We start from the raw sequence: 144,179 nt of genomic DNA on the forward strand, positions 1-144,179 counted from the left end.
AGTTTGTTTGCAGTAGCTGGAGGCCCTGGTGCACCCATTCTCTCCCTCTCTCTCTCTCTCTCCCTCTCAAATAAATAAAATATTTTTAAAAAGAAAAAGAACAACAACAAAAAATCTACCCATGCAGCCACTCTTCTCTTTACTATCAGAGCAGTTTCCAACCAATGACATGAGATATTTGACATCAAATGATCCAACAGGCTTTGTGTGTTAGATGGTTTTGCCCTATTGAAGGCTAATGTAAGTGTTCTGAGTACATTTAAGGCAAACAAAGCTGAGCTGGGATGTTTGGCAGGCTAGGTATATTGGATATTTTCAATTTACAATGGCTTTATTGGGACATAAAACAAGTTGAAAATGTGTGTGTGTGTGTGAGTGTGTGCATGTGAGTGTGCATGTGAGTGTGCACATGCATGCACTCCGGCCCAGAACATCTCAGAGGCTGGTGGTCAGAACACCAGTGAAGTAAGAGAACATGAAACCATTCCCTTGTTGGGAATCTGGGCTGGTAGAACTTTTTCCATTCAATGGCATTAAACTCAAATAATGATAAATACTGTATTTCTCTCATTTTATGCTCTGCTGTCTGAATATAAACAAAGAAATATTTATCCAAGAAGACAACAAAGGCTATTTACTCAGCATTCTGCTTCTTGTACTGTGCTGACATGAGCCACCAGGGCATTTCCCTCTGTACACCACGGCTTCTGGTTGTCCCCATCATAAATAACAACCCTGGGCTGTTGGTCACACCACCAGCGAAAGCCACACTAAGTCTCTGATGTCCCTAGATAACACAAACATCCGTAGGAGAAACTGACTCATATGTGATCCAAAATTCACACGAGAACTATGAATGAGTGAATCAAGAAAGTACTTTGAAGGACCTCTCCCTGAGGATTTCTGGACAGTTGCTAGAAACAAGGGGCTCACAAGGCCCCACCGGTCCCTGGGGAGCTGTTGCCAGTCAGTGGCTGCCGGGGGGGGGGGGAGGGAGATTCCCTTCAGTGGTGTGGACGCTGCTGTGCTGTCTGTGCTCTGGTAAGCGACCCTAACTATACCGATTGGTCCGCAGAAACAAAATGTAGGCATGAGGGTAGAAGAAGGACAGCTTGGGAAGAGGAGGGGATTCAGCAGCAGTGGGAGGGGGACAAGAGAGAGTAATGGAGAGAGAATATGATTGTAGTACATTATATACATGCATAGCATTGTAGTAAGACAAAAAGGAAATTATTAACAGTGCAAAGTTGCTGTTTGCATTGTCCAGCAGTGTGTGAATGAGCAAGAAAGGTACGCACAGGACGCAAAATATGTTTTAAAGGAGGGCCGGGGAGATGCGCTTGAGGGCTTCCTGAAATGACCGGACTTGCCGCTTTCATTCAGTCTCAGGCAGTCAAAGCTATGGGGTGTCTGAGCATAAGATGGGGCACAGGTTGGCATCCGATCACGACGTCATGACTTATTTGTTATCAGGAAATCTCTGGAGAAGCTGTGAGTTCCTTGTCTTTAAGAAGCTCCACCCAAGGTGCATTTCCCTCTATGTCCTCAGGCTTAGCTTGTGCAAAGAATACCCTGTTGCCAATTGGCTTAATATCCACCCAATATATAATATGCACACATGGCACTGTAAAAATAAAAAGGAAAATTATTAAAAGGTCAAAGTTCTACAAGTTAGTAAGTTATACCACAAAGCCTCTATATGGAATCTCATTAATGGGTAAACCAATGATATAATTAAAAGCCTAACTACAAATCAAAATACACATGAAACTTAGTGTATGATAAATGTGTCATCTCAAGTCAGTGGAGTAAATATCACTTCATAAAAACTATACATTGTGGACTTCTGGTTAAGATGGCGGCATAGGTACCACGCCAAAGCAGCCTAGGGGGGAAAAAAGACCAAAAAAAACTCAGCAAAATACACACTTTTACTAAAAAGTGAGGTGTATAGGAAATTGAAGCGGCAGCGGAGAAGTAGAAGAGTTATAGAGCATCCAGAGCCTGCACAGGCGGGAAAAGTGGCTCCGGCAGCTCGGCCAACCGCCGCGGCCGTGGCGCAGCAGAAAACCGCCAGACTCGGCTCGAGCCGCAGGAAAAACCAGGTGCGGGCGCTTCCCCTCACACCACGCTCTCCGCAACTCGGGAAACGTGAGGGGAGAGCGGCAGCGAGCAACGGAGGAGCAGACCGCCAGGTAGAAGAATGCGTGGAACAGCGAGAGAACCAGAGCAGCTGCGGCTCCCTCCCCTCCCCCACCGCCTGAGCCCAGCTCCAGCGAACACAGCAGTGGCCCGGGACCCGGCCACATCAACAGCGAGACCCAAGCAGGAGCAGAGTTCGGCAGCAACATCAGCGGCTCCAGCACCAGTAACAGCGGCCCCAGCAGCAGCAGACCCAGGAGTGGCAGCAGCAGCAGACTCGGCAGCAGCAGCTTCAGGGGGAGCAGCAGCAGTGGACACAGCAGCAGCAGCTTCAGCAGCAGTGGTGGCTCCAGCAGTGGCAGCTACAGCAGAGGCAGCAGCAGCAGTGGGTCCAGCAGCAACACCTTCAGCAGCAGTGGCTACAGTCCCAGCAGGGGCAGCTTGAGCAGCAGCAGTTCCAGCAGCAGGGGTGCTAATCTGCAGGGCCACACTTGCCAGGCTCGGTTTGCCCCGCAGGAAAAGCAAGTGCCCAGCTCCAGAAATCAGAACAGCAGCCCGACGGCCCAGGCAGCAACTTGACTGAGACCAAAATCATCCAAGGTAACTGGGATTGCACCAGGGAAGGGTCTCACTTGGTCGCAAGCTGACTTGGATCCCTCAACAGACCAGAAATCTTAACCTCTTCGTTGATAGAGGATCTGGTCGTTATAATAACTACTCTTGCATACATACTCGGGGCTGTTTTTGATTGAATGTGTACAGTGTTTAGTTAAATTTTAGAATCTACCTGTATTTTATTCCACTCAGCCTGCTTGAATACTCCTATAGCAGGGAAACTCAACCCCTAAGAACATCTTTGTAGATACTCTGAGAGTCTTAAGAGCCACACCTAACGCCTTAAGGTCCTACCCTGAAAATATATTACATCAAATCAATTGATACAGCTAAGAATACACAGCTAGCTAGAAAATCCAAGCATTAACTTAATCCAAGATGCAAAAATATATACATTATAACACAAGAAACACTAAAAAGCAAGACGATATAAACCCACCTAAAAGTATTAATGCATCAGAAATGTCCTCCAGTGAGAAAGAGTTAGAGGAAATGCCTGAGAAAGAGTTCAAAAGAATGATTGTAACTATGTCCAAAGAAGACAGAGAACAAATCAAAGGAGTCAAAGAGGAACTTAAAGAGGAAATCAAAGGAATCAAAGAAGATGCAGGACACCAATTTCATGAAATAAAGAAGGCAATACAAGACATAAATAAGGAAATAGAAATAATAAAGAAAAACCAGTCAGAATTACTAGCAATGAAGAACACAGTTAATGAAATAAAAAACTCTGTAGAAAATCTCACCAGTAGGATGGATGAGGGAGAGGACAGAATATCTAAGCTAGAAGACCAGGTGGCAGACGTAATGCAGTCCAACAAAGAGAAAGACAAACTTATAGAAAAGTATGAGTGGGAATTTCAAGATATTCGGGACACTATGAAAAGATCCAATATAAGAATTCAGGGCATAGTAGAAGGAGAAGAACTCCACTCCAGAGGCATAGTAGGCGTCTTCAACAAAGTCATAGAAGAAAATTTCCCCCAAATTGGGAAAGAGGTGCCAATGCAGATACAGGAAACCTTTAGAACCCCAGCCAGAAAAAACCCAGAAAGAGCCTCTCCTCGCCATATTATAATCAAACTTCCAAACACACACACCAAAGAAAAAATATTGAAAGCAGTTAGAGAGAAAAATCAAGTTACCTACAAAAGCAAGCCCATCAGGATTACAGCAGATTATTCAACACAAACTTTTAAAGCCAGAAGGGCTTGAAGTGATATATTACAAGTTCTGAAAGATAACAACTGTCAACCAAGGTTACTTTATCCTGCAAGGTTATCCATTCAAATAGATGGAGAAATAAAGACATTCCATGACAAAAGCAGGTTAAAGGAGTATTTGAAGACAAAACCAGCTCTACAGAAAATACCTGATAGAATCCTCCATGCTGAAGAAAAGGAAAAGCACACATATAAGGAACCTAGAAAAAACAAGCAATACTCAAATACTAGTTAACAGAAGAGAGCGCAGGTAGAACCAGAAACGCACACACACACACACACACAAATGGCAAACAAAACTACACACCTTTGAATAATATCTCTTAATATCAATGGCCTCAATGCCCCAATGAAAAGACATAGATTTGCAGACTGGGTTAAAAAGCAGGATCCTACAATTTGTTGTCTCCAAGAAACTCACCTTTCTACAAAGGATAGACATTATCTTAGGGTGAAAGGTTGGAAGATGGTGTTTCAAGCAAATGGGCCTAGAAAACAAGCAGGGGTTGCTATCCTAATATCAGACAGGGTAGACTTTAGTCCGATGTTAGTCAAGAAAGATAAGGAAGGTCACTTTATATTGATTAAGGGCACACTCCAACAGGAGGACATTACAATCCTAAACATATATGCACCTAACATGGGGGCTCCCAAATTCGTCAAACAAACACTATTAGAACTAAGGTCACAGATAACACCAAACACAGTGGTGGTGGGTGACTTTAACACCCCACTCTCATCAATTGACAGGTCATCTCGGGAAAGAATAAACAGAGAGACATCTGGACTAAATGAGGTCATAGAAGGAATGGACTTAACAGATATATACAGGACATTTCATCCAAAGGCTGCAGAATATACATTCTTTTCAGCAGTGCATGGAACATTTTCTAAAATAGACCATATATTAGGACACAAAGCAAATCTTAACAAATTCAGGAAAATTGAAATACTTCCTTGCATTCTATCTGACCACAATGGAATTAAACTACAAATCAGTAGCAAGAAAGGCTATAGAGCATACACAAAATCATGGAAACTAAACAATACATTACTAAATGATGAATGGGTCAATGAAGAAATCAAAAAGGAAATCAAAAACTTTATAGAGTCAAATGATAATGAGAACACAACATAACAAAATCTCTGGGACACAATGAAGGCAGTTCTAAGAGGTAAATTTATAGCCTTGAGTGCCTATATTAAGAAATTAGAAAGGTCGCAAGTAAACGACCTAATGCTTCACCTTAAAGCCTTGGAAAAAGAAGAACAAGGCAAACCAAAAATCAGTAGACGGGAAGAAATAATAAAGATTAGGGCAGAAATTAATGAAATAGAAACAAAAAGAACAATCCAAAGAATCAATGAAACAAAGAGTTGGTTCTTTGAAAGGATAAACAAGATTGATAAACCCTTAGCAAATCTGACCAAAAGAAAGAGAGAAGAGACACAAATTAATAAAATCAGAGATGAACAAGGTAACATCACAACAGATTCCAGAGAAATTCAAAAAATCATAGGGACATACTATAAAGGCATATATACTCCACAAAGTATGAAAATCTGAAAGAAATGGATGATTTCCTTGATCTATATGACCTACCTAAATTAAATCAAAATGAGATTAATCACTTAAATAGACCTATAACAAACATGGAGATCCGAACAGTTATCAATAATCTCCCAACTAAAAAAAGCCCAGGCCCGGACGGATTCACTTCTGAATTTTACCAGACTTTTAAGGAAGAGCTAACACCATTGCTTCTTAAGCTTTTCCAGGAAATAGAAAAAGAAGGAATTCTACCAAACTCCTTCTATGAGGCCAGCATCACCCTGATACCAAAACCAGGCAAAGATAGAACAAAAAAAGAAAATTACAGACCAATCTCCCTCATGAACATAGACGCAAAAATTCTCAACAAAATATTGGCAAACAGAATACAAGAGTATATCAAAAAGATCATTCACCCTGACCAAGTAGGCTTTATCCCAGAGATGCAGGGATGGTTCAACATATGCAGATCTATAAATGTAATACATTACATAAACGGGTTGAAGGACAAAAATCACATGATCATCTCATTAGATGCAGAGAAAGCATTTGACCAAATCCAACATCCCTTCATGATAAAAGTCCTACAGAGACTGGGAATAGAAGGAACATATCTCAATATAATAAAGGCTATTTATGACAAGCCTACAGCCAACATATTACTAAATGGGGAAAAACTGGAAGCTTTTCCACTAAAATCAGGAACAAGACAAGGGTGTCCACTGTCCCCACTTTTATTTAATATAGTTTTGGAAGTCTTAGCCCTAGCAATAAGGCAAGAGACACACATAAAAGGGATACAAATTGGAAAGGAAGAAATCAAGTTATCATTATTTGCAGATGACATGATTCTATACATAAAGGACCCTAAAGACTCTACTAGCAAACTGTTAGAGCTGATCAAAACCTACAGCAATGTAGCAGGATACAAAATAAATACACAGAAATCAGTAGCCTTCATATATGCTAACAACAAACACACAGAGGATGAAATCAGAAAATCACTCCCATTCACAATTGCATCAAAAAAAAATAAAGTACCTTGGAGTAAACCTAACCAAGGAAGTAAAGAATCTATACAATGAGAACTTTAAAACACTCAAGCGAGAAATTGCAGAAGACACTAGAAAGTGGAGAAACATCCCTTGTTCCTGGATTGGAAGAATCAATATTGTGCAAATGGCAATCTTACCTAAAGCAACCTACACATTTAATGCAATCCCTATCAAAATTCCAAAGGCTTTATTCATGGAAATAGAAAAAACAATCCAAAAATTCATTTGGAATCACAAAAAACCTTGAATATCTAAAATAATACTGAGCAACAAAAAAGAGGCTGGTGGTATCACCATACCTGATTTTAACCTATACTACAGAGCCATAGTAACAAAAACAGCATGGTACTGGCACAAAAACAGACATGTAGATCAGTGGAACAGAATAGAGGACCCAGATGTAAGCCCAAGTAGCTATAGCCACCTGATATTCGATAAAAATGCCAAAAATACTCATTGGAGAAGAGATAGCCTCTTCACCAAATGGTGTTTTGAAAACTGGATATATATCTGCAGAAGGATGAAAATAGATTCTTCTCTCTCGCCATGCACAAGAATTAAGTCCAAATGGATTAAAGACCTTAACATCAGACTGGAAACTCTGAAACTGCTAGAGGAAAAAGTAGGGGAAACCCTTCAACATATTGGTCTTGGCAAAGACTTTCTGAATATAACCCCAATTGCTCAGGCAATAAAACCACAGATTAACCACTGGGACCTAATGAAATTACAAAGATTTTGCATCGCAAAGGACACTGTGAAAAAAGCAAAGAGGCAACCTACAGAATGGGAAAAAATCTTCGCCAGTTACATATCTGATAAAGGATTAATATCTAGGATATACAAAGAACTCAAAAAGTTAAATAATAAGGAATCAAACAAGCCAATCAAAAAATGGGCTATGGAGCTAAATAGAGAGTTCTCAAAGGAAGAAATACGAATGGCATATAAGCATCTAAAAAAATGTTCTACGTCACTAGTCATCAGGGAAATGCAGATTAAAATTACATCGAGATTCCATCTCACTCCTGTCAGATTGGCCACCATCATGAAAACAAATGATCATAAATGTTGGCGGGGATGTGGAAAAAAATGAACCCTTCTGCACTGCTGGTGGGAATGCAATCTGGTCCAGCCATTGTGGAAAACAGTGTGGAGGTTCCTAAAACAGCTAGAGATTGATCTACCATATGACCCAGCTATAGAACTCCTAGGCATATATCCAAAAGACTCATCACATTTCCTTAGAAGTACGTGCTCAACCATGTTTATTGCTGCTCAATTTATAATAGCTGGGAAATGGAACCAGCCTAGATGTCCATCAACAGATGAGTGGATAATGAAGATGTGGCACATTTATACAATGGAGTTCTACTCAGCGGTAAAGAAAAATGAAGTTATGAAATTTGCAGAAAAATGGATGGACCTGGAAAGTATTATACTAAGTGAGGTAACCCAGACCCAGAAAGCCAAGCGCCACATGTTCTCTCTCATATGTGGATCCTAGCTACAGATGACTGGGCTTCTGCGTGAGAATGAAAATACTTAGTAGCAGAGGCCAGTAAGTTAAAAAGGAGACATAAAGGGTAGAGAAAGGAAGGGGGGAGGATACTTAATAGGTTGATATTGTATATATGTAAGTACAATGATTGTAATGGGGAGGTAATATGATGGAGAATGGAATTTCAAATGGGAAAGTGTGGGGGTGGGGAGGGAGGGAATTACCATGGGATATATTTTATAATCATGGAAAATGTTAATAAAAATTAAAAATAAATAAATAAATAAATATCAAAAAAATTAAATAAATAAAAACTAATAATAATGAAAAAAAACTATACATTGTGACAACATGGTAGTACATATATTTTATACACTTAGAAATATTAAAAAAAGGAAAACAAAAATTTCAAGAGAACAGTTAAATTCCTTCATTATCTTGGAGTGAGGAAAACTATAAGTCACAACTCAAAAGTTTTTTGTTTTTTAGATAGAATACATTCTATCTAAAAAAAGAAAAACCCAAAGAAAATTTAAAGACAAATGACAAACTACCAAAAAGAAAAAAAAAGTCAAAATAGGACTGGAGAAATGGCTTAGCAGTTAAAGCACTTGTCCAAAAAAGACAAAGGACCCAGGTTTGATTCCCCAGGACTAGTGAAAAGCCAGAGTCATAAGGTGGCATATGCGTCTGGAGTTCCTTTGCAGTGTCTAGAGGCCCTGGCGCACCTACTCAATCTCTCTCTCTCTTTCTCATAAATAAATAAATGAATAATAAATAAATGTCAAACAAAACCTATTACATACATGTTAGAATAGAGGTCCTCAAACTTTTGGTCTCCAGGAGTGCTTTATATCCTTAAAATTCGGGAAGGTTTTAAAATGGCTCACTCATGTGCTTATCATGCTTCCAGCCCTTTAGATTCATGAATTTCTTTTTTATATTTTATTTATCTATTTGAGAGAGCAAGAGCCAGAGAAAGAGAGAAAGAGAGGGAGAGAATGGATGCTCCAGGGCCTCCAGCCACTGCAAACGAACTCCAGAAGCATGCACCCCATTGTGCATCTGGCTTACGTGGGTCCCGAATCGAGCCAGGATCCTTTAGCTTTGCAGACAAACATCTTAACAGCTAAGCCAGCTCTCCAGCCCAGATTCATGAATTTCTTAACAAATGGCCAGGCTGTTTGTCTTTCCTATTCAGTATATATAAATTGGACCAAACTGGTTAGTAATTCTGCAATTTGCTTCTGCAGTATTGGGATCGGAATCCAGGCCTCTTGCACACTGGGAAAAGTTCCACTGCTGAACTGTGCTGCTGGCTCTGCATGTGATTTGTGTAAGCCTCTGTAGTAGCTGTAGAATTTTTGGCTCATAAACATGGGGTTAATTCTATTTAAAAAATATATTTTGGGGCCTGGGGAGATGGCTCAGTGGCTAAAAGTCCTTGCTTGCAAAGGCCATCTGCCTGAGTTTGATTCCCTAGTACCTTTGTGAAACCATATGTAAAAAGTGTCACAAGTATCTAGTGGTTTTTTGCAGAAGCAGAAGGCCCTGGTTGCATACACACACATGTGCGCGCGCACACACACACACACACACACACACACACACACACACACACACACGTGTGGCAAAAATGCTTCTGCTTGTTACACAGTCCTTCCAACTCTGCTTTCCTTTTCTTATTGTTGTTCTTTTTCAAGGTAGAGTCTCTAACCCAGGCTGATCTGGATTTCACTCTTTAGCCAAGCTCAGGCTGGCCTCCAACTCACAGTGATCCTTCTACATCAGCCTCCTGAGTGCTGGGATTAAAGGCATGCCATACCCCAGCCAGCTCTGATTTTTTGTTTTTAATGTAGCTTTATTTTTATTTATTTTAGAGAGTTAGAAGGAAAGAAGAAGGCAGGTAGAAGAGAATGGGCATGCCAGGACCTTTGGCTGCTGCAAACGAACTCCAGACACAAATGCCACCTTGTGAATCTGGCTTACGTGGGACCTGGGGAATCCAACCTGAGTCCTTTGGCTTTGCAGGCAAACACCTTAACTGCTAAGCCATCTCTCCAGCCCTCCAGTTTTTTGGTTTTTTTTTTTTTTTTGAGAGCGACAGACAGAGAGAAAGACAGATAGAGGGAGAGAGAGAGAATGGGCGCGCCAGGGCTTCCAGCCTCTGCAAACGAACTCCAGACGCGTGCGCCCCCTTGTGCATCTGGCTAACGTGGGACTTGGGGAACCGAGCCTCGAACCGGGGTTCTTAGGCTTCACAGGCAAGTGCTTAACTGCTAAGCCATCTCTCCAGCCCCAATTTTGTTTTTTGAGACAGGGTCTCACTATGTGACCCAAGCTGACTACCAACTTGAAATCCGCCCGTCCTCGTCCTGAGGCTGGGATTGTTACAAGTGTGCATTACTGAGTCCAGCCTCTTCCATCAACTAACTCAGTGTTTACATAAGGTTTCTCATCATAAATAATTTAAGTCACTTTAGCATCTAACTTCTCTTGATCAGTTAGTTGCCTAACAAACATTCTTTGTGGTCTTTCCAAACCTCATCCTTTCCTATGAAGCCTTGACTCTGTTATGACCATGCTAACAAGAGTAGCCAACATTTAAAAAAATATGTGTGTGCATGCGTGCATGCATGTGTGCACCAGGGTCTCTTGCCACTGCAAACAAATGCCAGACACATGCACCACTTTGTTCAGCTGGATTTCCTTCCATGGGTGGCTGGGTAGTGCCCAGACTGGCAGGCTTGGCAAGCAAGCAGCTTTAACTACTAAGCCTTCTCCCCAGCCAAGCAACCAGCGGCTATTCCATTAACTGCATTTCCAGGAATGTGCTGGTTAATAACTAGCACAAATATACTTACACAAATTAAATGAATCTGATATAAATAAAACATATCACACTCTTGAAATTTTATATGACCAACTTATGCTATCTTTTTAATGAAACCCCCCTCCAAATTCTTGTATCTGCAGCCATCCCATAATTACAACTGGTTAATGAGTGTTCTCTGGCATGAATATTGGTTGATGTTTCATTTGCAACAAATAAAGACAAGAGAGAACAATTAACACACATGTCAGAGCTTCTCTTGTCAATGACATCTGCCTTTGCTGAACCAGGTAATGGTTCTTGAATACTGAAAGTATATTTCCTCATTTTTTTTTTTGATACAGTGTAATCCCCACAGGGACATGATAAATTTTAATCTGTACCACCATTCCTTCCATCAGTTTTTTTAAAACTAACTAACAAAACAAATCAATCTCTGATTTGCACATGTCGGTTTAGATTCTAAATACTGCCATCATGGCGTTTTATCCCTTCATGGTGTCACTGACTGTGCGACCTCAAGAGTGCAGAGAAAAGGAAAACGTGGAGACAGGAGATGGCTTTGCAGAATAAGTGTTTAGTGTATAAGCTTGAAGACTGGGGTTTGGATCCTCATCACCTACTTTAAGTGACAGGAGTTCGGATGTCTGTAATCTCAGCATGCCTACAGTGAGATGGGGGGCAGAGAAAGTAGGATTACAAGTAGCTCGGGGGCCAGCTACTTTGGAAACAACAGCACTGAACAAAATGCAACCCTGCCTCCCACAAGGCGAAAGGCAAGGACTGGCATCTGGGGTTGCCCAGTGCACGTGTGTACACAAGCACAAAGATGAAAAGAAGAGTGCAGATAATAGGAAAGTGTGGTACACTACCAAAGAACTGAATTTTGACCGCTGCCTTGTTTTCACACAAAGTATCACGTGGGAAAAAAAAAAAAAAAAAGATATACAATCATGGTACATTGCCTATATTTACAGAAGTTGTCAATAAAAAGTTAAAAGAAAAGCCAGGTGTGGTGGTGCACTCCTTTAATCACAGCGCTTGGGAGGCAGAGGTAGGAGGATCACCGAGAGTTCAAGGCCACCCTGAGACTACATAATGAAATCCAGGTCAGCCTGTACCAGAGTGAGACCCTACCTCGAAAAACCAAAAAAAAGTAAAAAAAAAAAAAAAAAAAAAAAAGATATACAAGGGGCTGTAGAGATGGCTCAGAGGTTAAGATGCTTGCCTGCAAAGCCTAACAACCCAGGCTTGATTCCCTATACCCATGTAAAGCCAGATGCACAGTGGTGCATGTATCTGGAGTTCATTTGCAATGGCTAGAGGCCCTGGCATACCCACTCTCTCTCATTCTCTGCTTGAAGATAAATAACAATATTAAAAAGATATGCAAGGGCTAAAGAAATGGCTTAGCAGTTAAGGCATTTGCCTGTGAAGCCAAAGGACCCAGGTTCGATTCCCCAGGATCCACGTAACCCAGAAGCACAAGGGGGTGCATGCATCTGGAGTTTGTTTGCAGTGGCTGGAGGCCCTGGCACACCCATTCTCTATCTGTCTTTCTTCTCTTTTTCTGCTTGCAAATAAATAAATATTGTTTTTAAAAAGATACACAAGGGCTGGAGAGATGGCTTAGTTGTCAGTGAAACCTAAGGACCCCGGTTCGAGGCTTGATTCCCCAGGACCCACGTTAGCCAGATGCACAAGGGGGCGCACACGTCTGGAATTCATTTGCAGTGGCTGGAAGCCCTGGTGCGCCCATTCTCTCTCTCTATCTGCCTCTTTCTCTCTCTGTCTGTCACTCTCAAATAAATAAAAAATAAAAAATTTATAAAAAAAGATACACAAATATGTGAAGTCCTTCTCCATTCATTCTTTTACTTAGAAGAAACCCTTGGAGCTCCAGTTTTCATAGCCTGGATGTTCCTGATGTCGAGCTCAGTCTCAGCATTTTCTGGGAGCTGAATCCAGAACCTGATCCAGGCCAAAGTTCATGTCCTATGTGCCAGGACCCAAGAAGTCTTGTTCTCTTGCACAGAAAGTACATAGTATTGAAGCTCTTTATCTTCCTTTGATGACAGTAGTGAGATGCTTAAGACACAGAAATTCAGTGGGAGGCATGAGGTGGGTACTTTCGTCTAGTTTCCTTTTCCATTATGAGTTTGGAGCTTTTATTGTTTACTTTTATTTTTTTACATTTATTTTTACTTATTTATTTATTAGAGAGAGAGGGTGGAGGGAGAAAGAGACAGGGACTCTAGACACTGCAAACGAACTCCAGATGCATGTGCCACCATATGCATCTGGCTTATATGGGACCTGGAGAACCGAACCTGGGTTCTTAGCCTTCGCAGGTATGCATCTTAACTGCTAAGCCATCTCTCCAGCCCAAGTTTGGAGCTTTTATGTGGGGTGCTTTCCCTCGGCCAGTGGTTGAGTATCCAGGAACCTATCCTGTCTCTTTATTCACTAGTTTACAAGAAAACGCGAACTGGTTCCCTCTCATCGTGCAAGATAACTAATTCTAGTTTTAAATACCATTACGAATTCACCGGTTTAAACACATTAGTAGGTTTTAACTCATCACAATTATGTCTGGTGTATGGCCAGCCATGGTGGCTGGCATCTGCAGCCCTAGCACTGGGAGGGCTGAGGTAGGAGCATTGCCATGAATTCAAGGCCAGATGGGCTATGGAGTGAGACCCACTTTCAGTCAGTGGTGTGCACTCCATGTTGCCATCAGAACCCTTTCACCAAAAGCCTCAGCCCATTCAATAGGTCATCTTGCCCATTTCTGCTCCACACCTGGGACCAGCTGATGTCCACAAGTCCTGGGATCTTTGAGACACTGTACTTCAAAGTTCAGGGGTTAGGAATGACTGCTCAAAGCTTTGTGGGTCTCCTCAGTGCCCTGCCACATGAAGAAACGAAATAGCTAACTGTCAGCTCAAAGTAGAGGCTCCAGAGATGTGCCACCGCTTATTACCGCTGTAACTCCTTTGCTGCCTTCTGAGAACTCTGATTCTCAAGGACTCAAGACCTCATAGAACTAAAATAGCTGGACTGGAGAGATGGCTTAGTGGTTAAGGTACTTGCCTGCAAAGCCAACCAACCCATGTTCAATTCCCCAGTGCCCACATAAAACCAGATGCACAAGGTGGTGCATGTGTCTAGAGTTTGTTTGCAGTGACCAGAGGCCCTGGTGTGCCATTCTCTCTGACTCTATCTCTCTTAAATAAATGATTTTAAAATGTTTTAAAAGAACGAAAATATCCAGTACATACACATTTGTTCAGTCATATTCAACAAGCTCATCTGGCAGCACGCCAGCATGATTGCTGACAGAACATTTTCATATGTTCTCTTCATTCTTCTGTTGTAAAAGCAAGCAACACTATTTGTGCGAAGCATGTGGTCATCGTGGACTGTGTTTTCTCCTGAATTCACTTATTTCTATAAGCAAATAACGGCTCATGTTCAACTCCTGTGGTTTGGAGGAATGTCTTGCATGGACTAAAGGCCTGGTCTCCGGGTGTGCTTTGGGGTACGGTGGGAGCCCTGAGGTGGGATTTTGTGGTGGTCTTTAAGTTACTGGGGTAGCGCCTTGAAGGAGAGTATGGGGCCTTCCTGCTTCCTGTCAGTAAGTGGATTGTTGTTCCATCACATATTCCTGTGGGTTCTATCTGCTTTTGCCAATGGCTCAAAGGGGCTGGCAGCCGTGGACTAGAATTCCCAGAACCTTAAGCCAAAAGTGACTTCTCCGTAAGTTCGTTGTCTCGGTGTTTTTTTTTTAAATTTTTATTTATTTATTTGAAAGTGACAGACAGAGAGAGAACGAGGCAGATAGAGAGAGAATGGGCGCGCCAGGGCCTCCAGCCACTGCAAACGAACTCCAGACGTGTGCGTCCCCTTGTGCATCTGGCTAACCTGGGTCCTGAGGAATGGAGCCTCGAACCGAGGTCCTTAGGCTTCACAGGCAAGCGCTTAAAGGCTAAGCCATCTCTCCAGCCCTTTATTTTTTAAAAAAAATTTAAGTGTGTTTTATTATAGTAATTGGAAGCTAATATAATAACCACCAGCTGTTGTGTGTGTGTGTGTGTGAAGACAGGGTTTGTTATCAAGCTTAGATGAGCCTTAAACTTGTGATGATCCTCCTTAGCCTCTGAGTGCTGGGATGACAGGCCGGTGACACTGCACGCCTCTAAGGAATTTGGTAGTTCTACTCTGTAATAGGTTCTTAAAGAGGAGATCATTTCTCTTAGATGTCAATAACAATTTGGTGGGTAAAAAAGCCCTCATCTTTCTTTGAGCCTCCTTAAATCTATTGCGACATTTTGTGTGCTATAAAGCAGTTAAAACTTCTAATGACAGGGCTGGAGAGATGGCTTAGCGGTTAAGCGCTTGTCTGTGAAGCCTAAGGACCCCGGTTCGAGGCTCGATTCCCTAGGACCCACGTTGGCCAGATGCACACAGGGCACATGTGTCTGGAGTTCGCTTGCAGCAGCTGGAGGCCCTGGTGCTCCCATTCTCACTCTCTTCCCCCCCCCCCCCTTCTCTCTGTATGTTGCTTTCAAATAAGTAAACAAAAAATTTAAAAAAAAAACAACTTCTGATGACAACCTAATACTTGCCCTTGCCAAGCAAATGCCACCTTTCAAGTAGACAGCCAAACAGTTTTGTTTCTATTTTCTATTTTTACTATAAAAGTCAGCAACTTATCAAAATATATTTCCACTTTTGTTTTAATTCATAGTATTTGTGATGGTTAATTTCCATTGTCAACTTGCTCAGATCAGGAATCAAGTAAGAGACATGCTTTTCCGACAGGTCTAAGGGTACTTCCAGGAAGGATTAACTGAGGAAGACCTTCCCCCCGAGTGGGCAGGCCCCTTCATGACAGCCTATATGTAAAGAGCTTCCAGGAAAAGGCTAGCTGCCCTTGCTTCTTGCTAGAGAGTCAGTCTACCTTGTTGCTGTCATTCTTCGTGGATGTCAGAACCCAGCTTCTTCAGCCCTCCAACATGGACTGAAGACCACCAGCTCTCCTGGAACTCCCCCTCCCCGAAGGCTTTCAGCCCCCCACTGGGACTGCTGAGGCACCCAGACTAGTGCACTGGGCAGCTGCCAAGTTTTCTGATTACCTAGTGGGCAGTCATTGTTGGACTACCCAGCTGTAGTAAGTCCATCTAATATAGGCTCAAAACATTACTTTTCTAATGTTAGGAAAATATATCTGAAAGATAATTTTTTTTTGATTTTTCGAGGTAGGGTCTCACTCTAGCCCAGGCTGACCTGGAATTCACTATGTAGTCTTAGGGTGGCCTAGAACTCACGGCAATCCTCCTACCTCTGCCTCCCGAGTGCTGGGATTAAAGGCATGTGCCACCACACCCGGCTTTGAAAGATAATTTTTAACATCTTTTGCTAGCCTTTGCTTTATGTTTGATCTTACCTTTTTTCAATGTCACCTTTTAATCCTTTAAATTTTTTTAAAACTTGAGAGTGACACAGAAAGAGGCAGGGAGGAAGAGAGAGAGAGAGAGAGAGAGAGAGAGAGAGAGAGAGAGAGGGAGAGAGAGAGAGAGGGAGAATAGGAACACCAGGGCCTCCAGCCACTGCAAACAAACCCCAAATGCATGCACCCCTTTGTGCATCTGGCCAACATAGGTCCTGGGGAACAGAGCCTCCAACTGGGGTCCTTAGTTAGGCTTCATAGGCAAGCACTTAACCACTAAGCCATCTCTCCAGCCCATCACCTTTTAACCTTTTACTTTATTTTAAAAAAATATTCCTGGAATAGATGGTAAGACCCTATTGCTGAAGACTTCACATACTTGGGCTTGTAAAACATGTTTGTAAGTTATCCTTTGCAAACAAGTGTCCAGAGCAGCGCTGTCTAGAACTGGGGATGGAGCTGCTCTGCGTGTGAACTGCTGTGTGCTGGCTGTTTAGCGTACGAAATGTGGGTATGTGACTAAGGACCAAGGAAACAAATTCTATTGAAAACGGAAACTCTATTGTATAACACTGCTGCATGATGTAGCATTTGTTTTTGAAGTGGCTGTACACAGCTGAGAATCAGCACAAAGGTTCCAACTTCTCCACATCGTTACCCAACACTTGTGATTTTTTTTTTTAGCATCCATCCTAATGGGATTTGTAAATATTTTATCCGACTCTATGGGTTTCTTTTCTCTGTTGATGCCTTTTTACATCCATTTGTATGAAATCCAGTTACTTTTCCGTCACTGGTTTCAGAATCAAGGAATCTTCCAAATATAATGGGTCTTATAGAGTTGTCAATATTCTTTCATAATAGCATTGCAGTGGCCAAAATGTGGATGCAGCCATGTCCATCAATAAATCTGACACAGCCCAAAAGCAGGGAACTCCCCGATATGCTGCAGGTGGGAGAACCCTAAGGACATTAGGAAAACAAAAGACAAATACTGCATGATTACGTTTGGATGGGTTAGTCACACAGAGACATAGAAAGGTAGCAGCTGCTGGGGACGAGGAGCTGGAGCTGTCCCCCAAAGTTATGGAGGTGGAGCACACTGCTGCCTCATTCAGTAACGTTTAGTCCTGTGGAGCCACACAGTTCTAACTGGTTAAGATGGTTAAAAAAAAAAATCATTGTCACATGTGGCTGGTTCTTAACAATATCTGAACACTATTACAGACCATTAAGTGAAAGCAGATGTACACACGGACAGATTAAAACACTAGTCTGTCAGGAATGTCAGTGGATGGAAATACAGCCATCCAACTCTGATTACTTGCCAGAGGAGGTGTTGTACTTTTCAGTCCATCTCTGCATAGTGCACGCATACATGTGCTGTGTGCAGGCACACATTTGGGTGTGTATGTGTGCCTGCGTGTGGCCAAAGGTTAGCATCGATCGATCTTCTTCAATCACCCTGCCCTTACCTTTTGAGGCAGGTTCTCTCTCTGAACCCAATTCAGCTAGACTAGCTACCTAGCAAGTCCCAGGGATCCTCCGGTCTCCACTGTTGGGATTACAGGTGGGTACCACCACGCCCACTTACGTAAAAGGCATTGTAAATAAGGCACTGGGGGTCTGACCACAGGTCCTCAAACTTGCATAGCAAGCACTTTACCAAATGAGCAATCTCGTCGCTCCTTTTTCTTCAGTGTGTGGAGGCCAAAGGTTTATTTAGGTGACTTCCTTTTTTTTTTAAAGACAGCTTCTAATTGGCTTGGAGCATGCCCAGTAGGCTTGACTGGCTGGCCAATGAGCGCAGGGGATCCTCCTGTTTCCACCTCCGCCCACAGAGGTTACAAGTGCACACCACCACAACCATCATTTAGGTGGGTTCTAGGGATCAAACTCAGGTCATGATCGTACAGCAGGCACCTTACACCAGAGCCATCTCCCCAGTCTTGCTGGTTTACTACGTAACTAGAAGGCAGTACCCAACCCTGGACACTTCAATGGTCCTAATAAATGTGTGCATTTTAAAGAAAAATAGTTTTGACGATACATTAAATTATCTTAGCATGACAGTAGCTCATGAAACAGATTATCTTTCCTCCTCCAACAATACTGAACACGTAAAATACGCTTGACCATACTCCCCTCCGTGCCTGCACTTTCACTTCCCACATCACTTGCAGACAACTGTGGTGGCGGGGCATAAATATTAAATGGAAAATTCCGGGAATAAACAATTCATAAGTTTTTAGCTTTTCATCATTCGGAGTAGCAAAATGACACTGGAAGCCATTCCACTCAAGACACGAACCATCCCTGTGTGGCATGTCCACGGTCCACACGACTGGCCTGTGAGTCACCACTGTGAGTGTTCCAATAAACCTTTTATTAAACAAGCTCCAAAGTGTAAGTGCCATAATGCAAAGGAGACACCAACTTAAAAAAACCACTTGACAGACACCTTGGCAATGGTGCAGGGTGCATAGGAAAAAACAGTATAGTACCTTACGATCCACAGAAAATCAGTGGGAACACCCCTCCTGGCCTCTGCAGACACTCAAGTCCCTTCTATGTAATCCTGTAATATTTACATAGTATTAACCTAAGCATGTTCTCCCCTGTTATCTCGATGGCAAAAGATATTAGTTTAAATGCTACATAAAATTGCTATACTGGACTGTTTCGGGAATTCTCTCTCCTTATATGTAAGCTCTCTAGACACCCCAAGTACTATGCAGAATTCTCTGGCTCAAGGCACCATGAACCTTGCCCAGCCTCACTGATGAAAGCCTCAGTCCATTCTGAGGCATCTATGGAGTTCATCACTATTCCCAAGTTCATGACAACACAACTCGGCAAGTTTCAATGCACTTCCCATGCAAGCCACAACTATCAGAATGACCCAAAAGACGCAGCTACCAGCACTGATAACTAAACATCTTTACCTAAGACCATTTTTCTGAAGACACTGAGGACATAAAGCCAAGGGGGTGTCTTACTGGGGGGGTTACTGTAGTTGTCTGTCAGCTTCCTTGTTCCACAGGCCCAGTGCTTAGCAGCTCCGCGAAGGCCTTTTCTCCCTCCCCACATCCTCCCGCGGGAGAAGGGAAGCGATGAGTCCAGCCGCAGCCAAGGAGACTGACTGGATGTACTGGTGCTCCAGGAGCCACCCTGGGGGGCGCAGTTACGGACCCACTGTTAGGCAGGCTGTGCCTCCACTTCTCTGGGGGAGTCTGATTCTGCTTGGCCGGGCTTCACAGCTTGCACAAACTCATCACACTCAGATGCACCATTAGGAGTAGGGTTTTTGTTGTTTTAGGTTCTATGTCCTGTTCGCTTATTTCTTTTGTTTCAAACTACACTTGCATTTAAGGGAACTGTATTAGATGTACTAGGATATTTTTTAAAAACAACATAACAATTTGTGCCCAACCCTTAACACTGCAACACACAAGCTAAATGGCCCATTAAGCATACTGCTCACACACTGGAGAAGTGCTCTCTATACTTGAGGACCAGAGTTGATGGCCAGAGTTCAGAGAACTGAATGCCACAAAATCCTGTCTTCTAACCATTTTCATACTCTACAGATGCAAGACTGAAATATTCAACTTTGAGTAGACCAGAGAGTACAGGATGCTCGTGTGACTGTTTTTGTTACGCCTCTGCCGAAAGGACACGCTGGGAACTCTTCTCTTAAAATGCCTACAGAGGTGAGGAGTCGGTGCTGTGGGCACTTCTTGTGTTTACTTTAAATATGTTAATACCCAATAGTGTGGCTTTGCATAAAAGCATGGGCTGAAATTAAAAAAGTATAAAGGAGGGCCAGAGAGATGGCTCAGCAGTTAAGGTACTTGCCTGTAAAGCCTAACAACCCGAGTTCCCCAGTGCCCACATAAAGCCAGGTGTACAAAATAGCACATGCATCTGGAATCTGCTTGCAGTGACTGGAAGCCCTGGCATGCTCGTTCTCCCTATCTGTCTCTCTTCTATCACTTTCTGCTTGCAAATGAATAAAATATTTTTAAAAAGGAATAAAAAGGTTTCTAGGCATCTGTCACTAATGTAACTGAGGAATTTTCAGGTTGCATATAGGCAATGGCTGGCGTGTGTGCGTGCGCGTGCACACACACACACACTCACTGGCACGTATGTCATGTCTGTATCTATGTTATAAACATAGATATAAACATAGATACAGCCTATCTGTCCCCAAGCCCAAAGTTTTGCTGAATCAATTTAGCCACTTGTAATTTTCACAATAAAAATTAAAGATGTTTTCTACATTTTCCACAGTAAAAGACTGCATCTCATTGCTGTAAAATTTAATTTGTTTCTCCAAACTAAAATTACTAAAATTGTACATGTGAATATACTTTGCCTTTGAATTTCCAACTACCTTTTTTTTTGAGATGTTTAGAAGAAAGGCCTATTCATAAATGAAATTTCACTGATAATTTATTTTTAGCTTTTAATATATTTTCTACTAAAAAAAAAAAGCCATCAGGACAGGAAATGTTACTGGTATTGTTGTTACAAAAACAATTGATAATTTTAATCCACAAAGGATGAGAACACAAGACACTGACCTCATTGTACACAGAATATTACAATAAAATGATCAGCTGGAGACCAGCGACACATTCGAGACTTCACATATACACATATACTTTGAAACAAGAAACAGGACAATTTTCACCTCTGACATGTTCATGACCACAAAGAGAAACACCACAAATCACAGCTTTGAGTCTGATTTCCTGGTACACAAGTGACCTAAAGCATACTGCGATTAACATTACCTTCAGGCAGATACAGACATTATGATCTGGGACTTTTCTCCCTACCCAAGACAATCTGCTTTAGCTGTCAAGTAATTTGGTTTGTTATCCATTTAAGAAGATTACAACAATAAATACAGTATTTTAACAACATGAGTCAGGATAGAGGTTTTGAGACCAATCATTCAAAAACTATGTATATACTTGTTCCCAGGAAGGCAATGTATAAATTGTAAATGCAATCCTGGGAAAAAGAAGTATGGTCACAAATCATTTTCTCTCAAACACTGGTGAAGAAATAGTGTGTGTTGAGAAGGTGCTGGTATGGAAAAGAACAGAAAACACATGAAGTAAGGAAAATATATTTAACCACAGGAAATATTGAACTCAGTTGATTTTCTAAAATGAGGTATAAGAGTATGCCTGTAAATGAAAACAAAAACAAAAAGTTAAGAACCAAAATGCGTATCTCCAATGGAAAAAGTCTCTAAGCCTCTTATAGTTTCTTTTATTAGATTAAACATTTCATATACAGCAGTTAATCTAGAAAAATACATTTAAAAATTTTTTCAACAGACCATGCACCCTGTAACAAAACCTTCCAAACCCTGTTTTATTATACAAATTAATCTACATTAGTAATGTAAAAGAAACTCTCACATTTAACAATGTCATTTTCCAACCAACATCCATCTAATTTACACACAAGTTTCCACTAATCCAATTGGAGAGTTAGAATTCTGTAACATTTTCTAATGTATTCTGTACATATTAAATAACCTAAAGGGATCCTCTTGTAGTGCATTTGCCATGTAGTAGGTTTATTCAGTATTTTCCAGTACCATTTGTATTACTACAGTGATCTGTCTGTAAATGAAAGTCTGTCTGAAAGTGCACACAGTTTACCTTTCCCAGATAATCACCATTTCTGGAGGAAACATTATTCATAGTAAAGGTTATCAGTATCATGGTTAGAAATGTAGGGTTAGCAGGTATTTGGAGACTATACAACTTAATTATATACACAAGCTTAAGGAAAGTAAGTCTTTAGTCCATATTTACATAAAATAAAAAAATTTCCACAGGGTCATACTAAGAACTCAATATGGCACTCGCTACAATCAGGATTGTCAGCTATGGTTTAGTATCATCAGACGGCCCCCAAATACCCTGAACTGATTTATCCCGTCTATCACGGTGCTGAAGGACGTTAGTGTGCCGCCCAAGCTAGTAACTAAGAGACGCAGTAAGGATGCTGTGCGACAAATAAAAGCCCTCATCTAGGGATTCTATCTGGGAGATAATCAATTTTAGCACTGCAGACTGCCACCGCATGCAGAAATCCTGAAAAAGCACACAGGTTTCAAAATGAATACACTTCATTCTGTCTTAACTGCCCAAGAGTTTTCAAGACAACTTCTGTACTAAGTAAAGAACTTAAGTAAAGTCTTGAGAATTTCATGATTATCCAGTTTGACAGGGTGGAAAAAAAAAAAACAAACATGTAAGTTTTTCTTTTTCTTACCAAATTATCCAGTGTATATGACTGGTTAGAATTCTGAGTTGACTGAAATTCAGAGTGTGAAACGCAAACATTCAGGATAAAATAATCCATAATTACACAGTCATACCACCTTGAAACAAAGCAGCAAATATGAGGGTCTAACAGACATCTTCACTCTCCCCTTCCTTCCCGGTCCCTCAAGAAAGTGCAAAAACCAGAGTCACTTCTTGGTCCAAAAAGAAACAAACAACATGTATGAAGATTTGAAATCTGATGAGATCCCATTTCAATCCACAGGTTGTCTTCTGTGAGAATCAACGTCCAAAGACGGAGCTCAATTCCAGAAGAATGAGTTCTACGATCTGATTCTGGTACACAGTGTGAACTGCGATATTGCCAGTCTCTTTCTCTGGCTTTAGTAGAGTTGGGCCAAAAACAATTGCTATACTCTGATAGGTCATTCGGTTTTTTTCTCCGTTTTCTATAACTCTAAGGGGAGAAAAGAGACAAGTCTGAACTGCACTATAATGAACAGTGTGCGTTTAGAAAAGAGTGCTCGGTTGGCTGCTTAGCCAGGGAGAGAGAACTCAGCCTGAGTGCCATGCCAAGCTTGGTCTTCACTAAACACAGCAGAGAAGTATTGCATATATGTAGTAAACGTTAAACATGTTCTATTTTAGCTTAATTTTCAAAACACAACACAGACTTCAAGGTGTACTATAATTCAGGCAACAATGATTCACTCCTAGAGCTGACAGGAAGAACATTTCATCAGGACATGGAGACCAGAGTTCTCCAACTTATTTAAACAACTTATTGTGGGGCTGGAGAGATGGCTTAGCTGTTAAGCGCTTGCCTATGAAGCCTAAGGACCCCAGTTCGGGGCTTGATTCCCCAGGACCCACGTTAGCCAGATGCACAAGGGGGCGCACGCATCTGGAGTTCGTTTGCAGTGGCTGGAGGCCCTGATGCGCCCATTCTCCCCCCCCCCACCTCTTTCTCTGTCACTCTCAAATAAATAAAAATAAACAAAAAAAATATTTAAAAACTTCTTGTAACTCTATCATTTGTTTTAGTTTAGCATTTTATTGCTCTTGTGCAGGAGGAACAAAGTCGGCTGCAGTGTAGTAGCGACAGGGACGTCACACAGCAAACCTGACAATCACTCTCCCCGTCACATTCTCTCACTTCAGTGACACATGAACACCTACTATGTGCTAAGCAGTTTTCACACCAAACCAGTCGACCTAGGAAAGTGTGTTATCTCCCATTACAAAGACAGCACGTGCCACACCTGGGAGCAGAATCTCTCCAGGTGACTCGGTCCCTGTTTGCTTTCCACTGTACCATGCCCACCTCCTAACTGGGCAGCTCTTACCTTCTGAGGTGTCTAAACAGAACCTGCATTGTGTCTTGATTCGGCTTTGGCAACTGTCTGATTAGATCCTTGACAGCAGCAACTCGCTGCCTTGGTTCTTGTTCTAAAAGAAGATAAAGTAGATGTCTTGCAGCACATTCTTTGGAAACTAAAAGTAATGACATTTTGGAAGCTGATATTTGGTAATACACAGTGACATCTGGTGGTCACATTAAAAATTTCTGGAGTGAAACAATCCATTGAATTTTTTAAAAAATCAAAAGTTAGCTTATCTGTGCAAAAGATTTCCAGTATGTTGAAAAAAAATTGAATAGAGTTACATACTTACTAATTGCATTAACAAAGTCATTGAAGTGATTAAATGTAAAAAGCGGTTCTGGTAATTCTCGAAAAAACATTTTGAGTGCTCCAGTGATGACATGAATGTCTTCCCACTTACTGTCATTCAAATCCAACTTCTCGTCTGGAAGACAGAAGCAACAGAACATTTTGAAAACTGCTTTAAGCCAATCCCAGATCAGGCACACTCGAGGTGGCAAGGCTGTGGGCATCTGGATTTAGGGTCGGGTGAGGATTCTTACCATGATTGACAGCAAACCGCAGCTTTTGGATCACGGCAAGGTTGCCACTTACTCTGTAGATGCCATCGACATCCAAACCTGAGAGACAGAAGATTCTGAGTTGATTTTATTGTTTGGGGCATGTGGTGTGTGCACATGTGGCACGGATGTGCACTGTGTGTGCACGTGTGGAGGCCAGAGGAGGAAGTCAGGGGTCCTCCTAATTGCTTTTGCCTGATTGTCCTGAGACAGCATTTCTCACTGACCTGGAGAATCCTTTGCTTTTTTAGACTTGCTTACCAAGGACTCCAGCAACCTGTCTTCACTCCCCTCAGTGTTGGGGGCACAGGCATGCTTTCACATGACATCAGATTCAGGTCCTCATGCATGTGCAGTGAGTGCTCTTGTCCACTGAACCATCTCTCCCACTTCTGTTTTTTTTTTTTTGTTGTTTGGTTTTTTTTTTGGAGGAGAGGGTTTTACTATGATGCCCAGAGGCTGGTCTCAAACTTGAGCCAGGGTGAGCTCAAGCAAATTCTCTGCCTCAACCTCACACGTAGCTGGGACCCAGCTTCAGAATTCTTATTCATTAGCATTACCATCAAACATCACAAGGACAAACACTGTCTTCTTCTAAATGGCTTTTTCAGTAGACTCTTGGCAGATGTGGGGAAAAGGGTGGTGATTCACTCTGAATTCTCTTAAACAGAATTAAACAGCAGAAATTCTACTTTGTTTATCAGGTAGACTGTGGCTTAGCTCATGGAAAACATCTCATTAAACTTAAAATACTAACAATTTAAGACAAACTTCTCCCAACACCTGTGAGTAGTTTAAAACGAAACCAAGTAGATTAATTCAACCCGTCTTTTTTCTGCATACCATTTCATAATGTAAACGCACATACTGAAAAGTCCGTCGCTCTCTTCAAATGTTTGTCTTAACTGTTCATCATAAACTTAATGTAAGCTACAGAAAAAAAATTGGTCATTTGATATAGTTTGTTATTTTCTTTTAGATGTGAAACAGAATCATTTGAATCTCAAATGATGAGCCCAGCACAGTTTAATGTGCAATTCATTCAGCTTCGTCTAAAGGCAGTGCGGGTCTCTGCCATCATGCTGACAAAAGCCAATGGGACAAGAGCTAAAGCTGGCAGGAATTACAAATCAATAATGTATACTAACTGTACAGTATGTTTCTGATATAGACAGATGATGTGATTATTGTCAACATACTGTAGCTCATAATAAATCAGTGTTCATAATATATGTGTTAAAATTAAGTAAAATTAGAAAGTCGTTTGTCTTATCTTCAAGGAACGACATGAGACTGGTCTACTGAGATACTTTTGAGTTGGTTTGAAAGCTTTAAAATGCCCTCTCCTTTATCCTCAGAGCACACCTCCTCGTGGTAAGTGCATACACTGCTGTCTGATCTTCTACTGTCTTGTCCTTCCTTAAACTCAGTTTCATCTCACCACTGTGTCCACCGAGCACTGGCAACATCAAATGGCTAGGCAGAATGCCGTATCCGTAGTTAACCATTATGTGTTATGGTCAATAGATGCCTGCTGTTCTTAATTTGAGACAGGCGCAAATATGAAAGCTTTCCACAAACAAGATTCCCTTGTTCCCTCCCTCTCAAACATTTTAGGACCATAAGTTACTTCTGGATGCTTCACCCAAAATCATAAAACCTTAGGGATTTTGATGCTAAAATAATGAGTCAACTTGCTTAACATGAAAAAAGAAGAATTTGGGGAGAAGGCTCAGGTGGTAAAGTACTATCCATGTAACCATGGGGACCTCAACTTGAATCTCAGCACTTACGTAAAATGCTGGGCACAGTGGCAAGTGCCTATAGTCCAGTCGCTGGGAAGGCAGACTGGGGCGGGGGGGGGAGGGGGAGGCGTGGGCTTGGGGCTTGCTGGCTAGACTGGTTGAACTGTGGGCTCAGGCCTCAGTGAGAGACCATCACAAAAAAACATGGTGAAGCATGATTAAGACACCAGATGTCAACCTCTGGCCTCTACATGCACATATGAGCATGCACATCTGATGCATGTGTGCCTACATACATATAAGCACGCATTTACATGTACACATGCAAAAAGAAAAAGAAATAAGCCGAAAATCATTTTCTCACCATGCTCTTCGACATGCTCAACGCACAACTTCACAAACTTTGGCACTGTCCCATTCTCTCTCTGACAGAGACTAGCAAGATTAGATCCAAAGACCTGATCTGAAAGAGATTGTTCAAGACATGACCCACCTTGCCAACAGTTCAGGAAACATCTAAGCCATTCAGAATACCACACACACCATAGCTGTGCCTGATCTCGGGCACTTCTTCACTTTACAGTCAGTCTTTACTCAACTCCATGGACAGAACTCACCCTTGCCTAAGCGGTTCATACTTTTTATGTCTTCTTCAGAGAACAATTCCCCCCTCTCACCCGTAAAACTGATTTCTTTCCTTCACTCATAGTCTCAGCTGAAATGTTACACCTCCTCAGAAAAATGTACTGATCATTCTTACCCGAGACCCCCAATTCTAGTTATTTTCTATATGACTACTATGATGGGCTCAGAGCACTCCACTTCAAACTGTCTTGTCTGCCTTCTACCTGAGTCTAAGTGCCACGAAGCTGGGGACCTGACACACAGTTAGTTCTTACCACCAGCGCGCAGTGCCTACAGCCAATACTCAAACATTTTTAAAACTAACATAACAAATAAGCATCATGTTTTCAAAGGCTGTTCCATTAATCTTTTAACCCCAAAGTTTAGACATTCCACATTAGTGCTGAGTCTTTAGGAAAACAAAGTATTTGAAGTGAGGAGTAACTCCACAAAGGGACAACTGTCTCTATTTCTCAGTAAAAAAGGCCTGATAAACAAATTAACACATCAGCCATTAACTTACTTGTCAAACTGTTTTGTCCAAGGCTCTAAACTTGACATGCCACGCATGTTTTCTCTGGATGCTCTTGCTTTTCCGTAACCATAAAGGCTGTTATTTTGTCTGCTGTTTGTTAGAGGCAGGGCCTCGAGTCGCCCAGGCTGGCCTTGAGCTGCTCACTCACCTCCCTCCACCTCCCTTCCAAGTGCTTGACTGCAGGCGGGGTCATCAGGCCCAGCTAACGTGAGTTACCTAAATTCCTTCAAGAAGTCTTAAGGACGTGAGACTCACTCTTGTTTTGTTATTCAGCTGTGTTTTGAACAGATGCCCTGATCCTTTTCACAAGCCTCATGATCAGACACGCATACATACAATATGTCATCTTTTGCTTTATTTCTAAGGAAATGTCATTGTTTTAGCCATGAATTTGAAATTTTTACTTTTGGCATTAAATACAATTATAAATATGCAGGTATATACAGATGTATGTGATTTTATAAAAAAAAGATCTTGTTAGACAATCAGGGTTTTTATAAATGGTAAATACATAAACTAATTAGGAAAAACAATTTTTTACTAATTTTGAAATTACCTTAAATTAGAGCACATCAAGTTTGTTTGTTTGTTTTAACTCTACTGTGGTAGCTTATTCAAATTTTCTAATTTCTTTTAATGTCACACTGTAGAACTAAACTCTTCACCGCTGTGGCTCCCAAGAAGGTGCCGCACGTCACAGCTGTGTGGCTTCCTTGATGCGGCAGTTCTCGTTTAGTTTGGCATTTATGTCGGTACAATGCTTTAACTACAGTGAATTTTGAATGTGCATTAAAAATCAGTGTCTACTGTTTACATGCCTTTTAATCACTGTACACTAATAACTATTCAGTGAAAAGTGAACAAAAAATTATATTTTTAACTATTTGGAAATTTTCAGTTTTAATCTGAAACATTTCTGATTTCGAGCAATAGTGATAATTATAAACACTGCTTCTCTTACAAACCTTTTATAAATATTTTATTTATTTATTTATTTTAGAGAGAGAGAGAGGCAGAAAGAGAGAATGGCCATGCCAGGGCCTTTAGCCACTGCAAACAAACTCTAGAGGCGTGTGCCTCCTTGTGCATCTGGCTTACGTGGGTCTTGGGGAATCGAACAGGGGTCCTTAGGCTTCGCAGGCAAACGCCTTAAGCACTCAACCATTTCACCAGCCCCTACATACCTTTAATATAGCCTTTTTCACGAACAGCTTGCAACGTGGGGCGTCGTGTAAGAAACTTCTTTAAATTTTTCTTGGTTTTCTTCTGTTCTGAAGAATCTATGCTAGATACTTTCATAGCTTAAGACAAGGAGAGATTAGGCATTTCAGAAAATGACAACTTTTCTAATTAAGTTTTTTCACAGATTACTCAAATTATCATAAACTCATGAGTCAAAATCGCAGCACAAATTCTGTTATAGTTTTAATGTAGTTTAAAAGAGGCATGACAAATCATATTAACACAAACTCAGTTTTCAGCAGAACCTTTCATTCTCTCTTTTTGAGAAAGGATTTCACATAGTTCAAGCTAGGCTTGAATTCACTATGTAGCAGGAGACAGCCTCGAACTTGTGATCTTTCTGTCTCTGCCTCTCCAGTGTTAGGGTTACAGACATGTGCCACTACACCTGGTTTTATGCAGTTCTAGGGACCAAACCCTGGACTTCCTCCATGCTTGGCAGACACACTACCACCTGAGCTATAGTCTCAACCCAAAGCAAGTGACTACATCTGTATTGTTGTAGACATCCCTAAATTATTCTAATTTATATTCATTATTTCACAAATGATTACTCATCTTCTTTCATCATCAATTTCAGAGGGCAAAATGACTACACATATCAACACATCAAATCCATATAATATACATCTTTTTATCCTAGTAAGTAAGAGTCTGGCCGGGCATGGCGGCACAGGCCTTTAATCCCAGCATTCAGGAGGCAGAAGTAGGAGAACCGCTTGAGTTCAAGGCCAGTCTGAGTCTACAGAGTGCAGAGTGAGTGACAGGTCAGCCTGGGATAGAGTGAGGCCTTTACATCCAAAAAAAATCAAAGAGAACTACATAACTTACTTATATCTAACATTGGAGATTGCACTCAGCCAGCCTTTATATGGGCAATTATTTAAAATCTCTGAGAAACTAAGAGAACAGCTCACATAAATCACCAGCACACACACACACGCACACACACACAAAGGAATAACTTACAACGAAGTTTTTTAAGGTCTTTAAGGTCTTTTTCTTTATCCTGCTTTTCTGTCCCTGGTGAATCTGGCACCTCCTCTTCAATGGCTTCATCAGGTTCCATTGCCTATATGAGTGAGAGAAGTCCCAACACACGTTATTTCTAGTGCTACTGCAGCTGAAATAACATTCCTTTCATAATGACCAGTACTTAACTTGTATCAACAATTTTAGGAAACCAAGTAATATACAGTAAGTCTGACTTAGATGTTTGATAAATCTGTCAAGTATGCTTTCCTCCTTAGTGACATGACTGCATGTTTCTAAGCAGAGAATCAAGCTGACAGGACAGAATGATGGGCTTACACTGAGAGTCAGGCCATCTTATCTGACCCACTAAATGTGGGTGGCACACAGAACAGTTACCAAGACAGGCTGCCATTGATGGAGACAAAACGTAAAGCGGCTGCATCGTGACCCTGGGTAAGGTGTCAGGGGCCGAAAGAAATGCTGAACTCTTCTATTGCTTCACCAAGGTAATGTTCGCCGTGTTAGAAAGCTTAAAGGGGGCTGGAGGGATGGCTTTGCAGTTAAGGCATTTGCCTGCAAAGCCAAAGTACCCAGGCTGGATTCCCCAGGACCCACGTTAGTCAGATGCACAGGGGGGCACACGTGTCTGGAGTTTATCTGCAGTGGCTGGAGGCCCTGGCACGCCCATTCTCTACCCCCCCTTTCTCTGTCAAATAAATAAATAAATAAAAATATTTTTAAGAATCCAGATGAACCAGATTTAAAATCTTTTTTAAAAAAAGTTAAAAAAATCTGGACTGAATTCTTGAGGCTAAAAATGTTGTTCTGCACTTCACAGTCGGTTTATTACACTGGAATTCATTTTTGTATAAAGTATAAGGAAAAATGGCTCCCATTTCTTCTCGGGTATACAGTTGGACAAGAACTATTTACTAAAAGGCATATTTTCTTCCTTACAATTGTGCAGTGCTATTTCTGGTCTAAGGTGTTCACAGGCATGGGGGTCTGTCTCTGGGCTCTGTCTGTTCCATGGGTCTGCATGAATATCGTATCATGCTCTATTCGTTAAGGAAGCTTTATAAAGTCAGCGAGCACTTTCACTTTCTTCTTTAAGAATGCCTTGGGTGTTTCTCAGCCTCTGCTTACGGAATTCTTATTGGGGTATGAAGAGGAAGGTGTTACAGTATGTCCATGGTTTCAGGGAAAAAAAGGACAAAATTCAGAAATATCACACAGTATTACAAACCAAGCAGCTTTATGATTAATTTGCTAAAAGAAAAAGAGAAATGAAAACTACAAATTCCCCTTCATTTCCTTCAGATTCTTTCTTTCTTCCCGTCAGATGGTCAAGTAGTCTCACATGTATAGAGAAAGGTCCAAACTACAGAATAGAAAGGCGCACGGTTCCTTGCTGCCTGTGACTGTTCTAAGCATCTCAGAATATGAACATGGCCTTCTTTTGTGTTTGGTGCTAAGAAGAGGAGCACTGAACCCCTGCAGAAGAGAGGGTCAGCAAACAGGACAAGGAGGTGCTACAGAGCACGCTATCGAGCCTGGGCTGCAGCGGCATGCACCTTGCAAATTTGCCGAGGACCTCTTTCCACCAAATAGGATGACTTTCAACACAGCCAGTGACTGAAAAAACGTTATGCGTTAGGCACTGTTTGCCTTTTTTTTCTTGAACCATTTCTTTTTCCACCAATGTCTAATGTACAAAAATTCAAATGTGAGAATGTTTAATTATTTACATCACCAGCCCCTGAAGCTTGCTAAAGTAACCTTTGTCTTTCCCCAGCATGTTGATATAAGTTATAAAAACACACACACATATGGGTGGGAGTCTTTTCATTTTGCACTAACAAACCAGAAGAAAAACAGTTCTGCAATAAGAATTTTGCTTAAGGGCTGGGGAGATGGCTTAGTGGGTAAGACTTGCCTGCAAAGCCAAAGGATCCAGGTACAAATTCCCAGGACCCATGTAAGCCAGATGTGCAAGGTGGCACATGCATCTGGAGTTCATTTGCAGTGGCTAGAGACCCTTGTGCACCCATTTTCTCTATCAAATAAAGAAAAATATAATATTTCTTAAGTCAAACACATACCTGGTTACTGATTGTACTACTAAGAACTTTAAACCAATCATTGATCACAGCATCATTATCAGACTGAATTAGCAGTTCTGTTCCTTGACGAGTTTTCAGCTTTGGAGAAAAGGAAGCAGGGAAGAGTATGGTGAGTGTTTTAACAAAATAAATGAAAGCATTTCCTTCAAAGTTTACAAAATCATCAGTACATCTATATATATATTATATATATATAAAATATATTTTATTATAGTACAAAATAATATCATTTAGTTACACAGGTGTCATAAAACATGTTAAAACCAGTATATTTTATCATTTAAAAATAAGTTTGAGTATAAAAGCAGTGAATCTGAAATTAGAATTGAAACAGAATTTATTTGTAAAGACACATGAATATGTGATAGTTTTACATAACCTTAGAATGTTCTCTATCTGGCTATAAAAATAAATATAGAAAAAAGACTATGTAAGTAGGTTAATTTTCATCTTTTCTACTTAAAAGTAAATGCAGTTGCTGAATTCAAAACAGAACACAAACAATAAAAAATTTCCCATTTCTTTAGGTCATAAATCATGCCAACTATGTAATCAGAACTGAAGAACACAGTGGATTATTCTATGTAAAATCCACAATTAATTTAACTAATCTCTAGTTCATTGTTTCTTATGCTTCCTCACATTTTTTGGTTGTAATTGAGCTATCTTCCTAGAAGAACATATGACAGTGTCTCCTAAACAATATTTTGGGAAAGATTCTTCTATTTCCCCAAATGATGTTTAAGAAAGCTATTCCTCAAAAAACAAAAGTTAAAATTATGTTATCTTAATTTGGAAAAAATTGGAATAAGTTCGAATAAGATTCCCTCCTTGAAGACGTACCAGGACTCTGATATTTGATCATTGATCCTTTTTATTCTAGAACCAACTGTTTAAACTGCAAGGCTAATAAATTCCTTTTATGTGTTTTTCTAAACAGGTGGTCAAGCCAGTCAATACTGTTGAGTGCTTATACTACAACTACAATAGACAGGCTATAGGCTCTTTATAAGGAAATAAAGGGGAACCATATCATTTTTATCATTGCTAGGAAAAGACAGGATTTATGAAAGAAAGACTTGTAATAGCATTTCACTTCCAACAGCACATAAGTAAAGCTGATTTTTACACTACCCCTTGCACCTTAAATCATGGTACAAATGACATAATCACCAGCTTTGCCTTAATTAGTCACAATGAAATACTATTTCCCAAAGCACTAAAAACAATGCATATAACTAAAGTAAGAATGTGTGTTCTATTCAGAGCACAATGCATTATTACCTCAAAGACATTCTTCTTGCTGGATTTATCCTTTGATGCCATCTCAATCGTTGCTCCCTTGAGGTCTACTGTGAATTCTGGTTTGGATTGATTACTTCCAAACTTTATTTCAGAGAAAGAGAAAACTCTTTATGTAATACTCTTGCATAAGAAGACCAACTTTATAATAAACTAAAAGGCATTTTCATATCTTCTTTTTCCATAATATAAAATAATACCAATTTTAAAACTGAAATGTCTACAAATATGAATGTACAGTTCATAAAAAGAAATAAAATGGGCTGGACGTGGTGGCACATGCCTTTAATCCCAGCACTTGGGGAGGCAGAGGTGGGAGGATCACCATGAGCTCAAGGCCACCCTGAGACTACACAATGAATTCCAGGTCAGCCTGAGCTAAAGTGAGACCCTACCTCAAAAAACAAACAAACAAACAACAACAACAACAAAAAAAAAAAACAGAAGTAAAGAAATAAAATGGCTCAAGCCAGGCATGGTGGCACACACCTTTAATCCCAGCACTCAGGAGGCAGAGGGAGGAGGATCAACTACTTCCAGGCCACCCTGAGACTACAGAGTGAATTCCAAGTCAGCCCAGGGCTAGAGAGAGATCCTATCATCAAAAACCAAAATTTAAAAAAAAGAAAGAAAATGGCGCAATTTCCCTAACAACCACCCCCCACTACCACCACATCCCCCACCGCTTCAGGAATCTTTTTTCATTTATCAGAGTGGAAAAAAATTCCAAAATCATGTTGGTGAGGCTACAGAGTGAGCCTTGATCTGCGAGATAGAAATTGTAACAACTCTTACTGAGGGAACTTGGTGATGGTGTGTTCTTTATAAACGGGCATCACATGTATAGTTTAGTGCCACACTTCTAATTCTTGGTATTTATGCTAGACTATATGCAGCCATAAAAAACAACATGTTGAAAAAGACAAGGCAATAATCATATACATGGGAAAAAATAAGGCAGATATACCAAGAAAATTTTCTGCCTAGTAAACATTCAAAATCTATTTTGTGCTTATCAACTATTTATGTTGCCAACAATGAATGATCTGTGAAAACAGAAACCCCTAAGCCTCATCTTCTTATATTAAGCCCTTGTTAGAAACTATAACTAAACTCATATGTTATGAAGTCTTCAGAAATATAATGAAGAATACGAAATTTGCTAGCATGGATAGCTCAGAAAGGATGACTCTATGTTAACTACATAAGGAAAACAATTAGCAAAAAGGAAATGTTCATTAAATACATACTTATTCTGTTATCTTCCCATTATTAGCAGACTAGATGGAGGCTACGGTTATATAAGAATAGAAAACAGGGCTGGAGAGATGGCTTAGCAGTTAAGGTGCTTGCCTGCAAAGCCAAAGGACCTCAGTTCAATTCCCTAGTACCCACGTAAGCCAGATGCACAAGGTGGCGCATGCACCTGGAGTTCGTTTGCAGTGGCTGGAAGCCCCAGCATTCCCATTCTCCCTCTCTCCCTCGTTCTCTCACTCTATCTCTTACCCTCTCTCAAATAACTAAGTAAAAATAAAATATTCTTTAAAGAAAGAAAATAGTATTCCCATGGTACAAAAAATAGTATTCCCATGGTACCAAAAAGTTCAGATTTTCTAAAACTTGTAAAGTTAATTAAATTAAGCTAAGTCATAAACATAACTATTTCCTGAATTTAATTTAATTTAAACATTTTACACTTGTCTTTCCAAGTGGGTTGGAACTAACCTTATGATAACTTATTCATATTTTGTGTATCAATAGTCAACTTCAATTGTATCTTTTTTTTTTTTTGAGGTAGAGTATCACTCTAATCCAGGTTGGCCTGGAATTCACTATGTAGTCTCAGAGTGGCTTCGAACTCACAAGGATCCTCTTACCTGCCTCCTAAGTGCTGGGATTAAGGGAGTGTACAACCATGCCTGGCTCAATGGTATCTTTTTACTTCATCTCTTCAGCTAGCAATGTGAACTTAAATAATGTACTTATTAAAACAAAGAATGGAATTATATGGAATCAGTGAAATCTTTAAAAATTAGGTTAACTTTACACACACACACACGCTACTCACTCTGCGCTCCCAGGCTGGCCTCAAACTCAGTGATCCTACCTTTGTATAACCTGTATAAACACTTAGCAAAACAAACCAACTGAAATTTTAATTTGCTGTCATTTTATGCCCTGCAGGTACTCTGTAGGACCCGATACAAATGACCTCCTCATCGTAAATGACACGACAGGGAAGGCTGGAGAGATGTGATAATAGATTGGCAACATTTTTTGTTATTCTTTTCCAAAACCTAGTCCTACTTCACTGCAATCGCCTCCCACCAATATATCAAGCCATCAAAGCAGAATGTGGCAAGAGGAATGCACCAGGTGACAGACAGTGACAGCTGAAACAGGATCAGACTTGACATATGCATCGGCAGGCCAATGACTGACAGAATTGTTCCATGAAGAAAGCAGCAAAAGCAAAAACTCAGAGATTGTACCCTGTTGTAGAAGAACTTGTTGGGGAAAGGGAAGAAAATGATGTGATCACAAGACAGAGGCAAATGGCCCAAGGGAGAAGGCATAAGGAACCAGACAGATAAGAATAAAATTCTATTCAAACACAACAGAGACAGAGCTAAACTCCCAAATATTTTAGCTGTACAATGATCTTAGAGGATTCTTACTTTGTAGTTACATAAATCTGTGTTTTATTTTCTAGATGAATGCTTTATGGAATTGTTCATATAGGCATGTCAAGCCTATATTCACAACCAAATTACTGAGGGATAAGAAATGCCCACATCTGGCCCTCTGCCATCTTGCCCAGCCACTGCTCAGAAACCCCTGGCTCTTCCTCTTGGTAACCTATTGGGCAATGGCCTCTGGTAACCCTTTCCAAATCAGCTTTTGCAAGTAGTTTTCCTATCTAGCTTACCAATTCCTTTCTCTATGACTCTTCCTCCAGAACAGAAATAATTTTGTCCTCCATGGGATATCTGACATTCTGCAGAGATATATTTAGTTGTAACAAAGGAGAGTACAAGAGCCAGTCACTTGCTAGACATCCTATAAAGTGTAGGGCAGACATGGAACATTTTTAAGCCAGGAAGTTCTCTTGTAAGGGTCTGCCCTACACATTATAGGGAGTATGATGATTGATGCCTCAAAGGTAACACAACACGTATCATACGGACACTGAATGGTTCCCTTGTCAGTCTTTCTACTGTCAAGTCAGGGTTGAACACAGGCATATTAGGGCTTTTTAAGAAAATTATTTAATTAATTATTTATTTGCAGGGACAGAGAGAGAGAGAAGAGAGACAAAGAGAATAGGCACACCATGGTCTCTAGCCACTACGAATAAACTCCGATGCATGCACCGCTTTGTACATCTGGCTTTATGTGGGTACTGGGGAACTGGACCTGGGTCATTAGGCTTTGTAGGCAAGTGCCTTAACTACTGATGCATCTCTCCAGCCCCTCTCCGAGGTGTTCACACTGAGTAAATCAATTCTTTTTTCTTTCTGCATGTGTGTAAGCATATTTGCATGTGTGTGGGCACGCATTCACATGCGCCCATGCATTTGGAGATCAGTTTGTTGTAGGAGTCTTTCTCGTTTGCTCTTCACCTTGTTCACGAACCCCAGAGGACCCTAATTCTGCTAGCTTAGCTTGCTATCTTACCCCAGTGACCCTCCTCTCTCTACCTCCTGAGGACTGGCAAACATTTTTCCTTTACAGAATGAACCAGCTCTTCAGCCCCATGAGCTCTTTAAGGACCTTTAAGGACCGCCTTCTGTTATCACACAGACCCATCAGAAGGAACGACCAAACCTCAAGACAACACCACAGGAGCTCGGACTAAGACCAGCTTCAACAGAATCAAGCTATACAGGGTATTAAAGGCAGCTTTCACCACAAATAATTTCTGTCTTTTAAAATTATTTATTTATTTGACAGAGAATGAGGGACAGTGAGAGAGAATGGGTGCACCAGGGCCTCCAGCCACTGCAAAAGAACTCCAGATGCATGTACCCCCTTGTGCATCTGGCTAATGTGGGTCCTGGGGAATCGAACCTGGGTCATTAGGCTTTGCAGGCAAACTCCTTAACCGCTAAGCCATCCCTCCAACCTGATTTCTGTCTTTTTGACTCTTTAGCATCTCATCCTCAGGTATGGTGTGGTTCCATTATAGAAATGGAAGATTTTACTGACAATCTAGCTGGTTTCTGAGCAGAGAAACAAAATTAGTTCAATTATTTTTTTAAAAAATCCTAAGGAGGGCTGGAGAGATGGCTTAGTGGTTAAGCGCTTGCCCGTGAAGCCTAAGAACCCCAGTTTGAGGCTTGATTCCCCAGGACCCACGTTAGCCAGATGCACAAGGGGGCACACACATCTGGAGTTCATTTGTAGTGGCTGGAGGCCCTGGCACGGCCATCCTCCCTCTCTCTCTGCCTTTCTCTCTGTGTCTGTCACTCTCAAATAGATAAATAAAAAAATGAACAAAAATTTTTTTTTAAATCCTATGGAGTATCTTACATATTTTTCCACATTTTGATATTTTTGAATGTAGTATCTATCAAAATACATTATACAGACTCACATACTTTTTATCTAAATAGTATTACTTTCATTTATTTAGGCCATTTAACTTTGGTTTCATTTAATAGTGGGTATTGGGAAAGCAGTATGAGTTTTTAAAATTGGCCATAAAATAAAAATTAAGAATTAACTGTAAAACCCAGCATTCTACTATATCCTAAATCTGTTTACTTTTTACTGAGACTATAAAACACAAGTGGCTGTGTTTTAATTGTACATACCTGAAATGGTTAAAATTTTAATAATTTAATAGCATTAAAACCATTTAAAGACAACAATTCAGGGCTGAGAGATGGTTTAATAGTTAAAAGGTACTGGCTTGCAAAGCCTGGTGTGGGATCAAGAAGCCAATATCAACATAAAGCCAGATATACAAAGTGCCACATGTGTCTGGAGTCATCTGCAGTGGAAGATGGCCCTTGGGGTGCCCATCCCATACACTTTCCCTCCCCTTCTCCCTTCCTCAAATAAATAAATAAACTAAAAGTATATTAATAATGCTATAATTTCAAACTGTGTACCTCAGTGAATTTGTGTTATGGGGGGGTGAGTGTGTGCACCACAGTGCGCATGTGTGGAATCAGAGGACATATCTGGGTATCAGTCTCCGCTTCCCCCCTGCCTGAGGCAAGGCTTCTTGTTTTGTTTTTCACCACTGGGTCCATCAGCGAGCCAGTTATCTCCTGCCGCCGCCCCCTCTCTTGGGGCAGTGCACTGGGATTACAGATGCTCACACACAAGGTTCCCCGGGACACGTGTGCCAGGCAAGCACCTTATCCACTGAGCCGTTTCCCCAAGGGACTTAAAACTGCATTTCAGCATTGCTACATACTAGCACAGTAAGGCAACTTTAGATTGTAAAGTCCTCCCTGTTTGTCGGCACTAGTACATCTTAATTATGAATTCTGAATTGTGTAAGGAGTTGTCTAGTGAAAACTTTAATGAAATACAGATGCCTATAAATGATCACATGGTGGCATATATCACCTGACATCTGTAAATGTCCAGCTTCATTTTCTTAAAATCACATGCACCCCCACCTAAGTACATGATGCCGTTCTCACCACATGGCTCTACTTGCTTACTTCACCCTACATACCACAGCCTGCTCTACGTCTCAGTCATCATCAAATGATCAAATTTTTACCTTTCAAAATGAAAGCATATTATATGTCATTTCCACTATAATGGCTGAACAGAGAGCAAATCAAAGGACTAATGATGCCAAAAGGAAGAAATATTTTAGAATACTTATATGCACACACTATTTGTTTGGGGTTTTAAGACTGTTGTACCAGAGTAGCTGAGAACATGCTCAGTGGCAATCACAGTTCAGAACAATGTTACCGGCTGCATTATAAGCGCAGAACGCGAAAACTTGCTTAAACTTTACAAATGGATTTTTCTTTCACCCAACACAAGAGCAATATAACTTGTGTTGTTTTTAAAAGAACCCCAGTAATCCTAAAATAGTATTAGGGTAAAATGGGAAGCAGACCAGACATATTTATAATAATTTCAATTTAAATGCTATTTTATTTGGATGTTCATAATGCAAATGCCAAGTGCTCAAAGGTTTAGAAATATTCAAAGTAGGAACTCTGGAGCCCAAACGCCAAAGTTCTAAGTAGATTTGCCACTTAAGTTACTACATCACTTTGTCATCTATGACAGGGAAGGGGGAGAAAAAGCTGTCCCAGAGTTAAGAGGTTAATATTATACAACCTTCTGCCTTTTGAAGAATAACTGATATGCATTTTAGAATACTGGCAATTTTATATGACAAGTTTAACTATTTGCACTTTAAGTAACTGAGGAGTATCAATAAACACTGAAATACACAAAAAGTGGCAAAAACCTCACAAGTGTCAGTTGGATGTCTTTTCTGTGAACACTAGCTAACATTATGCACACACATGGATACTTGAGTCACTGGCCACTATACAAGGGTCAGAATACAACTCATGGTGAAGCTAGCCATATTACTGTCTATTTCCTAAGGAAATGTCAAAGTAACAGTCACAAACATAGAAAAGCCAGAAAATGAGTCAAGAAATACCCTCCATGACATTCAGGTTGTGAGCTCTTCTTTCAGTGCAACAGATAAAGCAAACTGATTTCAATAATGTAACTCACTAAACTTTTTAAACTCTTTATCTCTTCTTGTTCTTTATCTTTAAATGCATCTTTAAGAAAGCTTCATTTTTCAATGCACACTCCTGACTAGGACGACTCTGGAAATTACTTCCTGAGACGCAGGTACCGTACTTCCCGCACGGCGTGGGTGTATAAGGCCTCCACAGGGTAGAAATACTTACCCAGCTTGTGCTGCTTCCTTGAGTTTTGGTAAAAAGCAAAGATGAACCCTGCAACACTGCCCAGGAAGACAACCAGTTCTTTCTGCAATTATAAAGATGAACAGTTAGAGGTCCTTCCCAAACAAATGTTAGGTCAAAACCTACTTATCACTATTATCAGTGTCACAACTTGATTAATATTTGAACTGGATATTTGATTCTCATGACATTCATAGTCATTTATTGCCCCAACTTAGGCACCCAAACAAATGAAGTTAGTCAGAAAATACAAAATATTGTCACATAGAGCTACTCCAGTACACTGTAATCAAGAACACCATTTTATTTCAAAGTCCCACAAACAAAGCGCCATATCCAGCCTGAATTCTTCCTGACAGCAGAACAGCAGGAGGCCATGCTAACCTCACTCACCTAACGCTTCCTACATACAGACCTGGGTATTTCTCGGCATCTCCCTCCTCTGAAGGTCTGTACTAGACAGGTAGTACATATTAGGTATATTAAACAAAGGTAAATTATATACTGATTTGCCAGTACAAGATTTTTAAGTTTCTAAATTACCGAGGTAAAACACACATGTAAACCTGTGAGTACAGAAGGGTGTGAAGGAAAGGCCTGTGCTGCTCTCTTAATCCACATTCCAGAGGAAACTGTTGAGGCACCTGGTGGCATGTGGCTGTTGAAGAGACTGTCCGCTGGTCTGCGGTCATCTCCGCGTGCACAGGTACGGGCCACGCTGACTGTGTGCAGCATTACCACTGTTCCTATTATAAAGCTGGCAGTGTTGTACCCTGGCCAGAATCCAATCAACTTTCCTGCTGCATTTCCTTCAATTCTGTGTTAAGAGATTTTTGCTTAAATATTTCTCTCCCATTGGAGTCCTACATTATCTAAGGACAGAAATGATGCTTTATTTATTTATCTATTTCAAAGTCTAGCAAAATACCCTTCAAAAAGAAAGTCTAGATAAAAAGTTTTTAAACAAAAAAATAAATTTAAATTACTTTAAAGGGAACTCAGTTGCTGAGAAGGTAAAATGAATGTACCTATTGACTATAAGAATTAAAGCTTTCCTTACAACTAAACGTATTGGCCAATCCCCTGGGTACTTCATAAGTAACAAAAATAAGGCTATTTTTTGTTTATTAAATGTAGAATTTAATATCTATCAATTATACTTACTTTACTATTTTATTACTTTTTATATCTAAAGTTCATGGATGAAGAGGAATGAAATAAAATCACTATTGTTTCAATGTACCATTTTCTTACCAGTTTGTGCACGTAACTGTTGGCATTGCTTTAATAGGAAAATAATCACCACTAATGTTTAAATCTCCACTGTGGACTTACCCATAATGCTTTTTCCCCTATGCTATTAAGATCTCTATTCCTGCTTTTCTTTTCATGTCTTGACATGATGTGTGCGTGTGTGCATGTGCACACATTTTTGAATCACTTTAGGAGCTGTGTAAGTGTGGAAAGTACTAAAGTCTTGCTTTGCTTCAATCTTACCACCTTTTTGTTTCACTTGATTAGTTTATTTGTCCATTCTCCTCTCTCTCTCTCTCTCTCTGCGCTTGCAAATAAAAATATTTTTTTAAAAAGACCTTTCTCCATTACCAAACTTTAGCTGTTCATGGGAAAACAACTTTCATAAACTTCAACCACAATAACAGGCCAGAAGACTGACCACAAGCGGAAGTGAGAATTCAGGTGTCTGTCATTGAGCCAAATACCAAAGATTTTAAAAGATGTGAATCAATAACTCTCTTGTCATATTATCTTGAAATACAAAATTTCTACTCATAAATTATTATCCATGTTAATTTGTAACAGGTTATTTTAAAATAATTAATATTCTTGAGGTCTCTTAATTTATCACAATAAGCATCTGTAGATAACAAAAGACAAAGTATCTTGGGAATACTCAGTGATCTGCAAGAGTTTAAAGAGGTCTTCAGACCCAAAAGTATATGAACCCTAAGAGAGGAGTGAGAAAGACAATATTGCTTCACTTCATGTGAGTAAATTTAAATATGATGAAATAAATGCATTTGAAAACATAAATTACAAAATATATTCCAAAAGAAACAGAAAACCTAAGACTATTACAAAAAAAAACAACCAATAAAAACAGAAAATGACATCCAAAATAGAAAAAGGAAAACAAAAAACCAATTCATAAGTGAATTCTACCAAACAAGTTTAGGAACATGTAATTGCCACATTATAAAGATGTTTCAGAACATTTTAAAAAATTTTTTTTAAAAATCCAATCTCACAAAGACAAGTGCAATTAAAGCCAGCCTATATATTCAACTACTTATTAATTCAAAGCTCTTCCTTAACACATTTATCCATTTTGATAAAATCACATTTATCAGTTTTATTTAAAACTCAAGGCAGCTGTGATGGCACACACCTTTAACCCCATCACTTGGGAGGCAGAGGTAGGAAGGTTGCTGTGAGCTCAAGGCCAGCCTGGAACAAAAGAATGGGTCCTAGGTCAGCCTTGGTGTGGGAGGGGACAGGAATGCATATAAATGTAGTATTTTTCTCTTGAATCTCTATTGGCAAAGACCAAAAATTAAATGTTTCATACATATCCTGGCAATTTTACTTAAAAACATATGACTCAAAATTGTTCTAAACCTTTTAATCACTTCTGCTGGAATTTAATTCTATCTTTACATTTTCATCTATTTCAACCAAGTGAATCATGAAAGAACATTAAGGATTTGTGTACTTACCGAACCTTTTTCCCATTTTCAGAAATTTTTGTCACATTTAACAATCCGTATTTCTCTTGACCCTATGGAACAGAGTAACATTTTTTATAGATCATTCATACAGACCACAATGTCCAAGTACTAATTCATGGCTGATCCACACCGCTCTGGTAGTCTGAAAATTAACGTAAGAGTGGTTGGTATGGAATGCACTTAGTGTTAAAGTGCATTAAGAATATAATCATCCTAACATTCCTATATTGTCGGTAATCCTGTAATTCAACACTCCCTTTTTTTTTGGTGGGGGGAGAAGTGGCTCACTACGGAGCTGGGGCTGGCGGACCCTGTGCCTCTACTGAGGCGGGGGATCACCATGGCAGCAGCACCTGGACAGCACCGACTTTCTCCCACATTGCAGTGCAGCGACTATTAGGTACTCGGCCCTGACTTAGATGCTCAGGAGAGAGCAGCAGAACAAGGTTGATGCCTTCCTATTCAAAGTGATTCAATGCTACAGTGGTAAATGCCACAGCAATAAAACCTGAAAATAATATACTAACCCGTTTTGTCAGAATGTGCAAGTAGCCAGGTAGAACAGTGGAGTGGCTATTTAATAGATCAGCTCACAGTGTATGGAATTCTACAGAAATGACTTTCATGTGGCATAAAGTGCCTCAAGAAGTGGTCACTAAACCTGTTACCATATGGTGAGCTGGGCTCTGGAAACACTAACCTAAGACCCAGCTTACGGCGTTGACACGAGCCTCGTCATTAAGTAGAATGAAGGCAAAAGCTATGCATGCTGCTCGTTGTTGTCTCAAAAGTCCTCCAGGCAAGACTGAGGTAGCACTCACTACCCAGCCTGTTAGCTTCCTGCGCTTATGCGAACTTAATGGAAAGGATTTTGTGCCCACAGTATTTATCAACACCAGCAGCAACTGCATGTATACGAAACAACCACCAGTCTTAATTCAACTGCAACTTACATACATGCACAAACACTTTACAAAGAAAAATACTACAACTCAGAGCTGGTTAAAGCACTTGCCTGCAAACCAAAGGGCCCAGGTTCAATTCCCCAGGACCCATGTAAGCCAGATGCACAAGGTGGCGCATGCATCTAGAGTTTATTTGCAGCAGCTGGAGGTCCTGGTATGCCCATTCTCTATCTGCCGCCCCCCACCTTCTAATAACTAAAAATAAAATATTTTTAAAAGCTTTTAAAAAGAAAAATATCACAACTCAGAATTTATTTTTACTTGATTACTGGCACATTTCCTCTAGGTATTTTAGTAAGAGAAAAAAATTGTATAGATTATAAATGATAATGTTTCAAAGTTTGCCTACATCTTGAGGCAAAGTTGAAAATTGTTAATTTACATTTTGGGCACATGAAAACTTAGAAATAACCCATGTGTAGGTAGTTTTCAACAACTGTTTCACAAAGCATAGCATTTTATCACCTCAGATATGCAAACTTCATACATTTCAAATGAGCCTTATTGTCTCACAAGAAAAATGTCAATTATACAATCCTCTATATACAAAGCATTACACAGAAGCTTTCTGAATTTACTGCCCCTCCTCCTGTCAGAATGGATGGGGAAGGGAAATAAGGACAGTGATGGACACTGGTTTTTTAAACTGGAATTAGAAGAACAGAGAAATGAGAATTAAGACAGTATTTTTATGCCATAGCTGAAATCATGTAAAAACTAGAGAGTGAGGTAGGATGGAAATAGGGCCATCAAAATAGGAAAGAAAAATGGACGGAACAGTGGTAGTGACTGTCAGCCTAAGCCCCAGGATGAGACAGATGATGTAATCAGGGATTCTTATCCGAGTCACTGGGTAGATGGGTCTGATGAACAACTGCCCATGTATAGGAACTGTTCAAAGGGGCCCAGGAGCTTCATCGTGAGCTCAGAGGTGTTGAGAAGGGAGTATTAATGACCCAAGTATTAAGCACTCTCATGTGACCATAAGAGATCAACACTTATCATATCCAAATGTATAGAAAGTATAAGAAACAATGACCATACAATGTGTTACGTGCTGTGAGAAATGAACCTATAACTCGATCTGGGAGAGGAAGATGTGACTCAAAGACTGACCTCTGAACTAAGGGGGCATTAGCGAGGTGGGAAGAGGAGGTGAGAACAATGAATGGGGGAAGGCATGGCAGTGCCCAGCGCTTCTTACTAGAAAGTGTGTGGTGAGGCTCTGGAGAGAAGAACAGTCACCAGTGGCGTGACTGGGAGGCAGCTAGAATGTTGTAAGAAATGATAGAGGGCTAACCTAGAGCAATGGTGGAGAGAGGAGAGTAACCAAACTTGAGAAGAACTCAAAAGATGAAACTGACACGGATGTAACACGGAGGGGAGAGGGCTACTGGGAGGTGTCACACTTAAGCAAGCGAGTAGATGCCAGAATCTCAGTTTCATGTCACTTTTGAAGACGACCTTCCTCTGCTCACGCTCAGGTGTGAGCTCCACTGCTGCCCAGTCTGACCCCCCCCCCCCCCACTTTCTGGACGCCGGGGTGAGGCCGCCTCACGTGTGTACGCTGCAGCACAGTCCCCAGCGTGACAGTAAGTGACGGTGGGGCCTTCGGGAGGTGATCAGATAACGATGGCAAAGCCCTCAGGACTGGAATTCATGTCCCTGTGTCCCCTTCTCCTTTAGGCCATGTGACAACTGATCATGAGCAATGAGTTTCTGCTGTTTTAGAACTTACCTAGTTACTGATTTTTGGATGTAACTGCCCCAAAAGTCTAAAACATCTTTAGCACAAAACACCGAGGTAGTTTTTATTCACTATCTACTCCATTCATCCACAAGTTGGGACAACATCTCCATTCAGTGTCTGACCAGTACCCTTGTCCCACAACCAGCACGTATGACCAAGTGGACAGTGCTGTACCACAGAAGCAGTACGAGATGGTCAGTAACGAGAGGAAACAGTGCTTTAACTTGCAAATGTTATCGGCTCATACTCATTTCACAGGTTTCATCTCACCGATACAGTATTCACTCAGTAAAACACACTAGCCAATATAGGAGAACAATTCTCGTACAAGAAAATCCATAGTCTATTGCTCATGTCAAAATGACATAGCAAGAGTTTTTTTCTTATTTCTTATTAATTAAGTTATAATAACAGAATTGGCCCACACTCTCTATTTCTTGACAGAAGCTTGCTGTGTAGTCTAGTCTGGCTTCAAATTCACAATCCTCCTGCCTCAACCTCCCTGGGGTTATCAGCACATGACACTAGGCCCAGCAATGAAATTCTTTTTGTGTGTACGTCATAAGCAAAATGATATAAGGCTTAAAGAGAACTCATGCGATGAAATATCCAAAACATGTACATTCAGGGAAACAGGAGCTAGTTGGTACCAGAACCGGGGTGGGGTGGAAAGATACTCAGGGGGTATGGTTTCCTGAAGACTGAACATCATTGAATTGCACTCAAAACAGTGTGCAATAGTTAATTTTACATGATATATTTTCTTTTTACCTCAACACAAATATTTTTTAAAAGTATTTTATTTTTATTTATTTATTTGACAGAGAAAGAGAGAGATAGAGAATGGGTGCTCCAGGGCCTACCGTTACTGCAAACTCCAGACGCGTGTGCCCCTTGGGCATCTGGCTAATGTGGGTCCTGGGGAATCAAACCTGGGTCCTTTGGCCTTGCAGTCAAACGCCTTAACCACTAAACCATCCCTCCAGCCCATCAACAAAAATACCTCAAGAGCTAATGTCATCAAAAAGTCATTCAGAAAAGTTAGATATTCAAATCAAGTCTTTTTTGGAAAAGCCTTAAAATAAGCAGTATTTAACAGCAATGTGAATGTGCCCACTAATGATCTTATTAACATTTTAATACAGTCACTGGGAATACAAGGTCAAGACTCCTTACAGTAACTAGATAGGAAAGGAGGCAACGGGCAACACTAGGCAGCGGCAGGGCAAGGGGAGAGGAAGGCCTGACAGCAGAGGAAGAGGGTGGAGGGCTCACAGGCTCAGGGGAGGCAGGATACATGGCAGAGAGCATCAGGGAAGGAAAGAGGGCCCTTTGTTTGTGAGGCACCCAGACAGCCTTGGGCGGAAGTAACACAGCTGCTCATTTTTTTTCCCCCACCATAGGCCAAAAAAAAAAAAAAGAGAGAGAGAGAGAGATGGAAACAAAAGAAAACCCGGTGTGGCAGTTCCAGTGGCGGCCATCAGAGGGTGCCCTGGGTCCAGGACTGTTCAGTGGCTGTCAGAGGCACGGGGATTTCATTGACAAGCAGCCCTTTGGAACTGCATGTATGTTTACAAATCTTTGTTGCTATACTTACCAAGAAATTCCCTTTTAAGCAAACCAGTATGGTCTGTAAGATCTTTTAGGAACTGTATAATAGCTATATTTTAAGTGTAAAAAGAATGATCTCTTCTTTTTGATGAACTGACAGATTCAGTATTCTATTACAATGCCTTAGATTCACTATTGCTAATTCTGTCCCAAACTACTAAAATCATGTCTACTTTATCTTATCTTGACTCTTATGGGCCTAATGCTGTATTAAACAATATACAAGATAAAAGTAAGCTGGGCGTGGTGGCACACACCTTTAATCCCAGCACTCGGGAGGCAGAGGTGGGAGGATCACCGGTGGGAGGATCACCGTGAGTTCCAGGACACCCTGAGACTACAGAGTGAATTCCAGGTCAGCCTGGATGAGAGTGAGACCCTACCTCGAAAAACCAAAAAATAAAAATAAATAAATAAAAAGATAAAAGTAGAAACTACAGTTCCCATTCTTCCTTTATTTAATAAACTTAGGGAGTTCAGTATACACAGACATGGCACTTGAAATAATTTGTACTTAGGAGATACGATTCATGACTCAATAATTCAGAAATAAAGACCACTATTATGTGAGGCTAGTCTAGCAAGGCCTTCTAAGAGTTTTGAAAGAGGTACAGGACGTAGGTTATGTACAGAAAATCCAAATCCAGCCTACACAGGGAGACTGCCTGATCCAAGGTCAGAGGGAATGTGTAAAGAAATAATATGTATTTGAGGAGATGAATATGATTATTATCCTAATACATCGCACAATTTGTGCTTGAAACATTTTACTGTATTTCATAAATATGTACAATTACTAAATACCAATTAAAATAAAAAGGCAGTGCATGTAACAGATGATAAGAAGAGTGAAAGACTAGAAATGAAAGCAGAATCAAATAAAACAGAAAAGATTGGAAATGGTCAGAAAAAGTGGACAGTGTCTGGAACTCTGCTTCAAAGAAATCTAAAATATTTTCATAAAATAGTTACGAAGAAAGTTTGTGTTCTTCAAGGCTTTATTTAAGGTTTCATTTACTGGTTCACCAAATATGTACTGAGCAGCTACTGTGTGGCTTGGCAGCTGAAGCTGGGGTTACTCTGCTTCTGTTCTACACAGGCTGTACTTGAGGGGCAGAGAGTCCTTTAGGATCTCCCCAAGTAAGAGCTACTCTTTTGTGAAATCGAGTAAAATATAATTCATACTGTGAAGAAAACCACAAGCAGACCTCACCTGATGCAGATTAAAATGCAATTCTCTGTGGAAACAAAGGCTGAAGTGAGCCCAGATGAAGAGCAGAAGCTGCCCCTGCAAAGATGAGGAGCAGCTCCTGATGAGAGCAGCAGCTCCGCTGAGAGCTGGGGGGGGCTCCGGAAGTGGGGCATCAAGAGTAAGAAAGGCAGGACGAGGGCCAGGCGTGAGGCGAGGGTGGAGACGCCGCCAAGAGGAGGCTCACAGTGCACTGTCGTTTTAAAGCCTTTCCGCATCGCAGGACAGGGAGAGGATGAAAGCCGGGAAGGGCCACAGCAGGGCCAGCATGTCAGGGAAGGCAAGCACAGAGCGCGGGCACAGGTCGAGTCCGATGCGCCAAAGGCTTCCTGGTCAGCGTGAACGCACACTGATGCAGTATCTCCACGATCCCCCGACACAGGCTCAAAAATGCCCTTCATAGTATGGAAGAAGACTGCGAACTACTAGGAAGGAAGGGAATACGTCTTACCTTTGAACTGCTGGCCTGAGGGGGGAAAAAATGTAGTGTAATGTGGTAATATACCCTAGGAATTTTTATGTTTATTTTTAAAAAGCCAAGTATTAATCTGTCACCTACAAATGCGTCACATAAATTATTTACTCATTCTAGATACTGAATTTTACACAAAAGGGAACTTTAGAATGTGTAAAATTTAATCATTATTTTAAGCCTGTTTTAATTGTATTTTTTCCTTAAAAAATTTAATAGCTGCTCAAGAAATACTTAAACATTATACTTGGAGAACATTAATTTGTTACAACTATATTGTTTTGAATGTCTCTAGCATACTAACTGGGTCCTGGTGCTTTGATGAAGTGGGAGAAGATGCATTTTCAGGAAAACAGGGTTTTGAGGCAGTTGGAGATTCCTACAAGAAATAAGTAATGAACAAAGTTACTCTATTTTATATAATTCTATTTCTCCCTGAACTCACAGTGAAGAGCTCACTAACAAGACAATCTTAACAGATATTTTTCTTCTATATTCAGCTCTAAAACTAGTAAACTGAGTTAAAAACTATAGATGTTATTAAAAGTTTATGAAATATGGCATATTTTAGAGGTAGTTAAACAGTGAATAGAAAAGTGCTAAAAATGATGTGTGTTAGCTTAAAATCATTTTACATCAGTTTAATGAACTCTAAGCCCTTATGGATAATATGTATTAGTTACCAGACAACCTGATGTTAAGAGAGCAGATGGACTATCCAAGATTAGGCAAGGAACAGGAACAGAAATTATTTGGTACCTTCCAGGATGAAATTTTTAATCAAAGTAACATGAGAAACTAGATTTAATTGCTATCACTATTTAAAGGAATTATAACTATCCAGTGTTTAGATATAAGCAAGATGAAAATATGCAGCAAACTGTCATTTAAAGATTATTAACAAAGATGGGAGTTAACACTTTGTTGCTTAAACCTACAATATCCTAAGAGCAAACCAGCATGGGTGTGTTTTTTGTCATAACTAAAAAAAAAAAAATAGTTTCCTGAGAGGATAAAACTGAAGGATATTTTTTGGCATCAACACCTGGCTCTATTTAAATTTTCTCCACTCTCCTAGATAACTTTGAATAATTTCAGGAAAGGCAAACTAGAAAAAAAATATTGATACCAATTAATCTCTGTGCCTTCAAGCACCCATCTCCCTATTTGTATCTTCCAATGTCTATGCTTATAAAACTGGAAAAGACACTGACAGCAAACCTGCTGACGTTTTATACAACAAGGCAAAACCACTGACTTAACGCCACAGTTACTCATTTGTAAAAAGGTCATCAGCTTGGCACCATGGACAATTTACAACACAGAAACCCTGCAGCAGTGAAAGCTGTCCAAGGAAACTCTGAAGACACAATCTTACAAAATAAACATCCAAAGCCAGTACTGCCAAAGGACAAAGTATTAAAATCTTATTAAAAATTTCTGCAGCTGGGCATCGTGGCACATGCCTTTAATACCAACACTCAGGAGGCAGAGGTAGGAGGACTGCCGTGAGTTTGAGGCCACCCTGAGACTACATAGTGAATTCCAGGTCATCCTGGGCTAGAGTGAGACCCTACCTGAAAAACAACAACAACGAAAAATCTTCAGAAGCTGGGCGTGGTGGCACACACCTTTAATCCCAGCCATCAGGAGGCAGAGATAGGCATATTGCTGTGAGTTCGAGGCCACCCTGAGACTACAAAGTGAATTCCAGGTCAGCCTGGGCTAGAGCAAGACCCTACCTCAAAAAACAACAAAACAATTTCTTCAGAGGTCTGGGAGATGGCTCAGTGGAAAAGCACTTGACATGCAAGCCAGATGCGTGAGCTTGGAACTGCAGACCCACGTCAAAGCCAAAGCCCATGGCAGGCTTCCATGCTCCCCACACACGAGATGGGAGGCAGACAAGACGTCTCAGAAGCTCCAGGCCCTGCTAGCCTGGTGAACGGAGCAGTAAGCCACGGACAAGAGACTGCCTCAAATGAGGTAGGTGGTGAGGAACAACCCAGGAAGTTGCCCTCTAGCCTCCACATGCACCTCTCACACTCACACACACACACACACACAGTGAAAATAAGCTGTCTTTAGAAAAAGGAAACAGTTCAGTCTCACTTAAATAATTTTTCTGATTTCAGCTCAAATGAGTATCTGCCAGTCATATTAAATCAGTCCTATGTATAAATAAAACCCATAAATGGAGTAATAATAAATGCATAAACATTTTAACTATAATACACAAGAAGCCATTTTACGTTTATACATTTATGTACATTTACAAATGTAAATGCATAGAGACCTACTGTATATATATCCATAAATAGTATTTATACAAACCAGACATGAGCAGAAACAAAGAGATCCACTTACACATACAAACACACAGTCATACCTACACTACCTCCTTCAGGGTTATCTGCCAAATGAATTAGGACCCATATTATCATAACACCTGCTATGCAGTGTTAACATTCCTTTGATTATATTTCACGTCATATAAACATCCTTTCTAATGTATTAGCTAGCTTCTTGTAGTTTAGTACCATTTTCACAGCCACAAGGGCACCGTATTTGAAGAAGGAATACATATATTAAATATTCACTATACCAACAGACAACAGACAACAGAAGTTACTTTAAAATAGTGCAAACAGACAAAGAGACTAAAAGTTAACTACTAGCTCAAATATGGCAACTATATACATCATTAGGCACAGGTAAGCTGGTCTACTGTGCAAAAACTGAAAAGAAGTCAAAGCCAGGTGCTAACTGAAAGGCATGCGATTTAGTTAAGAAATAATTCATAATGTATGAAGAAGAAACACTAAATTTATACTGGCTCAAAAGAAGTAAAATGTTTTAGCCAAGAGTTATATTTAACAACAATAACACAGCATAAATATTAGTACAAATGGTAACATGTCACATACAACATAATGAAGTCCTACCTTGTCATTGGTGTCCAGTACAATGGTGCTGTGCCTCCACTTGGTCAGTACTATTGGTTCTTGCAGCCGCCTGTCCAGGCTTCTACTTTTTATTATTTCTCTTTGCTGCTGGGATGAAGCATTGTACTAAAGAGAACAGAAGTCACTTCATAAATAATAGAAACTAGTATGAAATCTAGGCTCTTTCCAAATAACACATCATCACTAGACACTGTTTGTTGTGTGACATCACTTTGAATTTTCTAGCCATTTTCCTATCATTGACCAGCCTGTGACATGACAGAGGACCACAGATTTGGTGATGGAGAGACCCAGTGCTAATGCTATAAAATATTAAAACTCCTTAATCTCAGTTTCTTTAGCTGCAAAACAGATAAAACAGAAATATGACTTCATTCACAGAGTTGCTCCAAAGAGTAAACATGGCATAAAATACCATCAATTCTTCATAAATATTATTGTAACTTGCAAAATGCGATTAGAACATTTTTTAAGGTTGCTTCTACTTCTAAAATCCACATAACTTTAGTTTTTGGTTTAAGCTTTTTAAGCAATGCTTTTGCACACATAGTGTCTCATGTGGGATGGCTTCTAGCGCTGTTCTCGCTCGAAGGCCAGTCGCAATGCTACTTGCTTCCTACAGCGGCACTAGTTCGCTTCATCGGGTGTGAAGAACTGACCAAGGAAAATGACAAGTAAGGTTAACAGTATGGTGTCAGTCTGGTATTAAGTCATCCAAGTCTGAAATCTAAAGAAGAGATTTCACAAACAATGGAGAATTCTAAGGTCCTTTGGGTTATACAGTTATGGCAAAGTAACCCATTATAAATGAATTGTAATAAGTTACATCACTCCCTCCAAGGCTCAGGGAACACTGCTGAAGAGAGGGGCTTCATCTAAGGATGCTCTGGGACAAAGAATTCCTCCCTGCCACCTGGCCGCTGGTGCTGCCTTCCAGTGCAGACCGAAGGCCAGCATGGACTGAAGACCAGCAGCTCCTCAGGACACCTCCAGCCCTTCAGTGCCGGATTGGGACTACTGAGGCACCCAGCCACGGACAGGGCAGCGAGCAGGTTCTTTCACTCTCAGGCTGCAAACTGCTATTGCTAGACTGCTGTAAGCTAATCCAATAAGCTAATCCAATAAATTCCCTTTTAATACAACTCATTCTATAGGCTCTTCTCCTCTAGAGAACCCTGACTATTAGACCAAGTAAAGCCAGATGTGCTAAGTGGTGCATGCATCTGGAGTTTGTTTGCAGTGGCTGGAAGTCTGACATCATGCCCATACTCACTCTCTCTGTCTGCTTCTTGGTCTCACTCAAATAAATAACTAAATACCTGAATAACTAAATAATTAAATTTTTTAAAAGGTCCCAGCACTTGGGGGATAGAGATAGGAGGATCACAGAGGGAGTTCAAGGTCACCCTGAGACTACAGAGTGAATTCCAGGTCAGTCTGAGCTAGAGTGAGACCCTACCTCAAACAACAACAACAACAAAAAAAAAAAGAAATAAAATAAAAATGAAAAAAAGAGGGTGGGAGAGATGACTTAACCATTAAGGTGTGAGCCTGTGAAGCCTAACGACTCAGGCTCAACTCCCATACCCACGTCAGGCACTCACACAAGGTCCCACCGGAGTGCACGCTGGTGCATGCGTCTGGAGTTTGACTATGGTGGCTAGAGGCTCTGGTGTGCAAATCTCTCTCTCATAGAATTTTTTTAATGTAACTAAAAGTATAAAATGAAAATGTAAATAAAAAGAATGCAAGAGCTAGAGGATGGAGAGGAGGTCTTTGGAATGCTGTCTTCCATACACGAAGTGGCTGCTGCAATTGTGATTTCACAATGGCTGTTGCACGAGACCTGCACACTACTGGCCTGTCAACATTCCAGCAAGCGTAGTGGAGAAGGGCAAGGAGAAAGTCATCACAACAGAAGAGGGACTCGATGGAAAAGTGGTTTAGTGGGGAGCGGGGTGACAGAAGGACGGGAGTGGATTATGATCGGTACATTACGTACATACATGAGAACTGTCAATAAAAAACTAAGGTAAAATTGCCAAAAAAAAATGGATGGACCTGGAAAGGATTATACTAAGTGAGGTAACCCCCAGAAAGCCAAGCGCCACATGTTCTCTCTCATATGTGGATCCTAGCTACAGATGACTGGGCTTCTGCGTGAGAATGAAAATACTTAGTAGCAGAGGCCAGTAAGTTAAAAAGGAGACATAAAGGGAAGAGAAAGGAAGGGAGGAGGGTACTTAATAGGTTGATATTGTATATATATAAGTACAATGATTGTTATGGGGAGGTAATATGATGGAGAATGGAATTTCAAAGGAGAAAGTTGGGGGGGAGGGAGGGAATTAACATGGGATTTTTTTATAATCATGGAAAATGCTAATAAAAAATTAAAAAAAAATCAACTTCTACAGATATATTCTTTCCTTACAACTAAAGGATACCTAATTTCAGAGACCCCTTATCCCTAAGAACCTATAGCAAATCTCAACTTTTAATGATCATTATCATAATTGCAAATTAAATGTTTTTAAGATGTGTTAATATTAAAAACATCTCCTGATATCTTTCTTTCCACAATATGTCATGTCATTAGTCTCCAAAATGAATCCATTGAGACTTCCACAATGCCTCTTAAAGCTGTTACTTATTCTTGATATTAGAATTAGCTAACATACTCTGGTTTCTCTTCAGATGGTATACATCTTTTACCTATTTAAAAATATTTTATTTATTTGAGAAAAAAGAAAGAGATGAGGGGTTTGGGCATGCCAGGGTCTCCAGCCACTGCAAACAAACTTTAGATGCATGCTTATACATGTAGCTTACATGAGTACTGAGGAATTGAACCTGGGTCCTTAGGCTCCCTAGGTCTTAACCACTAAGCCATCACTCCAGCCCATCTCTTACCTTTTTAAAATTACCAGGGGGCCTGGAGAGATGGCTTAGCAGTTAAGCGCTTGTCTGTGAAGCCTAAGGACCCCAGTTCTAGGCTCAATTCCCCAGGACCCACGTTAGCCAGATGCACAAGGGGACGCACACGTCTGGAGTTTGTTTGCAGTGGCTGGAGGCCCTGGCATGCCCATTCTTTCTCTCTATCTCCCTCTTTCTCTCTCTGTTGCTCTTAAATAAACAACAAAAATATTAAAAAGTAAAATAAAATTACCAGGGCTAGAGAGATTGTTCAATGGTTAAAGGCACTTGTTTGCAAAGTCTGATGGTCTGAGTTTGATTCCTCAGTACCCACATAAAGCCAGACGCAGAAAGTGGCACATGTATTTGGAATTTGTTTGCAGTGGCAGGACAACCTGGAGTGGCCATTCTCCCCACGCCATCCTGTCTCTACTTGCAGGTAAAGAAAGAAAGAATATTTTCAAGCAGAGAGAGAGAGAGAGACACTGAGGCTGAATGGCACGCCAGGGCCTCTTGCCGCTGCAAATGAACTCTAGATGTATACAAGTGCCACTTTGTGCATCTGGCTTTACATGGGTACTGGGGAATTGCACCCAGGTAGTCAGGCTTTGCAAACAAGTGCCTTAACTGCTGAGCTCTCTCTCTCCAGCCCATAAAAATATTTTCAAAAAAACTGGCCAAAGCTAGAAATCACATGTGTGTGTTTGTTAATTCACTGTTATTTGACAAACAGCATTCTTCAGATTATCACAGAAAGTCACAAAAGGACTACTTCTGACTAAACAATGATGATGTTTAAACGGCCATCAAACTCTGGAGCAGGGAAGATGACTCAACAGTTACAAGGTGATTGCTTACAAGGCCTACTGGCCTGGGTTCAATTCTCTAGGCACCCACTTAAAACCAGATGCAAAGTGGCCCATGTGTCTGTTGAAAGACCACACACATAATTTAAAAGCAAATAAACACTGTACAAGGCTTCAAGTGTAAAGAGTCCCTGAAATCCAATAATCACTAGCAATAGTTAAAATGTGTGTGAACTTAAATGAAAATTGAACTAGCTTTTGAGCTCATGATCAGTATAACTCAGAAATTCTTTGTGTGTCAGCAAAAGTAATATAACTTAAACAGATACTAATCCCAATTTTAAATGTGCTCACAACTTATAGGCAGTAGCAGGTTCATAAAAGCCAACAAAACATAAATGAAGTGTTAAAAGACAAGTAACAAAGTACACAAAACCAGACAAAAAGAAAACCTGAAACACATCTCATGAAACCCTTGTTAGAAAAAAGTCAACATGAAGGATCTGGAGAGATGGCTCAGCAGTTAGGCGCTTGTCTGTGAAGCTTAAGGACCCAGGTTTGATTCCTCAGTGTCCACATAAAGTCAGATGTGCAAGGTGGTGCATGTGTCTATAGTTCATTTTGTAGTAGCCAGAGGCCCTAGTGTGCCCATTCTCTCTCTCTCTTTCTCTCAAACAAATAAATAGAAAAAGGTAAGCAAACTTTCACATTTTCCTAATCATTTTAAAAACATCTTTTTATAGAATTATTTAAACATTTATGTGAAAACAGACTACAGTGAGAACCCACCAGTGAGTACTATCATATAAACATAGGACATTTGCTTCAAGTATTTTTTTCTAAAGACATAAAACACTATAGATGTAGCAGACATCCTCTTACTACGGCTTCCAGGAGCCATTTCTCTCCTTCACTCCCAGGAATGCCACCTGAGCTCAGCGGTCATCACCACATGCATTTCATAACTGGATACATACTTAATATTAACAAGTGCATACTACACTGTGTAGACACTTCTCAATTTATATAAATGAAATCACAGCACAGATACAACATTCCCCAGGCTGCCTTTTAAACTTAATACACTGGTATTTTAAAACTGATTTCACTTGTATTTACCTGTATATAAAGATATATATAGCATGTCTTACCATTTTGCTACCAATGGGCATGTACAAGGTATTAATACCAATTTATAACACTATGGCAAACGATGTTTTGCATAGTCCTGTATATCAAGGTATACATAGACATATTTTTAAATAGTGCTTCATTATATTAGAAATTTCCTGAACACTTGGAAAGTCCAACAACTTTTCTGATATTTTTCATGTGTTTTATTTCCTTTCTGAGTCTTGCTTAGTTTTGTCTATTTTCAACCTTGTCTTTCTGTTACTGATTTATAGAGAACTAACAAATCCCTTATAGTCGGGATTTTAAACTCACTAAGGGACATAAACAGAGTATCTTTTCCTAGCGTGCAGCGGCCTTCTCTCTACTTTATGCTATTTTCCACGTAGAAAGAGTGTGTAGTTTCACTGTAGCCACCCCGGACACTGTAGTGTGGCTTCTAGGTCTTGTTCAAGAAATCTCTCCTTTTTTGTAGGCACTAGTATTCTTTGACATATCCTTTTAAATAACTGGATTTCTATATTGAACTTACTGAGCATGACATAATCTACCTTTGTCTCATGTTTTCTTGGGAATAACCAGTATTTTTGCAATCCTCACTACACAGCCCATGCTTACTTAGCCCACTCAGCTGTAATGCCACCACTGGGCTTTTTCTTTCTATTCTATGAAAGATCGTAGCACCACAAGATGCCTCTCTCAGCTAATGACTGATTCCCTCGTAGCACACATTTCAATATGCTACTGCGTCACTACTCTGTCTCTTAAAAAGCCTAAATGCAAGACCAATTTCACACAGGAAAACACCAGGTACCTTGATATAAGAGAGCACTGATGGCACTAATTAAAATTTTTATTTGCAGGAATACTAAAAGGCCAATTTCAAGCTAAGTCACAAGATGTTCTGAATAATGAGTATTGGGTAGTGAAGCTAATCTATACATCTTTGAGATTTTTAGCTAATTAGAGGACACCCAATGAATTCAGAAAAACCTAGTCTCGCTACTTTTTGAAACTTGAATACAAAAATTAATCACTCCAGTAAGTTCAAAGCCAACTGTTGTATCTAGGAAATTCCAGGGCAGTCTGAGCTACCCTAAGCGCCCATCAACAACAGAATGCATCTAGTGAAACCATCCTCACATATTACTTTGCTACTTCAACCCAAAGTTCAGGTTCAGATTATTATTACCTTTGGCAATTCCCACTCTGACCGAGATCCGTCTGCACTGTAGTAATATTGTCTACCTTGATCGTCAACATGCTTGAGCCACTATAAAACACAACAGGTTCTTATTTAATTTAAATAATTTTTTATTTGAACTGTAACTACCAGAGATATTAGAAAATATTCTTAGGAATTTTATCATACTTGCTCAAGAGCAACACTGCAAAAAAAAGGGGGGGGGGGGACTAGCATTTTAAGTTTGAGAACTATAATATTCAGTATCAGTATTTCTCTATGTCAGCCTAGTGATTCAAGCAACATTTAACAAACAAGTAACCTATGACACAAAGATGCACGGACACATCCATGTGCTGGAACACAGATGAACTTCCACCCTGCAGACAGGTGTGAGACTTCATCAAAAAAGAAAATAGAGGGCTGAGGGATGGCTTAGCTGTTAAGGCATTTGCCTACAAAGCCAAAGGACTCAGGCTCAATTCTCCAGGACCCACATTAGCCAGATGCACAAGGGGGCACATGCGTCTGGAGCTTGTCGTCAGTGGCTACAGGCCCTGGCGTGCCCATTTTCTCCCGCCCCTCTCTTTCTCTGTCAAATAAATAAATAAAAATATTTTTTAAATAATAATAAAATAGCCAGGCATGGTGGCGCATGCCTTTAATCCCAGCATTCGGAAGGCAGAGATAGGAGGATCACCGTGAGTTCAAAGACGCCCTGAGACTACATAGTGAATTCCAGGTCAGCTTGGGTAGAGCAAGACCCTACCTCAAAAAAAAAAAAAAAAAAAAAAAAAAAAGGAAATAGAACTTTCTCATCTTTAGGTTTAAACTTTATAATTAAGCTTCATTTTTACACAAACCCTTAGGGAATGACATTCCTTAGACAATGCATTTCACATATATAATTTAAATAACACTAGCTAGAAAACTTCATGCAGTATAATACAAGTATGTGAGGGAGGGAAGATTACATACTGCTAACATGAACATATCATCTTCATTATAATGTAAGTAAAAACTGTCACTTTTATATATTCAAGTGTCAAATAATTGAGGCAGGAAAGAGGGACAGAAACAACCTGTCCACATTTATCCCCAACAGAGGGAACCCTAAACTAGCAAAGCAAGCAGTGACCTTCTTTAAACAAATTTCAAAGGTAATACATAAGATTTCATTATTCAATCCCAAACTAATTAATCACAGAATACCAGATTCATAGTTTGCTCATAATGGAAAAAGGACTATAGGTAGCGGCAGAGTATATAAAAATTGCAATTTGGGAAAACAAATTCCAATAAAAATTTACCCCAAGAAAAATATAAAGACATATTTTTATTGAGGAAACCTACACAAATGACATAGTTCTACTCTTAAAAGGTCAGTCTGAGATGAGCTGTCAATACCATGGAAGTCATTGTCAATGGAATAGATTCAAACCACAAATCAGGGGAGGAGGTGTAGCTCAGAGGAGACTGTCTGCTACCATGTGCAAAGCCCCAGGCTCCATTCCCAACCCACCAGACACCAGCCAACCAACCACCATGAGTCAGTCATTCCTATACATTTTCATGTTTGCTATTGGCACAATTATACAATTACCATAGGGGATATTTTCATTCATTTTTTAAAATTTTGTTTTATAGAGACAGGGTCTCGCTAATTAGCCCAGGCTAGCCTCAAGCTTAATTTTCTTATGTCTGCTTCCCAAGTGCTAGGATTATAAACATGTGCCACCATGCCTGGCTCATGGGATTTTTTTTCAATATTACTAAAACTATAGCAAGCTACTATTTTATGAGGATTCTGCCAAGAAATATTAGAGAGGAAAAAAAGAGAAAAAAAAGTACCTTTTCATTAGTATAGTCACTGGTATATAAGGTATGCCCACGTTCATCCATCTCTTCTGACCAACCCCTTGGAGGAGAACCACACTGACTATCTGACTGGCTGTAACAACTGCTGTGGTAGTTTTCTTCTGATGAAAGCAGCTATAAACAGTCAGAAACATAAGGATTTTTCTTCTTTGAATATAAATATGCAACAAGTAAAAATCTTAAAAAAAAAACACTTGAATTTACTTGTCTATGAGTACTAAGATATCTTAAATACATTGAAATACTTTTATTTTCAAAATAAATTGGTATCGTTACTACATTACAAATGGTGAGATGAAGTCAACAGTGGTTAGTTATTTTAGCACAACACAGCAATCCTGGACAGGTTTACCAAAATAACATTGTAACAATGCTTCAGACTAGAGTGATAAAGATGCTACATTCTGTTTAATGTTGCTTTTAACTGAAATCTCAGATTAAAAACTAAGAGGTTTGAGCACACAGGCACATCGGTGTGGAAATGCAGAAGGGGTAAGGGGACTCCGTTAGACTGAACTTCCTGAAAATTCATATGCACCTAGTAACAAATCAAATATGTGGCGAATAAATCTTACCTTGAGCTATGTGAACAGTGCATGAGAGAGGGGGACGAGAAGAGCGCTAACTCTGAAACGCGCATTCTGTGTTCTAAACTACTGTCATTCCCGAGTCACGGAGACAAACAGGGACACGAAACTGAAAAATCAGTATGAAAATGTGCTGCGTGCGTATGATAAATTCCACACAGAAGAAAGGCAAACTAGAGGGTGGAACGGAGCAACCGTCAGCCTGAGCCAACAAGGGGCACATCAGTGTGCCAGCCATTCTCTCACGGTACTTCACTTCCACTCACTCAGCACCTGCTGATTCATTGTAACACTGGTGCACTGACTCTTGCCATCACTTCTAAGTTAGTTTCTGCAGTCAGCTCACTCAATCAGACCACGCTCCCCGCCTCCGTCGTCTGGCCGCAGAGGCAGAGGACCGACAGCCAGTGATCCTTGCAGAAGGACGACATAAAATGAGCTGAGCGTGTTTTGCACTAGTAACACTTTCAAAAACAAAATAGAGTGGCTAATTTAAAAACCAAGAATTTTTAAAAATATTATTTATTTATTTATTTGAGAGAGAGAATGGGCACTCCAGGGCCTCCAGCCACTACAAACAAACTCCAGATGCATGTGCCCACCTTTTGCATCTGGTTTATGTGGGTACTGAGGAATCAACCCTGGATCCTTAGGCTTTGCAGGCAAGTTCCTTAACCGCTAAGCCATCTCTCCAGCCTCCAAGAAATTTCTTTTATTGGAGATAAGTTAAAATATAAGATCATGTAGGAGTACAACAAAACCTAGAAATTTAAAAGAAGGTAATTAGTAAAATTGAGAAATATCACAATGGGGGCTGGAGAGATAATTCAGCAGTTAAAGTGCTTGCCTGCGAAGCCTAAGGACCCAGGTTCCATTCTCCAGATCCCACTTCAGCCAGATGCACAAGGTAGCACATGCATCTTGAGTTTGTTTGCAGTGGTTAGAGGCTCTGGCATGCACAATCTCTAATAAATAAATATCACAAAAATCATTTTCACAAAAATAACTTTCTAACTGGGGCTGGAGAGTTGGCTCAACAGTTAAAGGTGCTTTCTTGCACTGCCTAACAGCTCAGAATTGATTCCCTAACATCCACGTAAAGCCAGATATACAAACTGGGGCGTGTGTCTGCAGTGCATGTGCAGTGGCAGGAGGCCCTGGTGCACTCCTTCTCTTCTCTCTCTCCCTCTTCTTCTATCTCCCTCTTCTTCTATCTCCCTGCAAAATAAATGGTCAATAAAAATGTTTTTAAAAATTCAGGGGCAGGAGAGATGGCTCAGCAGTAAAAGGTGCTTGCCTGCAAAGCCTAAGATCCAGGGTTCAATTCCCCAGTACCCACATAAGGGTGGCACATATGTCTGGAGTTTGTTTGCAGTGACTAAAGACCCTGGCATGCCCATTCTCTCTATCTGCCTCTTTCTCAAATAAAATTCTAACTGACAAAGTATTTGTCATAGCTTTCCAAATTCTATGCAGAAAGGTGTTCTGCCATGAAAATGAACCTTCAGTATATTGCTGTTTTATTATACTACAATACCAGAGATAGCTTTAACATCTGATATCAATGGCAAACAGTCATTCACTAGCAGTTAAACACGTTAGGATACTTTCAGCATGCGCTCTACAAGTACAGTTCTCTACACTATGTATGTCCACTTAGGAGGAGGCTAACTGGCATAGTAAAAACTCTGGGGTATCTTCTGCAGCAAATGCGCCCCAGTAGAAATATGAGGGGTTCTGTTCATTCCATTTATAGAGAAACCACAGAAGGTGCCTCAACTGATCATCTAGATGAAAACAGCTGGACATGTTTCACAAAATTTTGTTTGATTTTCAATGATTAAGAGGCTAAGAAATACTCAAGAGGTTAAAAACTGAGTGGAGAAAAAATAATCCACAGTTAAAAAAATTACTAACGTAGCTAGGTGGTGCACACCTTTAATCCCAGCACTCAGGAAGCAGAGGTAGGAGGACTGTCATGATTTTGAGGCCACCCTGAGACTACATAGTGAATTCCATGTCAGCCTGAGCTAGAATAAGACTTTACCTGGAAGAAAAAAATTTGAAGATAGCTGGGTGTGGTGGCATATGCCCTTAATCCCAGCACTCAGGAGGCAAAAGTAGGAGGTGTGAGCTCTAGGCCAACCTGAGACCACACAGTGAATTCCAGGTCAGCCTGGGATAGAGAGGGAGCACCGACCTCCAAAAACAAACAAACCAAACAAAAATTATTAAGGCTATTACATGACAACAGAGAAAAACTGACTATAAATTATGGATTAAGTGGTATACTAATATTAATGTTTGGCATGTGTATATGTGTGTTCATGTATGTGTGTACAACTGTGTGTGTGAATGCATGCATGTGCAGGTCAGAAGTTAATACCACGAGTCTTCCTTAATCACTCTCCACTTTATTTGCTGAAGCAAAGTTTCTCATTTGAGCCAGTTGAGTTTTCAGCATTAACAACGGAAGCCAGAAAACATGAGAATAAAGTCTTTAATGAATTAGCAAAGATAAGAAAACAAACAAAGTAAGTAAGCAGTCAATTTGGAACTGTATATCCATTAAAATACTCTTTAAAAATTAAAGCAACTCAACACTAAGTACAATGAACAAATACCAATAACAATTAATCTAAAAAAGCAGTAAGAAAAATACATTTCCAGACAAAAGAAACAATCTATCACTATCATGAGGAATTTAAAAACATGCTACTTATGACAGAAGGAAATGTGGGAAAATAAAAAATATGAGGGAAAGATGGTAAAAAAATTCAGGATTATTGTTAAGTCATAATAGGGGGTTAAAAACATGAGTAAACTACTTATCACAATATAAACTAACAAAAGACAGCACTGTATGAGATTTGTATGGCTTCAAGGAGCAAGAGAAGACTGTCAGCAAACATACAGTTCCAATGTCCAAGGCAGGTTTAGCAGCAACCTGAGGACACAGTCCAAATAGCCTCTGATATAGAGAGCAGCCAAGTACTGTCGGACATCCAACGCCAGCATCTCTGGCCTCTACGCATTAGATGCCAGTAGTACTTTGAGACTATACCCCTTCAAGGCAAATTTGCCCTCAGATAAGGTAAGAACTGCTCTAAGGTAAATATGAAACAAGCTTCTAAGGCAAGTCAGAAGAGGAATCACCTCTCAAATTTCACTAAAGCAACAGAAGTGAAGTGTGTTTATAACATGCCCTCCAAGGCTCAGGGCACACTGCAGCAGAGGCGGCAGGAAGGATGTCAGAGCCCGGGGTGGGAAGTATACTGTGAGGCACTGACCCCTACCACAGACTGCCTGCAGTCATGACCCCACAGTGAATACTGACAACCCACCAACGTGGATCCTCACTGGAATGGGGACTAAGGAAGAGAACTAAGGAGAGTCCAATCCGATGGGATATGACCATTAGCAATATAGTTCTCAATTTAAAAAAATCCCACCAAGAACAAGAAAAGCACAAAAGTCAGCAGATGAACAAAACACTCAACTCTGTACCCAGAGGAGAAGACAGCAGACTGACTCTAGTCTGGGCAAGGCGGTAAGGATAGATGAAACGCAACAAGTTCACCAAGCAGAATTAGAAAATGGCTCAGAAACGGACACATTTAATAACCTCCGGGACTAGGAGGGTGAACACGAGAGGACTAAAAGAGGAAGGCTAAACTTTCCAGAATCCCCTCCTTCATGCCAACCTACTAGGCACTTTCTCTGGCAGAACTATGCGGGGTTTAACCCTATGAAGAGGGGAAATGAGTTAAGAGTCTCAGTTGCAAGGCAACGGACACAGGGTACGAGAGGCAGGGAGAAAAAACCAACCACAAATGGAACGCTGACAGCAAGCCTTGGCGGCCCTCGTCGTCTGGGTGGGAGAGCTGAACGTTCATAGGAGACTCTGACTAGTCCACACAGACATACTCCAGCGTCTGATATTCCTAACAAGCAACTGACCTGATTCCATTCAAGGTAAGTTCAAAACGCCTCCCGACGTGAACGAACCCGATGCATTCATGGCCACACAGTGGACACGGCTGCCTACGAGACCCGTGCTGCTCTGAGCCCGTCGACACCTTGACACGGACGGTGCAGAACAAAGCTTCTTCCGGGAGACAAAGCGGAGGAAGCACGGCCGTGAGAAAGGAAGGTCCTCAGTGGGGCGGGGGCAAGGGAGCGGAAGAGTACCGGGTGGGCACACGACCAAACCACATTCCGTACGTTCATACACCAAGGTTCTCAATGTAACAACAAGAATGGAAAAGTGCTGTGTGATTAGGCTGGACATGGGGTTCATGGCTTTAATCCCAGCACTTCGGAGGCTGAGGTAGGAAGATTTCCAGGAGTCCAAGGCCAGCTTGAGCTACAGAGTGAGTTTCAGGTCAGCCTGGATTTAAGTGAGACCAACCTAGAGTCCTGAATCCTGTATTCAAGTTTATGATGAATTAAATATGATAGCAGAGTAGGTTATTCTCACCCCCACACGTACACATCCACACACACAGATACATACACACATGTACCACACACATCCACACACACTTCTTTCTCAGGTGATAGAAAAAAAAATGCTCTAGACACTTTGGTAAAATGTCTATTTTTATACAATATGTGCACAGTTTGGAACTGACAGCTGAGACCCTAAAAGTCTCTTTCATCTATTTACTGAAACAGCTATAAAATATGTTCAAAGTTCCGATGTAGTTTAAATATTTTCTATTATTCGGTGATTTAGCCTTTCCCCTAATTCTTCCTAATTATAAAATTTTCCTTTACTATTGATATATAGAATGGTTTGTTTTCCAATCTTTCTAGATATAAAATTCAACTTTCCTAACAAATTTTTGCTATGTTTGTCCATTTTTGCTACCACCACCAAAACAAAGCCAATTGAAGACCATGATGGGGGAGTTCAATATAAAAAGCTTTTAGATTCTGCTGAGTGCAAGATGTACCACTTGACTCCTCAGGTCCTATCTGCCTGCTTCCTGCGAGGCTAGGATGCATCCCCACCCTGTTTTGGATAAAGGGAATCCAATTGACGATGAAATTGATTTTCCTCAATTCTACCAATCCTGCCACCTTTCTTCCTGCACATCTAAACAATCCCCCCAAGATACCTTTCAGACCAAAAAGTGAGTGTTTCTCAGAATGTAACTGATCGATTTTCCTAACACTCTATAGGATGTATGGGGGAAGGTGAAACCAGGAGGGAATGGCTGGCGCATGAATTCTCAGACTTACAGAATGATCCCACCATAGCAAAGGAATTTTTCATTACTTCTGTTACTTAGAATGTAAAGGTATCTTGTACCTCTAGCTGATAGAAAAACTGAAGGAGTTTAATGGCCATAGAAAACTTAGAAAACAAGGAAAAGGGAAAAGGCACCTCTTTTAATCAGTGAAATAACTGTTTCTACTTATTTGCTATTATCATGTACCAGCTTTCTTCTCTGTTACTGGCTTACGTAGTAAGTTAGTGTCCTTTTTCTTCATTTGCTTTTCAAACAGGATCTCAAGCAGCCCGGGTTGGCTGAACTCCCTATGTAGAGGAGGCTGGACTCCTGACCCCCTGCCCCAGCCTCTCAAGTACTGGGATTAGAAGCAGGCATCACCAGAGCCAGCTGTCAGTGTCGTCTAGTACACCAGAGAAGCACTGGCCGAGGGCAATTTTATCCAGGCCAAGAACCCGGAAGCACAGGCCAAGGCTACCTCCTCTAGGCACTGCTTGAAGCTGGAAGTAACCAGCAGTGCTGTAACGCAGCCTGAAAGAACACTCGGCTTCCTGAAGACCCGGGAGCTCTACCAGCTCCTGTCGATACAGAAGACTGGGAAGCCAGACGGCTGGCCCTGCCGTTACTCGTACCTCTTGGTCTCCTGGACTCTGGGAGTCTGCTTTGTTTACACTGGCATCTCGAGTCCATCGTGGTGGTTTCCAAGTCCTCTCTTGAGTTCCTCGGTTGTAGTAGAAACAGCGCCCTGAGCTGTCTTTATGAGTTTCCCATTCTCCATTAATCTGAATTGCTGGGCTCCCAGGAAGTGGGGGAAGAGCAGATTGTGATATTTTCAATTCTTGAAGGTTAGCATAGACGGGAGAATCTGGCCTTCCTTGATTTGGGGGTGTAGTTGCCTGTGAATTAAATTTAAATTTCATGTTTAAAATAGCATAACATTTATAAATTAAATGAATTGAAGAGACTAATGCATTTTTAAAATATGGAAAAAATAGCGCAGCAGAAGGAGGGGATTCATTTGCTCAGCGTGCTCAAGGACAGGGTCAGAGCTCATGCACTACAAAACAAACAAACAGCAAAATAAGCCTTTTGAATAACATAAAAATCATATTTTTTAAAAAAGGAAAATTAAAAATGTTAAAAGCATAATCAAGAGAAATATAATGTGTGTATATAACAAAAACATTTTAATATTCACAGCTAGGTTAAAAATGAACAATTATCTTCATTTAATATTCACAGCTTAATTGAAAATGAACAAATATCAAACAGAATTTCAATTATATTTGAATCTTTCCTGCCCCTTGAGAAAATGTTCAACTAAGAGCCGAGAGTCCTAGTTCAAGATCTGACCTAGATGACGTACGGCAGTGGATACGCCCTTCTTCTACACCTGCCACAGCCAAACAGCACGTAATCTCTGCAAATGAGAGAACTAGACTAAACCACCAGGGGTTTTGTGGCTTTGAAATTCTTGGATTTTCGACAATTTTTTAATATAAAAGTATTATGCATGAATAGAACTCTGTTTCTTCAGAAACTACAAAAGAATGATGCCATATTCTAAGCTCTATCATTAAATCAGGAATAAAGTGGGTACAGTAATAATACACAAGTTAAAACTTACTAGAGGGGTTTGAGGGATGGTTCAGCAGTTAAGGTGTTTGCTGGTAAAGCCAAAGGACCCAGGTTTGATTCCCCAGGACCTACATAAAGCCATATGCACAAGGTGATGCATGTGTCTGGAGATCATTTGCAGTGGCTAGAGGTCCTGGTGTGCCCATTCTCTCTCTCTCTCTCTCAAATAAATAAATATTTTTAAAACTATTAGACAGTATTCCTTCTCAGTAATTATTTTCCTAAGGCCCCAAACAAATCACTTAATCTCTACCTAGTTTTCTTGGAAGATTCCTAAGCAGTAGAAAAATAAGAATTTGCAACAACTCACTGCTTTACAAGCTTAACCTTAACCTACAGTTTGTTTTCCTTCTAATTTTTAAATGTCTTGCTAGTACCTACTTTATTTGCATTGGGCACTACCACCATGGGTTATGTTATACATATTTCAGCTGCTGAAGGAAAAAAGTTCCTATCTTTATTTAAACACGTATCTTTCCTTCACAGGACTTTTTCAACCTCAACACCACGACATGTGAGCACAGGTCACTTCACTGTGCGGTTCTGTGCTCTGTGGGACATTCACAAGAACGAGATGACAGCAGAACACACATACCTATCTCCCAGGTGACAAACTCTCCAGACACTGCCAGGTGTCCTCCGGAAGCAGTATAGCTGAGAGTCACTGCTTTACCACAGAAAGCCCAGTGTGATCCTCAGAAGTTCAGTAGCTTTCAGAGTTTAATGAATGAATGAAATAGTGAACTTTAGCCTTCATCTGTTGATGTGATCTATGACGTCCACTGATTTGCATATGTTGAGCAATCCTTACACCACAGGAATAAAACCAACTTAATCATGATTATGATCCTTCAACGTGCTGCTGAATTCAATTTTTGCATTATGCTAATCAAAATAAGCCAGGTACAGAAAGACAAGTATCACAAGACCTTTCTTATACCTGGACACAAACAAAAACTCATGTGAATGCAAAATAGTGATTCCTAAGTACTGGCAACAAGGCAGAGAGGCAAGGTGGTGGTGGAAAGGTGGCGCATATGGTCAAACACTGCATCCATGCATGAAATACCATGCTAAATCCCATTAAGATATATATAGTTAGTACATGTTAGCAAACTTTAAAGGAAAGAAAAAAATTAAGTTTTAAAAGAGGAATGTGAGCTAATTTCACTGAATTTAAAGTACATTAACCTCTGAAATAATACAGGCATATAAAATATTTAATACATCGAAACCAAAAAGCAAACCTTAAGAGAAAATCATAAAAATAACCCAAAATATGAATACATAGACTCTACAGCGACAGATGGACTTTGTTCCCCTTACGGAGTCATCTCATGCCCTGATTAAGTAACCAGAACAATGATTACAGACAAAAACAAATGCTGTTAGGATGAACAATCTGCAGTAACTTACTGGGACTGGACTGCTCACTGCCCCCTTTGGGAAACCTGGTTGTCCCCCAGCTCTAGAGAGGCCACCGTATTGACATCAAACTTAGGGCAGACCCGTGGCTCTGCATAGGGCATGACAGGCCAGCACCCCTGGACTCAAGCCATCCTCCTCTCAGTACTTCATGTACAGAGTGCTGCCTTCACAAGAACCAAAGGAACTGTCCCATTAGCACTGACTTTTTTTAAAAATTTTATTTGTGAGAGAGAGACAGAGAGAGAGAGAATGGGCACACCAGGGTCTCCAGCCACTGCAAACGAACTCCAGATGCGTGCTCCCCCTTGTGCATCTGGCTAACGTGGGTCCTGGGGAATTGAGCCTTAAACCGGGGTCCTTAGGCTTCACAGGTGAGCTCTTAACGGCTAAGCCACCTCTCCAGCCCAGCACTGACTTTTTTTTATTAGAATCTAGAGAACAGGAAAAGATACCAAGAAACAGCCACTTACTAAATTATGAGTAAATGCTACTAAATCTTTAAAAAATTAGTAATTCTATTCTTTATAAAGATAAAATCTGAATAATCTGTTCAACTAAAAATTGGAATGTTCCACTAATCTATGAAGCGATCAAAATTTTGAAACAAAAGCAGAAAAGAATTAAATGAAAAAACACTATAAATATCACTCATGGGCTGGAGAGATGGCTTAGCAGTTAAGGTACTTGCCTGCAAAACCAAAGGACTCAGGTTCAAATCCCTAGGACTCACATAAGCCAGATGCACAAAGTGGCACATGCAGCTGGAGTTCGTCTTCAGTGGCTGAAGGCCCTGATATGCCCACTCTCCCTCTCTATCTGCAAAACTTTAACTTATAAACATATCAGTTCTCCACAGATCTATACATTCTATAAAGTCAATGCAACATATAGCATGTAAGAAGTATGATCTAGCACCACAATTAATGAATTTTGCTGAAGGCTGGAGAAATGGCTTAGTAGTTAAGGTGTTTGTTTGCCTGGGAAGCCTAATGCCTAAAAGCATGAGTTTGACTCTCCAGATCCCATGTAAACCAGATGCACAGAGGTGCAAGCATGCAATGTCACACATGCACACAGGGGGTGCATACTCTGGAGTTCAACTGCAGTGGCTGGAGGCCCTGGCGCACCAGTTACTTCATCTCTCCCTCTGTCTCTTGTGCATACACATTAAAAAAAACTAAAGGGCCTAGATGTCCCCCAACTGATGAGTGGATAATGAAGATGTGGCACATTTATACAATGGAGTTCTACTCAGCAGTAAAGAAAAATGAAGTTATGAAATTTGCAGAAAAATGGATGGATCTGGAAAGGATTATACTAAGTGAGGTAACCCAGGCCCAGCAAGCCAAGCGCCACATGCTCTCCCTCATATGTGGATCCTAGCTACAGATGATTGGGCTTCTGCATGAGAAGGAAAATACTTACTAGCAGAGGCCAGTTAAAAAGGAGATATAAAGGGAAGAGAAAGGAAGGGAGGAGGGTACTTAGTAGGTTGGTATTGTATATATGTAAGTACAATGATTGAGATGGGGAGGTCATATGATGGAGAATGGAATTTCAAAGGGGAAAGTGTGGGTGGGAGGGAATTACCATGGGATATTTTTTATAATCATGGAAAATGTTAATAAAAATTTAAAATAAAATAAAAAATAAAAAAACAAAAGGCTAGTCTGTTGGGCTTGCCTTAAAATTTCTTTTTATAATAAGTTTTGCTGAATGAACAAATGAACAATCATTAATGAAAGTACACAAACTCCAAATAAAAACAAAAGGAAGAACTTGGAGCTATTTAGATGTGATAAAAAGAGGGGAAAAAACTAGGAAAACTCACATTTATAGTTGGGAAACAGGATGGACAGATGTGTCCCTAACATGAACTGAACACCATGTATTCAACCAGGTACTTACATTGTAAAAACAAATCAAGGGCTAGAGAGATGTCTCAGTAGTTAAGGTAATCGCCTTTAAAGCCTAATGATCCGGGTTCGATTCCCCAGTACCCACATAAAGCAAGATGCACAAAGTGGTGTATGCATCTGGAGTTTGTTTGCAGCAGCTGAAGGCCCTGGCATTCTCATTCTCTCTGTCCTTGCAAATAAAATATTAAAAGCAAATCAATTTGTCTCCAGTCCCTCAGAAGGTATACAGCTAAGGAAAGCTAAACTTACACTGACTGCACAAGAGACACAAGGGTACACAGGGAAGGGAAGAAGCTGCAGAGAGCGATGCTGACTCGGGATGTGCCGCAGCAGCACGACAAAGACCCAGGAGAAATGAGGAGAATCTGCTGCCATGTTGACACGCACAGCCATGTCTCCTGCAGTTCAACTCAATGGAACAGTACTTGCTGAGCAGCACTGCCTCCCACAAACAACAGGTGTCATCCAGTAGCATTTAGGCAACTACTAATACATTGTCACTTGGATCTTAAACATGGTAGTATTGAGCTGGGCGTGGTAGTGCACGCCTTTAATCCCAGCACTCGGGAGTCAGAGGTAGGAAGATCACCATGAGTTGGAGGCCACCCTGAGACTACATAGAGAATTCCAGAGCAGCCTGAGCTAAAGTGAGACCCTACCTCGAAAAACCAAAAGTGTGTGTGTGTGTGTGTGTGTGTGTGTGTGTGTGTGTGTATGGTAGTACTAAGGGCTGGAGAGATGGCTTAGCGGTTAAGCGCTTGCCTGTGAAGCCTAAGGACCCCGGTTCGAGGCTGGTTCCCCAGGACCCACGTTAGCCAGATGCACAAGGGGGCGCACACATCTGGAGTTCGTTTGCAGTGGCTGGAAGCCCTGGCACACCCATTCTCAATCTCTCTGTGTCTCTTTCTCTCTCTCTCTGTCACTCTCAAATAAATAAATAAAAAATGAACAAAAAAATTAAAAAAATATATATATATGGTAGTATTAAGAAGGATAAAACTAGAGGCTGAGATAAGACAGCTGATCCAGAAGATGGTGAGAGCTGTAATAAAGTTGGTAAGTATGGAGAAATAAGACCAGAGTAAAGGTTAAATAAACATGCAGATATTTAAGGGAAACACAATTTGTTTCTGTATTCTTATTAAAGTAATAAAATAATAAAGGAATATCAAGAGGAAGGGCAGTATAGAAGAGAAATTATACACAGCTTCTAGTAGGTTGTTAACTGTACAAAAATCCAAGTGGAAATGCGCAGACTGTTGGGTAAAAAACAAGGAATATTACAACCTCTGGGCCATGCTTCATGGGAGGGAATTCATGGTATTGGCAAATCCAGTGACAAGCTTATGGTTGGGCTTTCGGCGCCGCGGTTGTAAGTACAGCAGAGCCCCCGCCCCTCCTGCTCCTCACGCAGCGCCATGGCCATGGCCTTGAAAGATACCGAAAGACAACTGTGGAACCGGTGGTGGCCATTCACAGAATTCGGGTCACCCTCACCAGCCACAACGGAAAGTCTCTGGAGAAGGTGTGTGCTGACTTGATCAGAGGAGCCAAGACCAAGAGCCTCAAGTGAAAAAGACAGTTCGCACACCCATCAAGACACTGAGAATGACTACAAGGAAAACACCTTGGGAAGGTTCCAAGACATGGGATCACTTCCAGATGAGCATCCACAAGTGACTCATTACTTGCACAGCCCTTCTGAGAGTGTTAAGCCGATTACTTACATCAGCACTGAGCTGGGAGTAGAGGTTGAAGTCATCATTACAGATGCCTAAGTCAATTATTTTAATAAACTGACTGATTTAGTTTAAGAAAAAAGCTTATGATTGGGGAGGTCATAGACCCTAGGAGAAAACCTATTATATGTCATTCCCATCAGACTGCCCTCTAGCTACATTTATGTCCATGCATTAACGCTTCTCTTTGCTCTGGTCAGAGAAGTTTCTTTTGGAGTAACAGGCAACTACTGGGAAAACTAGAAAGTCATCAAAGTGCTGAGAATAAGTGACTACTGAATACTCAGTGCTAAATAACACTATATCACCCCTTCTAAGGTCCAGCAAACACCATGGAGAGGGGACAGAAAGAACTTAAGAGCCAAAAAGTACCTGTGAAACACCCTCTTCCAGACACACGGCCACTACACTCATGAACTCACAGCAGCTATGGCTGCCAGCACAGGACTGAACGCACCAATACTCCATCATGGATGGGGAAGGAGACCATGTGGCCCTCTCACCTCCGAGGGCACTACTGGCAGTTAATGAGTACAGGGGGGAGAGGGAGACATGTTCTTCAGTGGTGTAGTACTGCTGACAAGCTGCTCAAATAAATAACCAGCTACCCACGCTCATGCAGGCGACCCTAGTTAGACTCAGTGGGACAGGAACGTCTGACACACACACACACACACACACACACACACACACACATACACACACACACACACACACACACACACACTCCAACGTAGAAGTGGGACAAACAGTAAAGAAGGCATTCATTAAGAGAGGGGTGAGGATCAAAAGGTAACAGGAGGTGAATATGATCAAAATATATTATACATGTGTATAAAAATTGTCAATAAATTTAAAAAAATATTTGGGGCCATACCCCAGAGTTACTGCGCTAGAACGTAGTGCCGGAGCCAGTAAAGACTGTAAGTACCCCAGTGTCTCCCCTGGCCTCCACATGTGCGCATGCACACACTGTCGACACGCTAACTCTGTAATACAAACACACACGTGCACATGCATGGTCTATATACACATACTGCACCTATGCATGTACCCTCTGTACATGCACTGTAAACACCCATATACTGTGTACACAAACATTACACACGCACATACTCTACACACATGCATGCAAAAAAAGACAAGACACTGACAGGTCTCCATTGTCACCAGTGGGCTTTAGTCTAGTCCCCTTGGTTCAATACAAGTATATCTTAAAAAGCATCAATACTCATACACAATCTTTTTTTTATTTGTGGGAGGGGCAGGCGGGCAGACAGAGAATGGGTGGGGTGCCAGGGCCTCGGCCACCGCAAACAAGGTCTGGATACATGTACCATCATATGCATCTGGCTTATGTGAAGGTGCTGGGAAATCAAACCCACGTTCTTAGATTTCACAGGCAAGTGGTGTAACCACTAAGCCTTCTCGCCAGCCCAATGCTTACACAGCAGCCTTAAGTCTATATTCTAGTTCTCTCTTCCTTTACACAAGAATTAAAGAGTTAAAATAAGACTAACAAAGAGAGTTCTTACAACATAGAAGTCAAATGGCATTAGCATGTAAGCATTTATAAGAAAAACATTCATATATCACCAACAAAAATGTCATACCAGGAAAAAAAAAATCAACCTTTAAAAGGACAATAAGAAAGCTTAAAAATAAATAAATGTGACATTAATTAACAACTAAATTGGGGCAAGTATGGTTGCACATGACCCAATTTTATATTTAAAAAAAGACGTGGCCTGTTCTACTTTATCTATACACAGACTAAAATAATCCCAACAGCTATCCACAGGAAGGAAAAGTTGGTAATCATATGGCTATATAAAACATTAACCTTACAGATTATATTAAATTCTTACTTGTCTTTTACTTTTTGTTGTTTTGTTTTTTTAAAGGTAGGGTCTTGCTCTAGCCCAGACTGACTTGGAATTCACTATAGGGTCCAAGGCTGGCCTCAAACTCACAGAAATCCTCCTACCTCTGCCTCCCGGGTGCTGGGATTAAAGGCATGAGGTTTGTCTTTTACTTTCCTTTTAACATAGTTCATTTATTTATTTACTTACTTAAGAGAGAGGGAAACAGAAACAGGCAGATAGATAGAGAATGGGTGCACCAGGGCCTGTAGCCACTGCGAATGAACTGCAGACGCATGTGCCACCTTGTGTACCTGGTTTATGTGGGTACTGGGGAATTGAACCTGGGTCCTTAGGCTTAGCAGACAAGTGCCTTAACCACTAAGCCATCTCTCTAGCTTGTCTTTTACTTTTAATCTTAGTTCAAGAGCTACATTGTGCACACTGTAGAGAATGGCAGAATGCACATCAGCGGAAAAGCTCTACCTTCTCTTACTTCTTAAGCAGCACAGTGCCAATCCTTAGGCATCTACCTTATTACAAAATACAGAGTCACAGCCCTGAGTGGAAGAAAACCTTACGGCTGCTAACTGTACCTTACTGTATCTTTGAAGTAAGCTTACAGAACAAAGATTTCTTCAAGTATGAGACTTCAAAACAGAATTTAAATCATTTTAAACTCTAATTCATGCAAAAAGAAATAGTTTTAGCCAGGAATGGCGGCACACTCCTGTAACTGCAGCACCTGAGAGGCAAATTCTGGGAGACCGCCACAAGTCTGAGGCCAGCGCGGCCGTAGTTTAAGACCAGACAGGGTCACACAGGCAGCGAGGTCGCCCGGAAGTCGTCTTAGAGATCCCCAGCACCCACAGACAAGGCCCGACACACGTGTATGTCTGTAATCCCGGGCTGAGGAGGTGACACAGGAAGATCTCTAGGGATGGCTGGTCACAGTGGCTAGCCAAATAGCTGAGCTCTGGGGTCAGTAAGAGACCCTGTGCCAAAGAATGAGGTGGACAGCAACTGAGAATGAAAACAGACATCTAATTCTGGCATCCACAAACATGCGTTTGCATACATGTGCCCACACACATATGAACATGCATACACATACATATGCGTTAATATGTTTCTGTGTCCTTAAACAAGGTATGACTCACCATAACTGTTTATTGTGATAACACTGTGCCAACTAATGGCATAATAAAGGACAAAAATAGAAAAATAAAAAAAAAAAACCAAACAGCCAACAGTGAAAATTGGACTAAGTTTGTTTTAGTTTCAAAACTAAAGATTGCGTAGCAACTCTGACTGAAAAATGTAACTTTCCAAAAACTTGAGTTTTTCACTCAAGCCAAGTTTGGTGTTTTTTTTTGGGGGGGGGAATCCATGTCACACTTTAACAATTTTGAAATAGAAAAACTGTGAATTTCTACTTTTCACATCCTTGTCATAGGGCATAACCGCAGTGAGGGACGCTCCAAATTTACACCGCTGCTTTCCGTGACTCCCCAGAGCAACAGTAACGTCCTACTGCTGAACGGCCCTCAAGGTGTGACACCTCTTTCTAGGACCTGCACATGGACACTAAGAAGTCATTTCTACGCCGGGCGTGGTGGCGCACGCCTTTAATCCCAGCACTCAGGAGGTAGAGGTAGGAGGACCGCCATGAGTTCAAGGCCACCCTGAGACTAATTCCAGGTCAGCCTGAGCTAGAGTGAGACCCTACCTTGAAAAACCAAAAACAAAAAAAAACAAAGAAGTCATTTGTGTGCTACCAACCATAGCAGCTGCCTTCATGATATAAAGGCGCTCATACTTCGTAAAAAGCCCTGAGTGACAGGAGCCAACAGATCATAACCGTGGGCATGTACAGTTAGGAAGCTTACCATAAGGAAAAGCTTTGCCCAAAAGAAACAATAGAAAAATCTGCATCAAGACGAAGGGTATACCTTCCAGTCTCATTTTTTGATCCGCCCCCACGCACCCTGTTCTCCGGCCTTGAGGCTCTGCAGCTGGCCGGAGCACCTGAGACACGCTAGAAGCCCGCCTTGCGCACCTCTCTGAAGCCTGGCATAGCACCTACGCAAGCCAGCACTCTGGGTGCCCCTTTCCATCACATTCATTGATCCAAATAATGGTGCCACAGTCTCCCCAACTGTAGACCTCAACATTGAAGAAGCAGTCACATACCCAAGTTATTCAAATATCTCCTCCAGTACATGAATCAAGTAATTAAAATGAGACCTTGTCTCAAAAACTGCGTAAATGAGCACCTCAGACTCACTAGCCACCCTCACGACCATGAGCACACAGTACTGGCTACTACTCAGAACAGGATCAATCTGCAGCCTTTCCTAGGCACACATAAAATTGTTAGCATCACACTTCACAATGCTATTTTCACTCTCCCATTAAACTATAAACTTCTTCAGAATTGAGAGCCAGACCACATTTTAATGTTCATATATTCTCAAAAAACAACAACAAAAAAAAGTAAATTGAAAGATATTTCCTCCTCCTTTCATCTCTAATTCAGAATTTAGTAAATCTTATTTTCTCATTTGCTGGTAAATCCATGGACTATGTCATGAAACGGAAAAGCAAAGGAGACTGCTGCAACAAAGGCACACATCCGTGAGTTGGTCCTTGCTGGTCGGTAAAGCAGACACATTCTCCACAGGACATCGTGCTGAGACAGCAAGGCCCAGTCACTATTCTGTGCCGATGGAGCAACATGCACTGACCTGGGGCACTGCCATTCACGACTACAAATCTCCCTCCCGAGGGACCTGAATGTAACTCTATCATCAGCATTCAGAGAATGACAACACATTGTCCCGAAATTTCTACATTAAAAAGTTAATAGAATTACAAATGGAAAAAAAGCCCTCTGAGATTACTCATTGAAAACATTCTACATGTGTAAGTCTACGTATTGAAGTGGCAGTTTCTGGCAGCATAGAAATATGAATCCCTAAATTAATCTACAGCTTTATTTCATGCATTTAAAATAGTTGACACATCATAAATCCTCATTTTTTGCAATGGTAAAATATTTTTTGTCTATTAGAAGATCCTGAAATAAAAAAAGTTCAAGCATACTACTTAAGGAAAAGAATTCATAAATTGTCACTTCAAACACAAATCAACAAATGACTTTCTAGTGTACCACAAGGACCAATTTGTTAGCAAATTTGCATGCCACAGCTGCTTAATCCATTATATCATTGCAAGCTAAATGCAAAGCTAAAAGTCTTAAAACACATCCCAAAGCTGTCTTGAAAACCTTACATCTATTACAAATGATTTTCCATTATTTTTATAGTAACTTTAGACCAAAACAGGAAATACTTCCATCTTAAATCCTTTCAACGGAAGATATACAAAACAGGTATTTAGATACACACAGTAAAAAATTGTAATAACTGGTATTCACATGCACACATGCATGAGAGAACAGAGGACCATGGGCACGCCTTTGTAGCTTATTTTCAGAGCCACAGAATTAGGGCAAAGTTTTATTTTATTTTACTTGTATTCTTTAATTTATCTGACATGGAACACATTTATTTTGAAATGAGATTAAAACAAAAATGTTTGTGGAAGAGAAAAAACTGTAAATACTATATAATAATTTGGGGTGATCTTTAGGAAGTCCTATGGATAAATTATAAAAACAGGAAACACTTGTGACAATTTCCATGGAGCTCAAAACTTTCAAGTTTACTCAGAAAACAAGATAAAGAGCTTATTCAAGGTCACAGCTTTTTGACTTCTCCTAACCAAGTTACATACTCAGTGAATTTACAATTATGTTCCCCATAATAAACCACACCGAGGCTCAGGTTCGCTTTAGCACACTCTCACTCTGCATACACGTAGTGTGGCAAAGGAATAGGGAAGGTGGGCAAGGTGGAGTACTCCAAGACCTGGCGCCTCTCACAGAGCAAGCAGTTCGTCCTAAAGCTACAGACACTGGACTTGTTCAAACACCAGTCACGCTGCATCCTCTTCTTTTAAAGCTGTGGTAGAATACACATGAATAAAACCATTACCACTGCCCACTTCCAGACTTCTGTGCAAAACTGAAACTTCATACTCACTCAACAGTAACCCATTTGCCAGTTCTCAGCCTCTGACAGCCACACTCAGTAGTAATTCTGTCCCTAAAACTTTGACTACTGTTGGTACTTCATGTAAATGGAATCATGTAATAGTATTTGGTCTTCTCCCCCTCCCCCATCCCCACCTGCTGAATAAAGTAGGATCTCTCTCTAGTCCTAGTCCAGGCTGACCTGGAATTCACTATGTAATCTCAGGGAGGCCTTGAACTCAGCAATCCTACCTCTGCCTCCCAAGTGCTGGGATTAACAGCATGTGTCACCATGCCCCCAGCTGTACCTGATCTCTTCTGACTGGCTTACTTCACTTAGCACGTCCTCAAGACTTACCCACACTGTAGTGACACGGCCCCGTTCTAGGTGTAGGCCACATATTACTTATGCACCATCCACAGCCAGCCTCTTGCTTCTACCTTTTGGCCCCTGGGAATAATACCATTATAAACATGAGGGTCCTTGAGTGTTCTCTTTTAAAGCTACTCAAATGAAACTTAATTTTAATAATACAGGTCATCATTAAAAATAATAGTAGAGCTGAAGAGATGGGTTAGCAGTTAAGGCGCTTGCCTGTGAATCCTAAGAACTCATGTTCGAATCTCCAGGTCCCACATAGCCAGACACACAGTGATGTAAATGCACAATGCTGCACATGTGCCACAAAGAGGCTCACACAACTGGAGTTCACTCAGAGTGGCTAAGGGCCCTGACACACCATTCTCTCTCTCACTCTCAGAATAAAAAAAAAAGTAATAGTAATAATTTTTATGTCTTCCACTCCTGAACATCTTATACATGCACAGAAAACCATTAATTAAAAAAAAAGGAAAGAATCAGTGGCTACATTTAAAAAACCTTAATTTCTTTAATTCTCCTCTTCACATTTGTCCTTTATATTTAAATTTCAAAGTGTGGAAACACTAAGAGCCAGGACTAGTCAAACTGAAGCTTGTTTTCTAAGGTCACTAGCCTCTTTTCAGGGCAATTACAAGCTTTCAAAAAATGACAAAAATCTAGTTCTCAGTTCAAGTTTTGGGGAAAAGATTCTAAAACATAAAAGGCATGCATTTCACAAGTCAAATTAAATTCTAATCTTGCTCCAAAGAACTCCTATCCAGTCCCAAGGCTCACTTGAGATGTGTGTCCATCCCTTTTGCTGACAGCCAGTTATATACATACCTGTTCCTTTTTATCAGGCATCTGAACATTCACAAAATAGATCAGACAAATGGGAAAACCTGTGGCAGAGATTTAATCCACTAGTTTCTTGCCTCTTGGCATGTCCTTTAAAGAGACTTGCTCCTTAGAATGACACATAATGAAAGTGGCAAGAAGACAGAGGGTGACTTTGGAAGGAAGAGAAGGGAAAAGTCTGGTGAGTATCTTGCATTCGTCAGAGTCTATGTAAGCACACTAATAAAAATAATATACATGGCAACACCGTATCAGAGCAGGTACCTAGGAGCATCCACACCATTTTCCTGTGTTTATGTGAGAAAGTAGTATCATTACTACAGGAACGTTGACGTTTTTGTCTTTAAAGTTGCTGCCAGAAAAAAAGTCAAGTTTCCACTCTACTATCTAAAAAATGAATTTCAAAGGGGAAAGTGGGGGGGGGAGGGTATTACCATGGGATATTTTTTTATAATCATGGAAAATGTTAATAAAAATTAAATTTAAAAAATTTAAAAAAATAAAAAATAGGGAGCATATTGCAACATACAAGACCATTTTTCTCATGAACATTATATATGCACAAGAGTATTAGAGTTGTAACATAATTGTTGTAAGTTTATTTTAAAATGTATGTCTACTTCTGTGACATCTTTTTTTTTTTTTTAAATTTATTTATTTGAGAGCGACAGACACAGAGAGAAAGACAGATAGAGGGAGAGAAAGAATGGGCGCGCCAGGGCCTCCAGCCTCTGCAAACGAACTCCCTTTTGCATCTGGCTAACGTGGGACCTGGGGAACCGAGCCTCGAACCGGGGTCCTTAGGCTTCACAGGCAAGCACTTAACCGCTAAGCCATCTCTCCAGCCCTTCTGTGACATCTTAAACTAGGTATATGAAGCTGTTGGTTCCCCCCCACCCAATGGTGGGGAAAAAAGCAAACAAGTATACTGCCCTCAAAGCAGCGTGAGGCGATCCCAGGGCTATTCCAGCCCGATACACTGGCTTCTTAAGGCGCAAGCTGACTTCCTGCCTCACTCACCTGTGTTCCAGTCACTTTGTTTTGGCTTTGCTTTCTGTGACGGGTCGTGCTCTGTGGCCACGGCTGGCCTTAGGCTCAGCGTGTGAACCAGAGCCCGGAATTCACAGCAGCCCTCCTGCCTCAGTCTCCAGAGTGCCGGATCACTCGCCTGCGCTACCACCCCGAGCGCCCAGTCATTATAAAGACGCTGAGTTCTGCTATGAGATACGGAAAAAGACAAAGGAACTGGGTTTCAAAAATCAAGTATCTTGTATCTGTGACATCAATGCCTCCGACCTAAAATTAGGAGCCTATTCCTATACTTGACTATTCATGAAGTTACATCATTACACTCCAAACATCAGATCTGAAGCGCTCTAAACACTAGGCTTCAAAGTAATTGTTGTGATACACTTATGTGAGTAGCAATTCTGAGTTTGAACCATCTGTCTGATTTTACTGAAGCAACCACTAAAGAAATCCGATGCATACAGATGAGTTTTCTCAACGAAAATGCAACCAAGTTTCCACATCTGTTGTTTTTGTTGATATATCACCTAGATTGGCAAATTCTTCTGTAGGATGAAAACAGGACACTTTTACTGTACACATTTCATAATGACTCTATTAGGATTAACCAGCTTTTCAACTTTATATTCTATCTCTTTTCTTTCTTTTTATTATTATTGTTTTCTTTTTTTTTTTTTTGGTTTTTCGAGGTAGGCTGTCACTCTAGCTCAGGCTGAGCTGGCATTCCCTATGTAGTCTCAGGGTGGCCTTGAACTCACGGCGATCCTCCTACCACTGCCTCCCAAGTGCTGGGATTAAAGGTATGTGCCACCATGCCTGGCTACAAGGAGAATTTTCTGATACTCCAGGTCAATTTATACTCAGCTCTAAATATAACAACCTTGGTCTTTTTTAAGTTATAGGTTGATGTACATGAATATTCCTGTCTATCAGAATGTGAAGGAAATTCATATACAATTGATCTTCCATAGTAACTAGCAATTATAAGACATGAAAAGTCTAAGTCCAGATTCTTAAAGTTAGCTATTCCAATGCGTAGCAAACAACTGTGCCATTATAAACACACAGCACACACTTTACCTTCTGCCACTGCAGTTTTTTAGGGGCTGGTCCCACTGGCTCTCCTGTCCTTGGCCATTTGCTCTCTCCTCAAACTGAAAAGATTCCAATGGCACTTTCAGCCACATCACCCTGCAAACCGCACACCCTCCTGGTTAGGGGACAGGCACTGACATGTGTGATGGACTCTAGTGATCAATCTTGTCTACCAGAGTAGTGATCACGTTAAGATTGAACCAAGAAAAGTCCCTGCAGGTTGAACATGCACACTTCCGGCCTGCCTTCCAGCATGTTAGTAATACCCTAGATAATTGGTCGAGAGTTCTGCAGAGCATCCAAAAGGGCACATGCACGCATGCATGCATCTGTGTGTGTGCGCACGAGTGGCTGGACAGATGGATGATATATACACAGAGAGAAGGGGGATGGATTAGAGCCAGAGGAATGCTTGTTCTTTTTTTTGTTGTTTTTTTTTAAGGAGGCTCTCAGGACTTCAGACTTGGAAGATCTCAGATCTGGAGGGTTTTATGCAAGGTAAGATCCAGGGAAGAGCTGTCACTTGAGTCCAAAGGTAAGCTAGCAGAACCTCTGGCTCAGGACGTCGGTCTTTGCACTGTGGAGGCAGGCGTTCCACAACCGGACTGTTCCCACGCTAGAGAGAGTCGTGTGCTTTACTCAATGTCCAGATACATACCTTCATCTCTGCCAAGAGACACCATCACAAAACATCAGAATAAAGTCGGACCAGGTATCCGGGCAGTGCTGACTAGCCAAGCTGACACTAAAACCCGGCCCAAGATCCCCTGCTGCCCACTGTAGAAATGTCCTCATACTAAGGTTTCAAAAACAAGAGTGCTGCTTTATTATGTAGTAGATGATTTACTACCACAGTCTTGATTATCAAAGGGATATACTCTTTGGCAGTGAGGACTTGATTATCTGGAGACAGACACTCCAAAAGAGTTTTATTTTGCTCTTCCAAGTTGATAGCAATGAGGAAAAAAAAAATTTTTTTAAACCTTCAATCTTCTTATGGTGAAACCAGTATAAGCTTGGGAACTTTATTCCCTGCCAGCCCCCTCCCTGACCTTCATAGCAGCTGCTGCCAATCAATGACCACCCTGGCAAAGAATGTGGGAAGACCTAGTCTCAAAGTCAGAAAACAGGGTATGGTAGGCATACTACCTTTTTGTGCCTGGCACCTCTCCCTTATTCTGGGAACAGCCCAGCAACCACTTCTTTCAGGACTCCTTTCTCTTCAAATTCCAGTTGTGTGATCGGGATCAAGTTCAATGGTGCACATGAGCCAGGCGTGGTGGCATACTCGTTTCATCCCAGAACTTGGGAGGCAAAAGTAGGAGGATCGCCGAGAGTTCAAGGCCACGCTGAGACTACCTACTGAATTCTAGGTCACCCTGAGCTAGAGTGAGACCCTACCTCGAAAAATAAAAAACTAAAAAATGATGCTCCTGATTATGACCCTGGCCATAAAAGAAAAGAAAAGAAAGTACAAACACTAACTTCAGTTATGCCGAGACAGATTCCTGCAAGGGCTTACTCACTGAGAACCCAGGGAAGAAAAACAAGGACTCAAGGAGAAAACCTAAGGGTGACCCTGGAAGTTGCCAACAACTAGTGTTCAGCCACATGGAAGAAATCTGTTTGGAAAAGCAACACTGTGGCAAGAGAACCCAAACAAGAGATGGCCGGGTCCTGACCATGCACAAGGCCTCCACTGCAACCAATTCTAAAGCTCAAGAAACACACCCTGGAGTTCCACTTCAGGAGCTGTGAATTCTCCGCCGTCTGTACTAGTCGTGGGTGGGTTTCTAGCACTTACATCTGAGTTCTGAGGAACGCACAATAATTAAAGCAGGGGAGTAAAACAACAAATTAAAAAAGAACAAATGTCAAAACAGGATCCAGAGTACTCAGGAACCATGAGGCACTAGTACAGGCAATTTAGAAGAAAGATAAAATAGAGGCCAGCTGGTTTCAGAAAAGGAGATAACAGCAAGCATGGTAGAACATGCCTTTAATCCCAGAACTTGGGAGGCAGGGGATCACAAGTTCAAGGTCAGGTCCTGCAACACAGTAAGATCTCCTCTTAAAAGAGGGAGGGAAAGCCAAGCGTGGTGGCGCACGCCTTTAATCCCAGCACTCGGGAGGCAGAGGTAGGAGGATCGCTGTGAGTTAGAGGCCACCCTGAGACGCCATAGTGAATTCCACGTCAGCCTGGGCTAGAGTGAGAGCCTACCTCGAAAAACCAAGAGGGACGGAAAAGGTAACAGTAAAAATCACCTATCTTGGGTTGGGGAGATGGCATAGTGGTTAAGGAGCCTGTCTGCAAGGCTAAAGCAACCAGGTTTGATTCCCCAGGACCCACATAAGCCAGATGCACAAGGTGACACATGCTCCTGGACTTCATTTGCAGCTGCTTGGAGGACCTGGTGCACTCATATTCATTTTTTTTTTTTCTCTCTCTCTCCCCTCCTCATCTCTCTATCAAATAAATCTTTAAAAACTCAGGGCTAGAGAGATGGCTTGCCTTTGAAGCCTAAAAGCACAGGTTCGATTCTCAGAACCCATGTAAGCCAGAAGCACATGGTGGCACATGCATCCGGAGTTCATTTGCTGTGGCTGGAATCCCTGGCATGCCCATTCTCTCTCTAATAAGGAACATAGGAGCCACTGTGATTATATGCATGAATATACATATTTTCTCAGATCAGTAACCCACAGCTATTTACTAACTCCTCATAAAGGTCACAACCAAGTCTTGCTCCAGAAGAAAGCAGGTTGAAGTATTTACTTTCTCCTATCAGCAGTTCCTGAGAAAAGACACCAGCCATTATCACCAAGTAATCTTTTCCAGGGATCAGGCCAAAAGAAACAAAACCACTCATCTAAGGTCCTCAGTCAATTCCACCTTTAAGACGGTGCACATGTAATTTCTAGCTAGTCTAGCTTCACTCCTGAAGTTTCTTCTCCCAAATCTTCTAGGCCTAAATTTTCTTAAAATTTTACAATTTTCTACTCCATAATTACTTTGACCAGAGCTCTATAATTTGGCTTTCTAGATACCTTGAAATTATAGTAAGATATAGTGCAAATATGAATTTCCTGAGAAAAAGGTTCACCGTTTTCATCAAATTTTTGACCTTCTGAATATGTAAATAGTCAAGTAAAAATCTCACAACTGTTATTCTTTCCTGCTTTAATTAAGTAGAAAGATTGAACAAGAAGATGACTCTAGGAAGCAAAACAGCAGAGCCGCCCACAGGTTCCTGAAGGGAAGAGAACACAGAGAGGACCGGAGCTGGAAGGCTCCACTGAGCCCCCCCCACCCACCCAATAGATGTGCCCTCTCTACTTACAGGCAACAAACTTGGGTTAACTCTTAGAGACTCTGCTAAAATATTACTCACATTAGGTTTTTTTTTAAATTTTAATTTTTATTTATTTATTTGAGAGTGATGGGGGGAGAGAAAATAGGTGTACCAAGGCCTCCAGCCAATGCAAATGAACTCCAAATGCATGTGCCTCCTTGTGCATCTGGCTAACGTGGGTCCTGGGGAAATCAAGCCTCGAACGGGGGTCCATAGGCTTCAAAGGCAAGTGCTTAACCAAGCCATCTTTCCAGCCCTAGGTTTCATTTTAATAGACCCTCATCACCAATGTAGAATTTGTGATTTTTTTTGTGTGGAATATTAGTCTTTCACTCTCCTCATTATTCCCCTATTAATATTGTCTATGAACAAAGCAAAAGGTAGTAAAGACAATGGAATAAAATTAAAATACCAATCGATTCCTATTAATACTGATATACAATTAAAGAATAATGAAAAATTAATGAAGGATGGGGCAAGAACTAATAGATATTTTATTATTCTTTCATCAGATTTCACATTAGTACACGACCTTTATACAGCCAGACTTTACTAAGGGTTTACTACAAATACCTCCAATTTCAGATACAACTATTCTTTTTAAAAATATATTTATCTGCACATGAGTGTATGTACAAGGATGTGTGTACAGGCATGCCCGAGCCTGTTGATGCTGCAAAGAATATCCAATATATGTGCCACTTTTTGAATCTAGATTTATGTTGGGGGGGCTGGAGAACTGAACCCTGACTGGCAGGCTTTAGAAACAAGCACATTTAACCACTCAGCTATTACTCCAAAACCTGTCAACCACTCTATGTTGGGGTCTCTTTTCTCTTCCATTATTTAAGGCCAGTTCTGATTACCAGCTTTCCTACTTTATTTCTTAAAGATCAAGACACAAAGTACAATACTGTCTCACAAGAATCAATTATTTTAAGAGAGTTTTTAAGGAGCCAAGTATAGTTACTACCTCTCCGCCAGCCACTTCATCACATTTCTGAGTAAACTTCGATTTCAGTACAGAAAGTACATAAACACAAAATCTACTAATAATTATTAAAAGTGTAATAAAAGGCTCACTTTTGCCCAGTAAAAAAGACTGCCTTCTACTTTCTAAAAGTATTTTGATTAACTCTGAGAAGTGTTTTAAAACCTGGTAATCACTTGTCTATTTTATGTAAATGGTCCAACTGCTCTAAAAAGGATCTTAAAATGTGTGTATGCACATTAAAGCATAAAACACAACAACATCTAAAAAGAGCAGAGAGATTTTTACACACATGTGTATGACAATTTCGATCCCTAACACTCCAGTACCTGTAATACCTAAGCTGTAAACACAACTAACATTGTGCCAAGCGGCTTCTTCTAAGCCAGGCTCATAGACAATTTCACATACTGCAGCCCATTTAAACAAGGCAACAATTCTGTTTCCTCTCTAGGGGAGGAAAGGCTGAGGCTCAGGGAGGAAGTAGTCTGTCCAGTTATATGTCATAGCAGTATCACTCCCCAAATCTAACAAGCTACATTTGTCCTAATGCAAACTCAAATATCATACCTTCATAAAATAAGAAATAAAGGGAGAAAAAATAAGGTAGGGAAGAAAGGTGGGGGGGGGGGACTTAAAAGGTAATACCAGTGCTTTGCATAGAATTTCAAACTAAAAACAGGTTATTTAAGTAAAAAATTTCTAACTTCAGCTCTATTTCAATCAAAGAAAACTGAATAATAAATACGAGAGATTAGGTTTTCAGACAAGCTCAACCAGTACAGTACAGTATAACAACACTATAGAGAAACAGTGAAAGACAATCAAATACCCAAAGTTAACTCTAAGCAATAAAGACATTGCATTGTGAGCAGGCAGGTGGCAAAGCACCCTTTCAGCAAGTTTTAAGGAGCGAACACAGAGACAGATCGCCACTGAATGACGCTGTGGGTGAGAAGGGGTGCCCCTGACGGTAGTGACACAAAGCTCATCTAAAGCCGGTTCGAGCATCAATGCCACACGTGTGAACAAAGGCTTCAGAGAAGCTCTAACAAACGTTCCAACAAAAGAACTTTGATACGTAACCCTGAACTGACCAGAAGCCCAGCTAATCTGAAAAGTCACATCCCTCACACATTTTTAACTGAAATTCTATGTATGTGATAGAATACTTTTCTACTCTTCTTCACAGTGAAATTGCACATACCAGATGATCCTAACTTATAGATAAAGACATGTATGTATACTTGAAATCTGTGTTTTTTGAAATACAATACAAATTTAAGTTAATATTACATGAAATTTGAAAAAACAAAGAAAACATTAAATGATTTTATTTGAAAACCAATATTAAACCTGCAACAAATTTTGAAGACTGTCTCACAAAGTCTGGCATCGTAGGTTGTGCCTGTAAGCGGCAGAACCACCACCATGAATTCAAGGATAGCCTGGGCTGGAGTAAGACCCTGCCTCAGAACAAAAGCCTGGTTTGTGAACCCATAACAGGATAGTAACAATGCTTTGAAAATGACACTTTAAATGCAAGGAATGTATTAGTTTATAACTGTGATGAAAAACTTTCTGCACATGCATCCTCTAACACAGGCTCCTATGCATGGAACATAGTCCAACACACGACTGGACCTGTAGCCATCACAAGCACTTACTGTTGAATCTGTAAGGTGACATGAATAGGCTTTCTTTGGGGGTCGGGGCTTCTTCATCAAGGCTGGGCTGTCAGCACCTGTAAATCCGCTGTTTGTGCAAGACTGGAAAGATACGTATATTGGAGCCAGGAAATAACTCACTGCAAAAAGTGCTTGCTATACAAGCCAGGGTACCCGGGCTGAGAACCCCAGCACCCACGCAAAAAGCCGAGCGCTGGCAGGCTTCTGTGATCCCAGCTGTGCTCCGAGTGAGGAGGGAGATGGAATTAGGCATTCAGCAGGAGCATGAGGAATGGAGAGGTGAGCGCTGTGTGATCCTCACTCAGAGGAGGAGGAAGGCGGGACCAAGATCTGGAAGTTGTCCTCTGACCTCCACACGTGCTGTGGAATGCGCGTGCTCATGTTTACACACACACACACCCCATACACACATAAAACACCCCCCCCAAAAAAACCCTGCCAAGACGCATATATTTTCAGAGCATTACTAACATGGGGGCAGAAGGCATCAGGAATAAATGGGGCAGCTTTAAACACTCTTTCGTTTTGGGTTTGCTTGGTGGCAGGGTCTCCCTATGTAGCCCCAGCTGGCTCAAATTTACAGCAATCCTCCTGTTTGAGTCCCAAATGCAGTGACTGCAAGGGTACATCACCATACCAAGCTTAGTTTTGATTTCTAAAACTTTTACTTTTTCAATCCTAAAAGTGCATGCCCCAAAACAGACACTATGTGAAGAGGAGAGAGTTAAGACAAATGAACGCACCAACAATGATACCTGGAGGCTTCTACAGAGCTCGCGCGTTCTCCCCCCCCCCCCCCCCCACCGCCCAAATGATACAAGCAGATGAAAACTCGGCCCGGCTGTGAAAGAGCTCAACTGCACCATCAGCCACAAGGATCTCATCACAACAACATATCCCAGAGCTAGAAAGGTGACTCAGTGGTGAAAGCGCTTGCCTGCAAAGTCTGCCAACTCAGGTTCAATCCTCCAGCCAACCATGCAAAGCCAGACACAATGTGTAACAAGTGCCTGCTGGTCATTTTCAGGAAAGAGACCTTGGCAGGTCAGGATATTTGAATCATACAACAGAGAACTTTAAAAGAAAACAAATTTATGATTTAAAACTCAGAAAGCTCCATGCCCGGACATATGCATGGGAAAACACTACCAAAATGTTAAAGAACTGGGCTGAGAAAATGGCTCAGCAAAGAGCACTTTCCATGTTTAAACCATCATAAACAAGAGAATCAAGACAATCTTCTCACTTCAGGTGTATGGTTCTATAAGTGAATGGAATAGTACTAAAAGTCCAGAAACACACCAATGTGTTTATCATCAACTCAATTCAACAAGGGTGCCCAAGACCACTCAATGAAGCACATTTTAAAGGTATTGCACTTGAACATCTGGCTAGGCATCAAAAAAAGAAGAGGGGGGAACGGGAAGACCGTCTCATACTATGCATAAAAAGTAACTAAAAATGGATCAAAAACCTAAATATAACAGCAAAAACTACAAAACTGTCAAGGGAGAATGCACAGAGTAAATCATGATCTCAGACTTGGCACTGGATTCCTGGATATGGCAGCAAAAGCACCAGCAACAAAGGGAAAAAGTACAGCACATCAAAACGAAGAACTTTGTGATTAGGGTTGGAGGGATGGCTTAGCAGTTAAGGCATTTGCCTGCAAAACCAAAGGACCCAGGTTCGATTACCCAGGACCCACATTAGCCATATACACAAGGGAGCACACACATCAGGAGTTTGTTTGCAGCGGCTAGAGGCCCTGGCACACCCATATTCTCATTCATTTTCTCCCTCCCCCACCCCTTCTCTCTCTCTCTCTCTCTCTCCCTCCCTCCTTCCCTCTGTCAAATAAATAGATAAAAATAAAATATTTTTAAAAATATTTTGTGCCAGGTGTGGTGGCATACACCTTTAATCCCAGCACTTGGGAGGCAGAGGTAGGAGGATCACCATGAGTTCAAGGCCACCCTGAGACTCCATAGTGAATTCCAGGTCAGCCTGGGCTAGAATGAGACCTTACCTCGAAAAACAAAACAAACAAACAAAAAAAGAACTTTTGTGATTAAAAGCATTACCCTCCAAAATAAGATAATTCACAGAATGGAAGATAAGATTTGTAAATTATGCATTCTTTATCTGCAACATATAAAGAACTCTTAGCACTCAAGAGTAAAAAAATCAACCCAACTTAAAAATGGACCAAAGATCAGAACAGACATTACTCCAAGAAAAATATACGAAGAGCCAATGCATGTACACAAAGCTGTTTAACATTATTAACCATAATGGAAATGCAACACAAAGCCACAATGAGAGACCACCCTACAATCAAACATTAATGGTTAACTGGAACTGGGAGAATAACAGAATAATGTTATGATAGCCAAATAACATTTGGCAAACATTCCAGATGATTTGGTAAGAATAGTTTTGACGAGATTAACATTTTTAAAGGTATGCTGCAAAAGCGCTGCTCCCCATTATGTGAGGGGATCCTGAGTCAATAAAATGAGAGTCTACAATGTGGCAAGGAGACACTGTGACAGCAGACAACCTTTGGGTTTGAACTGCTATCACTGTTTTCCTGCTACGGACTCCAGAGCCTGTGAACTTCTAAGACTTTAGTGTAAACTACCTCTCTATCTATGATTATGAACCTGCACACACAGCATATTGATTCTGCTTCTCTAGCTAAACCTACAACAGCTATGCAGTGAGCTTTTAAACTTGAAGTAAAAGCTTGGTCCATAAAAAAGGAAAACTGATAAACTTGAATTCAACAAAATGCCAAACTCTTGCTATGCAGAACATCCTGCCAAGAGGAGGAGAAGAGAAACTACTCACTGGGAGAAAACATATGCAAATTACACACTTGACAAATGGCTACTATCCACATCATTATGAACTCTTAAACTCCACAGTTAAAAAAAACTCCAATTAGGAAATGGACAAAGGACAAGAAGAAACTTCAAGAGGATATAGGGATGGCAAATACACACATGCAAAGATGGCTGGAAATGCGGGAACTAGCTCAGTGGTAAGCCACGAGCTTACAGTACACAGGGCCTGTCTGCGGTTCTTTAGATGCGTGGCCCCACACACTCAGGCTTGAATCTTGATTCTCCAGCGGTGGAGCCCTACTGGGGAGGAGGTGTATCACTGGGGGTGGATCTTGGAGTCCGGCCCTAAGGTGTGAGCTGAGCAGCTTGGAGCTCCGGCTGTCTGGTGTTTGATGGTGTCTCTCTGCTTAGATCTATGAAATAAGCTGGCTTGCTCTGCCACTGGTGACAGTTCCCTGGAATTTGTAAGCCTGGAAGAAACCCCTTCCGCCCTCCCATAAGCTATTTCTGGTCAGGTATGTGTCCATCAATGAGGAGCTAATAACTGCAACAGGGCCTTAGGTTTGGTCTACAGCATTAAAAAACAAAAATCATAAAAAAGTTCAACAACAATATCCATCAGAAAACAGTGCCAGCAGCACAAGTTAACGAGCAAGAAGAGCAAGTGGATGGGCTGTGCTGGCCAGGACGTAAGCTGGCACAGCCTCTCTGCATGGTTTGGCAGGTTTCTAAAAAGCTGGAAACACAGCTACTTTGCATTCAGCAAGGAGCTGACCCCAATGACATGAAACAACCAGTTTTCACATAAAGACCCATACAGCTACAATAGTTAAAACTGGACACAGCCCTGACATTCTTTAATGGCTCAACAGACTATGGCACATCTATACTACATAATTGTACTTAACAATAAAAATAAAATGCTCGCCGGGTGTGGTGGTACACACCTTTAATCCCAGCACTCGGGAGGCAGAGGTAGGAGGATTGCCATGAGTTTGAAGCCATCCTCAGACTCCATAGTGAATTCCAGGTCAGCCTGGGCTACAGTGAGACCCTACCTCGAAAAACCAAACAATAAAAGTAAAATAAAATAAAATGCTCTACTGATTTAGAACCGCAATCAATCTCCAGAGAATCGTGTTAAGTGAAAACGCCAATCCCCAAAAGCTAAATAACTTATTTCATTGCTTAAAATGATAAAAGTAGAGAAGCTACTTAAAAAAAGGGCTAAGGGAGGATCCAGCACAAAGGAAGAGTACGCGATTATGAAAGGGGAGTACAAGGAATCCTTGTGCTTGATGTAAAAGTTCAACCCATATATTAACTATACTAATGCTTTATTCTGGATGGTGACATTATAATATAATTATACATGATGTTACTGGAGGTTGACTACATAGAGAGTACATGGGATCTCTCTGTGTTGTTTTTTACAACTACTTATCAATCTGGAATTACCTCAAATTAAGTAGGTCAATTAAAGAGGAATGAGCTTGCATAGTAATGTAAGTCTAACACATAAAAATCTCCTAGAAGCAACATAAGCAATAGAGGTGTGAATGCCAACTAGAAAGAGGCTTGTAGTTGATTACAAAGGTTACAAAATGCAAGTGAAAATTCAAGGCATGGTCTTGGGAAATGGCTTAGTGGTTAAGGCATTTGTCGGCAAAGCCTAAGGACCCCAGTTCAATTTCCCAGGACCCACATAAGCCAGATGCACAAGGGGGTGCATCTGGAGTTCGTTTGCAGTGGCTAAAGGCTCTGGCACACCCATCCTCTCTTTCTCTCTAGTTCTTCTTCTGTCTCTCTCATAAATAAATAAATAAAATAAAATAAAATAAAATAAAATAAAATAAAATAAAATAAAATAAAATAAAATAAATAAAATAAAGGCAGCAGCCACCATTCATGCCCTAAAAAAAAAAAATCAAGTCATGCATTTTAGTACTATTTACACCTCAAAAAAAAAAAAGAAAAAGATTGCCATTTGACTATTATTCTTGTTGACAGTGATAATAATTATCCTTACAAGTATTTAAGTTATGTGTACATTTACCAACCATGAACCCATGACAAGCTTTAACAGAGCAGGTTGAGTGTCATGGTAGAGCCGAAAGACACAACATTTACGGACTGAATGGGAAACGAAAACATCCACAGAAGCCAATACAGCTCTTCCAAAAGTTGCCAAAAAAGGAAAAGGTCAACGAAGTGACATTCATGAGGAAAAGTAGTTAGTTGAAGAGCTTTACTGAGATGAGAACAATAAAAGCCAAGGGAACGCTGACAGAAAAGATGGTGCGTCAGGAGCCACATAGCATGATGTGGTCATCTTTTGCACAAAGTTCATGAACGAGTACAAAGAACATGTTCAACATGAACAGACAACCTCTGGTGGGACAGGCAATGTCTGCACTGTACCGGGGCAAAATGATTACTTATACAAATGTACTGCAGATTTGGTGATGGAAATAATAGTGAGACTAAGGGTCTGGAGAGATGGCTTAGTGGCTAAAGCACTTGTCTGCAGAGCCTAAGAACTCATGTTCAAATCTCTAGGTCCCAAGTAGTGAGACGCACAGTGACGCAAGTGCACAATGTTTCGCGTGCGCCACAAGATGGCACATGTGTCTAGAGTTTGTTTGCTGCAGCTAAAGGCCCTGGCACATTGACTCTCTCACTATTTCTCCCTGCCTATTTCTCTCTCTCTCTTTCAAATTAAAAGAAATAAATGGTACGACTAAGAACATTAAGAATGGCAGCTGTATTTTACAAGTGCACCTATGTTTACTAAATAGTGACTGAGACAACCAAGTTACCCTCAACCTCCAATCCTGTTATTCACACTCCTGTGTAGTCTTCTCCAATAGGAAAGGACAGAACTGGTACTGGATAATCAACAATGTGACAGTGACATTTCCATGTTCTTCTACCATGTCTGTCCCTGACTGCACATTATAGGGAAAGCCACTCATCATGCTTGAGCAGCTGTGAGGAGCCTCATTAGCACTGTGAGTGAGCACTGGTAAAACCTGGTCCTCGGCCCAACTAAGCCTGCACAAGACTGCAGCTTCAAGCATGACCCCAGCCTTCAGAACCATCCACTGAACAGGAGAGAAAGTGCTGTTTGAAGACACTGTACCCGAATGTTTATTAAGCAGCAATAGATGCCCAGTGGCCCTTTTATATGCCTCAATAGACCTGTGGTGCTTCTTTAACATGAAGCAACTACATTAGCCATTTCCCCAGGCTAAGAATGTAGCTGAGTAGTCATGGGTTTGGCTAGCATGTGAAGACCCTGGAGTTCTCAGGCAGTATTGGGGGAAAAAAGTAAATTTTCTTCAATTATCACACAACTGGCAATTGCTAGAAGCAGATTCAAATATAAAGTCAGTATTAACTACTATGCAAAATGAACTCTCCAAAGCTGAACTGGTTTCTAAACCATCCATGGCTTTGTTTTTGTTGTAATTGGTGGGTGATATCTTTTTGGTTTTTTTTTAATTTTACTTTTATTTTTTTCATTTTATGCTATGAATTAAAAGGCAAGATTATCTTCTAAGATCAGAGAAATTCTAATTTGAATATGCTGGGAATGACTGGACGGAATAGAAAACATATCCTTCTGAAGGCCTATTGGTTCCATAAATAGGGAAGTTTAGAAAAATTCCAGTAAACACTATTTAGTCTCTATGTGTCACATAAAAACTGAAGAAAAGCCCCTTGAAGACACAGTGACACATAGTGCAACTTCATGCTTAGGATCTCAAACACAGTAAGTTTGTCTAGAGTCTTCCCTTCTCCTATTTCCATGCAAAGCAATGTTAAGACCAACAGAAAGAACTTAAGTTGTAAAATGACACCTCACCTAAGAGCAGCCTAACTACTGAATGACTTAACTTGAACCATCTTACAACAGGGCTGAGGAGCTGCCAGGCTGGAGTTCTCAGAGAGGAGGGAGAGAGGGAAGGAGCGAAAAGGGGGAAAAGGCACTGAGAAGAGAAGAAAGGTGAGAAATTATCCCTAAAGTAGATAAAATCAATGGGGCAACAATAGATCTTCAGACCAAAAAGTTAATTTTAAATTTGGGACCAATAAAGTTACTTAAAATTAGAAGTAACCAAATATTGAAGACTCAATTTCATCAAAGTACCTTTTAAATAACTTCACTTGGGAAATAAACTGGTATAGACAATTTCAAAAGCAGGTGAGAAAATAAAATAAAATAAAATAAAAATACAGCCAAGGACATATTTTTCCAGGATAACATTCACTGCAACAAGGGGGTGCGACAATGAAGACACACAGCACATGATTAAAGTGTTAGCCTTATACTGCTTGGGTGTTCAAGGGAACTACAAATGCATTCCGGTGAGCAGCTGGTAGCAGTGCGGAGACAATCTTCCTATGTCCGTTTATTACCTGAAAACAAGTAATAATGAGAACCGCTAGAAAGCAAAACTATTCTACTAAAAGATATATCAATGGTAAATTGTGAATATTTTCTGTCTGATGCATATTTGACAGATAAAATTTTCCCATGTTCAGCCTTACAAATATATAAGAGTGAGGAAAAACACAAATTTATAAATTTAAGAAGTTATTTAGTATTTTTTTCTTGTTCTTCAAGTCAGGACAGAATCTATATATTCTGCAAATACAAAGTAAAAGAAACAAGTTTTAGCACTAAAATTTTAATGAAAACACTTCTTTTTCACTAAGGAGGGCCACAGTTCATGCTTCTTTTTAACCTTACCCTGATCTGTTCTGTGGAGCTGCTGCTAAGCTCATCTCCAGATTCAGAATCTTGATGGATTCTTTCCGAGCCTTCTCCAGCTGAATCACAAGACTGTTCCTGACAGAAACTAGTTTTCTCTATGTCCAAGAACTCTGGCCCAGGAAAGTGACCAAATAAGCGTGTCCTATTCTGGCTGGAAACTTTAGGAGAGTGTGAGTCACTATTAAACTTTCCATTATTATGGGCCAGGTCCAGGTTTAGATGGAGAGTCTGACCTGAATTGTAATTGGGTCCAAAATTCTGATTGGCATCACGAATAAGACCTGTTCCTTGAGCAGACGATGACGGCTTTCCGAAACTTGAAAGCTCAGGTGCCTTGTTCACATTTTCTGTCGATCTCTGCAGAGGCACATTCTGTATCATTTTCATAGAGTTACTTGGCAGTCCAACCGCTGGCTTAACAGGCGGCATTAGAGCTTTGCGGGTGACCTCCTTAACATACTGTGCTGGCACATAAAACGCTTTGGAATTTTCATCTGGTTTGACTTGCCACCAGTCCTCATTGGTCTTTTTCACCAAGATGTACCGCTCCCCTTGTTTGATCACGACCTTCCTGTCCTTTGCTTCGTATTCATAATCATACTCCACTTCAATATACACTTGTCCCGGGACAGTCTTCCCACTTCTGTCAGCCATCTTCATTCAAGAATATTCACCTCGCAAAACAGATGGCATGCCGCATTATGGCTTTTTGCAGCAATATAGCTATTTCATTTAAATAAAAGAAAATTCAAAAAATTAATGCAATCTAGATTTGATATTACTTATAAGCATTACACATGTCACTTATAGATAAGTATCTTTAAATCAAAAGCCCTGGATATATGTAGGATCTTACATAAAAAAAAAGAACAAATAAAAAAGGGGGGCTGGAGAGATGGCTTAACAGTCGAGGTGTTTGCCTGAAAAGCAAAGGTCCTCGATTCAACTCCCCAGGACCCGCGTAAGCCAGATACACAAGGAGGCACATGTGTCTGGAATTCATTTGCAGTGGCTGGTACCAACTATGACACTGTGTGAAATGGGAACTGAACCTCCCAAATTAATGTTTGACTCATTGCTTCTCAAAAACATTAAGATTACTAGCAAGTTTAAAAAGTTAAGTTGCCAGGCTAGAGAGATGGCTTAGTGGTTGAGGTGCATGCCTGCAGAGCCTAAGGATCCAGCTTCGAGTCCTCAGATAAAGCCAAGATGCACACAGTGCATCTGAGTTTGTTTGCAGTGGCTAGAGACCCTGGCATACCCATTCTCTCCCTCCCTCCCCCAGCTCTTTGTAAATTAAAAAAAAAAAAATCTTAGAAGAAAATTAAGTTGCCAATAAGTTACTCTATTAATCAAAATTTAGTCCCGTAATCTATTTGGAAAAGAAAAGAGAGCACCACAAATCATATACAGCAGATAAAGAGAAGCAGCTGCTAGCATGGCTGGCTTCCTGCTTACTTCTACTCAGCTGGGCCACAATACTATGCATACTGAATCTTATCAATGCCAACAGAGAACCAGCCTTTTACCTGTACACATTAGAAAATCCACTTCTGCTCCAATTAAAGTCTACGGCAACCATCCTGAGAAATGCTTAGCAGTAACCAAACCCAAACTTGGCTTGAGAAATCTAGCATTCCCTTTTATTTCCATACCAATTCTTTTAAAAAAAAAAAATGTACAGCCTTACTACTGAATGCAGCACTCTCGGCTCAATGTGGTCAGGGTCCTGTCCACACTCCTACAGCTACTAGTCAACTGCCAATCGTCCTGGGAGGAATGTATGTTTAACTCCTAACCTCGGGGCTTGCAATGTCGAACTATTTGGAAATAGGTTCTATCTTTGCAGATGCACACACAAGATCACAGTTGATTAAGGTGGTCCCAAATCCATAGCTGGTGTCTTTAAGACAAAGAGAGAGAGAGAGAGAGAAAGAGAGAGAGAGAGTTATAAAGAGCAAAGAAGGGCTCCACTGAGAGCATGCTCACAAAGCATGCCTGAAGCCTTGGTGTTCAACGCAGCCCACAGCAGGAATGGTGGTGCGTGCCTGTAATGCCAGCACTCAAACAGAGGTGGACACAGGAAGATCACAAATTCAAAGGAATACTCCACTACACAATAAATTCAAAGCCAGCGTAGGCTATGTATCACAAAAACAAAGAAAGGAGTATCAGAAACAAGCAGAAAACCATGTGAAGACAGAGCAGAAGTGGGAGAATGGCAAGGACTGCCAGCAACAACAAGCATCTATAAGAGGCAACAGTGGGGTGTTCTCTAAAGTCTCTGGAGGGCAAACACTACTGACACTTTGATCTGGACATGTGGCCTCCAGATCTCTGAGAGAAAAACACTTGCCTGCTGCAGGTAAGGGCCTCTTTTACAGCCCAGTCTGGCTTCCTCTCAAGCTCCTGCTGCCTCAGCACCTTGAGGTTAAGACTGTAGACAGCCACCAGCCACATCTGACTTAGGGGGCTAAGCTTCCACTGTTGAAAGCCTCCGTGTTGGTGGTCCACCCTGAGAATCCGTAATCCAGAAACTCTGAACATAACAGGATGGCATAAGTGGAAAATTCCATGCCTGACCTCATATGATGGGTCACAGCTAGACAGACAATAAAAATGCTACGCAAAACAGATTTTTGTGTACATGGGTAAGGTATATAAGAAATATAAATGAATTTCAAATTTAGACTTGAGTTACATTTTCAAGATATCTCACTATTACTATGCATATATTCCAGAATCCCCAACTGAAACAGCGAATCTGAATCCTTTCTGGCCCCAAGCATTTCAGATGAGGGAGATTAAACCTGTACTTGGTTGCAGCAGCCCTAGAGAGCTCATGCACTCGACCGAACGCTAAAGGACGCAAATTCACCAAAAAGTCACAGGTTCCATGACAACGTACCAGTTTTCCTTAGCACTATATTCGGAGCATATTATCATACACTGTATGTGCAGAAGCCATCATTTACCTTACGGTCATTTTCACTATGTAATAAAGCCAATAATTCCAAGTGCTAATAAAATTAATTGCCAATACAATTTCAGTAAGTGAAATTTATTTCTAAATAAACTACTTGAAGAATACATTTAATATAAGATTTCAAAAAACATGCTTACCTTAGATTAAAAACATCAGATACTGCATTTACACCTATGAAATAAAGAGATAGTAAGATTATAATCTCTAACCAATATTCCTGAAAGAAGACCAAGTTTATGATGTAACACACAATTTTAGAAGTGGAACTTTTTAAAAATATATTTTTTGTATTTTATTTTTGTTTATTTGAGAGCAAAAAGACAGAAGAAAAGACAGGGAAGAAGTGACAGAACAGGTGCATCAGGACCTGCAGCCACTGTAAAGGAACTCCAGATGCATACACCATTTTGTGCGTCTGGCTTACATGGGTAATGGGAATCAAACCTGGGTCCTTCAGGTTTGTAGGAAAGCACCTTAACTGCTAAGCCATGTCTCCAGCCCCAGAACTTTTGTTTGTTAGCATTTTCCATGATTATAAAAAAAAAAATATCCCATGGTAATTCCCTCCCTACCCCCCCCCCACTTTCCCCTTTGAAATTCCATTATCCATCATATTACCTCCCCATCACAATCATTGTACTTACATATATACAATATCAACCTATTAAGTACCCTCCTCCCTTCCTTTCTCTTCCCTTTATGTCTCCTTTTTAATTTACTGGCCTCTGCTACTAAATATATTCATTCTCACGCAGAAGTCCAATCATCTGTAGCTAGGATCCACATATGAGAGAGAACATGTGGCACTTGGCTTTCCAGCCCCAGGACTTTTGATAACAGCATAAAGACACAGGACAGTGTTAGGTATCACCATCCTCCAAACCTAACCACTAAGACCTACTGAGGTCAGCGATCCAATGTCCTGTGCTTGCTGCCATCCACTGTCATTCACGTCTGTCCCTTACATCTTATCCTGGCAAACAGAGGAGTCTTTGCACACTTGAGTGTAAGAGAAACAGCTCTGGTAAAGCTGTTACAGTGACAAAGCTGGTTCTCTCAAGTTTGGGTACCGAGGGGGCAAAGACATTAAGAACACGTGGGAAAAGTCATCGGACTCCTATGCATTTCCCTCACACGTTACTTATTGGTTACAAAAAGGGAAACAGACCCTCACAATGAAGAGCTCCTTCAAGGTGATACAGTAATGCACAGGAAGGGGTCACGTTTGTTGCACTCTTACCAAAAGTGTATTTTACTTTAAGCCACTCTGGCAAAAGAAGAAAGCGAGACAGTCCATCAGATGACAGAACTAAACTCTTCAGAGGCCACAACGTCATGAAAACAAAAAGGAGATTCCTCAAGAAGAGACTGCTGAGGAGTCTGCCAGGTGGTCCCCTAAGTCCTCAAAATTACCACATCCCCAATCTGCTTCTTTTCCTGCTCTACCACATTGGGCCGGACGCGCCCACCCCAGCAGGGAGAAGACAACCGTGCAGCGCTCAGCCCGCGCTCTAACGCGCAGCAGGCCTCCAGTCTCGGCGGTCATCCTGCACGGTTCCCCGCGCAGCTTTGCAAAAGTCCATCCTGCGTGGCGGTCACGTGCTCAGATTGCAAAGGCAGACCCGTCGCACAGTGGACATCCCCCCGGGCCCCAGCGGGGGAACCGGGCCGGCGCACCCCACAGCCCAGGCAGCGCGCATCACGCCTGTCCGGTGAGGCTGGTGTCCGCGTCTGCGTGCGGCCGCCGTGTACACAGCACGGAGCGCACAAGTGTGAACAGTCCGCAGGACTTGACGACCGTGACTGGAGGAGCTGTTTGGTACGTGTACATACTTGCAGTATTCATGTATGTGCCTGCACGCTCATATCCGTGTGGGTGCCTCTGTGTGAGAGCGTGCTTGTGCGCGCCTGTGTAGGCCCGAGGAGGGTGTTGGGTGCCACTGTCAGTCGCTCTCCATGTTGACTTAGGAGACAACGTGGAGTTCACTGATTACGCCGCACAGGCCGGTCAGTGAGCCACACGGACCTACGTGCCTAGGCTTCCCCAGGACTTGGATTAAAATCATGTACCTCCGAGCCTAGCATTTGTGGGGCTCTAGGATCAGAACTCAGGTGTCACTCATGAGTGGCAAGACTTTTACCCACTGAGTCATCTCCTGGGCCCTCTTGTGTTATCTTTTTAGAGCTCACTCCAGCTGAAGCTGGCCTGGAACTAACTGTATAGCCTAGGGATGTCTCAGTCTTCAGGGAATCTCACCTCCTTTGACCTCCACATGCTGGGTTTGAGAGCATGAGTCACTTCCTGCCCTTCTTGTGTTTTCTATACCTTTTTATTGTTATTTTAGAATATACCTTCTGATAAGTGCCCTTTCTTTTGGGTGGAGGGGAGTTTGAGGTAGGGTCTTACTCTAGTCCAGACTAACCTGGAATTCACTATGTAGTCTCAGGGTGGCCTCAAACTCACAGCGATCCTCCTACCTCTGCCTCCCAAGTGCTGGGGGAATTAAAGGCGTGCACCACCACTCCCAGCCCTTATACTTATTTTTAAGTAAGAAACACAGTATGCTGTGTTATGCTGACAGCATTCTTAGTACACATCACATTTATTCCATCTCCTGCTGCATCAAGATGCCACATAGAGTGAGTGACCATCCAGCCATGTATTAAACACTAATGTTCCAACGAGGATATCAGCCAATGACAGATTTCTCATAGCACAGAACTGTACTGGACTTTGAATTAGGGGTTTTCTTTTTTCCAGGGAAGTATAAAATAACTAAGGAAATATCATTGAGGCTAGAGAAATGGCTCAATGGTTAAGGCACCTGCCTGCAAAGCCTGGGTTCAATTCCCCACTACCCACAAAATGCCAGATGCAAAGTTGTATCTGGAGTTCATTTGCAGTAGCAGGAGTCCCTGGCATGCCCATTCTCCCTCCCTCCACCCACCCACCCCCGCTTGCAAATAACTACAAATAAAAAAAAATCTTCAAAGATATGGGAGAGGAGTAAGGAAGTTTGCATTACTTTTCAGAAGGCTGCTGTACCTCAGACATATTAGAACTGCTCAGACATTGTATTCATGCTACAGGGAGAGTGGCTGTGGAGCTGGGGACAGCAGTCTCTTTACTGTCAGGCTTTAGATTATACCTACCAGTGACTACCAAGATAGTATGGAGGAGGAGGGAGGAGACGGGAGGAAGATAAGGGTCAGATAAGAAGTCACTTTCACTAGTGCAACAGAGGCAGGCAATGGCCAGTTTAAGTTAAGGCGGTGGGGTGTGGGAGGCTGAGGCAGAGGCAGCTGGCAAAGACATCATCCTTCATGGAAAGATGGTCACAGGGCGCAGTGCACACGAGGGGAGAGATCACCAGTGAAACCTGGGTGGGAAAGGGGAAACTGGAAAAGTTACGGGGAGGCTGAAATCGTAAACATCCAGAGAGCTGCTCAGCAGAAATCATATACTGTGACACAAAGTCTAGAAAGAGCTGGATAAGATAAAAATGAAAAAAGCTTAACACAATGACAAACTGAATTTAAAAAGAATTAAAATGTGCATGGGTAGTTCTAAAAAGTAGGCCTAAATGAAAATTATCCATAATCTGTTGATTTTTTTTTTTAGGTTTTTCAAGGCAGGGTCTCACTGTAGCCCAGGCTGACCTGGAATTCACGGTAGTTTCAGGGAGGCCTCAAACTCATAGCGATCCTCCTACTCTGCCTTCAGAGTGCTGGGACTGAAGGTGTGCGCCACCATGCCTGGCTTGATTTGTTCTATTTTTTTTTTTTTTTTTTGGAAAGAGAGAGAATTGATGTGCCAGGGCCTCAGCCACTGCAATGGAACTCCAGATGCTTGTGCCACCTGCTGGGCACTTGCCTCACCTTTTATGCATCTGGCCTATGTGGGATCTGGAGAGTTGAACACAGGTCCTTCGGCTTCACAGGTGAGCACTTTAACTGCTAAGCCATCTCTCCAGCCCGGTTTGTTCTATTTTTTAAAGAACAAGATGTATTAAAACAAAGGCTCAAACTTTCTATTTTGGATTGTTTCATTCCTCTATTCTCCCAAAGTATTAATGGTTCTCTTTAGGATGAAAAGTGTGGTTCATATACATAATGGAATTCTATTCAACCACAAAGAAAAATCAAAGTATAATAAGTATTTAAAAAAAAAGTATAAATCAAAGTATAAAAGTTACTGACAAATGGAACTGATAACTATTAACTGAGGTAACTCAGATACAGAAAGACAAAAACCACATGTTCCCTCTCATGAGTGGATCCTAGCTTAGGATCTTCTGGCTAAGATCAAGTGTTAACTTTTATGTAGGAGCGTAATTGTGTGAGAGTGTAGGTGCCAGAAAACTAGAAAGAAGGCCACTGAACAGAGTGGAGGGAAGAGAAAGAGAGGCTTCAAGAGAGAAGTATTGCCGGGCGTGGTGGCACATGCCTTTAATCCCAGCACTCAGGAGGCAGAGATAGGAGGATCTCCGTGAGTTCAAGGCCACACTGAGACTACAAAGTGAATTCCAGGTCAGCCTGGACTACAGCGAGACCCTACCTCGAAAAACAGAAAACAGAAAAAAGGAGAAGAGTAGCAGGAAAGGTAACAGATCCTCAGTGTGATGAATGTGTAAAAGTAGCACTAGGTGGTGGGAGTAAAAGCAGGGTTCTGGGAGAACCAACCCGACATAAACGGAGGGTGCTAATAAAGGCTTTTTTAAAAACAGGGTTTTTGTTTGTTTGTTTTAAATCCAGATAAGCTCTAACTTAAATCTATCAGCCCTTATCACCACACTCCTCCATTCATGTTCTTCCCACACACTGCTGCCATGAAGCACCATCCACTGCCCTGATCATTCCCAACTGCTTTGCTCAGCAATTTCAAAAATGGTCACATAGACTTTTCAGGCCTCTTACAAGGCTTCTTCCTTCCTTATTCCAAATACTTCTGCCTCATGTTTCTACACACAAGAGAGAACAAATTCTTGAAGATTCAACAATACACTTTTGAATGAACAATGTGTTATTGAAGAATCAAGGAGGAAATTAAAAAATTCCTAGAAACAAATGAACATGATAATACCATCTACCAGGTCTTCAAGGACTACAGCTAAGGCACTTGGAGAGCAAAGAACACAGTTATAAGTGCCCATATCAAGAAATTAAAGATTTTAGCTGGATATGGTGGCACACGCCTTTAATCCCAGCAGTCAGGGGGCAGAGGTAAGAGGATGGCTATGAGTTTGAGGCCATCCTGAGGTTACATACTGAATTCCAAGTCAGCCTGGACTAGAGACAGACCCCACTTTGAAAAGAAAACAACAACAACAAAAACAATTAAAGATTTTAAGCAAACAACCTAATGATTTACCTCAAGGCTTTAAAAAACAAGCCAATCTCAAATTCAGTAGTCCACAAGAAATAATAAAGACTAGGCTAGACAAATGGCTCAATAGTTAAAGATGCTTGGGGCTGGAGAGATGGCTTAGCAGTTAAGCACTTGCCCATGAAGCCTAAGGACCCCAGTTTGAGGCTCAATTCCCCAGGACCCATGTTAGCCAGATGCACAAGGGGGCGCACGCGTCAGGAATTCGTTTGCAGTAGCTGGAAGCCCTGGCATGCCCGTTCTCTCTCTCTCTTTCTCTGTCACTCTCAAATAAATTGAAAAAAAAAAAAAAGATGCTTCCTTGCAAAGCCCGATGACCTGGGTTTGGTTCTCCATTACCCAAGTAAAGCCAGATGCACAAAATGGCACACACATCTGGAATTTACTTGTAGTAGGAGGCCCTGGTGTGCCCAAACTCTCCTTCCCTCCCTCTCCCCATCTCTCTCTCAAGTAAGTAAATATTTAAAAAGAAAATAAGATCATGGCATAAATTAATAAACAGACACTAAGAATAATACTCAGGATTAGACAAATGAAGAATTGGTTCCAGGATGAAGTAATTAAGGTTCATTATTTCTTAGCCAAACTAACAGAACAGACAAAGAACACGCAAATTAACAAAATTAGAGACGTAAAAGAAGTTGTCAGGACAGACACCAATAAAATCCAAAACATCATTAGAGAATACTTTGAAAACTTCCACTCCAAAAAGCTGGAAAACCTAGAATGGACAAATTATTCTAAAGTCATATAACCTCCCAACATTGAAAGACAAAAACATCAGTAACTTAAATTATTTACACACGTGTGTGCATGCAATAGCATATCAGGGTCTCTTGCCTCTGCAAATAAAACTTCCGGCTTTATGTGGGAATCAAAGCTGAGCAGGTAGGCTTTGCAAGCAAATGCCTATATACAGCTGCTGAGTCATATTCCCAGCCTGACATCAATAACTTAAAACAGACCCATTATAAGCAATATAAGTTATAACTGTCTCCCCACTTAGAAAACCCCAGGATCAGATATATTCAATGCCAATTTTTTCAAACATTTTAAAAAATATATTTATTTATTTATTTATTTCACAATAGGAGAGAGAATGGCTGTGCCAGGGCTTCTTGCCATTGCAAATGAACTCCAGATGCATGCACCACTTTGTGCACCTGGCTTTAGGTGGGTGCTGGGGAATGGAACCCGGACCATCAGGCTCTGCAACCAAGTGCTTTAACCACTGAGCAATCTTTCCAGCCAACTCTATCCAACTGTTAAAGATCATCTAATACCAACTCTTCTCAAGCTGTAACATTATATAAGGAAGGAAGGAACACTTCCAATTCACTCCAGGATGCCAGTATTATACTGATTCCTAAACTAAATAAAGACAGGACCAAAGATAGCCAAGAGAAAATCCTTGCCACAAATACTTTAGGCAGGGGTTAAGAGGCAGAACTCATAAAGAACGGTAAAATTTAAACACCAAAAAAAAAACCTACCAATCACCAAATGAGCTTAAAATTAAAAAAAAAAAAAACTAATTCACAAAAGAAGGAACACAAATAGCCAATAAGTTCCTTACAAACCAGTTCAAGAAACTTGTTTAAGAAAAGAAAGCTGCTGGGCATGGTGGCACATGCCTTAAATCCCAGCACTTGGGAGGCAGAGGTATGAGGATTGCTGTGAGTTCAAGGCCACCCTGGACTCCATAGTGAATTCCAGGTTAGCCTGGGCTAGAGTGAGACCCTACCTCGAAAAACCAAAAGAAAAGAAAGCTGACAACAAATGCTGGTGAAGATGCAGGAAAGGGGGCCACCATGCACTTCTTGGTGCAAGTGGAAACTAGTAGCGCCATTTCAGAAATCAGTATGCAGCTATTTCAAAGAATCAGACATCTCCCATGACCCAGCTATGCCACTCATGAACATCTCCCCTAGGAAGTCCACAGCTCCTAGAGAGATGCCTGCATCATTTATGCTGCACTATTTACAACAGTCCAGAACTGTAACCAATCAGATGCTCATTAATAGATGAATAAAGAAAATGTTGTACCTATACACAATGGAATTCATTCAGCAATACAAAAAAAAAAAAAAGGAAACTGTGAAATTTACAGGAAAATAGATGGATGTGGAAAGAATCATATTAAATGAAATGACTGGAACTCAGAAAGGCCCAAACCACATGCTCTCTCTGACATGCAGGCCTCAGCTTATAATAGCTGTAAGTATGCACATATTGGGGGTGGGGGCAAATGTGGGTAAAACATATGAAAGTAGAATAACAACCAAAAGCAAGTACAAAGAGAAGAGCTGAGCAAGGGGTACGGGAAGGGTGAAAGGACATATGTGTCATGTCAAGAGAGAAGGGGGATAATATGAGGAGGGGATGGGGCGATGGAGAGTGTGCTAGAACAGGAAGAGACCCACAAATTAAAAAAAAAAAAAAAGGCTGGAGAGATGGCTCAGTGATTACAGTGCTTGTCTGCAAAGTCTAACGAATGGGATTTCATTCCCCAGTACTCACATAAGCCAGATGTACAAAGTGGTGCATGCATCTCTCTGCTTGCAAACTAAAAAAATATTTCTCAAAAAAAAAAAAAAACAGGGCTGGAGGGATGGCTTAGCGGTTAAGGTGCTAGCCTGCAAGACCAAAGAACCCAGGTTCAATTCCACAGAACCCACATAAGCCAGATGTACAAGGTGGCACTTACTTCTGTAGTTCATTTTCAGTGGCTAGAGGTCCTGGGGTGCCCAGTCTCTCTATCTGCCTCTTTCTCTATCACTCTCAAATAAATACATAAAAATAAACAAAAAAGTTTTTTTAAACTAAAAGGAAATTCTGATAAATAATAAATAAATAAATTAATAATTAAGATATAATGGGCTGGAGAGATGGCTTAGTGGTTAAGCACTTGCCTGTGAGCCTAAGGACCCCGGTTAGAGGCTCAATTCCCCAGGACCTATGTTAGCCAGATGCACAAGGGGATGCATGTGTCTACAGTTCATGTGGAGTGGCTGGAGGCCCTGGCACGCCCATTCTCTCTGTCTCCTCTCTCTGTCTGCCTCTTTCTCTGTCTGTTGCTCTCAAATAAATAAATAATAAACAAAAATAAATAAATTAAAGCTAGAGGTGGCCAGGCATATCTCTGTAACCCCATCAACAGAGGATGGGAGGACCAAAGAATTCCAGGGACTTGCAGGACAGCAGCTCCTGGTGGGGGGAAAACTCCACCTCAAAGAAGAAACATGTGAATGATCAGTAAGAGGACACCGATGTTCACCTCGGTGTCAACACACAGGAACATGGGGCGTGCAGATCTACACACACCACACAGACACACACTTGTCTATACACATGCATGTAGGCAATCATCATCTAAAATTTTTAAGTAATTTTTATTTATCTAGGAGAATGGGGAGGAGGAGAATGGGCGTCCCAGAGCTTATAGCCACTGCAAGTGAACTCCAAACGTATGTGCCACCACGTGAACTAGTTTATGTGGGTCCTGGGCAATTGAACCTGGGTCCTTAGGCTTTGCAGGCAAGCACTTTAATTGCTAAGCCATCTCTCCAGCCCCATCATCTGAATTTAAACAAGAAATGTAAAAGGAAGGGAAATACAGGAAGGAAAAGGAAAATATTACAAGCCAAACTGGCCACCAGAAATGGTAAAAATAGAATATAGGAAATAGCTGGGTGGCTGGACAGTGGTAGAGAATGCGGTCAACTGGAAACCAGTAAAGGAGATTCAAAAGCAAGATGCAAAAATGAGGAGACAGCAAAGGCAGCATTTGGGGAAGTGAACAGGTTTTAATAAAAATGAAATCTGTGTGGACCGTTTTAAAGAGCTTCCTGACGTTAAAAAAAATGATACAAGTCTAGAGGCAGTATCAATGTCATTTCCTTGGATTGCAACAAAAATGTAGAAAATATTCTCATTCAGGGGCTGGGGTACAGTTCAATAGAACAGAACACTCGCTTAGCATGTACAAAGCCCTGCGTTCAATCTACACACACACACACACACACACACACACACACACACACAAACACACTTATTATACTCAAGTAAAAAGAAATATAGCCTTAGGTCAGGCAATGGATTTTTACATATAACAAATTCACAACCCATGAGAGACAGAAAACAAGGCTAGACCTTAGCAAAGTTAAAGAGGGCAGGGAGGGAGCCAAAACCACATCCACAGTGGGTGAGTGATTGCGGGGGAAGGCAGGAGAGGAGGGAGGTCAACGAAACTCGAGTGTACACTGCAACGGGGCATCTATGACAGAGTGGCCTTGTGAATGAAGACGACTATTCTCTACAAACTAGGTATGAACTTTACTCAACATTCACCCACTATCAGATGTTCACCAATCTATCCGTACATGTACGAAGTAAGATGTAGTTATTGCACGGCTCTAATCAGTAACTTATTTTCTAAGAGCAGGAACTTTCTGAATGGTTAACAGTGCCCAGCTTCCTCACACAAGTATGGTTGGTCACGCTAGGCAAAGAACATGAAGCACCTCTTTTCTACAAAGACGATCTAAAAATGGCAAAAGAAAAAAATGTGTATCAAAAACCCACTGAATTGTTGGCCAGGGAGGTCCCTGATGCCCCAAAACATTATAGGCCATTGCCGAGGCCCTTGGTTTCACACTAGGAATAGATGGTAAGACCCTATTGCTGAAGACTCCACATACTTGGGCTGCAAGGCCACTGAGAAATCCTGCTGGAACTGAGCTGATAATCTCCTCCATGTAGACCAGCTGACAGAAAGCTGGAAGAAACCATTCTACATGTAGTTCAATGGGAGAAACAGATACCAACAGTAAAGATACTCAACAGTGGACACTGCAAGCCATATAATTGGCCAGCCAGGCCAAATGAGCCAATGGGTGCAATAGTGGCAGGTCTGTCACAGTGGAAACCAACTGCCCTCCAATTGGACTGGAGGCCCACTCCATGGGGGCAAACACATCCCTGATACTGAAAACTTAAAACAGGGGTAGTCATGAGCCCTAGGGGTGTAACATGTGCTGATGTCTGGAAAAATGTATATACTATGCTTCTCAAACTGCCCAGTAAGCACTTCTCTTAATATTTATGCCCTTATATTATTGCTACTCTCACTTTGGGTAGAGAATCTTCTCTTTTCAGATGACGGTGACCTTGGGACGACTCAGAAGGTATCATAGTGCTGGAAAGAAGTGACTGGAGTACTGAGTAACATCTCGATCACACCTTCCAAGGCTCAGGGTCTAATGCGGAAGAGGTGGCGGAAAGAATGTAAGAGCCTAAGGAAGGGTAGGACTCCTTACAACGTGCTCGCTCCAGACAAAAAGTGGCCTGGATATCCATGACCTCATAGTGCCTGACATTACCTACACAAGACCATCATAAGAAGAAGAAAAGATGATGACATCAAAATAAAAGAGAGACTGATTGAGATGGGGAGGGGATATGATGGAGAATGGAATTTCAAAGGGGAAAGTGGGGGGGGGTATTACCATGGGATATCTTTTATACTCTTGGAAAATGTTAATAAAAATTGAGAAAAAATCAGAAAAAAAAAAAAACCCACTGAAGGCTGGAGAGATGGCTTAGTGGTGAAAGTGTTTGCCTGCAAAGCCAAAGGACCTAGTTCAATTCCCCAGGGCCTGCGTAAGCCAGATACACAAAGTGGCTCATGTGTCTAGAGTTTGTTGTAGCAGCTGGAAACCCTGGCATGCCCATTCTCTTTCTCTCTCTCTCTCAGTCTCTCTCTCTCTCTCTCTCTCTCTCTCTCTCTCTCTCTGCCTCTTTTTCTCTAAAAAATAAAATAAAATAAAATACACTAAGAGGGGCTGGAGAAATGGCTCAGTGATTAAAGTACTTACTTTCAAAGCCTGCCAGCCCGGGGTCAAATCCCCATTACCCAAGTAAAGCCAGATGCCAGATACACCAAGTGGAATTCTTTTATAGTGGCATGAGGCCCTCCTGTCCCCTCTGCTTCTGCTTGCAAATACATAAATAAATACTCAAAGAGACACTTCTTCACATAGAAGGGGACCCTCCACTAAGAAAACAGTGGCAGCCGAGGGTGGTAGCACACGCCTTTAGTCCCAGCACTTCGGAGGCAGGTGGATCACCGTGAGTTTGAGGTCACCCTGAGACTACATGATGAGTTCCAGGTCAGCCTGGACTAGAATGAGACCCCACCTTGAAAAACCAAAAAAGAAAAAGGAAAGAGTGGCAGATGGGGCAGGAAGTTCAGGAGTACAAGGCTACAAACCACCACCACACATCAACTCTTGCGCTTGCTAGGAGAACAGAATGACAGTTTCCTTAACAAGTACAGTTACTATCTTTCAGCAATTCCAGATCTGCATACATCTTCACAAGAACTGAAAGCAGAGGCTCCGAAACCATCAATGGAAGAGAAGCCAAGATGTGGTTCTGCTTACAACAAAGTATCATTCAGCCTCATGAAAGACAACTCTGACACGTTACAAGGTGAATGAACTTTTAAGCTGTGAAGCAGCCAATCCCAAAGGGCACCACTTAGGCAAGGTACCTAAGTAATAAAATCCATACAGACACACAAAGGGACGGAGGCAGGGCAGCGCATCACTGCTAAACAGGTCTGGAAATCGATCCTGGTGATGACTGCACAACAATTACTTGATGCCACTGACATGAACACTTAAAGATGGTTCTAACGGCACTGCAGTGTAAGTAACTAAGTGGCAGAGTGCTCACCTAGCGAACAGGAGGCCCTGAGCTGACCCTTAGGAAAGGCCACTCCCCACACATAGTTGAAACGGGAAAGGTCAGGGACAATTTAACTTAGTAGATGGTGGGGCTGGGATGCAGCTCAGTGATGAGCCTAGGTTTGATTCCTATCACCACACACACAAGAACAGATGATTGCAGAGTACACCTTCAATCACCTTATACTCATCTACTCACAAAATACAGTACTAATCACATAGTTCCTTTAAAATATTAAAAAAGCAAGTAAACATTTAAACTTTCAGAAAACTGAAAACTAACACTTAAGTAGCAAACAAATGAACAATTATTATTACCAAATCCTCAGAGTGCTCTGTCCTCTATTTAAAAAGAGAAAACCACCATAATTCATAATATTTATTCACTTAAACATTTTACAAAAAAAAAATTAAAAAACCAGCATGAGGGGAGGATTTAAAAACATCATGTAAGCCGGGTTTGGTGGCGCACACCTTTAATCCCAGCACTCACCATGAGTTTGAGGCCACCCTGAGACTATGTAGTGAATTTCAGGTCAGCCTGGATTAGACTGAGACCCTACCTCGAAAAACCAAAAACAAACAAAAAATCACGTAAATTAAATACAAAGAGATCAAGCAGGGCTTAGTGGTGCACGCCACCAGCACAGGGAGGCAGAGGCAGGAGGATTGCTGTGACTTTCAGGCCAGCCTGAGAGTAAGTTCCAGCCTGTGATAGAGTGAGACTTTAACTCAAAAAAAGAGGGGGGGGGGTGATGGCATCATCATACGCCAAGCATAATAGATCCCGTTATTAAAACAAAAGGTAAAACTGCGAACATACAAATGTGCTGGCGCAGGGCAGAGCGACGCTCATCAGTGGGGCCAAGAGCTGAGCGCATCACGTCACTCCCACACTGTCCTGTGGCAAGGTCTGAGGCTGGCACAGCACGCGCAGTCCCAACACACGTGCTAGCGTGAGTGCCAGCAAGGGCACCAGGGGCAAAGGGCTTGTCTTGCAAGCATGAGGATCTGAGCTCAATCCCCAAAACCTATATTAAAATGCCAGCCTTGTGGACTGGGGAGATGGCTTAGCAGTTAAAGGTGCCTATTTTCAAAGCTTGCTAGCCTAGGTTTAATTCTCCAGTACCCGTGGAAAGCCAGATGCACAATGTAGTGCAAGCATCTGGAGTCTGTTTTCAGTAGCAAGAGGCCGTAGTGTGCCTTGCCTCTCTCTCTTTCAAATAAGCAAATAAATAAAAATACCTTTTTGAAATGCCAGGCAGCCGACTGGTGGTGACCCACGTGGCAGGCTGAAGCAAAAAGATCACACAGTGAGTTTGAGGCCAGACTGGTGCTACAGAGTGAAACGCATGTCAGTCTGGACTACAGTGAGACCCTACCTCAAAAACAAAACAAAACCAAAAAAAGCTTGTTGGTGCACATCACTAGGGAGGTTCCTTGGAGCTTGCTCAAGAAAGACACAGATACCTGAATATTTCTGTTACCTATGAACTATATTGAATGACTCTTTAAAATCTGAGAACACACAAAAACAAAAACAAAAACAAAAAAGAGCTCCTGGCACAAATAGTTTGGTGAATTTTTTTTTCAAAAAACCCACACAAATTAAGGTCCATCCCTCTAGAAAAAACCCAGGCCTATCAATCAGTAAGTGTCTAAACAAACTATGGCCAGCCCCTCTGGAAACAACTCCAGGACTACCATCCAGTGAATGTCTAAACAAACCATGGTCTGCTTCACTAGAAAACAGCAAATAACACAAACCTCAAAGGTTTTGTGAGAAAAGAAAGAGAAAATGCGCAAGAAGCACTACAAGTACTAAACTTAAAAAGCATGGTGGAGGGCTAGAGAGATGGCTTAGTGGTTAAGCGCTTGCCTGTGAAGCCTAAGTACACCGGTTCGAGGCTCGGTTCCCCAGGTCCCACGTTAGCCAGATGCACAAGGGGGCGCACGCGCCTGGAGTTCGTTTGCAGAGGCTGGAAGCCCTGGCACGCCCATTCTCTCTCTCTCCCTCTATCTGTCTTTCTCTCTCTGTCTGTTGCTATCAAATAAATAAATAAAATTTTTTTAAAAAAAAGTATGGTGGAAACATCACTGCTCACTCAAGGAAGTAAAAGTTGTGACAGTGAAAAAATACTAAGCATGAGCTAAGAAGATGGCTCAGCAGTTAAGTCACTTGTGTGTAAAGACTGTGGCCTGGGTTCAGTTCCCCAGCACCCACATACAGCAAGATGACAGAGTGGCCTGTGCATCTAGAGTTCCTCTGCTGCAGCAAGAGGCGCTAGTGTGCCCATTCTCATTGTCTCTCTCTCTCTCTCTCCAATAAAGAAATTAAATTTTTTTTAAACTGTAGTAACTCAAATTTGTATTTTAAAAAATTATTTATCAGGGGCTGGAGAGATTGCTTAGTGGTTAAGGCATTTGCCTGTGAAGCCCAAGAACCCCAGTTCCATTCCCCAGTGCCCACATAAGCCAGAAGGTGGTGCATACATCTGGAGTTTGTATGCAGTGGCTAGAGGCCCTGGCATACCTATTTTCTCTCTCACTCAAATAAATAAAGTAAAATATTTATGAAAGAAAAGCTCTTTATTTGATGGGCTGGAACTATGGCTTAGCAGTTAAGAACTCAGGTTTGATTCCTCAGGACCCAGGTAAGCCAGATGCACAAGGTGTTTGCATGCATCTGGAGTTTGTTTACAGTGGAGCTTGCCTTACAAGGAGCTTGCCTGAAAGGCCTAAGGACCTAGGTTCAATTCCTCAGCACCCACATAAGCCAGATGCACAGGTGGCGCATGCATCGTTCGTTTGCAGTGGCTAGAGGCCCTGGTGTACCCATTTCTCTCTGTCTCTAATAAATAAAGTACAATATTTAAGAAAAAAGTTGACAGGTGTGGTGGTGCATGCCATTAATCCCAGCACTTGGGTGGCAGAGGTAGGAGGATTGCCAAGAGTTCGAAGTCACCCTGAGACTACCCGGTGAATTCCAGGTCAGCCTGAGCTGGAATGAGACCCTACCTCAGAAAACCAAAAGACCCCCCCCCCCCAAAAAAAAGTTATTTGATGGACTGGAGATATGGCTTAGCAGTTAAGGACTCAGGCTTAATTCCTCAGGACCCATATAAGCCAGATGCACAAGGTGATACAGCATCTGGAGTTCCTTTGTAGCAGCTAGAGGCCATGGTATGTCCATTCTTTCTCTATATCTGCCCCTCTCTCAAATAAATAAATAAGTATTTTTAAGCCTATTTATGTGAATGTCTAGAGGGGTAAGAAGGGGGAGCAGAGCCAAGGACACAGCCTCTTGCTCCTGCAAATGAATGAAAGCCAAACCCTTGTACCACTTTTTGTGCCCAGCTTAGATGGGTGACTTGGGAATTAAACCACTGAGCCATATTTCCAGCCCCCAAAGTGCAATTCTCTTACACCTCAATAACATTCAACAAAATGCAGATAATTCTCACTCAGCTTTCAGACAACACTCTTCCTTGTAAGGCAGTCTAATTTCTACTGTGGTAAAGGAGAAAGAAACTTGAAGTTTAAGTTTGGGCTGTGCCATTTATCCACTCTCAGAAACTGGGTATCTTATCAGTGAAATAAAGGAAACAATACAAGCCTCAAAAGATCCTTGAGAACTTTGTAAAATTTACAACATGGCACAGGGTATCCATAGCGATCACTGTTTGTTCTAGGAAATGAAAGTTGTCAGAAAGGGCCGGGGAGATGGCTCCATAGTTATGACACTTGCTAGTAAAGCCCACGAGCCTGGGTTCAACTCCCCAGGATCCACATAAAGCCACATGCACAAAGTAGCGTGTGAGTCTGGAGTTCATCTGCAGCGGCAAGGAGCCCTGGTGTATGCCCATACACAGTCATTTGTTCTCTCTCGGATGTCTCTTATGCAAGTAATTTTTTAAAGTTGTAAGAAAAATGATCACAAATACAACTAAATTTGTCCCTCCGTCAACACCTTACCTGTCTCATTAGTTGTATGACCTGAGAGAACTTATTTCACATCTCTGAGCCTCAACCCCTTGCATCTTCACACCAGACCTTGTGAGTAGTTCAAACCACACTCTGGGAGACTTACGTGACCAAGTTCTAAATGCAGTGAGCACTGAGTGTTACCGCTTATGGTCAAAACGCACTATATACCAGCCTCCACCCGGCCATCCAAGCTACGCTAGGCAAGTCATTCCTGAGATTCCTTGTGCAATGGGATTGGCTGGGGAAGATAGTTTTGCTTTAAATATACTTCGTATTTCCGAAGAATCTGAGATTTACGGAATTACTTAAAAGATAGCCCAGAAGAGTGCCCATGTAGCCAGGACCCAGTTTGCCCCATTATTAGCATGGCATATTCAATGAATCAATGCTGGTGCATAGTAACGTCCATGCTTGGGCTGGAGAGATAGCTCAGTGGTTAAGGTACTAATTTGCAAAGCCTGACAGCCTGAGTTTGATTCCCCAGTACCCATGTAAAGCCAAATGCACAAAGTGGCATAGGCATCTGGAGTTTATTTACAGTAGCACAGGCCCTGCTGTGGCCATTCTCTCTCTCCTACTTTCAAATAAATAAATAAAACGTAAAAATTAAATAATGCCCATGCTTTATTCACTCTTCCTTAGTATTTACCTACTGTCCTTTTTAAAAATGTATTCAAACCACTGGGTCCCAGTCCTACATATTCTTTTTAATTTTTTATCATTTATTTATTTATTTGAGACAGAGGGACAGAAGGGTGGAGTGGTGCACCAGAGCCTCTAGCCACTGCACACAAATTCCAGACAAACGCACCACAATGTGCATCTGGCTAACGCAGGACCTGGAGAACCAAACCTGGGTCCTTAGGCTTCGCAGGCAAGTACCTTAACCACTCAGCCATCTTTCCAGCCTCAGTCCTACATATTCTAATGACCTCCACACTTACAACTATTAAGCTCCCAAGGGCTGATGTTGGGAACAAATGAAAATATAACTTAGGACACTACTGGTCTAGATTTTAGACTCATGAACAATACAGTTCTATTAGTTACTTTCTCCTTGCCAGATCAAAATACTTGACAAAAATCAACTCAAGAGAGAAAGGATTTATTTCAGCTTATGTTACAGGCTATCATGGTGGTGAAGGCATGGTGACAAGAGACAGATGGATCTGGGCACATTATTGCTCTGCTTTTTAACAGTCCAGGACCCAGCTTAAGAAATGGTGTACTAAACACTTAAGGTGGGTCCTCCTACCTCAATTAACCTAATCAAGACAATCCCTCACAGGCATGACCATAGGCGAACCTAGTATTTAGGCAATCCCTGTCAGGTGATTCTATGTCCTGTCAAGTTGAAAACAGACTGTTGGCTATCACAAACATATAATACAATAGCCACTATGGAAAGGTGACTATTGAAAATTTGATATGTGGATAATGTAACCTGATGGGTGCTCTAAGTGGAAAGTACCTGAAAAATCAAAAAAAAAAAAAAGTAAACCAAAGTTGATTATGTGTTAAAATATTTTGGATATATTAAGCTAAATCAATTTCACTTAGTTTTTTTTTTTTTTTAATTTTATTTACTTATTTGAGAGTGACAGACAGAGAGGAGGACAAGAGAGAGGGAGAGAATGAGCATGCCAGGGCTTCCAGCCACTGCAAACGAACTCCAGAAGCACGCGCCCCCTTGTGCATCTGGCTAACGTGGGTTCTGGGGAATGGAGCCTCGAACCGGGCTCCCTAGGCTTCACAGGCAAGCGCTTAACTGCTAAGCCATCTCTCCTGCTCTCACTTAGTTTTTATATACTTGTTTACTTTTTATAACTTTGGTACTAGACCCTTCAGAATTACATGGTAGCTGGCAGTCTATTTCTGATACAGCAGTGGGCTGTGCTCTGGGCAGAACAGCACAGCATGCATACATCTGACCTGGAGGGTTTAGTGCAGGTGATTCCTGTGCACATTAGGGTTCAGAGCCCTGGATCACCAACAGGGGAGAGGCGCTTCCAGAGACATGGGCAGCTCAGTGCAAATAGGAAGCAAGTTAAATCACCTGCAAACTGAGGCTGCAGGAAGTTTAGTAAGCCTAAGGAACGAACAAGGGTAACAATTGAATCTCAAGGTTCGGGCACAATTAAACCCATTAGCCAAAGGAAGGTCAAGTCACAAAGATGGTGGCCCGGTGGATCCTTTACTGAAGATGATTTAGCAGTTCCGTGAATGTGCAGGAACAATGACTCCTTTGCACGTCTCACGTGTTCTACAGAATAGGACATATTTACACTTATGACTAATGTTTTTGGGTTGGGAGCATTATAGCTCCGAGACAGAAAATGTCCTGGCATGTGCGTGGTTCTGGAGCTTTGATGCCTAGTGCTTGCCCCACCAGAAAGAGAACAAAATTGCTAAATGTGGCATAGAATGAAAATTTAATTTCACTTTCCCCTCCCACTATTTATCATTATTTTCTCAAATAAGTAAAATATGAGTACTAATTAATGCCTTTATAGACCCCCTATTTTACTTTTATCACTTATTACATTTATCCTCACTTGCATCTCCAGGATTTAAATTTGTAAAGTTCACTTCTCATCAGCCTATTAAAAACACTGAGCAGATACTTTCTAAGTAAATCAAGCCAAATGATTACACATAAAATGCTATTTTCCTACAGCATTGGTGAATGTTCACTTATGCCCCACAAGAAGTTAGAAATAAAAAGCCGGGGTTCTGGGTTTTTTTTGGGGGGGTAGGACAGGATCTCATGTATCTCAGGCAGGCCTCGAACTTCTGACTCTTTATTCTCCTGTTACTGCCTCATTTACATTATAGGTGTAGCTACACCGTGCCCAGTTTATGTAGTGAGGGGGGGCAAACGTAGGATTTTATATAAGCTGAGCAAGCCCTCAATTGAGCTATATCCAGTGTCCTCAAAAGCTACAAGTGGCGGGCATGGTGGTGCACGCCTTTAATCCCTGCACTTGGGAGACAGAGGTGGGAGGATCACCGTGAGTTCGAAGCCACCCTGAGTCTACAGAGTTAATTCCAGGTCAGCCTGGACCAGAGTGAGACTCTACCTCAAAAAAACCAAAATAAACAAATAAATAGCTACAAGTAAAGTGTTACATATATAAGCACAATTAATCTATGCAGGTGGCATCCTATTAAGACTAAATGTTGGTGGCTTGTTAGCTCAGCCCCAAAACTTGTCATCAGGGTTGGTTAACTCAGCCTAAAATGACTCCAATTTGGGTCTCTAGGTAGGCTTTACCTCCTTTTGCCTTCTTATAGGCAGTTGTTTTCTGTTCTCTCTGTCCTTTGTTCTTTGTCTAATATAACCTCCCTAAACCTTAAAAAAAAAAGTCTCAATGTTGCAGGGAGTGGTGGCACACGCCTCTAATCCCAGCACTCCTGAGGCAGAAGTAGGAGGATCACCACGAGTTCGAGGCCACCCTGAGGCTACACAGTGAATTCCAGGTCAGCCAGAGCTAGAGTGAGACCCTACCTCGAAAAACAAACAAACAAAAAAGTCTCAATGTTATCTCCCATTTCAATGGCTGATAAACAACAGATTATCAACACATACTGGGACTTGTCTGCATGCAAGCATGCTGGCTGTGCTGCTAGGCTCTGTTTAATGTATTTTTTTCCTAAACAGAAAACTACCTGGAAAGGGTGGAAAGTATGGGCCCAGCTTGGCTAACTCTTCACAGGGCATGGCTCGGTCAAACCTTCACCTCTGGCAATTAATTACTACTTTGTGCTCCAAAAACCCTACCTCTGAAACGTTTCAAATGCAATTTTAAAAACAGAAAAAGAGTACACCGCAGCCAGATTGTCTACTTAGGCCAGCTGAGAAACTGAACACATTCTGCAATACAAAAGAAAAAAAAAAGGCAACTACGCACGCACAAATAACAAACACATCTCCAGCCCACCAGTTCTCAACTTCAAAGGACCCAAGAGACACTGCTAAGGGCAAGAGGCTTGTGAACAAAATTTCCCCGCAATTTCAGGGTCTTCCAAGGTCTCACTTGTAGTCTGTGTAAGGCAGAATCCCAACCAGAACCCAAGTGACTCCTGGCTTGACGCACTTTCCTCCAATTAACCTCCCTCTAGGAATGTATGCCTAAAAGGTCACTAGAACCTACTTCCGGGTGTCAAGAACCATAAAGGCACAGCCAATCGTGGGCCGTGGGGTGAAAACCTTGTATTCCCTAACAATTCACTTGGAAAGACGTTCACACTTTCGAAAAGGTATAAACATATCCACACGCATGTTCAGCTGCTGCTGTGGACAGCATGAAAATACCACCCTCCTCTGAAAGTGAAGGGCGTGGGCCTTTTTTTCCTAACGACTCTGTGGCCATTTCATCTCAGAGGGTCTGCCTTAGAAGACACACCGTGGAAAGGTCAGCCTGGCATGAAAACAAAACTACCCCCGAATAGGAAGAACGTGTGAGCCACGGTAAACAGGGGTTTTTGTTTTGAAATTCAAGGACTTTGAGGAGATTTCTGCCAGCAGAGCCGGAGGGCAGCAAATGTGTATCCCTTAGGGGCGGGGCAGCTCCGAAGCCTGCAGAAAAGACAAGTGCCCAGTTTCGGGTCGGCGGTCCAGGTCGCCCCCTCCACCGCCCCGGCGGGCAGAGAGATGCTGCCGCGCGGGCACGGGGAGGCGCGAGGCCCTACCGGAGCAGGGTGGCACGGGCGGCCTGCTCTCACCACCGCGCACTCCGGGCACGCTCAGCGGCTCGCTCCCGGGGGGGCGGGGACCGCGCTGCCCTCGCCCAGGAAGTCAGCCACGCCGGGGGGCAGAGGAGCCACAACTCGGGGGCCACTTACGACCCTCTCGCTCCTCGTCCACCGAGGGGACCCAGGCGATCCCCGGGGCCCGACCCCGGCGAGGGTGGGGGGAGGAGAGGACGGCCACCCCGCGCCCCGACCTCCGGCCTCCCGTCGCAGCCGCGCCTCCCCGGGCTGCACACGCCTCCCCGGGCTGCACCGCCCCGGGGCGATGGGGGGGTGGGGGACGGAGAAGCACAGCTCGAACCCCACCGAGAGCCTTTGTGCGGCGGCTCACCGACGGCGGGGACCCCATCTCTCCCCCCACCCCGGCCTCCTTACCGAGGGCCCGGGCACCTCGCGGCCCTCAGCTCCCTCCGCAGCCCCCGGAGCGCGCGCGCGCTCCAGCTCGCCCCGCACCCGCCGCGGCCCGGCGTCCCCGCGTCCCCGCAGGCGGCGGCGCTCCAGGGAGGGTAAAGTGCCGGGGCACGTCGGAGGGAGCGCGCCGGCGCGGAGGCGGCACGGGGCGGGGCCTGCCGGGGGAGGGGGCGGGGCGAGCTCACGTGACTGGCAGAGCCGGGCCAATCGGCTTCGCGTGATCGGGGTGGTGGGTCGGGCGGGTCACGTGACGCCTGGCGCGGGCCGGGGGCGCGGTGGGGCGGAGGGTGCCCGGCTGGCGCGCGCGCGCGCGCGCGGGGACTCGGCCTCCCCGGGCGGGCATCGTGGAGGGCGGGGCGCCGAGCCGCGCTGGAGACTCAGGCTGGCGAGGAAGCAGGTGGCCAAGTGGGCGTAAGCACTTTGTAAACACCAAGTGGGAAGTGTTGAGAAAACGCTGGTGGGGGGCAGCAGGCAGTGGAGAATGGGAACAGACCAGGCGTTAGGGTGGCAGGAGCAGAGCCTCCGTTGGAGTGTTGGGCACCCACTCTCCCTACACCCCCCCCCGCCACCCTCCGCTCCGAGTCCCTTTCCTGGGTCCCTGCCTGGCTGCGACTTTCCTGGCCAGCCTCAGGCCACTCGTTCATGTCCTGGAAATCCCAGTGGGAGACGAAAAAAAAAAAAAGTGCTAGACTTTCAGAGGACACTAAGTGGACCTTTTAAGTCCATTACTCGACTTGTGTGCAGCTGCCCTTGGGCAGCATGACTGCTCTTTCTGTATTCAGCGATCCGTGGAACTGCTGTGTGGCATCTCCCGGGACCAGCTTTTCATTGTCCAAAGTCTTCCCAATTTGCAGGGTGGCAGCACAAAACCCGGAAGTCAAAGGCATTGAAGGGGGTTTAGTGGTGATCATGTGACCCAAGGAGGGTTGCTGGAACCAGACTAAGGAAGGGAATACTCCTGCCATAGCCTTTGGTCCCCAACCATCCAGTTAAGAATGTTCACTTGAAACTTTCTAGCGCTAAAGTTTAATGTGAGAAAAAGAACAGAGAAGTATTAGCAATTCGGAAGTCAATCGCTCATTAACCACTTGTTAGTAGTGCCCATTAGGGATACTGAGATGAAATTTTAATACAGGCCAGAAAAAAAAAAAAAATCAAAGCCAGCATATGATTGAAGAGCCACTTTCTGGAGAAAACTCTTTTCTGTGCATTCATGATACACTGTCTGGCTTCTTTGCCACAAGCTGAACTCCCAATGTTAAAAAAAAAAAAAAGATCCACTGGGATGTTGATAAGCCTTTTAACAGCTGTAGGTTACAACCCTTTCTATTGAATGTAATAGGGACTAATGTTTTAAGAATTATCCTTTTAGATGCTCAAGATGAGAACTTAAAATAATAACTGCACTCAGTGTTCCTGTCACTGACTTTCATCATCTCTGTCTCCCTCGGTTTCTGACTGGTTTCCTTCTCCGAGTACTGTTGTTGATGCGTCTGGTCTGAAACCATCATGCGTAGAATCCCTCGTGATCCTTTCTAAAACCAAAGCAAGGCAATGTGTAAAAAGGAAACCCTGCCTTGATAAGAACGTGCTGATTGATAGCCTTATCTTTCCTACTCCCCAAACCTGAATTGGGCGCCCTTAGTTTCAGCAAGAGGTAGAAGTGCACAGTTTGCATACTTGCAAATCTGCTTGTAACTCCGCTTCCTATTTCACAAGCTAATCTCAGATGATACCACAGTGCCCACAGGATGCTGATCGCTACCAACAGCAGATGGAGTCAGATGAAACGAGCTCGCTCACTAGTGTGCTGTTTTAAGAGGACCTGATGGAGAATTATGAAATCATATGTGACACTGCCTTTAGTTAGTTTTTAAATAACACTTGTAGCATATGTCTGGCTCCTGTACTGAAAATCTCAACAGATCACTTTCAGGATTTTGACATTTAGCTGGCTTTTGCTGAAGTAGCAAATACTTCCGAAGCATAGAATTAAAGTGTAAGTTCCACACACAGGCAGGCAGAAATTTGAGTTTGATTTGGTTGTGTGTATATATGCATATGTATATATGTATTTGTATATGCATATTACATATATATATGTGTGGGTATGTATGTATGTATACACACATATATATATATCCCAATTGCCTAAAAGCTCTTGGCACAAGAGATTCCTGATGAATGTATTTTTGAGTGAAAATGAACTTTGGGTGTTGCTCAATAAGCATGCCCTACTTTCTTGCTAATTCTTTAATGGCTAACCTACTTTTCATTGTGTATTTCTAAGTGAAAAAGGCATTAATTTATATCTGGCATTATTATCTTGGCTAGGCTATTAAAGGGAAACTGGAATTGGCAGTGTCAAAATTATAAATGTGCATGTACTTAGAACCTTCAATTTCCCTTCTAGGGATTTATCTAAAAGATATATATTTACATGTAAGAGATGGCAAGGTATTTCTTCTGGCGCCTGGTAAGGATAAGTTTCCCCCAGGGGTTTGTGTGTTACAGTCTTGCTCCCCAGGATGGCACTATAGGGAGATGGTGGTTGAATTTGGAGAGTTAGAGCTCAGTGGGGGTGGGGGGGAGTGGTAATTAGGTCATTGGGGGTATGTGTCCTCAAAAGGATTATAGAATCCCAGTCCCTTTATTTCTTTTACTTCCTGGCTTTTAGGTGAGTGTTTTGCTCCATCACACATTCCCACTATGATGTGCTGCCTCACCACAAATCCAGAACAAAAGGACCAGCCAAACATGTGGACTGTTAGGGAAAGCAAACCTTTTCTGTCCCCAAATTGTCTGAGGTGCTGTTTCAATAATGGAAAGTTATACTGTGACTGAGAACAGCAAAAGATTGGGAACAACCTAAATATATACCAATAGGACACTAGTTTAATTGTATATATGTGTATGTGTGTGTGTGTGGACACACATATTATGCAGCTGTTAACTCAAAGTTCCTTATGTTTGAACGTTAAGATTTGTGAAGACTTTTTAAGTGGAACAAACATAAGATGGCCTAGCTTTGAAACTAGTTTATGAATCATTGTAGGACTACACTAACAACAGGGTTTGCTAACTCTGTGGATGGAAGCACAGGGAAATGGAGTTTCACTATATTCATATGTAAAACATTTTTTTTGGGGGGGGGGCGTTGAGGTAGGGTCTCACTCTAGCTCAGGCTGACCTGGAATTCACTATGTAGTCTCAGGGTGGCCTCAAACTCACAGCAACCCTCCTACCTCTGCCTCCCAAGTGCTGGGATTAAAGGCGTGTGCCACCACAGCCGGCATATGTAAAACTTTTGATATTTGAACAATGAGAATAATTTGTTTTGAAAAGTTAAAATATTTGGTTTTAAAGCTTTCCAGTATCTTTATTATCAAACCATTCATGCTTCAACTGTGTAGTGGTTTGTATTAGGTATCCCCATAAACTCATGAGTTTTGAGTGCTTGATCCTAGCTGATGGTAGTTTGGGAAGTGGAGCCTTGCTGGAAGGGTACGTTGTTGGGGCAGTTTAGGGACATGATGAGCAGCTCCTCTTCCCAGAGCTCGGCTCGCTCTCCTGCTGCAGTTTTCCACTTGCTGTGGCAGAGGTGATGTCCACCCTCTGCTCATGCCATCTTCTGCCCTGCATCATGGAGTTTGCCCTCTAGACTGTGAGCCAAAGTAAAAACATCCTTCCCATCAGCTGATTTTGGCCAGATGCTTTGTGCCAGCAACATGAAGGTAGCGGTAACAGCCTGTTTTATAAAAAAAATTATTGGATTACAATAAGCAGAAAAGCTTTTTATTTTATGTCTACAGTAGTAATTTATATAACAAGCTTTTAAAAACTTTTGAAATAATTTTGAAGGTTATTTTCCATAAGATTGAACACTACTGTTCCTGATTATAATACTTTAAGATTGTGGTTTTGTGCTGGGCATGGTGGTGCACGCCTTTAATCCCAGCACTCAGGAGGCAGAGGGAGGAGGATCGCCGTGAGTTCAAGGCCACCCTGAGACTACAGAGTTAATTCCAGGTCAGCCTGGACCAGAGTGAGAACCTACCTCAAAAAACCAAAAAAAAAAAAAAAAAAAAAAAAGATTGTGGTTTTGTGATTAGTTTGAACTAGATTCAAATAAATGCAAATTTATTTTCTCGCTTGCTGGCTGGCTTTCTACTTTGCACTTCTGGGGATTGAACATAGAACCTCAGGGATGCTAGGCAAGTATTTAGTCTGATCTACAGCTCCTATAAGTTTTCAAATGTACTTTAATTAGAACCTTGCTTAGACAGGTCTTAATGACTTGGATCCTCTATTTGCAACAATAAAAGTAGAATTTCATAAAACTCTGTTGTCTGCTAATTAACGTCAAGAAAGCATATTTTGGAAATAATACTAAAACCATGTGTTTCAATGTGTATCTGCTCCCTCACCCACTTTGTAATACTAACTGCCTCTTGTTTCCATGGGTAACACAGATGCCTTGCTAATTAATTTGGCTGAAATGTTTCATATTGATTATAATTATTTGTGTGTTTAATTTCCAAAAATCTCAGGGAATTGTGGCTACAATAGCAATTTTTTTCTGGTGCTACTGAGAATAGCAAATGACTGGGGATAACCTAAATGTATGCCAATTTTATGCCTACAGTGTTAATTTATAGAACACTATCTCTTTACAGATTATTAATATTTTTTGTGAAATATCACTGTTTTTACTATATAAGCCCACATGACCAAGCTTTTAAATTGCTTACAGAGCCAGGTGTAGTGGTGCACACCTTTAATCCCAGCACTGAGGAGGTACAGGTAGGAGACTTACCATGAGTTTGAGGCTACCTTGAGACTATATAGTTAATTCCAGCTCAGCCTGGGCCAGAATGAGACCCTACCGTGAAAAACTGAAAAACAAAATAAATAATAAATTGCTTACAGGATTTTTTTTTCCCAAAATGACATTGTCTGGGATGCCTACTAGAAAGAAAATTAGCATCAAGCATGGTAGCACACTTCTTTAAGTGCAGCACTTAATGAGACTGAGGCAAAAGGTCACTAGTTCAAGGGTAGCCTGAGCTACATAGTGCATTCGAGGCCAGCCTGGGCAACATAGTAAGACTCTCAAACAAAAAGAAAAAATAGCTACCAATTGAGCTTCAAATTTAAATTAAATGATTAGATAATCAATAGTTTATATATATTTTAATTAGTAAATTTTATCTTGCTTACAACCTTTATTAAAAGTATATTCAGGGCTGGGCGTAGTGGCACACGCCTTTAATCTCAGCACTTGGGAGGCAGAGGTAGAAGGATTGCCATGAGTGCAAGGCCACCCTGAGACTACAGAGTGAATTCCAAGTCAGCCTGAGCAAGAGAGCAAGAGTAACTCTATCTCAAAAAACCAAAAAAAAAAAGTATACTCAGTTTTCAAACTGGAGATATGGCTCAGCAGTTAAGGTGTTTGCCTGCAAAGCCTGAGGACCCAGGTTCATTTCCCCGGTATCCATGTTAAAGTCAAATGCACAGGGTGGTGCCTGTGTCTGGAGTTTGTTTGCAGTAGTTAGAGGCCCTGTTTTGCCCATTCTCTCTCTCTAACTGTATCTGCCCCTCTCTCCCAAATAAGTAAATAAATGAAATATTTTTAAAAGTTTTTTTTTTTTTCAGGGCTAGAGAGATAGCTCAGTTTCCCAGTGCTCAGGTAAATCAGATGCACAAAGTCGCACACGCATCTGGAGTTGGTTTGCTGTGACAAGAGGCCGTGCCGCACCCATTACCTCCTCTCCCCTCTTAAATAAATAAAAACAGCCAAATGTACACTGCTGCCTCTATTGCAGCAAAAAGCATAACCTCAGTCTGGAGAGATAGCTTAGTGGTTAAGGTGCTTGCCTGCAAAGCCAAAGGACCTCAGTTCAATTTCCCAGGACCCACGTTAAGCCAGATGCACAAGGTGGCACATGCATCTGGAGTTCATTTGCAGTGGCTGCAGGCCCTGGCGTGTCCATTCTTTCTCTCTCTCTCTCTTCCTCTGCCTCGTTCTCTCTCTCAAACATAAATAAAACTGAAATATTGTTTTAAAAGCATAACCCCGTTTTTTCCCAGTATCAATCTAAATGTAATAATGTGGGCTGGAAGTACAGCTGTGGTAGACTGATGGCCTAGCATGCGCAAAGCCCTGGGATTGATCTCCAGAAACATGCACACACATGCCCTCAAATTTAAATAACTAAAACTAAGAAGACGCCTTCAAAAGTGTAGGGTCAAGTAAAAGTCAGATATTTGGCAATGTCAACCATTCATATAGCTAAGAATCAAAAAAGATTAGACACTCCATGGTGGGGAATACATCCCTGATACTGAAAACTTAAAACAGGGGTAGTCATGAGCCCTAGGGGTGTAACATCTGCTGATATCTGGGTAAGTATATATATTATGCTTATCAAACTGCCCAGTAAGCACTTCTCTTAATATTTATACCCTTATATTAACGCTACTCTCACTTTGGATAGATAATCTTCTCTTTCAGATGGCAGTGACCTTGGGATGACCTAGAAGGTATCATAGTGCTGGAAAGAAGTGACTGGAGTACTGAGTAACATCTCAATCACAACTTCCATGGCTCAGGGTCCATTGTGGAAGAGGTGGCGGAAAGAATGTAAGAGCCAAAGGAAGGGTAGGACTCCTTACAACATGCTCCTCCAGACACAAAATGGCCTGCATATCCATGACCTCACCGTGCCTGACACTACCTACACAAGACCATCATAAGAGGAGGAAAAGATCATGACATCAAAATAAAAGAGAGACTGATTGAGATGGGGAGGGGATATGATGGAGAATGGAATTTCAAAGGGGAAAGTGGGGGGGGGGGGAGAGTATATTACCATGGGGTATTTTTATTATGAAAAATGTTAATAAGAATTGAGAAAGAAAAGATTAGAAAAAGTATGTAGGCATAGTATTTGGTATTCAGCTGGAGCAGAGTTCATGCATGTAACTTGCCAGTTCTCTGACTTGTGATAAGTTCAGTGTATGGCTACTCTCTACTTAACCTGTCCCGGTTTCCACCTCCCTTCTCCTCACTTTCTGCCCTCCAGCATGTCCTGGACACTCACTCCTAGGAACTGTATGGAGCAAGTTTCCCTGCGGGGTGCTAGGAGATAGAGGTGGAAGGTCAGAAAGGTCACATTTTTATCTCTGACTTGCCCAGGTTCTGGAAATGGCTATTTATCTTAACAGTGGCAGCTCCCAAAGAGCAGTCCATGGGTCTCTGTAACAATGAATCTTCATCTTCTGCCTGGAGGCCTTCAGTGGAGTTTTAAGGCACCTCATTGTCCCTTTAGTGGTTCCCTCACCTTGACCACACCTCTGTGTTTAGTCCCATTTTTAACCTGGCTTCTATTAAATTCACTTGTGGACATTTTTTTCCTGGCAAGATCCTAACTAACACCCTTAGTAAAGTGTTTTCCTAACAAAGAGCAGTTTAGTGAACAGAACAGGTCTTTGATGAATGTTTAGGCAACTGAAATTAGGAGGAGTCCAAGGAACTGCTGTCTAGCTTGGCAAAAAACTAATAGCCAGTGTTAATAAAAATTCACTAGATAAGAATTTTTTAAAATGGAGATTTAATGGAATTTCAAAGGGGAAAGTGGGGGGGTAATTACCATGGGATTTTTTTTATAATCATAGAAAATGCTAATAAAAATTAAAAAATAAAATAAAAAATAAAATGGAGATTTATTTAAAAAGAAAGAAGGAAGTGAGGGAAGAAGGAGAGAGTAAAGAAAGAGGGAAGGGAGGGAGGGAGGAAGGGAGGGAGGAAGGAAGGAAAGAAGGAAGGGGAGGAAGACAGACAGGCAAGAAAGGTTCACAGTCCAGAGAAATGCAGTCTTTGGAACAAAAGGAAGTGTGCTCTGACAGATGGATGGAAGTTGCTGGCTTATGCAGAGAAAATTCCTGTCCAGGTTCCAATGCTAGTAAATTCCACCCAGACTTGTGAAGGATGCAAGTCCTGATTGGTTGATCACAGATCACAACTCATTGGTCAGTTCTTGGTAGCAACATAAGACTGGAAGGCAGGGCTTTAGGAAGAGGCCATGCTTTGTGTCTTGGCAGCTGTCACAAGCCCAGGGCAAGAGCCTCAAAGGCTTTAGTTGTGGTTCTTGAAATGAGTATGTGTGTTACCCCAGTCAGAAAATGGCTGCCAACTTCCATTCTGAATTTGAGTCACTTAGCCATTTGAGACCCTTCTTAAAGACTGCTTTTATTTTTTAGAGAGAGAGCAAGGGGGTGGGAGGGTCAGAAAGAAAGGAGAGAGAATTGGTGTGTCAGGGCCTCAGCCACTGCAATCAGACTCCAGACGCATGTGCTACCTAGTGGGCATGTGCAACCTTCTGCTTGCCTCACCTTTGTGCATCTGGCTAAGGTGGGCTCTGGAGAGTGGAACATGGGTCCTTAGCCTTCAGCGCTAAGCCATCTCTCCAGCCCCAAACTGCTTTTTTTCTTTTTTCTTTTCTTCTTTTCCCTTTTGTTCTGGTTCTTGAGAGAGGATCTCATGTAGCCCAGGTTGGTCTTGAACTCATTATGTATTTGAAGATGGCTTTGAACTCCTGATAATTCTGCTTCCAACATGGAATTACTCTACTTCTTAAGACTCATCTTCTCTTACAATTTACATCCCCCCCCCTTTGATGGAAACCTGCTGGCAGACAGCAACGATGACTACTTCAGGCAGTTATGTCCCATAATCAGGTCAGAATACGTGGTGTACTTGCTACATATCCATCCAGTCCATGTCATGATCCTGGAAGCGAGGTGGTAACCATTTGTGCAACTGAAGCCATTTTCTAATGAGGGGTATCCAGATACCTGTTTGATTTAAATCAAAGTTTCTTAAGTCAGGGAGGTTCTGACCCCTGCCTAAACTGAGTCCAGAGTTATATGGCACTTACAGTCTCTGTTGTAGGGGGAGGGGTCGCATAAACATCTGTTCAACAAGGTTAAAATGATTTTAAGAAGAGCCAAGTGCTTCGTCCTAGTATAAGGAGGATTCTGCAGAGAAGAATGCAAGAGGAAACCAATATCAGGGTATAACAAACTGAGAAAAGCTGAAACACAGGAGTTTTGCCAGCTGAGAGGACCATTTATGGATTTAGCCAATTTAAAATCTTTGAAAGTTTCCCATTCAAACCAGCTAGGAGTATTAACCACATGAGGTGTTTATAACAATACAGACACAGCCCTGCCTAGCAGACGTAACCTAACGAGTTATATGGGACCACATGAGTTGGTTCGAAAGAACCTTGTTGAGCTCCAATGGCCTGAGCAGTGAAATGGATCATTCACTTAACAACATGGGAAAAGTTTCTAATTACATAATCCTTACAGGTTCTGCCAATTCCAGGACAGGATGCCAGCCTTCTTCTAAAGTTAGCCAGTCACTTCTAAACTACATCTTGCGAATGCCCTTCCTGTCACTCATAATCTAAGGGTTGTAATTATCATGACAATTTATGGAATAAACCCTCCTTGGGAGAGGATATGGACTTCTATGAAGTAACATTTGAGCCATTACCTACAGAATGAAATGGGAGAGGTCAAGCACCCTAATAAGCACAGTCTTCCGATTTGCCAGAAATGAAGCATTTATGTGCCCAGAGGGAAGAATGCATATTAGTCTACATATTCTGGAAGTTTAGGGCATCATTATATATATATAATCAAATGAGATTGTGAAGCCAAAGACTGGTATTAAAGATAGCCTATGTGCTGGGGAGATGGATTAGCAGTTAATGAGCTTGCCTGCAAAGCCTAAGGACCCAGGTTTAATTCCCCAGTACCCATGTAAGCCAGATGTGCAAGGGTGGTGCATGTGTCTGGAGTTCGTTTACAGTGGCTAGAGGTCCTGGTGCACCCATTCTCTCTCTGTCCATCTCAAATAAATAAATAATAAAAAGATAGCCTAATAAAGGGATGGGGTAAAATTAATTTGACAGGCAAAGTTTAAGGAATGGCAAGGCTGAAGAGTAAAGAACCTCTGTAGGTTGTGCAGAGGGAACTGGTCATGAGGGGTATCTCCTATGACAGCAAGGCTGGTCAGCATTTAGTGGAAGTAAGTTGTTAGTAGCCAGTAGGTGGGCAATGTTGAGAAGTGTTGGTGCTCAGCTTACTAGACTTGAATCTTGATTTTAGGCCATGGGGTTATTTCATTTAGGGCCCAAAAGCATGATTCCTCACTCAGGTGGTTAAGGAAAAGAAACATTAGATATGATGAGGTACAGACACACATGGTAGGTAAGCTCTTGAGATACAAGAAAGGGAATGTAGAGAAATTAATTATATGGTGTAACAATTGGGTCATCCCTTAAGAAAGAAATTACAGGTTAGGCAGTACAGATGCAGCAGTCGATAAGGTTGCTGATAGGAGCCAGTGCTGGGACAGTTCAAAGACAGCGTGGTTCTCCCACGAGTGGAGACTCGTGTGGGATGGATGGGAGAACTCTGACAGAAGAAAGGGAAGTGAGATTGCTTTGCTGGACTGCTCTGAGCCAGGCTGTCGTCTGCTGCTCATCTGCTTGGTTGGTCCTGGTCCGCCTGATCTTAGTGACAGTGATGTGGTGAGGAGTCAATGGAGAGTAAAAGAAGAGCTTTTCTTTAAAGCAAGTATGAATCCATGATTCTCTTATGTGCAATTTATTAATACACTCGATAGTAGTATCCAATCAGTTCCTTCCAGGGGGACAGGGAGGAATCTTCTGGGCTACCATGTTTTCCAATCAACATTATCCAAAGACATTAAGTTGTGAGAGACTTTTTCATCTTCCAGTGCACTATTATTGGTTTTGGTTTTAGGGAAAAGGGGAGACCTGGGTTTTTTTTTTTGTTGTTGTTGTTGTTTTGTTGTGTTTTTTTTTTTGGGGGGGGGTTCAAGGTCTCTTTCTCTAGCCCAGGAATTTACTGGGTAGTCTTAGGGTGGCCTTGAACTTACAATGATCCTCCTACCTCTGCCTCCCTAGTGCTAGGATTAAAGGCATGAACCACCACACCCTATCTTTTTCTAAAATTATCGAAAACTTCCATAATTATAGACAATAAACTATGATAATTACTTCCTCCCTCACTTTCCCCTTCACAAATCCACTCTCCATCATATCCCCTCCCTCTCTTAATCAGTCTCTCTTTGACTTTGATGTCATCATCTTTTTTTCCTATTTTTGATGATCTTGTGTAGGTAGTATCAGGCACTGTGAGGTCATGGATATCCAGGCCATTTAGTGTCTGGAGGAGTATGTTGTAAGGAGTCCTACCCTTCCTTTGGCTCTTAAATTCTTTCCTCTGCCTCTAATTCCTCTGCAATGGAACCTGAACCTTGGAAGGTGTGATAGAGATGTTTCAGTGCCGAGAACTCCTCTGTCACTTCTTTTCATCACTCTGGTACCTTTGAAGTCACCCCAGAGTTCACTGCCATCTGAAAAGAGAAGCTTTTCTAACTAAAAGTGAGAGTAGCTTTAATATATTGGTATGAACATTATGAGAAGTGCTAAGCCGGGCGTGGTGGCGCACACCTTTAATCCCACCACTCGGGAGGCAGAGGTAGGAGGATCACCGAAAGCTCAAGGCCACCCTGAGAGTACAGAGTGAATTCCAGGTCAGCCTGAGCTACAGTGAGACCCTACCTCGAAAAAGAAAAAAAAGAGAGAGAGAGAGAGAGAGAGAGAAGTGCTTACCAGGCAGCTTGGCCTTGGTGAACATAGTATATGCATTTAGCTAGACACCAGCAGGCGTTATACCCCCAGGGCTCATGTTTTTTGACTATGAGCATTGCCATTCACCCTAGCTTATTTCGTGTTGGGGAATTGAACCCCGGGCTTCACGTATGCTACGCAAGCACTCTACCAACTGAGCTATATCCCCGCCCTCCCAACTGAACACTGCTGAAGGAACTTTTACCAAAGTCCGTATCATGTATCATGTTTAAGAGATCTTTGCCGCAATGTACGAGGTTTTCCTGTTAGATTTCTTCCACTGTAACAAATATGTGAGATGAATCCACTTAAAAATAGAACATTTGTATTTTGGCTTGTGGGTCTAAAGATTTCAGTCCACGGTCAGTTGTCTCCATTGCTCTTGAACCTGAACATCATAGCAGGCACCCACGGTGGGACGGAGTGCTCGCCTCGGCTGAGTGTGGTGGCGCATGCCAGAAACCTCAGCCCCTGCGAGGTGGAAGCAAGAGGATCAGCAGTTTAAGGTTAGCCTAGGCTACGAGGGACTCTGTATAAAAAAAGAAAGTGCTCACCTGATAGCAGACAAGAAGCAAGTAGAAAGCTAAAGAAGGACCATGGCCCCAATAGCCTCTTCAAGGGCACACTCCCAGTGACCTTCAGTGGTACTGTCTCATGGCTATGAACAAATTCCTGCACAGAAGCAATGTAAGGAAGAGTGTACTGTGACTTCAATTTCCAGGAAATGTTTCATGGTAAAGAAGGCATAGCAGGCAGGCTCATCACATTTCTGTCATGAAGCAGTGGGAGAATAAGGAGCTGGGCTATGAAAAAAGGCCCATCCCCAGTCACCCTCTTCCTCCAGCACATTCCTACCTTCCTAAAGGTCCCCCAACCTCCCCAGACAACGCCACCAGCTGGGGACCAAACACATAGCCTATAGGGAAGATTTGATCTGCTACAGTCTCAGGCCTCCTTGAGTGCTCATAGTTGCATGGGAAGCACACTTAAAGGCTGAGACATCTCTCCAGCCCTTGATTATTTATTGCTTTTGTTGTTGTTGTTCCAAGGAACTTAAAACACCTCTCTGTTTCTGTAGTTGGGCAAAGCCATGTGCTGCCCCAAAGGTACATCATCTGTATAAGGTTGGCAGACTGGTTCTGAGCTAGAAGATGCACCGTGGTAAAGTTTGTGCAGATCTAGTTTTGAGAAGGAGACCAGGCTACTTTCATCAGGGGGTATTCACTGTGATAGTGACTATTGGGTTATCTGAGATAAGATTTAGCTGCATGCCAGTTCTAGTGTGTATTAGGCAAGGACATTTCCTGTAAGGCTAATGAAAGGGGTGAGAATGGATCTGTCAAAATAGACCAGTGTGAAGATCACCTTCTGAGAGGAAGCAGGGTGGCAGGGTTGAAACAGTGCTATGATTTGAAGTTTATTTATTTGTAATTGTTTAAAAATTGTAATTGTTTATTGGACTGGAGTCATGGCTTAGCAGTTAAGGTGCTTGCATGTGAAGCCTAAGGACCCAGGTTCAGTTCTACAGCACCCTCATAAGCCAGATGCACAAGGTGACACATGTATCTAGAGTTTATTTGCAGTGGCTTGAAGCCCTGGCATGCCCATACTTTCTATCTGTCTCTCTCTCTCTCTTTCTCTCTCAAATTAGTAAAAATATTTTTAAATAATGTTTTTATTCACTTATTTGCAAGGGAGGAAGGGAAGGAAGGAGAGAAAGAACAAATGAGTGAGTGAGTGAGCGAGCGAGCGAGCGAGAGAGGCTATGGGTACACCAGGACTCTTGCCACTGCAAATGAACTCTAGATGCATGCCCCATTTTTTGCATATGGCTTTATGTGGGCACTGGGAAATTGAACCTAGGCCAGCAGGCTTTGCAACCAAATGCCTTTAATGGCAGAGCCATCTCTCCAGCCCTACCATTTGGATTTTAAATGTCCTATAAAGGCGCATGTGCTTAAGGTCTTGGTACCTCGAGGTGGTACAACCTTTTCAGAATGTGCCTAGTGGAGGAAGTTGAGTCACCTGATGTACACCATTGAAGGGTTACTGGGACACACCCCCGCACCCCATCTGCTTCTGCCTGCATGCCTCTCCTTTTACCTCTTTCTCTCTCCCTGCTCCCTCCTCCCCCAAAATGTTCAGACTCAAGTTCATCTATGTAAATGAGGGGGAAATATACATGAGAAGTGCTCAATCCTGATTGGTTAACTGCAGATCACAGCTTATTGGTCAGATCTGGGTGGCAAAATGAGACTTCCCGGGAGCTATATATCTTGGCAGTTGACAGAGAAACATGCCCAGGTAAGGGCTGCAAAGTGTAATTTGTGGTCCACCCAGTAGAGCAGAAGGCTGATGTAACCTCCCAGTTAGCACATGGCCAGCAGCCTCCATTCTGAAGTTAGGCCTTCATGGTTCCTTGGAACCCTTCCTTGTTTTTGCTTTGTTGTTGTTTTGGACACAGACCTCAAACTTGCTGTGTAATTGAGGATGACCTTCTGTTTCTGATCCTCCTGCCTCAACCAGCGATGGGGTAGGATTACAGGCATGTGTCGCCTGGGGGTTGAACCCAGGGCCTTGTGCATGCTAGGCCAGCACTGAGCTCCACAGGAGCTGCCCTGAACACTCAGCTTTTCACATCAACATTCTGAGGGCAAAGGATATAAAGGAAGAAATGCTGTGCAACCCTTTTCATTGTGAGATGCACACATTTAGGATACTGTGGTGTAGGCTTTTTTTTTAAGACCAAAAGGTAGCTGGATGTATTTTTTTTAATGAGTACAGCTTTAGCATTCTGAAGAAGTTCCAGTTCTATAAATGTATTTATTTACCAGTAGGTTTGTGGAATCAGTTCTTTGTTTGGGGCACAGCCCTGTTCACACCTCTAAGTCTTGAAGAAGTGGTGGGAGTGGGCAGCTGGGGTCCTTTCAACGAAGAATGAGATGCATCACATCCCAGATAAAATGCAGAATATTACATAGTTGCACTTTATAAATGTGGTTAAATGGAACTGTTCAAGCCATTTGAGTTGTGATGCACAGTGTAACTTAAACAAGTGCTTCTATCAAAGTATTCTTTCAGTAAAATGTGTATTGTTTTCCCATGATGAACAAAAAGTATTTATCTTGGGTTTGTTTGAATGACTAGGGTGCGATTGATGCTCGTAACTTATCAGTTCATTTTCTGCAGCGCTGCCTCACCCTTTTAGAGTGAGTCACATGCAGGGAGTGTGAACACCAGGGGTGGTTTATTATCCAGTCTGCCTTACCCTTAATCTCTGCACAGATATTTATTTACTAATAATTTTTTTCTTAAGAGCTATAGGATAGGAAAATGAAGTGTTTGCTCTTCATTTACTAAATGATTGTACACTCAAGTTTTTCATCAAAATAAAATTCCATTGTTTTAATGTTTCTGACCAACAATAATTTTTTAAAAAACGCTGTGCAGAAGTCACTGCAAATAGGTGTGCTGGTGCACACCTGGGAATCCCAAAATTTATGAGGCTGAGGCAGAAGGATCATCATTTTAAAGCCAGCCTGGGCTACATAGTGAATTTCAGCTGTAACTATATTAGGAAACCCTGTCTCCAAACAAAAGTGAAATGACAATAAAAACAACAACAAAAATCCCACTAACTGAGGCTCAATGTTTGTCTATTTTAAAAACATTTATGAGGCTAGGAATGTGGATCAGTTGGTAAAGTGCTTGCCTTACAAGCTTAGGATCTGAGTTCAGTCTCAGAACCCATGTTAAAAAAAAAAAATTCCTGTTGGGAGGGAATTAACATGGGATTTTTTTTATAATATTGGAAAATGCTAATAAAATTTTTTTAAAAAAGAAAAAAAAATTCTTGGCATGGGCTGGGGGGATGGCTTAGTGGTAAGGCACTTGACTGTGAAGCCTAAGGACCCAGGTTCAATTCTCCAGGTCCCATGTAAGCCAGATGCACAAGGTGGTGCATGTGTCTGGAGTTCATTTGCAATGACTAGAGGCCCTGGTGTACCTATTCTCTCTCTCTGTCTCTAATAGATAGATAAAATAAAAATAAATATTAAAAAAAAAGTGGGACATGATGGTATGTGCCTGTAATCCTAGCGCTAGGAAGATGGAGACAAGGAGGTCCCAGGGGCTTGCTGGTCAGCCAGGTAAGGCTACTTGGTGAGCTTCAGGCCACTTAGAGAACCTGTCTCTAAAAGGGTAAATGATGTTCCTGAGAATGACACTCCAGGTTACCCTCTGACATCCTTATGCATGCACACACGTGTGTTCACACCAGACATAGATGTGTACCCACAAACACACAAACTTGTACACCCACAACACACAGCAATCCTTGAGGTCACTGAATTTTTTTTGTGTGTGATGTTCACATCAACATAACATGTTCCTCACTAGCTGAGGTTCTAGGGTAATCCTTGTGAAGTAATGCAAACCTCCCCAGAGAAGGATTTTAAAACTAAAGGGAGGGGCCTGGAGAAATGGCTTAGCAGTTAAGGCATTTGCCTGTGAAGCCTAAGGACCACGTTTCTATTTCCCAGTACCCACGTAAGCCACATGAACAAAGGGGCATATGTGTCTGGAGTTCATTTACAGTAAATAGAGGTCCTGGCATGCCCATTCTCTCTTTCTCTCTATCTTCCTCTTTCTTTGTATCTCAAATAAATACATTTTTTAAAAAACCTAAAGGGAGGGGTGTAATTCAGTGGTGGAGTGCTTGCCTGGTATGTTCAAGGTCCTGGGTTCAATCACTAGCACCAAAAATAAATAAATAAATAAATAAAAGGTAAAATAAAAAATAGTGGTTGCAATTTCTTCTCCTGCCTATCTGCTATCACTGAGGGTTCTGGTTATAGGGCATGGAGGCAGGGCAGGAACAGAACATATTCTTACTACAGATGAGTTCTCAAGGACATTTTTTGTATAAACACTGGTCCCCACAAAACCGGCCCCCTTTACCAAAAGATGCTGCACAATATTTAATATATTCAGATTTGTTTCCTGAAATTCAAACTTGCATATATCCATGTATATGTGTTTGGGGAGGGGAGTGGAGATGGGATCTTCTCCTTATGCCTAAGCAGGTCAATTTCTCACTGTGTAGCCTCAAACTTGTTGCAGTCCTTCGGGGTGCTAAGATTAGAAGCAAGATCCACCCCTATCATTTCAGACTTTCATATTTAAAAAAGTAGGGCTAGAGAGGTGGCTCAGTGGTTGAAAACACTTGCAAAGCCTGCCAGCCTGGGTTCAATTCACCAGTACCTGTATAAATCCAGGTGTATAAAGTGGTGCACACATCTGAAGTTTGTTTGCAGTGTCCAGAGGCCTGGCACGCTTGCTTGCGCTCACTTTCTCCCCGTCTCTATCTGCTTACAGATAAATAAAAATATTTTTTAAATTAAAGTATTTTTATTTCATCCTTGGTGTCATTCTAATTTCTACAAGCACAATACAAAATATCATAGGTCAATCATTTACTAGGAGAAATATGTTATATGTAGAAGAATGGGCAGTATCTTATTTAAGTTAAAAAATAATTTACCATTCTTGAAATCAACTCTGTTTACTTACTAGAGAAATGAAATTGTTAAAATCCTTGAGGTTTGGGAATGGAAGGAATCCACAGCTTCTGGGGAGCACTGCCCTACATCTGTGGATATTATCATTACAGCATTTAGGTAGCTGTCATGGAAACTTTAATTTAATCTTCCATTAGTGTCTTGGAACACTCTGGCACCCCAGGAAGTAAGGGTGAGTCAGCAGGCGGCACACTCCTGCCTCTGAGTCAGGAAAATACCAATGCCCTAAGTCAGCATTGCTAGAGGCACCATTATGTGAGATATAAAATGCAGCCACTTCGTGATCCGTGACACTTTCCTCAAATGCTGGCTTCATTAAATCTTCCCATAAAGTCTGTTTTCATTGATGGAGAGATGAATTTCTACTTTGTTCTAATTCTAGAGCCTTTTATTTCTTCATTTTAAGGCTTGTAGTCCAACAAGGAGTGTGCTTCATTTTCCCTGTTAGTGTGAAAGGTCAGTGGGAATAAAGCGCAGCTGTTCTTTTTACTGCCTTCCTGGTTTTACTTGAAGGTTACTGAAAGGTGAGGTTGAAATTAATGGTTAAAGTCAGGTATTTTTAGTGTTTACTTCCTGGTATTACGTCACAGGATCTGGAACTGACAGGACTGCCCAATTCAACTCTGGTGTATTCTGTGCAACCTGTGAGATCACCACATACTCCCTTCGGACTATGGGACAATGACTGAGTAGACACAGTGTGAAAATTGAAAATATTTTAGTAACATCACTGCTGTGCTAAGGACCTAGCCCAGAGTTTCGTGCATGCTAGGTAGGCTCTCTACCACAGAGCTATAACTATAGTTCTCAAGAGATTTGTTTTTGTTTTTATTTACTTTTGGTTTTGTTTTGATTTGCTTTTTGAGTTATAGTCTTGTTATGTAGCTCTGGCTGGCCTTGAACTCAACAGGAGTCCTACATTAATCTCCCAATTGTGGACATTATGGGTGTGCAACACCACGCTAGGCTCAAAAGATTTATATTTACGAAAGATATAAAAATAGGAAAATAAATTGGCTACTTTGAAGAGGCACAGGGAAAGTTCTTACCATGTAGAACTATTTTTTCCCACTATTTTTCTCTTAATTTTTTTTTTTTTTAATTTCCAAGGAGAAAGGGAGAGAGAGAAAGAGAATGAATGAATTAATACAGGCATGTCAAGGTCTCTAGCCACTGCAAACAAACTCCAGACGCATGTGCCACTTCGTGCACATGGCTTTGTGTGGGTACTAGGGAACTGAACCGGGGTCATTAGGCTTTGCAGGCAAGCGCCTTAACTGCTGAGCAATTTCTCCAGATCCTCTTTTGTTGTTGTTGTTTTTGTTTCGTTATTTATTTATTTATTTGTTTTTTTGAGATAAAGTCTCACTCTAGCCCAGGCTGACCTGGAATTCACCATGGAGTCTCAGGGTGTTCTCAAATTCTCGGATTAAAGGTTTGTGCCACCATGCCCAGCATTTTTTTTTTTTTTAAACAGAGTGTCACTATGTAGCCAATACTGTTCTCAAGCTTGCTCAAACTTGTAATCATTCTCCCTCAGCCTCTGGAATACTGGGATTTCAGGCCTATACCACCATACCCAGATTCATTTTCCTGTTTGAGCAATACTTTTTACTATTTCATGTATGTGTATATGTAGTGAAAGAAAGAGACTTTGTATATGTGGATAATTGTTAAATATTATTTATGTTATGGAAAATATATGAAAGAACACAAAATTGGATATGATGGAAGAAATTGAGGACAAAAAGATCCTATCCTTTTTTGAAATTTTGTGATTTGTTTTTCAAGGTAGAGTCTCACTCTGACCCAGGCTGACCTGGAATTCACTACGTAGTCTCAGGGTGGTCTTTAACTCATGACAATCCTCCTACCTCTGTCTTCCAAGTGCTGGGATTAAAGGCATGCACCACCAGGCCCTGCTTAATTTATTTATTTTGAGAAAGAGAAAGATGCAAAGCGAAAGAAAGAGAATGGGCACACCAGGGCCTCTAGCCACTGCAAACAAACTGCAGATGCATGCGCCACCTTGCATATCTGGCTTTACATGAGTACTGGGGAATCAAATTTGAGTCCTTAGGCTTTGCAGGCAAGTGCCTTAACTGCTGAGGCATCTCTCCAGCCCATTGAATTTTTGAATACAATCATTTGAAAGTATCTACAAAGGCAATTTCTTTTAGCTTCATACCAATTAACCACCTTGTTACCTATTTTCCTAGTCTTTGCTGAATAAGTCTCCTGTCTATTGATACTGAATTTCTATACTGCAACCTACATTATTTCTATTGACAGTTCCATATAGCTTCAACCAAATGTCATTAAAAAAAAAAAAGAGCATAGTCTCTTTTACGATATGCTTCTGTCGACTCATACAGATTCCAGAGCCTGTCTCCTTGGCGGATAACAATTTTATTTTTTCCTCGTATTAATCAGTCTGTTGAAATAAGATAGCACACTCTCTGTCAAACTGGTTCCACCTCATTTCAGTGACCTTCGTTCTGTGTGTCTGCAGTATCCGCTGGCTGATAGAGAATATTGCCCTCAAAGTATAGCTCTGAGAAGATTTGGTTTGATTAAAATCTGCTCTTCGAAACATATTTATTTATTTATTTATTTATTTATTTATTTGAGAGCGACAGACACAGAGAGAAAGACAGATAGAGGGAGACAGAGAGAGAATGGGCGGGCCAGGGCTTCCAGCCACTGCAAACGAACTCCAGACGCGTGCACCCCCTTGTGCATCTGGCTAATGTGGGACCTGGGGAACCGAGCCTCGAACCGGGGTCCTTAGGCTTCACAGGCAAGTGCTTAACCGCTAAGCCATCTCTCCAGCCCCGAGACATATTTTTCAATTGTAGACATACAATATTTTGTTTACATGAATTCATTTGCTATACCTATTTTCAGCATTCTTGAAAACAAGTTTTTATTTATTTATTTATTTTTGTTTGTTTGTTTGAGACAGGGGCTGACTATATAACCTAGGCTGGCCTTGACTCAGTCCTTCTGCCTCAGCCTTCCAAGTTTCACTACACCCAGCTCCTTATCATCTTTAATAGAAATTACTTTCAATCCTCTAGACTTCATTCCATGTTCATAGTAAAAAAAAAAAAAAAAAAAGTACTTTAAAAGTGTGATGTTGGGGCTTGGGAGATGGTTCAGTGCCTAAAGGTGCTTGCTTGCAAAGCCTGTGGCCCAGGTTAAATTCCCTAGTCACCCATGTAAAACTAGACTAGACTGGCTTTTGTTTGCAACAGCAAGAGACACTGGGACTCCCATATCCCCACACATACACATAAATTAATAAATGAACATTCTAACTCTGACTTTTTTTTGTATTTTTTATTAGAAAGAGTGAGAGCAAGAGAGAAGAGAGCATTGGCATGCCAAGGCCTCCAGCCACTGCAGTGAAACTCCAGACGCATGTGGTATCTCGTGCGCATGCGCGACCTTGCTTGTGTCACCTCGTGCAACTGGCTTATGTGAGATCTAGAGAACTGAACATGGATCTGTGGGCTTCTCAAGCAAGTGCCCTAACTGCTAAGCCATCTCTGTAGCCCTAACTCTGTCTTTTATTAGTAGTGCTATGTTGCACAAGTATCAGTTTACATATGACCTCTCATGGCCTCGATTTCTTCCTCTACCAACGAGAATGTCAGATTGAATGATCCTGAGGTTCTATTCATTCCCACTATTTCCAGGGCTACCTTCATAACTGTGAGGTATTTGACAAAGGAAGTCATTTTTTTATTTTTTACTTGTTTTATAGTAACACTTACTGCATTATAATACTAGCACTTTGTATATAGTTTTAATACTCCAAATATTTTCTCTTATAATATTGTTATAGTTTGAACATAAAATACACCCCATTAGTTTGGAAGATTCTAGAAACATTAGGAAGTGGGGCCTGGCTAGATGAAGTAGGTCCCGGGGGGCTTCTGGTCCCCAGTCCCTGCTCCCTGTCTGATTCCAGCTACCCTCAAGTGAACAGCCCCGGGCACAGGTTCTCACCACCATGGTGTTCTGCCCAGGCACACTGTACCAAGCAACAACATGGACTGTACCCTCTTAAAGTGGGCACTAAATACATAGTTCCTCCCTTTCAGTTGTTTTGCTCAGTGTTTGTCAAATGGATGCAAAAGGATCACAAACATCCATGCTTTTGCAATTGCTCAGGATTGAACCCAGGACAGCTTACAGGCTAAGTGGATGCTGCAACTCTGAGTCACACTCCAGAACCATCACATAATCTTCAAGGAATGTCTTTGGGACTGGGGATGTGATTCAGTGGTGTAGTATTTTCCCTAACAAGGGCAAGGCCCTGCCTTCCGTGCCTAGTTCTGCCCAAAATAAGTAAATAATAAAGCATCTATCTATCTATATATGAAAAGGAACTATTCTTATCCCCCCTTTTTTGATAGATAAGCTGAGGAAAGTTACATTCCTTGACAAAATGTGATGGAGGTAGTCAATGAATTCTTATCAGCAGTTGAGGTTTCCATGCTGGTCCTAAACCCTGCCAAGCCAGTGGGCCTGGATGTAGGTCCTTACCCTGCAGAGGGAGGGCTAGGTCACTGGTCACTTTCACTTCAAAGGCAGGGACTCTTGTTTGTTTGCTTTTTTTAAAAAAAATTTATTTATTTATTTATTTATTTTGAGAGAGAGAGAAAGATAGAAAATGGGAATGCCTCCAGCCACTGCAAACGAACTCCAGACTCATGTGCCACCATGTGAATCTGGCTTACGTGGGTACTGGGGACTCAAACCCGAGTCCTCAGGCTTAGCAGACACATGCCTTAACCGCTAAGCCATCTCTCTGTCACCTATGTTCCCATGTTATACTTGCTCTAATTTTATCCTAAGGAAAACTTCCATACGAAAATGCCAACCTTTTGGGAAGTGGCTGCAGAATAAAAGCTGATGCTTCATCAAGTGAAATGAACGTGAAATCACATTTAGTTAAATCCATTCAAAAGATGGGTGACATCCCGTAGAATCGCCAGCGGCTTCCCCATGGTGACTTACGCTGAGATGTGTTTCTGATAGCAAATAATATGCAGTAAGTGGTTTAAAAAGTGACCAAAACTTACAGTTCACAGTATTAAAATGAGTTCTAGGTTGGATAAAGGAAGAGTTTATATGTTTGTTAAACTAGTAATTTCACATTTAGGAATCCACTCTAAGGAAATTTATGGCAAATATTTTGTGCACCCTAGTGTCTAGCATAGTTTTATTTACGATGGCAAAAGAACTTAAGTCAATGTACAGTGACGTGTTGGGTGGCTTATCCTAGCACCACATTTGAAAGCTTTTTGAGCTGTATCTCATCCCAGAGGAAAACACAGATGCCACCGTGCAATGTGAGGAACGAGCTAATGAAAAACCAGGAAGCACCATGAAAACGAACAGGCTTGCTTTGTGTCGTTACTTTGTTGTTGCTTTGTTTTGCTGTGTTTTCTTTTCTTTTTTTTTTTGACATGGGCTGTTATTGTATAGCTCAGGCTGGCCTGGAACACTCTATAGATTCAAGGTTAGCCTTGAGCTCATAGCAATCCTCCTGCCTCAGCCTCCCAAGTGATGAGATTGCCATCATTTCCAATTAAACAGATTTGTGTTTGCAAGCGATAGTGAAGGCTTAGGGTTGATTTGTGTTTTTTTAAACTAAATTCAGAACCAAGTAGGGAAACCTAGTTAAACATGGTTTTGTCTCATTTTTTTTTTTTTTTTTAACATAGGGGCAGAGTGTAGCTCGATAGTCCTGGCCGGCCTGAAACTAACAATCCTCCTGCCTCCACCTGCTATGTGTTGAGATTTCAGGCCTGTGGCCCCATGCCTGGCCAGCTAAAGCGATTTTGAAGAAGAGCAGGGAAGAATCAGGTCATGACAGGAAGAAAGGAAACCAGCCTGCGGGCTTCACCTGCAGCTCCTCAACTTGCTTTGTCCTCTTTTATCCGAAAATACTTCCTGTCTGATTTGCTACTTCTGTTAGGAACATACAGTATCCTTTAGGTACTGAATCTAGTTAATCAACTTGGATATCATCAACTTCTGCACTCTTAACAGCTGCTCGACAATGTGATTCAGGAAAACAAAATCAGGAAGTAAAAAGGATCCTCTTGGCTTTTAATTTTCCCAGCAAGCAAGCGTCTTTAACTGCTGAGCCAGGCATTGCCCCAGCCCCTAACTTTTCAACTCCGGATGCCATGACCTCCTTGATGATGGATGTCGTTAGCTCCCAGCTGCCAGACGCTGCTGTGCTGACATGTACTCTCTTCCAGGCTGCATCACTCCCCCATGGACACGCTGCAAGCTCCTAGACCTTTTAAGGCTCACGCCCTGACTCACTGTGTACATTCCATTCTCAGTGCTCAGCCTTGATGGGTTATTGCCACCTGCTGGAAAAACAGGGCTGACGACCAGATGGTAGTTATGAAATTTATGGAAATGAACTTGTTCTCTTTAAAGGAAAAATGGATTTCTTTCTTTTTTTTTTTCATGTATATTCTGGTGTTCTGAAATAATAGCATTTTTCTATTCCATTTTGTTTGGAGAAGTGTTTACCAAGTTCAGCTGCTGAGCCCATGACAAAATTGCCTATCTATAAATATTGCATAAGAATAGTACTTGTGAAAAAGTTGGGTCACGTTTTTTTAATTTTTATTTATTTATTTGAGAGTGACAGACCGAGAAAGAGAGAGAGAGAGAGAACAGGCACACCAGGGCCTTCAGCCACTGCAAACGAACCCCAGATACATGTGCCACCTGTGCATCTGGCTTACATGGGTCATGGGGAATCAAGCCTCAAATCGGTGCCCTTGGGCTTCACCGGCAAGCGCTTAACCACTAAGCCATCTCTCCAGCCCCCAGGTCACATATTTTAAGTAATGCCGTGATCCTAAAACAAAAACTACAGAAATAAAATAGAGCTGACATGTTTCTACTGCCCCTCTTTTTCTAGGGGAAAATGCAGTATTATATATTTTCTGTTTCTAAGTTCCATAATAGCACACTTGAACAACTGGGAAATTTTTGGGTATGTGAGTTTATAAACTGAGACTTCTTTAGTCAAGTCTTCAAAATGCCAGGATGGAATATAAGTCCAAAATAATGAGGGGTCTGTGTGAAGCCGGGCGTAGTGGCCCTCGCCTTTAATCCCAGCGTTCGGGAGGCCGTAGTAGAAGATCTCCACACCCTGCTTCATCACGATTCTTTACAATCTAAAGTTGAGAAGATAGCAGGCTTAAGCTACTGAAAACTGTCACCATCAGACTAAAGGGGAGAGGGAAATCTTCTTAGC

At 41.6% G+C, this 144,179-nt stretch overlaps 1 protein-coding gene and 1 pseudogene across 6 annotated transcripts; one reads left to right on the plus strand and one right to left on the minus strand.

Moving 5' to 3' along the window:
- Positions 1-20,900: 20,900 nt before the first annotated feature.
- Positions 20,901-119,597, minus strand: Arhgap12 (Rho GTPase activating protein 12). 6 transcript variants are annotated; one of them, XR_006637172.1, is made up of 20 exons: positions 119,533-119,597; positions 98,421-98,454; positions 95,274-96,020; positions 66,244-66,507; positions 59,761-59,901; positions 57,919-57,999; positions 51,853-51,978; positions 49,212-49,286; positions 42,849-42,910; positions 40,096-40,177; positions 33,164-33,265; positions 31,859-31,957; positions 29,751-29,853; positions 28,724-28,840; positions 26,745-26,843; positions 24,618-24,695; positions 24,365-24,499; positions 24,037-24,139; positions 22,680-23,147; positions 20,901-21,577 (listed from the first exon to the last, which is right to left on the minus strand). XR_006637172.1 is itself a non-coding variant. In XM_045149622.1 (19 exons), exons 3-19 carry the CDS (start codon positions 95,955-95,957, stop codon positions 22,973-22,975), a joined length of 2,526 nt encoding a protein of 841 aa, XP_045005557.1. In that variant the 5' UTR covers positions 95,958-96,020; positions 98,421-98,454; positions 119,533-119,597; the 3' UTR covers positions 20,901-22,972. The 6 variants fall into 6 exon arrangements, 5 of the variants coding, with proteins under 5 accessions (XP_045005557.1, XP_045005559.1, XP_045005558.1 ...); XM_045149622.1 differs by having other exon boundaries at positions 20,901-23,147; XM_045149624.1 differs by lacking the exon at positions 59,761-59,901 and having other exon boundaries at positions 20,901-23,147.
- LOC105944088 lies at positions 70,903-72,374 on the plus strand (annotated as a pseudogene).
- Positions 119,598-144,179: the final 24,582 nt, after the last annotated feature.

Source organism: Jaculus jaculus, chromosome 5 (assembly GCF_020740685.1).
Source record: "Jaculus jaculus isolate mJacJac1 chromosome 5, mJacJac1.mat.Y.cur, whole genome shotgun sequence".
Lineage (NCBI taxonomy): Eukaryota > Metazoa > Chordata > Mammalia > Rodentia > Dipodidae > Jaculus > Jaculus jaculus.

Bases quoted from the DNA above. Each gene is read 5' to 3' on its own strand.
- Arhgap12 (XM_045149622.1), bottom strand. From the start codon at position 95,957: ATGAAGATGGCTGACAGAAGTGGGAAGACTGTCCCGGGACAAGTGTAT. The intron at 58,000-59,760 runs GTACTTTTTTTT...TGTGTTTTATAG, and splicing joins GTGACTATACTAATGAAAAG to TGGCTCAAGCATGTTGACGA. The intron at 24,500-24,617 runs GTAAGAATCCTC...TCTGTCTTCCAG, and splicing joins GCGGTTTGCTGTCAATCATG to ACGAGAAGTTGGATTTGAAT.